Raw genomic sequence first — 144,179 nt, 5'->3', positions numbered from 1 at the left:
AATGGTTAGAAACTATCATAGAAGATAGAACATAGAACATAGAACAGTACAGCACAGAACAGGCCCTTCAGCCCTCGATGTTGTGCCGAGCAATGATCACCCTACTCAAACCCACGTATCCACCCTATACCCGTAACCCAACAACCCCCCCCCCCCCCAACCTTACTTTTTTAGGACACTACGGGCAATTTAGCATGGCCAATCCACCTAACCCGCACATCTTTGGACTGTGGGAGGAAACCGGAGCACCCGGAGGAAACCCACGCACACACGGGGAGGACGTGCAGACTCCGCACAGACAGTGACCCAGCCGGGAACCGAACCTGGGACCCTGGAGCTGTGAAGCATTTATGCTAACCACCATGCTACCGTGCTGCCCGACCTCACATCATGAGGTCACATCATGTCCTCATCATGACCTCACATTTTACAACTCCTTAATTACAGATTGAGCAGATATACTGTCTGTCTGTATTTTAAGCCAGGGTTTTTCAACAACATGACTGCCACAAATATGAAACATAATATACATCAATTTTTGCATTCATCACAACAGAGAATGAATTACCAGGTGGAACAGGTATGCTAGCCTGGGTCGCTGTTAGCAGAACCAGGAGAGGAGGCAACTGGAACATTACTTTTTTAAAAAACAAACCTCCAAATTCAGAAATTCATAGAATGATTTTGTGAAACATAATGACAATATTAAAACATCCATCAGAGTAAAAGTATGAAGAAGGAAGCAATTGACATGATAGTGGTATCATTGTAGGTGACAACAGTTTTCAATAAGCATCCAATACAACCTGTTGGGTCAAACCAGAAGAAAAGTAATGGGTGCTGGATGAGGGATGTGTGTAAGCTTTAAATATCCATCTGAATAATAGCCTACCTTTGGGATGGAACTCTGGAGGCAATGGAGCAAGCCACAGATACAAAGAGAGTCAAATAGTATTGCAAATGAAATTTCATTGTGTAATATCAGTAATATTAAGGCTAATGATAACATTAATTTGTACATGATTGGATAGATATTTATTATTGAACAATGTTGATTAAATTGTGACTGGAGGTAATCTCCCAAGCACAAACACTCATAGGCAAGCGTATATACTCATGCATACATGCGCACACAACCACATATGCATACACATTCCTCATGGTCAGATTTTACTGAGGGTCTACAGCACAGAAACAGGCCCTTCAGGCCAACAAGTTCATGTGGTGTTTCTGCTCCAATCGCGCCTCCTCCCATCTTTCCTCATCAAAATCTACCATTGTAACCATCCATTCCCTTTTCCCCCACTTCCTGTCTACATTCCCCTGAAATGTATCAATGCTATTCGCTTCAACTATGTTTTGTGATAATAAATTTCACATTCTCACCATCGTTTGGGTAAAGAGATTTCTGCTGAATTTCCAATCAGTTTTCTTGGTGATGATCTTATATTGATGGTCTCTGGTTCTGCACTTCCCCACAAGAGGAAACATTTGGTCTGTATCTACTCTATCAAAACCCTTCATCATTTTAAACACCTCAGGGCAGCATGGTAGCACAAGTGGATAGCACTGTAGCTTCACAGCGCCAGGGTCCCAGGTTTGATTCCCCACTGGGTCACTGTCTGTGCGGAGTCTGCATGTTCTTCCCGTGTCTGCGTGGGTTTCCTCCGGGTCCTCCGGTTTCTACCCACAGTCCAAAGACATGCAGGTTAGGTGAATTGGCCATGATACATTGCCCTTCGTGTGGGTTATGGGGATAGGGTGGACGTGGGCCGGTGCAGACTCGGTGAGTCGAATGGCTTCCTTCTGCACTGTATGTTCTATGTTCTATTTATGTTCTAAGTTCTATTAGGACACCTCTCAGCTTTATTTTATCAAGAAAAAAAGAGAACAAGCACGTCACTCCTTTCCTGATCGGTATACCCACATATTTTGTGTATCATCTGTCCAAATCATCTCCGCACCCTTTCCAGTACCTCTATATCCTTATTTTAACATGGCCAAGATTGTGTACTCTAATCATAGATTCTAGTCATTGAATTTACAGTGCAGAAGGAGGCCATTCGGCCCATTGAGTCTGCACCGGCCCTTGGAAAGAGAACCCTACTTGAAATGAAATGAAAATGAAATGAAATGAAAATTGCTTATTCTCACGAGTAGGCTTCAATGAAGTTACTGTGAAAAGCCCCTAGTCGCCACATTCCGGCGCCTGTCTGGGGAGGCTGGTACGGGAATCGAACCGTGCTGCTGGCCTACTTGATCTGCTTTAAAAGCCAGCGATTTAGCCAAGTGAGCTAAACCAGCCCCTACTTAAGCCCACACCTCTACCCTATCCCAGTAATCCACTAACCCCACCTAACCTTTTTGGACACTAAGGGTAATTTAGCATGACTAATCCACCTAACCTGCACTTCTTTGGACTGTAGGAGGAAACCGGAGCACCCGGAGGAAACTGACGCAGAAACGGGGAGAACGTGCAGACTCCGCACAGACAGTGACCCAAGCCAGGAATCGAACCTGGGGCCCTGGAGCTGTGAAGCAACAGTGCTAATTCTTAAGTGGTCCAATCAAGGCTTGATAATGTTGAACTCAACTTCCTTACTTTACAATTCTATCCCTCTACAAACAAAGCCGAGTGTTTGTTACTTTCTTTAATAACCTAAAGCACAACATTCTTCTACCACAGCTCAACTTGCACCGTCCAAGTAATAAGAAACCTCCCTATTCTTCCCACCAAAATGTGCCACCTAACAATTGTGTTGAACTTCATTTGCCTGCTCGATTCTTCATTTGACGATGAAGCATTAAAAGAAAAGTAACATGCATAGCTTATTTGTTATCTTTGTCAACTCCAGTAGTGCAAAAAGGTCTCAAAAACGAAATAGAAAATTTGCACCACAGGAATCATTTTCCGAAGACATTTAAAACTGTTATCAGGTTTCAAAGATGCCCTCGCATGTTATTTTGCAGCAACGGAGGCGGCCGCCATTGGCCGGTGCGCTGTCAACGGGATTTCCTGTTATTTGCATCCTCTGCTGCCAGGGTACCCATGATGAAACAGATGGAAAATCCTGCCCGATATTTCCAATATTAACGAAAGTCAGCGATGTTGAGGTAAGAAGGAGTATTGTGTAAAATAAATTCTTGTTGTCTTTACCTCCCAGAGGAAAGTATGAAGTGTGTTTCCCCAGAGCTCAGTCCCACGACCGCTGCTTTTCTTGATGCATTTTAATGGCCAATCCTTGGGCACAATTTCAAAATTTTCAGATGCCACAATACTTGTAAATATTGAGAACCATAAGATAGGCTTCAAGGGGACAGAGGCTGGTGTAATGGGTTGGTGCATGGCAACTGAAGTTTAATAAATAGAAGCGTGGAGTGATATATTTTGTTGGGAAGAATGAATGGATGCAGTTATAAAAGGGTGCAGGAGCAGAGTGAACTGGGGACATACGTGCACAAATTGTTGAGTGTGATAGGATTGGTTGAGAAAGTGGCTAATAAGACATCAGGGATCCTGGACTTTATAAACAGAGGTATAGATTAAAAATGCAAGGGAACAATGAAAAACCTTTCTGTAATGCACGGATGAATTTTACATTTGCTCACTGGCTGGTTGGGGTTTGTACATGGGGGGTAGCCGCATAATTTGTCGGATGGCCTTCCTACCGGGCTCCCACCCATCCTGACCTCTCTGAAATTTTACTCTGGGATGGGTGAGGCCCAAACTGGCCACCTGCCCTTTCCCCAGTTGAGGCCCTTAAATGGCCAATTTTCTTTTTTGTTTCTTCGTTCAAGGAATATGGGCCAACATTTATTGCCCATCCCGAATAACCCTGACATGAGCGGCTTGGTTGGCTATTTCAGAAGGCAATCACTTTTCAAGAGTCAATCACTTTTCTGTGGGTCTGGAGTCAAATGTCGGCCAGAGCAGATTTAGGGAAGCAGATTTCCTTCCCTAAAGGGCATTAGTAAACCACAAGGGTTTTTACACCAATCAACAATGGTTTCATGATTGTCATTAGATTCTTAATTCCAGATGTTTTATTGAATTCAAATCTCGCCATCTTCTGTCATGGGATTCAAACCCTTGTCCCCAGAGAGATTGCTGGTTCAGTGAAAATGCCACTTCGCCACTACATCCCCATTGATGACGGTGGGATTCGAACCTGGGTCCCCAGAGAATGATTCTGGGTCTCTGGATTACTAGTTCAGCGATAATAGGGCCCTTTCCCACCCAACCTTAATTTTATGGCTGGCCAGAGGAGTTCAGGGCAGGGAGGAAGCCCAAAATGCAATCCTTCTCAGTCCTGGGCCAGGAAAGGGTGGTTGGCGTCCCCACCCCTCGTGCCAAAGGACTGGCCCCTGCAGATCCTGCCTCTATCATCCCCAGCTTTCCACCAACACCCAATCCCCTTTTTCCACACCCCCTGGGTCTCGCCTCCCCACCTCACAATTAGACCTCCAAAACGTACCTGGCCCTGGAATCTCGGGACGTAGACCCCGGGGACTGCTTGCAAGCCCAGTCCTATCAACTACAACTATTGGCATTGCAGGGCCTGGAGAGCTGCCATGCAATCTGATTGTGCCTTTGTCCTGACTGAGGGACGGACATCCTGCGTGCAGCCAATTAGCCGTGAAATCATTGCTGGGCAGGCACAACAGCAAATTTAGGATAACTTAGGATAACTCACTTGCTAACTTAGGATAATTCTGTCAGTTTTACTCAGATAGTTTAAAAAGTACCTCTGACTCCAGAGTAACTATTTTAAAATACCCCCCTCCCCCCGCCGCCACCACCATCCACACACATGGGAAGGCAGTGGCAAGGTGGTATTATCGCTGGACTAATAATCCAGAGACCCAGAGTCATTCTCTGGGAACTCGGGTTCCAATCCCACCGTGGCAGATGGTGAAATTTGAATTCAATAAAAATCTGGAATTAAAAGTCTAAAAGATGACCATTGTTGATTGTCGCAAAAACCCATCTGGTTCACTAATGTCCTTTAGGGAAGGTAATGTGCCTAGTCTGGCCTGTATGTGATTCAAGATCCACAGCAATGTTGCTGACTCTTAAACGCCCACAGGGATGGGCAATAAATATTGGACCAGCCTGTGACGCCCATATCCTATGAACGAATAATAAAAAAACACACACACGTTCCCTCACACCCCCCCCCCCCCCCACCCCTCCCCCCCCTCCCCCCCCCCCCATCCTGACCTGTCCCAGCTCCATGCCCTCCCTCGGCCTTGTCCGACCATTAACCCCTCCCGCGCCACCCCAGTTTGACCTCCCCCCCTTCCAGTCTGACTCGACCCCCCCCTCCCCACCCCCCTGTCCCCAATAGCCAGTCTGACCGCCTTCCAGGCCCAATCCGCCTCCCCGGACCTGGGGAGACTAGCTCTCTCACTCTGATATGTAGATTTTCCAGAAAGTGATCCCGCCCACAATGGGCAGGGTTCTCATTGCGACGTCTCACGGGATCACGTTAGATCTCGCAAGGCATGATGAGCCAGGTAGATTCCAGGAGAGGGATCACTCGCCATCTACCAGTTGGTCTCCGCCACTCCATGCTGCCTTTCGGGTCCAATGCGGCCGGTTGATCTTGCCCAAATATGTTGCCAAAAGAGCTAAGTCATCCTAACTACTGGATTACCTCAGCTACCAGCTCTATTAATACAGATGGATATTATTGAATGTCAGAAGGCAGTTTGACTTGCTGATTATGTGCCCCATCTCCAGGCACCTCTGAACTCGTGCCCATAACGTAGGAAGAGGAGTAGATCATTCAATTCCTCGAGTCTGTTCCCCGATTTCATTAGATTATGGCTGATTTGTATTAGAACTCCACCTGTCCACCTTGGTTCCATAATCCATAATACTCTTGCATTCTTTATGATTTGGATCAACAACCACCATATGATATTTTGAAATTAGTGTATATATACTGTGTTTCTCAATGCGTGTATGTACCCCCTGGATAACACATTGATCCATTTTGAATAGTAAGGCAGATAGAGCAATGTCTATCAAGAACAAAACAAGTATTCTACTTGATTGGGTTAAGGATTTGTTAGGTTGGTATTAAGGTTTGTGAAGTTTGGTGTTGATCAGTGCTTTCAACACTCTTATTAACATCCAAAAATGACAAATTACTGTGCTAATACCGAAGAGTTGAGCTTGGTATTGACAGCAGCAATCCCTTCTTCTTTGAATGCCATTGGCTAAAGATTGTTGAGGATGCCTCAAGGCAGGGAACCGCTAGTGAAGATCACAAGTCAGAGAAAATAAAGATAAACATTTTTACTAAAAATTAGGGAGTGAAAATGAGTGCTGGCTGTGTGACCCTGCTATCTGCTGATGCATTCTAAATAATCAGCGGATATTTCCAGTGATTAGGTTAAGGCCTCTCAGTTACTGTTGCTAACCGTTGAGGTACTACACATATAGTCAGAAGCTTTATTCATTAAGCAGGTTACAATTAATATTGATAACTCGCTTTACTCTCAAGAGTAAATGTGATAAAAGCTCCATGTGAGATTTGATGCTTTTATAAAGCACGTGTTCAAGCTTTGCATGTACCTGAAATGTTTACCTCGATCTTGTCTTGACTGATGTACTGTGTGTTTCCAGCATTTGCAGTGTTGTTTTCCAAGATTTACAAATGTTTCCTTCTATTTTTGTTTGATACTTCATCCATCCACTACGCAGCCTTGTGAAAACATGCAAAAAGGAAACTGAGAAGGTCGAGACCCACTGCTAGGAAACCAAGAAGGACACAGAACAGGGACACAGTGCACTGAAAACACAAGTTAGCGGGAGATATCCACCCAGACTAATGGCAAATCAAAAAGGTTAGAATGCATTGGCAGCAATCATCTTTGGCTCAACTTTTCGCACTAACTTCTGAGGTTTGAAGTCAATAATATTGACTCATCCTTAGTCCTGCAGATGTTCCTGACGGCTGCTGGTGAGATGGAATGAGTTAGTTGATGTTACGATATTGCAGTCTTCACCCAGCCTGATAGTTTATTTATATCTTTTGTGGGTTGTTTCTCCTTTGGATATTTATCTGGGGCGCGATTCTCCGATGCCGCGCGGCATCGGGAAAGCCGTCGTGAACTCGGCCGAGTTTCACGACGGCGTCGGAGGCCACTCCTCGCATCCTATTCTCCCCCCCCCCCCCCAGGGGGCTAGGAGCGGCGTTGCGCGAAACTCGGCACGCCGAGAATGACGCGACAGCAGCGCCTAAGTGACGTCAGCTGCGCATGTGCAGGTTGGCCGGCTCCAACCCGCGCATGCGTGGTTGCCATCTTCCCCTCCGCTGCCCCGCAAGACATGGCGGCTTGATCTTGCGGGGCGGCGGAGGGGAAAGAGTGCGTCTCTTAGAGACGCCGGCCCGACGATTGGTGGGCACCAATCGCGGGCCAGTCACCTCCTGAGCACGCCCGTTTGAGCTCGATCCTCCTTCCGCCCCCCCACAGGCCCCACACTTATCTGATCTGCGATGTTCACGCCAGCAGCAACCAGGTGTGGTTGCCGCCTGCGTGAACGGGTTGGGTTCGTCAGGCCGCTCGGCCCATCCGGGCCGGAGAATCGCCGGTCACTGTGAAAAACGGCGAGCCACGATTCCGCGACACGCCATTTTGGGGAGGTGGGAGAATCGCGGGGGGTGCCAGGACAGCGTGTCGTGAGTCGTCCGGCCCTCCCACGATTCTCCCACCCGGCGTGGGGCGCGGAGAATCGCACCCCTGGTGTTGTTTCAGCTCGTCATTTGCAATTTCCTTTCTTCAGTTTCTCCCATTCTCTTCTCGTGTCCATTGTGTCGGCCTCGCCCCTGCTTTTCCCTCAGCTTAGCTTTCCTGGCGATGGCAGAGTTTAATTTGTGCTCCACCAAGAGGGGTTCTGAGGCAGGGGATGGGAGCGTAAACTTGAATGGCGGGGTTCTCCCGGGATCCCGTTTGCGCAAACCCAGATGCGATTTCATGCCTGGACGGACAGGGCCTTGGGCTGGAAACCTGCCGATTCACCTACATGGCCACACGAGGGCTTTATTCTGCTCAGTCTCAATTTTTAAGCTGGTGGGAATGGGTGCGGCGAAGGTGGGAAAGTGGCATTTGCACTTTTCCCCATCTCGGATGGGAGGTATGGGCGGACTGCCACACTCTGAAGGCCCCTCCCCAGCAGGGTTGGGGCAACCTCCCCCCATGGGATGTCGGAGCTCCGGAGCCCCCTCCCATCTGGCCTTCCCCCACCCCACTCCGCAATTGCTCCCTTCCCAAGCTTTTCCCACCCCCACCTATCTAAATCAGATGACCACCTAACAGTTTTTCATTGAGTGGATTGCATGCCATTTAAACCCATTCACTTCCTCTCTTTGATTGAAGAATCTGTTGCTTTAGACCCACATTTTACTCTCTAAAGATTTACCTTCCAATTTCTAACTCAAATGAAGAGATCATCATCTTGTCCTTTGACAGGAAAGGTGACAGCCTGAATCTCATTCCATATTTTGCAAAGAGTTTCTTGATGACTGACAAAACTGAGATGAAAGGACACTTGCCAAAGAGATTGATTCGATTAAGTTTGCCTCACTCTCTCTTCCGCCCACCCCACCCCATAACTAAATTGAATATCAAGGCAAAGACTGGAGATGAGTAGGGGCTCCAGCATCTATTGCACTCATACCAAAGACCTGCCATCCACAAAGCCTTGCTATTGCGCCTCCTCACCTGGAGAAGGTGGCAGAACTGCTCATTCCAGCTGAATTGTAAAAGCGTCCCTTGTGCGTGTCTCTTAAATCTGTGGGTTACCCACCGGATTTCACCAGTTAGATCCCTGGGGTGCAGCACATGGAACTGCTGGAAGCGGGACAGCTAGCCTCACTTTTCCCGTGGCTTTGGGATCTATCCCCTTTGCCTCGGAGAACTCGGGCGAACGCTATTCAGGTCTCCACAAAGGGGGAATCAGACGGAATGGCACTTGTGGGGGTCTCCCGGGGGTTGGAGGCCCCCAGCTGCATGCCCTTTGGACAGGGTGTTGCTGTGGAACTGCTGGTGGCCATCTGGGCCTTCCTGGCAGTACCATCTGGGTGCCAACCTGGCATTGCCAAGGTGGCATTTTTTGCGTGCCATTGGGCTGGGGGGGGGGGGTTGCGTGGGTTTTGGAGGGGGTGTTCGAGGGGGAGGGGGAGTGTAAGGACCCACCCATAGTACATTCAGGGTGGGTGGAGCCATGCGTCACTTCGGGATTCTCGGAGATCAGGACACCATGCTACACTGGGGAGTTCCAACAAGCGGAGCTCCTCAATGTATAAAACGGGGCTATGTGTTGGCTAGGCCGCATGTTCCCTGTGAAGCCCCTTATTCAACACGAGTCACATTGTATAGTCATGTGTTTTTCGGCACTGTGAGTGCCGGGAAACAAATGGCAAAACGCACTCTCTATGGGCCGTTTTTCCCAATAAATTGAATCTTGCCCAAAATTTGTTTATTACCTTTGTGTAGTCTGTGTGCTTAAATCCCATGTTACGAAAGGAATAAAGCTGAAAAGTCTTTTCTTTCTAAATGTTGACTGGCATGTTATATTTCCAGCCCATTTCTGTGTTTGAGTTAAAAAAAATATAAATCACTTATTAAGATTATTTAAAGCAGCTTTAAGTAATGGAGCAGATACTCGTAAGGCCTGCCTTGGCCAGTTACAGGTTTTGAGGCAGAAATAGCCTCAGTTTGCTTGACTTGTGATTGTGGAATTAATTGCCACTTATTGTAGTGCATCTTGTAAAAGCTTTACAATCACAAATGAAAATGATGCATCTGGGGTGGCGGGAAAAAAAACGCAAAGCTGAAAAACAGAAATAATAATAGAAATTTTTGTGGCTGAACAATCAGCCTATCAATATAGAAAAAATGAGGAAGATCATTCATTAATGGTCGAGGTAGGACCCTTCAGATGTTGATTGCCTTTTTACAGATGCAGACTTGCTGTATTTTGTTGCATTATCTCTTATTAGTTACATTCCTACATCAACAGATCATTAAGTCTCAGATTATGCAGTCAGGATATTATAACGCACATCCAAATTTAAGATACTCTTAGATAGATGGCAGAGGGTGAAATAGGGCAGCATTAATGTCACTTTGCTGAATCCTGTATTGCTCAGTGATTTCTAGATTTGCAGTTCTTCAAATGAGAAGTGCTCATTTGATTGAATCGACACACTCAGTGGAAGCAATATGAAAAACATCCTTCAGAAGAGACTAGTATCTATGCAGCATGACATCAGCATCAGCTGCACTCATGTCTTTCATCCCCGTCCCAAATTGGCTCCAGGATTGAATCCATCCTGAAATGCCCTCTGCTGCGTGATTGTTAATTTAACCAGGGTTCTGTTTGCACAGAGCTGGAGAGACTCTCCACTATTCGCACATCATTGTCATTGCTGCACGGTCCAAGATGTTTTCTTTTAATTTAGCCAGAAAGGGCCACAGTGACCTTTGCTCCCCACACACGATGGTCTCTGACGATAAGGCCCTTCAATGAGCTTCCCACAGCAAAACGCAGTGCCCTTTTCAAACGTGAAGACCGGAAGTGGGGAAAAGACTGTTATAGATCAGTGACCTCCCATGAAGAGACAATTACCATAGCCCATAGGATAGTCATATCATAAACATCAACCCCACTAGGGAGGTGTCATCTGATGTGTAAGAGTACAAATGTTAGTGAAATGCTGACAAAATGTTGGAAGAATTTTATATAAAATATGTATCTTTGCCTAAATGAAAACAAGGTACATTTCCCACTTTATGACCATCAACAGTATCAATTTGAGATAAGATTCCGGCTTTAAAACACAAAGGAAATTCTCAAACTTGCAATTGCTAAAATGCTTCTATCATCTAAATAAATAACTGGCCAGACATTGAGCACAACTTTTGCCATTATAAAACTTCGGTCAAGTACCTCAATCTCTAAAGAAAAAACAGTGATAATAAAATACCGCTAGACTCGTCAAATTCACCACTGTCATACTCTAACTCACCCAGGGCGAAATTCTCCGACCCCACGCAGGGTCGGAGAATCGGCCAGCAGCGGCGTTAATCCCGCTCCCGCCGGGTTTTTTATTCTCCGACCGGCCAAAAACCGGCGTTGTGCAAATCCCGCCGGCAGCCTCTGAAAACAGCTGGCGCCGGCGGGATTTCATTATATTTTTCTTTCACCAAATCTCCGGCCCGGATGGGCCGAAGTCCCGCCGACGTGGCCACGGGTCACGTCGGCGAAAAACAGAGTAGCTTTAAAACGGCGTCACAAACCATTGATGATGGTTGACGCCGTTCAGTGTCCGAGGGCGAGTGGGGGGGGTTGCGAGTTGGGGGGGGGGTTGCGAGTGGGGGGGGGGTTGCGAGTGGGGGGGGGGTTGTGAGTGGGGGGGGGTTGCGAGTGGGGGGGGGTTGCGAGTGGGGGGGGTTGCGAGTGCGGGGGGGGTTGCGAGTGCGGGGGTGTTGCGAGTGCGGGGGGGGTTGCGAGTGCGGGGGGGGGTTGCGAGTGCGGGGGGGGGTTGCGAGTGCAGGGGGGGTTGCGGGTGCGGGGGGGGTTGCGAGTGCGGGGGGGGTTGCGAGTGCGGGGGGGGGTTGCGAGTGCGGGGGGGGTTGCGAGTGCGGGGGGGTTGCGGCATTTGGGGGGGTTGCGGCGTTGGAGGGGGGGTTGCGGCGTTGGGGGGGTTGGGGGGGGTTGCGGCGTTGGAGGGGGGGTTGCGGCGTTGGAGGGGGGGTTGCGGCATTGGAGGGGGGGGTTGGGGTGGTGGGGAGGGGGGTAGGGGTGGTGGGGAGGGGGTAGGTGCGGTGGGGGGGTAGGGGCGTTGGAGGGGGTAGGGGTGGTGGGGGGGTTGGGGGCAGCGGCGTGCAGAGAGGGGGGGGGCGGCGGATGCCCGGGGCCCAACAAACCGTCGCCCCCCCCTCTGCATGCCGCTGCCCCCTACCCCAACCACCCCCCTCACCACCCCTACCTCCCTCCAACGCCGCCCCCCTCTCTCAACGCCGGTACCCCCCCCCCCTCTCCTCTCAACGCAGGTAACCCCCCCCCTCTCCTCTCCTCTCAACTCAACACCGCAAACCCCTCCCTCCCTCCCTCCTCTCCTCTCAACGCAGGTAACCCCCTCCCCCCTCCTTTCAACTCAACGCCGTAACCCCCTCCCCCCCCCCCTCTCATCAACGCAGGTAACCCCCTTCTCCCCTCTCCTCGTCAACTCAACGCCGCAACCGACCCCGCACCTACCATCCCTCTCCCCCCTCCATCCTCTCCCTCTCACCCCCCCCCCCCCCCCCAACGCCGGGTCCTCTCTTCCTCCGCCTCCCCCCCCCCTCAACGCCGGATCTCTCTTCCTCCTCCTCCACCCCCCCCCAACGCCGTGTCTCTCTTCTCCTCCTCCCCCCCCCCCAATGCCGTGGCGCTCTTCGCCCCCCCCCCAAAACGCCGGGTCTCTCTTCCTCACTCCCCCCCCCCCCCCAAAACAACGCGCCGGGTCTCTCTTCCTCCCCCCCCCCAAACAACGCCGGGTCTCTCTTCCTCCCCCCCCAAACAACGCCGGGTCTCTCTTCCTCCTCCCCCCCCCCCCGAAACAACGCCGGGTCTCTCTTCCTCCCCCCCCCCAAACAACGCCAGGTTGCTCTTCCTCCCCCCCCCCCCCCCAACAACGCCGGGTCTCTCTTCCTCCCCCCCCCCCCCAAACAACGCCGGGTCTCTCTTCCCCCCCCCCCCCAACAACAACGCCGGGTCTCTCTTCCTCCCCCCCCCAACAACACCGGGTCTCTCTCCCCCCACCCCCAACAACGCCGGGTCTCTCTCCCCCCCCCCCCAACAACGCCGGGTCTCTCTTCCCCCCCCCCCCCCCAACAACACTGGGTCTCTCTTCCCCCCCCAACAATGCCGGGTCTCTCTTCCCCCCCCCCAACAACGCCGGGTCTCTCTTCCCCCCCCCCCCCCCCCCAACAACGCCGGGTCTCTCTTCCCCCCCCCCCCAACAACGCCGGGTCTCTCTCTCTCTTCCCCCCCCCCAACAACGCCGGGTCTCTCTCTCCCCACCACACAAACGGCGGGACTCGCCACTTCCGCAGCTGGTGAAACTGACGCGTATCGCATCAGTCCGCTGCTGGCCCTTTCGGGAACGGAGATTGCCGGCTTAAAAGAAGGCCCGGACGCCGGAGTCATCCGCACCGCTTGTCCCCGCCGGAAATGGGCGTCACGTCGGTCCGCGGAGAATTTCGCCCCCAATCTGCAATCCAATTTTGTTATCCATTTCTGTTATCCATTTTAGGATTGGAAAAATGGAAAGGCAACTTATTATCTAAATGGAAAGACACTTCAGAGTGCTTCGGTGCAGAGGGACCTGAGTATCCTCATGCATGAATCACAGCAAACTAGTTTTCCGGTACAATAGGTAATACGGAAGGCAAGTGGAATTTTGATCTGTAGACTGCCCCTAGGGTACTGTACAATTTTGGTCCCTTTACTTGAGGAGGGCTGTAGTTGCATTCGAGGCGATTCAGAGAAAGTTCACTAGATTGAGTCCAGAGATGAAGGGCGCTATTCTCCCCCCCACCCCCACGCCCGACCTACGCCACGAATCGCCGCTCGCCGATTTTTACACGTTTCAACACGGCAGCAAACACACCTGCTCGCTGCCATCGTGAAACGGGCGGCAGATGCCCGTTTGGAGCATCTGGGGGCCCGATTGGCACGGCCGTGGTACAGCCATGCCAAGCGGGCCATGCGTCCGTATCAGACGCGCTCTTTTCCCTCCGCCGGCCCGCAAGATCAAGCCGCCACATCTCGCGGGGTGGCTGAGGGAAAAGACGGCAACTGCGCATGCGCGGGTTGGTGTTGTCCAACCTGCGCATGCGCAGCTGACATCATCGGCTGCATCAGCCGGCGTGACGCTTGACGTGCGGCCTTGACGACCGTCGTCAAGGCCGCGGCTCCTAGCCCCGCCCGGGGGGAGAATCGGCCCCGGAAGTGGGCGTGAAGGCTGCCATGGGTCACGGCCTGTCCCACGGCAGCCTTTACGATTCTCCGCATTTGCGGAGAATCTCACCCAAAGGGTTTGTCTGATGAAGAGAGATTGAGCAGTTTAGGCCTATACTCGCTCGGGTTTAGAAGAATGAGAGGAGATCAAATTGAGATGTATAGGATGATAAAAGCTATTGATAAAGTAGACACAGAAGGGATGTTTCCTCTTGTGGGGCAATCTAGAACAAGAGGTAATAGTTTTAGGATAAGGGGTAGCAGACTTAAAACAGAGATGAGGGGCTGGATTCTCCCTTCTGGGGACTAAGTACCCCCGCCGGCGGGAAAACTGGTGCCAACCACTCTGGCGTCAACAGCCCAAAAACATGAGGAATTCTCCACATTTTCGAGGGCTAGTTTGACGCCGGAGTGATTGGTGCCGCTCCGGCAAGCGCTGAAGGGCCGGTGTGAGTTTGCGCATGCACGGACCGGCCAGTGTATTTCCGCGCATGCACAGGGGTTCTCTTCTCAGCGCCAGTCCCCGAGCAATAAGGCGGAGGCTACAGGGGCCTGGCGAGGAGGAAAGAAGGCCCCCACGGAAACAGCCCTCCCGCAGGATTGGTGGGCCGTGATCGCGGGCCAGGCCACCGTGGGGTGGGCCCCAGGTGTCGGATCCCCCTGCCCTCCCCCAAGGACCACATCCGCTCACTTACCTGCCAGGTCACGCCGTGTGTGAGATGAGAAATTCACGCCGGCGGGACTAGCCAAAACTTGACAGCCACTCGGCCCATCGGGGCCCGGAGAATCACCGGGGGGTGGGGGGGGCCACTGTCAACGGCCCCTGACCGGCGTGGCGGGAATACTGCTGGCCCCCAGGAAACGGCCCCGGAGAATAGGGCAGCCGGTGTCGGGGTGGGATTCGTGCCCCTCCCCCCCCCCCCCCCCCGCCCCCAGGGATTCTCCGACCAGGTGGGGGGTCGGAGAATCCAGGCCGAGGAGTAATTACTTCTCTGAAAGGGTTGTTAAACTGTGGAATTCACTACCCCAGAGTGTGGTAGACGCCAGGAGATTGAGTAAATTTAAGGAGGAAATAGACAGATTAGTCATGGGTTGAAAGGTTATGGAGAATGGGCATGAAAGTGGAGTTGAGGCTGAGATGAGATTAGCCATGATTGGATTGAATGGTGGAGCGGCTTGAAGGGCTAAATTGCCCACTCTTGCTCCTGGTTCTCATGTTCTTATGTTCAATTAGATGTTAAATGTCTCTCATGTTATTGCCTCGAGGTCATAACCCAGTGAATTAATTCAAACATTTATTTTCCTTCAGGTAAAGGCAATTTCTATTATTTGTTTGAAATTAACTTCTGAATAATTTGAACTTAAGCCCGTTTGTCCCCATGTCTTGATGTTTCTTGAAGTAAATTGGGAGTTAAAGTATCAGCCTCATCTTTTCCTGCCTAACAATTGACCCTTGGTGTTCTCATCTTTTATAGGTCCCTCTTGTCGATATTTGCCAGATTTGGCCCCTCTGCCACCACTTGAATATCCCAACATTGTCCGACTGTTCAACTGACATCAATTATTGGAGAGGCACCATCTTCCTACAGTTCATTTTTGTCAGATCTGAAATAACCCTGTTTAGTTTTTACCAAAACTTCTGCAACTGAGGTCCAACTCCACTCACCCCCCTGACTTCCTATTCCAAATAGTTGTGGTGGAGTTCTACCGACTGGAGACTCAGGTACAGGTTATGATATTTTATTCAAGCATGCAGAGAGAGCACTACCTGGAGACTCCTAAAACAGCACTCTACCAAGTAACAGATTTCCACCATATTTATATACCATTGGTCATGTACACAAATCATCATTTAAATTCCAATCTTGTCGACATGCAGTTTGCATTAAATAGATATCTTTGGTCCCAGGTACATAGTTCAACAAGCAAAGCATCTCCTAGCTAGGTACGATCTACCTTTTCCTATCTTCTGAGAGACTACACTTAATCTGCTGACTCAATGTCCGTCCTTCTAACAGTAAACCAATTTGATTCCCTCGGCCTTTCTGGAGAGCTCTGATGATTCAGGTTCTTGAGGGAAACAAAATTTGTCAAGCAACCCATGTTAAGGTTCACTGGTGGACAGAGTTCACTGGCTGCATAAACGTTTAAGTAGTCTGTGTTCTTACTGTGATTCAGGAGTGTTAGCTCTTACCTCCTTTAGCTAAATCTATTCAAGAGTAGACAGTCAGAGACATTTTCCCTGGGTGGAACACACCATTACAAGGGGACATAAATTTAAGATAAATGGTGGAAGATATAGAGGGGATGTCAGAGGTAGGTTCTTTACCCAGAGAGTAGTGGGGGCATGGAATGCACTGCCTGTGGAAGTAGTTGAGTCGGAAAAGTTAGGGATCTTCAAGCGGCTATTGGATAGGTACATGGATTAGGGTAGAATAATGGAGTGTAGGTTAACTTCTTAAGGGCATTGCTAAGGTAGCATTGTGGATAGCACAATTGCTTCACAGCTCCAGGGTCCCAAGTTCGATTTCGACTTGGGTCGCTGTCTGTGTGGAGTCTGCACATCCTCCCCGTGACTGCGTGGGTTTCCTCCGGGTACTCCGGTTTCCTCCCACATTCCAAAGATGTGCAGGTTGGGTGGATTGGCCATGAAAAATTGTCCAAAATTCTATGATTAACCTAGGACAAAAGTTCGGCGCAACATCGTGGGCCGAAGGGCCTGTTCTGTGCTGTATTTCTCTATCTAATTCACCTAAATCACTAAACTCACCGCACCGTACATTTTTCCTTGCTATTTTACTCTGGACTGAGTTTTGAGTTGCTAATTTTTATCTTGACTTCGCCATTCTGCACCCATCCCCCAACATTACTGAAATTTTTACCTTCACGTTTGATTATTTCAACCATGGCGATTTGCCGAGTCTCATCTTTCCCAAATTGCAGCACATCCAGAAGGCCACCTCCCGTCAAACCGCAGACCCAATTTCTGTGTCATTCTTTTCTTAGCAACATCAGTGACTCCTGTACAGTACTGAAAATGTAATTCTGCATTTTGTGCACTTAAGGCTACCATGCACACATGTACCAGCAGAGGAAGTCTAGAAGAAGAATAAATGAATCCCATGTTTTAACAGTACATACAGCAGTTCCTCTTATTGAATGAATGTTCTTTCCAAGAGTTTCACAACCTCCCAGACCCTATCATTAGCAAAATCCACGGCCTCAATCACATGTCTCTTCAAGGTCTAACCCTTCTTTTCCTCTGCAAACTCTTTCAGTCTTATATTCCAGATTGAACTTTTTTGACTCTGGCTTTCTTTCACTCAGCCTTCCTCTGCACTCGATCTTTGACAATTGAACCTAGTTCCTCACTCTGAAATTATCTCCTTCAATCCCTTTGCCATCCTTTTCCCCCTTCACAAAAGCTTCCTGAAGTAGATTTTTCCATTCTTGACCCCATCAGCCCGCATCACAAAACTACTAATGCTCATTTATTCTTTCACCTCTGAAACATTTTGGAACATGTTATTACATTAAAGGTGACATATATATGCTGCCAAGTGGCCCATGCCTAATTATCTTTGCGAAGGTAGTGCCGGTGGTCTTGAACCACTGCAGTCTCATGAGGTGTAGGTACACCCACAGATCTTAGGGAGGTTGTTCTAGGATTTTAACCCAGTGACAGTGGAAGGATGTTGTTCCAAGTCAGGTGTGAACTTGCATGTGGTGGTACTGCATCTGCTGCTATAGTCCTTCTAGGTGGTAGAGGGTTTGGAAGGTGCTGTTGATGGAGCCTTGGCGAATTGCTGTACTGCATCTCATAAATAGTACACACTACTGCCACTGTGCGCAGTGATGGAGGGAGTGAATGTGTAAGGCAGTGGTTGAGGCTGGAGTCAATTTTACTGCTTTTTTGCTCTCTAACCGACAGTTTCCTCACTTCTGCGGAGTATGATTTCTGTTTGCATGGCATCCTAATGATTTCAATTTAAATTAGATTGGCATACTAGTTCTGACTGGTGCCACATTTTAGGAGTGCTGTGCTTTGTACCGTGCTGAATGGAAATTTGAAAGAGACTCCAGAAAATGTAAAAGCTAACAGTGCTAAACTGCCAAGTAGACAATGAGAATTCTCTAAATGGCTAGAAACCTTTTACAAAATAACTAATTAATTATTTTTTGAAATTTTAGAATAATTAATGTATTCCCATGAAAGAAATAACAGCTGTTCTTTAACTATAATCCTATCTAATTGGTTGTTTTTTCCAGGATTTGTAGGAATATGTGACTATTGAAGTGCCATTTATGTTAAGAATATTGATGGGGCTTTATTCTAATTGCGGGACATAATGATCACTGCTGTCAAACTAAATGTTCTCTGAATCAGGACAAAATGCACCATCCTCCTCGTCAACAGCTTAGCAGCACGTCTCCCGAGATGAAAAGATACACGACAAGAAATGGGAATTCAGCATCTGCTCATTTGTGGGTCATGAAAGGAAAGAAATATATGCATTTATAATGAACCTTTCACAAGGAGAGAACATCCCAAAGACCCTCTTTCAATTTTAAAGTGGAGAAGTCAGGCTGTCATCAAAGGCTAGAAGGAACCTAATTAACATATCAATGTTGGCACTCACGTCACTGTAACAATGAGGGGGAGTCCTGAGCTCTGGTCTTCTTGGCAGCTGATCTGAGGAGCAGCTATCTCCCAATGTTAAGTGAGGCTTCTAGCACTCCTTGTACAACAGGAGAAGCAGGAGCGCACCCTCCCCCACAACACTGAGGAGAGCCTTCGGCCTTCCCCAGCCGTGACGGACCACCTTCTTCACCCTAGCACTCCCGAGCTCCAGTCCCTCTTTAGCCCTCCAGACTCAGGCCTGGGCTCCTTCTTCCTATTGCGTCCTTATGTCTCCACAACCACCCTGCCACAAGTGCTCCTTCCCGCCTCCTGGCCAAGATGTCCATCCGATTGGCTGTCACACCGGAGGAGCTCCCTTTCATTACGATCAACAGGACCTCCGCATTGATCTTAGTTCTTCCATTGATTGTGACCTCCTCATAAATGTTGGGGATTTCCATCTAATTCTTGACCTTTTATGGCCAGAAACCTCTTTGGAGCTGTTCCACCTTTACATCCATAACTTCACAGGTGGTGCAGTGAAAACCCTGTGGCAGCAAGTTTGTACAGGGCTGTGTCACCCTTCTACCAAGGATACTGCAGCTGAACTGGAGCAGCTTCAAGGAAACTGCCTGTCTGTGTTTTTAACTAATTGTTTCCTAACCATCGAAACACACAGCCGACTGCACAGCATGTGTTAAAGCTATCCGCTGCTCCCTCCACACAACGGCGGCCCGGAGGAGAATTAGAATGCATGTTGATCTGGGAATGTTTTGCTTAGGCCTGAGATGGAAGCCATTGAACACAAAAATCGAAAACATGATGTGCTTTACTTTGTTGGTCAAACTGTTCCCAACTGCGGCATAAATCCACTGGGACAAAGTCAACGAGTTTAATGTAAACAATTCCCAAACATGGCCAAGGTGAAAGGGATTGACATCTCTGCCCTTGCTTAAGTCAGAAATCCCCTCCAGTACAATCCCACCATAGAGTCTGGTGTTTACTCAACTGTGTGGAGAAACAGAATCAGGCCGAGGCTTAGCCCTCCTGTGTTTTCTTTAGACTTGATTAACAAAGAGAATGTATGGAGGGAGTATTATAACATAACCAAGGTGATCTTTCATGCTTGGAATTCAGAACGAATCCACTTAATCCGGAAGATGTAAGAAAATTGCGCCATCGAGCTTCAATATGCTCAACGTGTTTGAGGGGAGGCTGATGAAGTGAAGCAAGCAGAAATAATATTTTGGTTCATTTAAATCACATTTTGTAAATGGGGCCAGACATCTGTTTGTTGAGATAAGAGAGTGCATCGTGTGCATACCTGTAGCACTCTGTAAATTAGGTTGGGTCCTGAAACGAGACAGAGACGAACAACAGAGAAATGAAAGTCATTTTTGATGGGTCCATATCACCACCGTTAACTGCACATAAGTCACACTGGTAAACAAAATCACTGTCATTCTGGTTAAAAATAAAATAATATTCACTCTTTTACATTTAGAGGAAATAAAACATTCACAAAAGCATGATTTATACGTTGCATGTTTGTATTTTCATAATATACCAGACCAAGTACAGCATGAAGTGTGAGCAGGTAGAATGTCTGCTTTGAGCATAATCAACTAAAAATTGCTTTAGTTTGGTTTCAGTTTGGATTTGCACCAAAATCTATTTGTATAATCACAATCAATCAAGAAACATCAAAATAGTACATTGTTGATATTTTTCTCCTTACATTAATTAGCATTGCTTGATGTACTTAAGAATGGCAATCTGGGGCACTTCTTTTAATGTTAAAATGGGCTTATGAGCAAGATCTTGCTGTAGACGGAGTGTAGCGAAGGTTTACCAGGCTGATTTGCGGGATGGCAGGACTGATACAAGAGGAGAGATTGAGTTAGTTAGGGTTATATTTGCTGGAGTTCAGAAGAACGATGATGGATCTCCTAGAAACCTATAAAATTCCAACAGGACTAGACTAGGTAGATGCAGGAATGATATTCCTGATGGTGGGGGAGTCCCTGGACAAGGGTCATTTAGGACTGAGATGAGGAGAAATGACTTCACCCAGAGAGAGGTGAGCCTGTGGTAATTGCTATCACAGAAAGCAGTTGAGGCCAAAACATTGCAGCCAGGATTCTACCTTAACCTCCGCTCCAATTTATAGCACGGTGGCACAATGGCTAGCACTGCTGCCTTATAGTGCCAGGGACACAGGTTAAATTCCGGGCTTGCATGACAGTCAATCTGGAATTTGCATGTTCGCCCCGTGTCTGCGTGGGTTTCCTCCGGGTGTTCCAGTTTCCTCCCACAGTCCAAAGATGTGCTGGTTAGGTAGGGTTCTGGGGATAGGGCAGGGAAGTAGGCCAAGGCAGGTTGATCTTTCAGAGGGTTGGTGCAGACTCGATGGGCCAAATGGCCTCCTTCTGCACTGTACTGATTCTATGATTCCAATTAATGTAATGCAAACTGGATAGAAATTAAAACAGAAAATGCTGGATAAATTCAGTAGGTCTGGCAGCATCTGTGGAGAGAGAAGCAGAATTAATGGACGGGGTTTTCTGATCCCGCCCATCCTGAGCTTGGAAATTCCCACCCAACGTCAACGGGCCTTTCAATGGTCCCGCCCACGATGATTCCTGCAGCAGGTTTGACCGGAGAATTTACTCCAACGTTTCAAGTTCAATTCTGCAGAAGGATCATATGGGCTGGAAACATTAACACTATTTCTCTCTCCTCAGATGCTGCCAGACCTTTTGGAATTATCCAGCATTTTCCGTCTTAATTTCAGATTTCCAGCATCCTGAGTATTTTGCTTTCATTTAACCTGTGTAGAATTGGATGCACCAGTGCAAAAGATCAGAGAATTTCAAATGTCAATGAGCTGCACCCATTATGTTTTTCCAGAGGCTCAAGATTAAATTGGTCCAAATCAGGTTCCCCCCAGGGAGCTGGCCATCAAAATTGTAAGATTCCACTGATTGCATTGTTTCCAGAAGGTTCGTCAAGTTGCACATAGAATTACATTGGATATAGGGTGCATGGCAGTGTTTATGCTCCACCCAAACCACCTCGCAGTCATAAGAAAAACGTACATGATCCAGCACAATTGGGAAGCATTTTAAAACTTACTGCTTAAAAAAAGTGCTTCATAATATTCCTCAAACATATTTAGAAGTGGTTTCTGGTGCACTTTGATTAATACAGCTGAAAATGTGATGATCACAAAAGCAGTTTTAATCCACCAACTGAGAGTTTTTGATTTTGAAGTATTGAAAATGATATTTCAAACTATATACAGAACCATTTGCTAGCTGCATTGGAGTACATTAGTCCATTTCTGAGTAAATTATCAACCAAATTATATTCAGAAGCTTTCAAAATATGTTTTGAAGTGCCTTTATACCCAACATAACCAACTGAATTTTTTGCCCGCTGAAAAGTCTACAAAGAGGGCCAAATAGTGAAAACTTCCAGGTGTGACAATATGTATAATGTCCAGCACATTAAGGGTTGATGTAATATTTTGTCCTACCACCAGATGGAGCTGGGGAACAGACCTATAAAAAGGAATGCCTCTCAGACTTCTGGGAGAAGGCAGGAGAAGGTTAGAGAGAGTAAGAGGAGAGCAGGGGACAAGTAGAGGTAGTGGGCAGGATTCTCCGGTCGGCGATGCCGAAATCATGTTCGGCAATTGGCCAGAGAATCCTGTTTCTGACCAAATCAGGGGAGGAGTCATTTTTCTGATACTCCACCTCCTTCAAAGTAGCATACCCTAGGAGAACACCGTATCGCGCCCTCAGGACGTTGCCTCAGGCCCTCCCCCCGATGCTCCGCCCCTGACCGGCCAAATTCCCGACGGCATTAGTCTCTTTTGGTATTATCTGTCGGGAAGTCAGCGTGACAGCTGTGGACTCAGTCCAGCGGCGCGACAGTCGGGGGAGACCTGCGGGCAGGGGGGGGACATTGGCAGGGGCTGGGGACACTGTTGGGGGACGGTCTGGGGCTCGCAGGTCTGTCAAAGGGCAGCATTATTTTGCAGGCCGAGTCCGCGCGCGTCTGGCGCCATGTTGTACGGCCTGGCCGCTTCAGGCTGCCGCCGTGCACATGCGCGGCCACGGACCCGGAAATTCTCCAGACTGTATCGGCAGCTAGAGCTAGGTGCTCTATGTTGCCTGCCTGTTAGACTACCCACCAAACGGAGGACCAGTGGCCACTTTGCGCCGAATTTTTGGTCGTAAAAGGCCACCATTCCCACGCCGGTGTCAGAACATAGCCTGAGAATCAGAGAATCCAGCCCAATGTATGAGACAGGTGTTAGTATAGTGTAGATTGTAATTATAGTTTATAGCATTGCGAGCTTTAGGAACAGTGTTCAAACTGTAAAATAAGTAGCGTAATAAAATTTAGCTTTGTTAATTTAACTTAGCTCTGTGGTCTTTGTGTACACTACGTCCAGAATCCATCCTGAGTATTAACAACACAAAGAACACCACACCAGGAAGGTTGGCCAGATTTATGAGCAGGCGCCAATTGCTAGTGTGAGTCATTGAGATGAACCGAAAAGATGACATTATATGCATTGAGCATACCTTGCGTTTAAAATCCCTCTATCTTTTGTACTGATTTTGTGCAAATCGTGCCAAAACGATAACGGGCAGAAACTCTACCCCATAATTTTTTCGAAGAGCTTCGTCAAGTCCTCCTTCCAGTTTTTGATTTGCTATGAAAATCTCAAGTCAGATGCCTGCCAATTATTTACATTTGGCTTAGAGTAAATCCTGAAACAAAACAAACCTGAGCCAAACCAAGCTCAGAGGAAGATGAAGGTATTCCCTTCATATTGCGGAGTGAAACATTTCATTGGCGTATTTGCCAGGATATACTTGCTGCTTTTTATACTTTGGAGAACATTTGTTTAAGTATTTATATCAACAATTACTTGGCTCATCGGAAACCTTTCCAAATGCTTCTTTGTGAAGTCCTCAAAGAACAGGAGCGGGATTCTCCGTTCCTGGGGTTGACATTGGGGCAGGATTTGTGGGCTTTCACGACAGCAAAACTGGCGCCGGATCTGGATCGATTCAGCAACTGTGGAGGGGCTAGCACTGGCGCCACGTAGAGTGCAATCGATTCCAGTGAGAAATGGTACAGAATTCGCCGGGTCCATGATAGACACTTGGGAGGCTTAAAAGCTGCAGCCGCATATATGCGTTACTTTTCTCACACACACTCACCCCAGCCAAAAAGACGGCACTGGTTGCACTGGAGCATCCCCATCACATTGATGGTCAGCTGGGGCCAGAGGGCACTTAGCGGGGTGGCTTGGAGGTACACCCATATGACCTGTGGCCCTACGTTCACAGTGGGCAGTCAGCGGCGTGCGCAGCTGCATGGCTGCCTTGCAGGTTGTGGCAATGGTGTTTCATACCCGTCCACCTCAACCCCACACCCCACCTCCTGGCCATCCTCCACTACTCCCTCTGGCCCTGGCAGATGTCCCCCCCCCCCCCCCCCCCCCGGCTAGCAGCACAACTGTCAGCAAACTATGGCGATGTTGGACACTTTCCATACCCCCTCTCCCTCATCAGCCACGACGCCGTTTCACGATTTTTAAACACACAAGTGAACTGCACCTTCGGGAATTCGGCCCATCGGAGACGGAGAATCGTGGATGTCCCGGAGAATATGCCCGCTAATGATATGCCAATGGTGCTTACTGTACATGTGTTCTGGAATGCATTGACGCCGCTGTCGAGGCAACGGAGAATTGCGATTTTGTGTGAAATCAGCGCCCGCCGCGCTTTCGGTGTCGGAAAGATTCTCCGCCCAATCGCATTTCCCGGTTTCCACGTCGGACGATGCCTTAGGGATTTAATCAAGCAGGGAATCTGTTCTCAGGATGTGGGTAACAATGGCAAGGCCACTTTCTCGGTAGATTTTCTGACAAATCAAGCTGAGACTAAAAGGAAACTGGAAAACATTAACTGCCACTGATAGCACAGATACCACATACAGTTTCAATCTACACCAACAGTGTACCTTAACTATAACCTCTGGAGATCACTACCCTGCCCTACCAAAAAATGTTGCCAACATTTGCATTCAGCAGCCCTCATGTGGTTACATGACTGAAACCATCATCAGGCAGTGAATCCTACCACCCCAAGAACCAGGGAGAAACCCATCTGTCTGAAAGCCACACAACAAGAAGTAGGAGTAGCAAAGGCAGCTATGCACATGCCTTAAAACTGGAGACTGTAACATTGTCGGTTCTCCCAGTCTGTTATTCTTCAAATCCACTAGTACAGAAACCTGACTTCCTTTCAGAAGACTTTAAAGTAACTAACTTTGTGACCTGCTGAAAATCCATCTCTTTGAAATAATCCTGCAATGATCCTTATGTATGACTTTGGCCAGTGAATCCATCTCGACTACCCTTAAAGAGTGGAAACCCTTCATCAACGGGCTTGCAATACATGATATTCCTAAAATGAGCCAAACATGTGAATTAGAACTATTCCTTTGTTTATGACTTATTAAAATGTACTATTCTCTTTAACTGTACTTTTTCTATTGTGTGTGTGTGTGTGTGTGTGTGTGTTGAGTGAATAACATAACGTTCGACATTTTGGGTGAATGTGTGAATAAATAATCTGCTTTATTTAAACATGCAAAAGCTGGCTGCTGATTATTCAAATTGACCACACTCAGGCGTGAAGAAACTACACATCTTCCTTTTCAAAAACACATTGGAACTCCCTTCCTAACAGTACTGTGGGTGTTCCTACAACAGATGGACTGCAGCGTTTCAAGAATGCAGCTCACCACCACTTTCTGAAAAGCAGTTAGGAATGGACAGTAAACACTGGGTTAGCACACATCCCATGAATTAAAATACAAAACACTGATTGCTGACAGTAAGGGAAGGCAATTGGTGCTTCAGTTCTTTCTCATTCCTGACTGTAACAATAGAGAGCAACCTCCATCCATCAATTTGGTCTGGATTTCAAGCCAGGTCCCAATTGTGAAAAGGCAGATATTTTTGGAATCATTTTTGGATTGCAAATGTCATTGCTCACTGTAAGCTTTACAATGATAGGAGTATTACACTGAGGGCACTCAATCTAATTACTTTAAATACATGCAGCCAAAGATCAATTCAGAGTACTGCTGTTGGAAGAAGTTTGTAGAGGGTGGCACGGTAGCACAGCAGTTAGCACTGTTGCTTCACAGCGACAGGGTCCCGGTTTCGATTCCCGCTTGGGTCACTGTCTGTGTGGAGTCTGCACGTTCTCCCCGTGTCTGCGTGGGTTTCCTCCGGGTGCTCCGGTTTCCTCCCACAAGTCCCGAAAGGCGTGCTTGTTAAGCGAATTGGACATTCTGAATTCTTCCTTTGTGTACCCGAACAGGCGCCGTAGTGTGGCGACTAGGGAATTTTCACAGTAACTTCATTGCAGTGTTAATGTAAGCCTACTTGTGACAATAATGAAGATTATTATTATTAGATTGATAGCTGCTAATAATGTTTCAGCCCCTCACAACCACAGCCCCCACTACCCCTTTGGAAAACAGGTTAAAACCTGAGAACATAGAACATAGAACAGTACAGCACAGAACAGGCCCTTCGGCCCTCAATGTTGTGCCGAGCAATGATCACCCTACTCAAACCCACATATCCACCCTATACCCGTAACCCAACAACCCCCCCCCCCCTGAACCTTACTTTTTAGGACACTACGGGCAATTTAGCATGGCCAATCCACCTAACCCGCACATCTTTGGACTGTGGGAGGAAACCGGAGCACCCGGAGGAGGACGTGCAGACTCCGCACAGACAGTGACCCAGCCGGGAATCGAACCTGGGACCCTCGAGCTGTGAAGCATTTATGCTAACCACCATGCTACCGTGCTGCCCCCAAGCAAGAGAATGGATAGTGGCCGCATTTATTAATTTCTCTGCCATGTTTGTTTCGGTTTTGTTACTAAAATGGCCCTTGCACGAGAAGCAAAACAGGTCCGCCAGATGAAGGAAAACACGAAAGGCTGTTCATTTCTGGTCAATGCGATAAAAACTACAACTAAATAAAGTACCTAAAATATCATAAAACATATAAGAGATGTAATTTTTTATATTTAATAAAAATAAATATTTTATAACTATACTGATGATATCTATTATTTAATGAATAATATTAATTCCAAATCCACTGTGTCCCATGCAACAAGTTGTTTATTCATTTTTCTGTTGACTAATTCCACATCAACAGTTGTGACGTTTGGGGTGATTTTGTAATTTGCACTGGAGAGGTTAGGTTTCAGGGGGAGCTGGCATGGATGGTAAAGTCGTGCTAGCTACCTGTTCATGAGCAGCTGTGCAGGTGATAGCCCATTGATGAGTGGCACTGAGCGATAGCTAAGAAGCGGCAAGTATATACCCTCCCGGCTATCAATGGCCTTTTTTGGCAGCTGCTTCACGATGTGCACAGCCTTTTCCGCCTTCCCGTTCGACTGGGGATATAGGGGGCTAGAGGTGATGTGCCTGAAGTCATAGTGATGTGCAAATTCAGTCCAGTCATGATTTTTGAAACATGCTCCATTGGGTGACATTACGATGGATGGTTTGCCATGTCAGGCAATGATCGCTTTGGCAGGTTGTATGACACACCAAGCAGTGTGTCACACCTTTCGGCAACTGTGCAAACTCTGGATAGTTTGAGAAATAATCAATGACTGCCAGGTAGTCTCGTCCATTGAAATGGAACACATCCATGCCCACTTTCTGCCACGGACTTGCAATGGTGACCCCCACCTGCTTCGGTTCTCTGGTCAGCCTGCATCGGAATTTCTGACAGGTGTCACATTGGTCGACCATACCTGTGATACCCTGGGTAATGCCTGGCCAATAGATTGTCTCTCGGATCCTGCCCTTGCATTTCTCAATGCCCAGATGCCCTTCATAAAGTTTCTTAAGCATCAGCGGCTTCAAAGAATGTGGGTGTCAATTCTGTGCTGCCTCAGCAGAAGACCATTCACCTCAGTGAGTTTCGACCGTACATTGTAGTACCCAGAGCAGAAGCCTTTGGGCCAACCCTCTCAAATACATTTGAGCACCTTTTTGCAGGACTACATCCTTAGTTGTTTCTACTTTTATCAGGTGAGATTTTTCATCTGAGACCGGAAACAATGCAGCGATGAGGTTGACATGAAGCTGAATATTGTTCTCCACAAGGCTTACCTCATTGATGGCCATGGCTCAAGACAGCGTGTCAGCGACTGCAAGGTACTTGCCTGGTGTGTATATGAGGCCAAAGTCATAATAATAATAATCTTTGTTGTCACAAGTAGGCTTGCATTGACACTGCAATGAAGTTACTGTGAAAATCCCCCAGTTGCCACATTCCGGCGCCTGTTCTGGGGAGAACCCAGGATATCCAAATTACCTAATAGCATATCATTCGGAACTTGTGGAAGGAAACTGGAGCACTCGGAGGAAACCCAAGCATACACAGGAAGAACTTGCAGACTCCGCACAGACAGTGACCCAAGCGGAAATCGAACCTGGGACCCTGAAGCTGTGAAGCAACAGTGCTACCCACTGTGCTACCGTGCCGTCCATTAGAGAAAACACCTTCCCTGGGTGGCCTAAATCTGCTCCTATATCTTATGAACTTAAACAAGCAGAATTAGCGGGCATTCCCAATTGTTGAGTTATTTGATTTTGGGCAGGTCCACTTTCACAGACAGGACCAGCTATTAGTGTGATGTTTTTAAAACTGGTGCAAAAATATGCAGAACTCGGGTTGCTCTGACATTCTATTTTAAGATCCCAAAATCTTGAAAGCCAGGTTGACTGGATATTGGCGATTGTTCTGGAAAATCCAACGCAACCAAGCAGAACGTCTGTCGGAAACTCCTGCTTTTTCCCCAAAGTTTACCATGGCAAGATTCTCTGTTCCAACCTTGAAATGTCACCCCCCCCCCCCCCCCCCCCCCCCCGCCCCCCCCATTATTTAGTCATCTTCATTAATTAAACAAAACAATCAAAAATTTTAATGTGCACAATTCTAATTAACTGCCTCCCCCATAATTAACACTCTATAAGGCGAGTAATATAATAATGAGAATAATATGGATGGAATTCCAAAGGTTTAGTTATTATAATAACATACTCATATGGAATAAGGATCCCGCTGTTGGTGCATTTGGCAGTTATTGAAGATTATTGGATTAAACAGAAATAAGACATCAGTGAAGAAACTCTATATTAATTGAACCCGGGTCAGTAATAGTTATAAAAATAATTGGGTTAATTACATATTTTCTTCATATTTATAGGTAATAGAATTCCATTTATTCCATTCAGTTCTATTGAAGTTGAACCAAGTATTTTACAAGTCGGCTGGATGGTTGCTGTAAGGCAGTCTTTGTAAGTCATACAAGAAACACAAGGTACAGCAAGTGGCATGTTAAGAAGAGAGAGATACAGTTTTATAAGGTATCCATATTAAATAGAGAACCATGAGGATTGCATGTTATACCAGAGGTCATGGTGTTTTAGTAAGTGTTATAACAACGACTGTGTGTACATAAAATTCTCCGGCTTCGGGGAACATGTTCATTCATGAAAGACATCTAAAGCTTCTTTCTCTGAAAGTTTGAAATGAAATTATGTATTAGATTTGGCTCTTTGATCCAGCTGCAGTGAGAAAATTCCATGAGAATAATTAAGCCAAGGTCCTCTAATATCACCTTCAAGGGACCATCAGTTGCATTTTTGCCTCGATCTTCAAAGCCCAATTCCTTTGAACTCATGCTATGTTATTGTCATGGCTGCAAGACAAAAGGCCTGAGGATCAACATTTAACCATTTCACTGTGTGTAAATGGGAGGGAAACTTGGATTTGCTGGTGGCTCCGATGCACACACTGCCTTTGTACTTCTAGATGGTGGAAATTGTGGGTTTGGGAGACTAGACGGCTTGCTGCCATGTATCGTATAGAGTAAGAAGTTTTACAACACCAGGTTAAAGTCCAACAGGTTTGTTTCGAATCACCAGCTTTCAGAGCACAGCTCCTTCCTCCGGTGAATGAAGAGGTGGTTCCAGAAACATAGATATAGACAAAGTCAAAGATGCAAGATGATACATTGAATGCAATTCTTTGCAGGTAATTAAGTCTTCACATGACCAGTTTACAGGGAACCTTTCCAAATGTGGAAACCATTCTGAAAACATTTTAAACAATACCTGTCACAAATGCTTCCAGTGAACATTCTTTTTCTGTATTAAAAAAAGGTTAGGAACATTTGACAAGTTCAGCAACATTGACAATTGCAAGAACGTCTGCAAGATTTTACTTTTTATGCTTTAATTGATGATTTTGTAAAGAAAAAGTGAAGCAGGAAAGCTATCTAAATTGCTATGCCAGCAAGGTGAAGGAAGAAAATCTTTAAAGAATCTGCCTTCTTCCACATTCTGTTGTTTCAATTCTGTCTTTCAAAATGGACCATTGCTGGTCTGGTATAATGGCTGCAGCTGGTCACATGTTGGTAGTGCTAACCACCACCGCTCTCAAGACTGGACTTGGGGGTTTTGAGGACGAAGAGCGGAATTCTGCTGGAAAAAGCCACCTGGTTTTGGACTTGGACTCACTGGACTCCACACAGGTGAATTTATGGGAATATCTTCTTTGATTTTGTGAGGCGAAGTGAGGGGAAGTGAGGACATTAACTTTTATTTCTGAAGCTGAATGAGACTCTGTGAATTTTACTGAGTGGCAGTGTATGCATCTTGTTGATTGGAATATATGCTCCTGCCTTGGACTGGCATATTCTGCTCTGCTCCGGCCTGTGCTGCAGTAATGATAATGATTAATTTTTCCATCATCGTTGCTCACCAGCAAGTTCCATGTTTGCCCACCTCAAGATACACACATCTCAATATTGACCGTTTTTACCGTCATTCTGACAAGAGATAAGGTTGGATTTCAATTCAGCAATTATTCGTACAGGCATGTTTTTGCAAGTTAAAAAGCAGTGATCGATTTGTGCATTTTTGTGGCTTTCTCCTTTGCGTTCTGTGAGGCGGGGATAGGCAGGATCAGGAGGGGCATGTGATTGGGGGCCCAGAAATGAAGGACAGGGCCCCATGAACTACAAATCCGCCTCTGCCTGTGGCCCTGCATGTTTATTTACCTGTCTTATCTGGTCATCGTCCCAGAGTTTTCCATCTGTTTTCAATGAGATCTCTATGATCCTCTTAGTGCCCTCACCCCTCCTGGAGGCTGAATTGAGAATCAGGCTACAACATCCTAGAATATTGAAACTGTGAAACTCCTCACCTCCCTCATTTTCTCTTCATTTTATAGCAGAAAAGGGAGGATGACTGCATCGGAACAGAAATAAAGGTGACGAGATGCTGACGTTGTGATCTGGGGAAGGAAATACAATTTGGACTATGGACAAGCAGAACCCAGAATGTTACTTCAAGATAAAACAGACAAGCAAAGCAAAGGGACCACACATTTAAACTAATAAAAAGTAAATTTAAAACAGCTAAATAATAAAAACTTCACACAAAGAGTAATAAATCTCCCAGACAAAATGGTACAGTCAAAGAAATTAAAACCTTGTAGTCATTTGTTAGACGGAGTAAGCTACACACTACAAATGAGTCTCAGTGGGCCAAATAACCAATCTCGTACTTGGTTTTAGTTTCTTATGGTTTTGATGTTGTAATATACTGTAAAGTGATGCCAGGTTTCTATGCCTTTAAGGGATAGCAGCATGCCATCACCTGAAGGGAAATGTGTCATGTACTCCATCCTCAATTTCACTTCGGCCTGGAGCTCACAGCAGACGCATTTTCCTTAAAGTGAAGGCATGCTATTATTGCTTAAAGGCATATTACAATGGTTAATCCCACCGCTATTAAATACTAATCGTGGCAACAGCTGTCCACAATTTATCTTGTCTTTTCTCCTCCTGCTTTCAATATTTCTGGTATCCTGTACTATGGGCCCTGATACTTTACCACTCCACCCCTGGTCATTTAAGGTCTGGGCTTTGCCCTATTGTCCAAAAATTTGAATTAAACAATATACTTTATGTGGTCAAATGGGAATTTGGTGCTGAGGAATTGAACTGTTAGATCATTTGAATTAAATGATCGCATAAAATACTTAAGAATTAAGCCTCAGGGCGGCACGGTGGCACAGTTGTTAGCATAGTGGTTCGCACAGTTGCCTCACAGCTCCATGGTCCCAGGTTTGATTCCGGGCTGGATCACTGTCTGTGTGGAGTCTGTGCATCCTCCCCGCGTCTGCGTGGGTTTCCTCCGGGTGCTCCGGTTTCCTCCCACAGTTCAAAGATGTGCAGAAGAGGTTAGGTGGGGTTACTGGGTTACAGGGCGTCACGGTGGCACAGTTGTTAGCACTGCTGCCTGACAACACTGAGGACCAGTGTTCGATGCCAGCGTCGGTTCACTGTCCGTGTGGAATTTGCACATTCTCCCCGTGACTGCATGGGTCTCAACCCCCACAACCCAAAGATGTGCAGGGTAGGTGAATTGGCCACGCTAATTTGCCCCTTAATTCATTATCACAGATCATAGAATTTACAGTGCAGAAGGAGGCTATTCTGCACCGGTCCTTGGAAATAGCACCTACTTAAGCCAACACCTGCACCCTATCCCTGTAACCCAGTAACCCCACCAACCTCTTTGGACACTGAGGGCAGTTTATCATGGCCAATCCACCTAATCGGCACATCTTTGAACTGTGGGAGGAAACCGGAGCACCCGGAGGAAACCCACGCAGACGCGGGGAGGACGTGCAGACTCCGCACAGACAGTGACCCAGCCCGGAATCAAACCTGGGACCCTGGAGCTGTGAGGCAACTGTGCGAACCACTGTGCTACCGTGCTGCCCCACTTTTCATTGGAAAAGAAAATGAAGCCTCAATCTTTCTATTCGATCTTCAACAAAATAATTAAGTACATTTGCCAACTAACCACCAGCTCACAGTGTAAATATTATGTAACTACAGTAATTAGAAAAGAAGCAATTTGACTGAAGTACATAAACTAATTTTCAGATAAGGCTCTTATTGCCAGTATAATCCATGGCAATAGAGTCACACTATTAGGTTTAGAAGAAGGTTATATATTATACATTTCATGCAAATTTTGAAGATTAACAGATCTACCATTGATCTTGTGCATGTTTTTTCTTCAATTCATTTGCAGGATGTGGGTTTTGTTGGCAAGGTCAGCATTTCTTGCACATTCTTAATTGACTTGAAATTTGTGGTGGTGAGCTGCTTTCTTGAACACAACTGAGTGGCTTGCAAGCCGTCATTTTAGTTGGTAGTTAAGAATCAATCCTATTTCTGTAGGCCTGGTGTCACATATAAGCTAGATTGGGTCTGGAGGTCTAATGGGTTTTTATGACAATCTGGTAGTTTTATAATCACCACAACAGATAAGAGTTTTTTTTTTATTATTCTACTATAAAAGACTTCTGGCAAAGAGAAACAGCCTTGGAATTCGAATCAATTACAGATGGGTGGCACGTTGACACAGTGGTTAGCACAGCTGCCTCACGATGCCAGGGACTCGGATTCAATTCCAGCCTCGGGTGACAGTGTGGAGTTTGCACATTCTCCCGTGTCTGTGTGGGTTTCCTCTGGGTTCTCCAGTTTCCTCCCACAGTCCAAAGATGTGCAGATTGGCCCCGCTAAATTGCCCCTTAATGTCCAAAAGGTTAGGTGAGGTTACTGGGCCATGCTTAAATTGTCCCTTAAAAGGATAGGTGGGGGCTACAGAGTTGGGTGGGGACGTGAGCCTAGTTGGGAACTCTTTCAGAGGTACAAACTCGATGGGCTGAATGGCCTCCTTCTACACTGTAAGGATCCTATGAGATGGTTGTCATAAACTGTCTACTTTCCATTAAACTATAGAATTTTTTTTCCAACCTGTAAAGACAATGGTACAATGCACCAGTAGGCACAGTGTGCATTGATTTGAACCTGGGGCTGAGCTCGCATAACTCCTTTCAGTAGGGTTGAGAGGTCGGGGAAGGTGCAGGAATAATAATAAACTTTATTGTCACATGTAGGCTTACATTAACACTGCAATGAAGTTACTGTGAAAAGCCCCTAGCGCCACATTCTGGCGCCTGTTCGAGTACACAGAGGAAGAATTCAGAATGTCCAATTCACCTAACAAGCATGTCATTCAGGAGTTGTGGGAGCAAACCGGAGCACCCGGAGGAAACGTGCAGACTCCGCTGAGACAGTGACCCAAGTTGGGAATCGAACCTGGGACCCTGGCACCGACAGTGTTACCCAGTGTGAAACAGCAACACTGGCAGAAGGTTACGGTAAGGGAAAAGTTTGAAGGGATCCAGCCGCCTAAAGATAACAAATCAGTTGTCTTTATCATTCTTAAGGGTGGAAATATTTCCGTTTACTTTTCAGCTTTCTCTTCAAAGAATCAAAAGGAGAAAATTGACAAATTTCAAAGAAAGTAAAATGCGGGGGAAGAAGCGGCCTGATTTGAACAGTGCAATTCCTTATTCCCCGACCCACTGTTTTTGCATGTCTTCATGAGCAATTGTTTTCCTTTAAAGAATATTGGGGAGGTAGAGGAAGGATTCTGAGGTTGATCATTGGTCCATTGAACTGTGTCATGAAGGCTCCCTCTGTGACCAACGAGACCTGGTGTGGGACCTGAATCTGATGCTGCTGGCCCAGAAATAGGGGGCAGATTCTCTCAACCCATGCAGAGTCGGAGAATCGCCGGGTGTAGTCGCGGGACGCCTCCCCGACGCTGGTCCGCTGATTCTGTGGCTCACCCTCGTGTGCAGTAGACTTAACTTCTGTTCCTCTGGTGTTTCGGCTGTGCTCACTTCTGCCAGGTAGGCCTTAAAGCACGGCAGCCAGTGGGAGAAGATTTCTTTTGCCTCTGCATCTTGTGGGTCGAGTTCCAGGGGTCCAGGCTTGAGGGCTGATTCCATGATCGATCCTGACTGTTCTTAAGTAGATTAAATTGATGGAACTATCAATTCACTAGACACGTGCTTTAAGATATGAACAGTGGTTTTAATCTACTTACTACAGAGCCAGCCTGTTACCCGTTGAACTCTCGATGAACTACAGGCCGGCTCTGGACAAGGGTATTTATACAGCAGTCCAGGGGGAGGAGTCATGGGCGGAGCCAAGGGTGGAGCCCTGTACAAACTCCTGACCTAGTGGTCGGATAACGCTACTGCGCTTACAATGGTATTGGTAAATACAGTGTGAAATACTAAGTTACATTCACCACATTCTCCGCCCGGGATGGGCCGAGTGGCCACCCGAAAAAGCCCGAGTCCCGCTGGCGCTGTTCACATCTGGTCTTACCCGGCGGTACCTCGGCATCCATCCTGTGGGGGGGGGGGGCGGCATGGTGGGGGGGCGCAGGGCCCGACCCCGGTGGGGGCTTCCACCATGGCCTGGCATCGATCCTACGCCATGTTGCGTTGGAGGCGGCGCAGAGAAGGGAGTTACCGCGCATGCGCACATTTGCGCTGGTTGCGACGGCGACGGCATTTACGACGGCGTCAACACTTAACCTCGAGATCAGACAATCCCGCCCAGGAAACACTAGCACTATGCCAAAAGAGACCCTATTACGTTAGTCATGTCTGGTGAAGTGGAAATCGATGTACTGCCTCAAGAGGTGGGTTTGAAACCAGTTGCCCTGCTTATCCCACAGTGCATCCTCCTCAGAGAACCACAGTGTAGCATTCCAGGCAGGAGTTGGCAGCTTGGGTCAACACAATGCAAGTTATCTGCAGGAACTGATAAATGGAAGGACAATGCATTTCTGCAGCGCTTATAAAGACAGTCAGTGAAGTACCTTCGAAGTGGAGTCACACTTGTACGACACACAACAGGCAATTTGCATACTGCAAACTACAACATCATAATCAGCTAATTATCTGCTTTTCTTGATGTTAACTAAGGGATAAATATTGACCAGCTCATCAAGCAGAACTCTTGCTGATCTGCCTCAAAATACTTCCAAGGCTGTCCACCTGAGAGGGTAGATATGGGGCGGAATTCTCCGCAAGGCCCGACGCCGTTGTGAAACCCGGAGAGGTCCACGATGGCGTCGGAGGCCACTCCTTGCCCCCTATTCTCTCCCCCTCCCCCCCGGGGGCTAGGAGGGCCGTGCCGTAAATCTCGGCCGCGGGGCCTTGTCGCTGGCGTCAAGGCCCGGCGCGCCGAGAATGATGCGGCCGGCGCGCATAATGACGTCAGCCGTGCATGCGCAGGTTGGCTGGCTCCAACCCGCGCATGCGCGGCTGATGTCACGATGGCTGACGGCTCAAACCCGCGCATGCACGGTTGCCGCCTTCCCCTCCGCTGCCCCGCAAGACGTGGCGGCTTGATCTTGCGGGGCGGCGGAGGGGGAAGAGTGCGTCCCTTTGAGACGCCGGCCCGACGATCAGTGGGCACCGATCGTGGGCCAGTCCCCTCCCGAGCACGCTCGTGGTGCTCAATCCCCTCTCCGCCCCCACAAGCCCCATACTCACCTTTGGTGCGCTGTTCACGCCGGCAGCGACCAGGTGTGGTTGCCACCGGCGTGAACTGGTCAGGAACGGCAGGCCGCCTGGCCCATCCGGGTCGGAGAATCGCGGGTCGCCATGAAAAACGGCGGCCCGCGATTCTCCGACCGTCGTGTCGCAAAACGCGACACGCCATTTTGGGGGGGGGGTGGGAGAATCGTGGGGGGTGCCAGAGCGGCCCTCCCACCCGGCGTGGGAGCCGAGTATCGCGCCCAAGATCTCCGTTTAGCATCTCAACTGAAACACAACAGTTCCGATGGTGTGCAACAATTCCTTTGTCCTGCACTGCAGTCTCAGGCAAGATTTTATGTCCAATTCACTGGAACTTATGACTTGGAGATGAGAGTGCTACCACTGAGTCATGGCGGACATGATCTGGGAATAGACAGGGAGGAGATGGCACAGTTTGAAGATGCTGGCAAGGTAAGAGTACTTAATAATAAGACGCATTAGATGGTTGGCCCAAGGTTTTCTGTTTCCTGCAAAACTGTTCCAAGTTCATCATTAGCCTCACAGTTATCCTCACAGTAGATGGTACAGAATTGCAACTGATCTTTGCTCATTTTTAGCCACTTTCACCTCAGGGGCGGAATTCTTCAGCCTGCCAGTCGCGCGTTCCTTGGCTGTGTGCCCTCGCCAGCAGCGGGATTCTCCGTTCCTGCCTCCTGCCAATGGGATTTCTCATTGTGGCCACCCCAAGCCGCCGGGAAACCCCTGGGTATGGGTGAGCCACCAGCGGAAAGGAGAATCACACCGGCGGAGGATCCCGCCCCAGATCTTTGCTGATCCTTGATACCTATTCTGAAGGGTTAATGCCAAGTACATGCAAATACAGTGGCCAAAACTGGCTGTGGTACCTGCTGAACTCCCTCAAATGCCTTCTTTCATCTTGCACCGCTTAATCCATGAAATTCAGTTTCTCTAGCCCTTCAAACCACGTCGCCATAGCTAATTTTTACTCAACTTTTCAACTGCTCTGGGATTCTCCACTTGAATGTTTTATTGCCCCATTTGCTCCCAGCAAAATTGATATTTGTAAGAACTGTTTTCAGACATCCGCACTTAAACACTTACTGCAGAACAGTAAAATAAACAAAAGAGCTTCAGAAAGCGTGAGCGGTCAAAATCAACACAAATCCCACTTTATTCGCAAAGGTATCTTCGCAAAATGCCGACAACTATTTTTATTTTTTCATGGGATGTGAGTGTCATTGTCATGCCCACCCCTTATTACCCTTGAACCAAATGGCTTGCTCGGCCATTTAAGAGTCAACCACATTGCTTGGTGTCCAGATTCACACATAAGCCAGGCCATGAAGGACAGCAGACATCCTTCCTAAAAGAGCAAATCAGATGTGTGTTTACAACAATCGATGAAAGTTTCATTGTCATCATTAGACTTAATTCCAGATTTTTGATTGAGTTCAAATTTCATCTTCTGCTGTAGTGGGATTCGAACCAGGGTCCTCAGAACATTACTCAGGGTCTCTGGATTACTGGCCCAGGGACAATACCACTAGGCCACTGACTCCCCAGATGTCTCTTTTTGCAGCAATATTTACATTTACATTTACATGACCATTGTTGATCTTCAACCCGTTGGACAATGAAACCTTCTGTGCGGAGGTCTCTGATTCAAACCTCGGGCACAATTCTCCCCAAACATTTCTAAGTGTGGTTTCCAGCAGGAAGCGAGATGCAATCCAGGTTGCAATCCACCCACTCTTGGAAATTCGTTTGGAGCCAGGGGTGATTCGCGCATGTGACCCGAAACGCTGCCAAGGCCAGATCCGCAGAGATTGAAGGGCAACTCATAGAACAAAGAACAAAGAAAAGTACAGCACAGGAACAGGCCTGTTGGCTCTCCAAGCCTGTGCCGACCATGCTGCCCGTCTAAACTAAAATCTTCTGCACTTCAGGGGTCCGTATCCCTCTATTCCCATCCTATTCATATATTTGTCAAGATGTCCCTTAAACATTACCATCATCCCTGCTTCCACCACCTCCTCCGGCAGCGAGTTCCAGGCACCAACTACCCTCTGTGTAAAAAACTTGCCTCGTACATCTCCTCTAAACCTTGCCCCTCACACCTTAAACCTATGCCCCCTAGTAATTGACCCTGGGAAAAAGCCTCTGACTATCCACTCTGTGCCCCTCATAATTTTGTAGACCTCTATCAGGTCGCCCCTCAACCTCCGTCGTTCGGGTTTATTCAACCTCGCCTCATAGCTAATGCCCTCCATACCAGGTAACATCCTGGTAAATCTCTTCTGCACCCTCTCTAAAGCCTCCACATCCTTCTGGTAGTGTGGCGACCAGAATTGAACACTATACTTCAAGTGTGGCCCAACTAAGGTTCTATACAGCTGCAACATGACTTGTCAATTTTTATACTCAATGCCACGGCCAATGAAGGCAAGCATGCCGTATGCCTTCTTGACTATCTTCTCCACCTGTGTTGCCCCTTTCAGTGACCTGTGGACCTGTACACCTAGATCTCTCTGATTGTCAATACTCTTGAAGGTTCTCTTGAAGAACACCACTCGTCACAGCCCTCCAATCAGAAAAGCACCCTTCCATTGCTACTCTCTGCCTTCTATGACCTAGCCAGTTCTGTATCCATCTTGCCAGCTTACCCCTGATCTCGTGTGACTTCACCTTTTGTACCAGTCTGCCATGAGGGACATTGTCAAAGGCCTTACTGAAGTCCATATAGACAACATCCACTGTCCTACCTGCATCAATCATCTTTGTGACCTCCTCGAAAAACTCTATCAAGTTAGTGAGACATGATCTCCCCTTCACAAAACAGTGCTGCCTCTTGTAATACATCCATTTGCTTCCAAATGGGAGTAGATCCTGGCTCGAAGAATTCTCTCCAGTACTTTCCCTACCACTGACATAAGGCTCACCGGCCTGTAGTTCCCTGGATTATTCTTGCTACCCTTCTTAAACGAAGGAACAACATTGGCTATTCTCCAGTCCTCCGGGACATCACCTGAAGACAGTGAGGATTCAAAGATTTCTGTCAAGGCCTCAGCAATTTCCTCTCTAGCCTCCTTCAGTGTTCTGGGATAGATCCCATCAGGTCCTGGGGACTTATTGACCTTAATATTTTTCAAGACACCCAACACCTCATCTTTTTGGATCTCAATGTGACCCAGGCTATCAACACACCCTTTTCCAGACTCAACATTCACCAATTCCTTCTCTTTGGTGAATACTGATGCAAAGTATTCATTTAGTACCTTGCCCATTTCCTCTGGCTCCACACATAGATTCCCTTGCCTCTCCTTCAGTGGGCCAACCCATTCCCTGGCTATCCTCTTGCTTTTTATGTATGTGTAAAAAGCCTTGGGATTTTCCTTAACCCTATTTGCCACTGACTTTTCGTGACCCCTTTTAGCCCTCCTGACTCCTTGCTTAAGTTCCTTCCTACTTTCCTTATATTCCACACAGGCTTTGTCTGTTCTCAGCCTTCTAGCCCGGATAAATGCCTCCTTTTTCTTGTTGACGAGGCCTACAATATCTCTCGTTATCTGCATGTTCTTCCGCACAGGAACATGCCAGTCCGGAATTCCTTTCACTGACATTTGAAAGCCTCCCACATGTCAGATGTTGATTTACCCTCAAATCCACCCCCAATCTAGGTTCTTCAGTTCCCGCCTAATATTGTTATAATTAGACTGCCCCAACATAGCACATTCACCCTCAGACCACATTTATCCTTGTCCACCAGCACTTTAAAACTTACTGAATTGTGGTCACTGTTCCCGAAATGCTCCCCAACTGAAACTTTTATCACCTGCCCGGGCTCATTCCCCAATACCAGGTCCAGTACAGCCCCTTCCCTAGTTGGACTATCTACATATTGTTTTAAGAAGCCCTCCTAGATGCTCCTTACAAACTGTCCCGTCCAAGCCCCTAGCACTAAGTGAGTCCCAGTCAATATTGGGGAAGTTAAAGTCTCCCATCACAACAACCCTGTTGCTTTTACTCCTTTCCAAAAGCTGTCTACCTATCTGCTCCTCTATCCCCCACTGGCTGTTGGGTGGCCTGTAGTAAACCCCCAACATTGCGACTGCACCCTTCTTATTCCTGATCTCTACCCATATAGCCTCGCTGCCCTCTGAGGAGGCCTCCAGCAGTACAGCTGTGATATTCTCCCTAACCAGTAGCACAACTCGTCCACCCCTTTTACATCCCCCTCTATCCCGCCTGAAACATCTAAATCCTGGAATGTTTAGCTGCCAATCCTGTCCTTCCCTCAACCAGGTCTCTGTAATGACAACAACATCATAGTTCCAAGTACTAATCCAAGCTCTAAATTCATCTGCCTTACCTGTTACACTTCTTCCATTAAAATATATGCACTTCAGGCCACCAGTCCCGCTGTTTTCACCAACATCTCCCTGTCTGTTCTTCCTCAAAGCCATACTGGCCCTATTCCCTAGTTCTCCCTCACGTTTTTCACCTTCTGACCTATTGCTCCGGTACCCACCCCCCTGCCATACTAGTTTAAACCCTCCCGTGGGGTTTAACTCCAACTCAACTCCAACCATCCCCCATTCACTGACATGACCCCCCCCCCCCCGATCCCCGCAATCACTACTCTGTGCCAATTGTGCACAGAAATTGCATATTTTCCCCACAAATAATGGCCAGAGGAATCTTTCCTCCTTTGCCCCCACACCCTCCAAATTGCTGAATATCAGCTGGAGAATTCTATTTTAAATAAAAACTCCATTAATAGAATAAATAATAGTTCCAGACTTGACATCTATATATTTATTTAAGATGGAATGATTTTTAAAAAAAATTACTTTAATGCTAGGTTAAAATTTAAAGCTTATTTTGAAGACTCCAGAAATACTATTGCTGAGAGATTTTGAAAAAAATATTCATAATATTCTTTTACAAGGAATTCAAGCGCAGAACCAAACCAAAGGGTGACTGTACTCCTCTCAGCTGAAGATACACATGTGAATTTGTGTTACATTAGGCTAAACACTGCCGGCACCTGAAAAAATAGTATGGAATAAACACTGAGATATTGCATTGCAGCAGACTTCACCAGGAGCCCTCAGGAAGCAGGCTGAACTTCACTGAGCAGCGCAGTCAATAATGAATGAGTTACACTGCGATTCCGGTCTGAGGAAAAAGTGACAGGGCTGATAACAGAGCAAGGGTTTATTCTGTTACATATTTCTGCTGCTCGAGTGGGAAAATCAAAATGTAAATTCAGCACAAATAGAGAACCCAGGTCACTGGAACAGCACTGTCTCACATTAAAGTTTCCTCTTGGTTTCCATTTGAACAGGAGGCACACAATGGGAAGAAAAGGGAAAATCAAACGTCTCGTGGCATTTCAGCACGTAACACATGAGGACCTGAAGAGGACCTGGTTGTTACTCAATGGTTTAGTTGTCATGAATGTTTTGATGCTCCACTGCATATTCTGTTTAATGTGCTTGTTTGTAATGAACCATTTTGAAAGACAATTCTTTTGCAACACATAGTTGTTAAATAAAGCAAGGTTTCTATGTCCTCATCATCTGAGGTTTGTCTGATGCTTACTTCCTCTAATGCTTGTCATAAACCACTACTGTGACGAGCCACATTTCCTTCTTCCCTGTTCTGATGGCACTGAGGTATGGTTCCACGGATACAGGAGACTTGTATGGATGGCACGGTGGCACTGTGGTTAGCACTACTGCCTCACAAAGTGTATCCACTTCTCATCTGGTTCACATCCTACTCAGTGATGATCAGATCTGCTGCCTCATGTCCTTATGGCGGCTCTGCCCCCTCACAGGAGAAGGTAAAGCTGATCTTTGGGGGAAACCCTCACCGACTCCAAAACCAGAGGTCATTTGTAGGAGCTCCTCAGACATCAAGGCAGACTGACTCTCCCTCTACTGAAGCCATAGGGGTTGTACATTGTAGGAGTGATAGGGGAAACAAAGCATGACTCTAGCTCACAAGGATATGCATTTGGGTATTCAAAACAAAATCTTGTGTTAGATTGCTTCCATAATTTTTTTAATTGCATAAAATGTATTTTCACCAATTTCCCATAGCAAATTGAACTTCAGTTAATCAGTGATAAATATGAAGAGATCAATTGCCTACGTCCAATTGGTACATACAGTGACAGGATGGTTTCTTACAATTCAGCTTTGTGTGATTGTCAATGGGGGATGTGACAGATTCTTTGATCCAAGGTGAATGGGGCTGATTTAGCTCACTGGGCTAAATCGCTGGACAGGCGCCGGAATGTGGCAACTAGGGGCTTTTCACAGTAACTTAATTGAAGCCTACTCGTGACAATAAGCGATTTTTATTTCATTTCATTTTCATGGGCATCCTGAGCAGCAACATGCTTAGCTGGACTGATCTTCTCTGCCTCTTTCTCACCATTCTGCTCTCTGTTGGAAACCTCTTCAGATTAAGAACGCTGAGCAGCTTGTTCCACCTCCAACTTTCACTATACTGCTGCACCTGACATGGTTCTCCTTGAGAACCTGGCTGGCAAGTGCTGAAGGGCAACTGCAGATCTGTCCAGGCACCTGAAGGATACCTGGAGCATGCTGATGGCTTGCTTGATCACATACCTTGTTCCAATAGTTCATATTGTGACACTATGTGTTAATTACCAACTGTGCAAAGGAGTTACTCACAGTTACTGAAGCCTTTTCTCAGAGAGAAGTCAGAAGGAAGCTGCGAATGCTGACTTGTCCATCTCAGGACCCCTGACCTTTCGCCATTCCCCATGAAGTGCAACCCAGTCACACCAGCATTTCAGGGAGCAGTTACACAAATGTGATTTAACCCCTCCCTCTCATATCCATCGTGGATGCTCTAAGCTTCAATTCTTATATTAGTTGTACCTCCATAAAACAAAGGGACTTGTTAAAATTTGTTTCTCAGTTGATGGGATTGGGGAACCTCAGCGTCATCTTTAGAAATCTATCAAAAAGTGGCAACTGAATGTCCTCCTACTCCGTAAACTATAAATAACCGGGTGAATGACATCCTCTGAAAAGCTCAAACTCAAAATGATAGCTCGACCTCACCGATGTTTTCACTCACATGCACACACATTTTTGGGAACCCAAAAATGGAATTTCAGGGGGTGCTATTTTCGTGGATTAACACATAAAATATGTTTCTTTAAACTGGTCCATAAGCTATGAATTTGTGTGTGTGTCTGTAGATATGTGCCCCCCCCCCCCCCCCCCCCCCAACTTTAATTTATGAGTGGGCCAATTTAAAAATAACCCAACAGACACATTTTGGTCTTCAACAAGATAAAGGTTAGTTGATTGCAAAAACTACTGCTGAAAGTTACCTCGGTAAAAGTGATAAAGTTAATTTAAAAAATTCAAAGATTAAAAGTGAATAAATATAAAAAGATAGTTGAAGATTACATTTTCAAACGAGTCTCTGTGAGATATCATTGCGGGTCCATTGATTGAGTTCTTTTATTCTGCCCAAGTGAGGGGGGTTGAAACTTGAGATTCAGTTTAGCATCTGCGATGGCTTCTGTAGTCAACCTGTTGGTGTTTGCCTTTTTCAATCAACTCAGCAGGTCAAGCAGGTGAGGAGGTTTCTTCTTCCTTGCTAGTTCTGCGGCTACGATGCTCATAGATTGCCTAGACTGTTGGTAGAACAGCAGTTGATTCCTTAATATCTTCCTCATTGACTCCTAATGGCAGAGATAAAATCCCACTGATGTTTAGAGTGGGAGCTAAAAAAAATGGCTTCAGTCTTCCTGATATCTATTTGGAGACAATTACTCCTGACCGAGTACCTACCGCTCTTAATTTTGCAACAGTGGCGGGGTCGAGAGAGATGGAGCAGTGCAACCCACTCCAGATGCAGCTGGGGCAACACCAACAGCTGTACCAGCTGCCAGATCGACAGCCACATATGTCCCACAGGGCAGAAAGGATGATGACTGAGATACAAGGAGGTGAGATTTACAAAAGCATGACTACATGTAGAGGACCTACCTTGCACCATGTGCAAGCACCAGTGCCTCAGAAAGCTCTGGCCCTCACAACAGGTCGCTGCTGACATCCCCATCCTCGTGATGCAAGACCGTCTTCTCAGTGGGCTAAGTAGACACGTGTTGCCAGTGCCCAACAAGGTGCCATTACCTGGAGGGCCATCCATTCTGCCTGCCAAAACCCCAAAACTTGCCAGACTGCTTCCCCTCTTCTCCTGCAAGGAGGGAAAGCAACTTTCACTACACTGCTGGGAGAGATGGTGGAGGAGGGTGTTAGGACTGGTTTGTGTTCAGAGGACTGATTTGTGTATGGTGTCTGTGAGGCATAGATGCAAGAGAATAACAGGGTCAGCGTCATTGTGAGTATCGGGGCTTCAGATGGAGGCATGAGGTGCCTGCAGAGAGAGGAATGAGTGGAGTTGCAAATTTTGCTGACCTGTGCAGAGTAAAGTTTTGCAAGTTAGAGTGTGGGGAATGACACCTGACAGTGTTATGACCACTCACCTGTCATACCATTCTGCTGCCCTGGATTCTCCTAGCACACGGTCAAAGGGGCACACTGCTGCTGCTCATGTCCTCAGCTTGCTTGGATGAAGAAGCCGTCATCCTGCCACTCCTCATCTTGAATTGTTAGAGAAGACTAGAGGCAGACTCTTAATTGGTTTGCGTTGATAAAGAGAAACTGGAAGGCCCATTAATCCAGTGACCAGTTTTTCCTCCTGAAAATGCGAGTGAATGCTGAGAGAAAAAAAAAGGCTGTAATATTTTGCGTTCAGTGTTTGGATGATGTTGTCAAGGTGTACGAAATATGTGGATAGCGAAGGCAGGGGTCCGAAATGGATCTCTCAGGCACTTGCCAGGGGATGGTCCAGGGAGACTGCCATCTGAGAGTCAAACACAAGAAAAAAGGAATTAGGAGCAGGAGTATACCATTCGGCCCCTTAAGCCACCAACATTATTTGATAAAATCAAGCAAGATTGATTTCACTAAGGTGGACTAATGCAGCTCAAGGGGCTTGGCATGGTGAATTGTCCCATAAGCTATGAAGTAATCAAGCAAATAGAGGAGGAATAATTGACTACAGTCACAGTGACAGTGGCTGTTATTTGTGAACTTGGTTGTCGCCATTTGGTGCGATGAAAGGGGCAAATACCTCAACGAGAAGAATTCAACTGGGGACTAATGGAAATAGAAAGCAACAACGCATTCAAGGACATTGTAGAGAAACAGAGGTTGGAGATAGAGTGATGGCATGGTGACACTGCTGCTAGGGACCCAGGTTCAATATTTTTTTCTAAGATGTTGTCTCCAGCGGAAAAGTGGAGGGCAGCCCGCCAGCTGCCTTCCTGGTTTTCCCGCCATATTTCCAAACACTTAGAAAAATAATTAACGGGCGGGTCCCATGATGTCAGGCTGGAGGGCCGGGTTCAGATCGGGCGCCATTTTATGGGGTATACTGATCAAAAAAATGAAGAAAGAACCCACAGGTACCCAATGGAACCCCCCCCCCTCCCCTCCCCACCCAGTTGTGCCCCTTGGCACTGCACTTTGGCACTGCTCAGACACTGCCGGGGGCAGTGTCAGGGGGTCCATGCCAGGTTACTGTTCGGACATGACCCTCTCCCTCCTGGGGCTGTACTTAACTGTACGTCCCCGGCGAAGACCGTTTGTCAGGTCCCAGTTCGTCGGGGCCTGTTGTAAACCCTGCCAGCATCATATCACACTGGCGGGGATGGGGGGGGGGGGTGAAATACACACGTGGGGGTGTTATAGAGCAGGGAGGCCCGCTAATGACATTTATATATATGGTAATGGAGTTCGTGTGGTGATATGCATCACTGTAAATACGCAAGGGGTTAATGTAAGTACACGTAGACTAGCTAGACATTAAAATGAGCACCAGAGACATGACACACAGCCACCCAACCAATAGGTCAGTTAGATAGGACATGACCAGTGGGCATTCACGATACACACAGAGGCGACACTACCGCAGGGGGGCATTACGCCAACCCTTATATAAAGGACACAGCACACATGATCTTCCTCTGTCCAGTGGAGACACTCAGTGAGTACAGACACAGGGTTGATTGAACATCACGCCCATCACGCGGATTGTAGCAGACTGGTTCGTCAGTCTGAATAGCTATAGAAGGATTAACAGTAGAGGCGAATCCGAGTAGAAGAATTGTTAATAGTTTAATAAACGTGTTGAAGTTATCTCCATGTCTGAACCTTCCTTTGTCAGAGTGAACATCAAGGAAGCAGCTTATGCTACGCCAAGAGCATAGCAAGACAATTCCCAATCATTCATGGCAGGAATCCGTAATTGGTGGGGGGAGGGTGGGGAAATCCCACTGGCGAATCTGCCGTTTTGTGACTCCCATTGGATTTTCTGCCCCCTCCGGCTTTCCCGCCCGCCAAAAACAGGGACAGAAAATCCTGCTTTTATTTTGCTCAACCACAGCTATTGAAAAAGAGAATAAGCTGTAGGTTTATAGAATCTTTCAGGGGTTACATGAACAGAAAACAGCAACATATGATTCAGCAAATGTAGCAACATCTAGACCATATCCAGACTTGGGCTAATAAGTGAAAGTAACATTGACACCACACAAGTTCCAGGCAATGATCATCTCCAACAAGATAGGATCCAACCATAGCTCCTTGAAATTCAATTACATTACCATCACTGAATCCCCCACCGTCAACATCCTGGGGGTTACTATTGACCAGAAACTTAACTGGACTAGCCATATTGATACAGTGGCTATCAGAGCAGGTCAAAGGCTATGGATCTTGTGGCGAGCAACTCGCCTCCTGACTCACTAAAGCCTGTCCACTATCTACAAGGCACAAGTCAAGAGTGTGATTGAATAATTTCCACTTGCCTGGATGAGTGCAGCTCCAGCAATACTCAAGGTGTGCATCATCCAGAAGAAAGCAGGCCACTGCTACCCCTTCCACAAATAATCAATCCCTCCACCACTGGTGAACAGTGGCAGCCAAGAGTACCATCTACAAGATGCACTGCAAGATTAACTCACTCTGGTTCCTTAATCAGCAACTTCCAAAACCAACCACTACCATCTAGAAGGACAAGGGCAGCAGATACCTAGGAACCCCACCACCTGGAGGTTCTGCTCTAAATCACTCATCATTCTGACTTGGAAATATATCGCCGTTCCTTCAATGTTGCTGGGTCAAAATCCTAGAACTCCCTCCCTAACAGCACTGTGGGTGTACCTACACCGCATAGACTGCAGCAGTTCAAGAAGGCAACTCAGCACCACCTTCTGAAGGGCAACTAGGGATGGGCAATAAATGCTGGCATAACCAGCATCGTCCACATTCCATTAATGAATTTTTTAAGGTTCCTTCGATCCAATTAAGGGCAGCACGGTAGCATTGTGGATAGCTAAATTGCTTCACAGCTCCAGCGTCCCAGGTTCGATTCCGGCTTGGGTCACTGTCTGTGCGGAGTCTGCACGTTCTCCCCGTGTGTGCGAGGGTTTCCTCCGGGTGCTCCGGTTTCCTCCCACAGTCCAAAGATGTGCAGGTTAGGTGAATTGGCCATGCTAAATTGCCCTTAGTGTTGGGTGGGGTTACTGGGTTATGGGGATAGGATGGAGGTGTTGACCTTGGGTAGGGTGCTCTTTCCAAGAGCCGGTGCAGACCCGATGGACCGAATGGCCTCCTTCAATTGATTGAAAACACTCTCAGTTTCATGTCTAGCTGGCACTTGCCACAAATCCCCTGTAGAGGCCATTTTGTTGGATCAGATGCCTGATTCGAGCAAGTAAAATCTTCGACTTTTAGCGAGGTGAATGGAGAAAACAATCCTTCATTGCATTGCTCACCAGAAAATCTGGACTATCGTAATTTAACTGATGAATTGTAGACAATCAGTCCGGTGCATACGTGTTCTACATAAGTTTTATCTAGCTTAATTTTGAATCAAGATGATCTTAGAATTAAGGGCATATTTAAATATACTGTGGAAGCACACAAGATCAAATTAACACGGTAATAGCACGGTAGCACAGTGGTTAGCACAATTGCTTCACAGCTCCAGGGTCCCAGGTTCGATTCCCGGCTTGGGTCACTGTCTGTGCGGAGTCTCCCCGTGTCTGTGTGGGTTTCCTCCGGGTGCTCCGGTTTCCTCCCACAGTCCAAAGGTGTGCAGGTTAGGTGGATTGGCCAGGCTAAATTGCCCTTAGTGTCCAAAATTGCCCTTAGTGTTGGGTGGGGTTACTGGGTTATGGGGATAGGGTGAAGATGTGGGCTTGGGTGGGGTGCTCTTTCCAAGAGCCGGTGCAGACACTATGGGCCGAACGGCCTCCTTCTGCACTGTAAATTCTATGAACTTGGCACTGAAATTGTTAAACTGGTCCGAGCTGGTCAACATAACTCATGTGGTTCATTCCAGAAAGGCCTTTGACTGCTGTTGACAATTAGATGTTTTGGTCAGGAAATTACCTGACACCCAGTGTAATTATAGCTATAAATCTGTCCCAACTATAAGGAAACCAAAGACACTTTAATGATATAGTGAACAGAAAATATATCTTCACTTTGTATTATCCCCGAGGCTATTTAGCGCAATCAATATTTGTATTTCACTGACATTGGATTCTACCTTTTAACACAGGCATTTCGAAAGCAGTTTGTTGTCAGTGGACTACTGGACATTCAATGGATCTCATTAAGCACAAAGAACAATCCATCTCTGGCAAAAGAGCTAAACAAATCTCCTTCTCCTTTCCTGAATCTACAAACACCTTGGTGAGCGCTGATTCCATTGCACTAGTCACCTCCTGTCAGTGGCTCTTTGCCGTGTGTGAAAGCAGACAGTGAGTCATTACTATTCGACTGTGATAGCTATCACAGCTGTTTTGTTCAAGATTATAATAAGAAATAAGAAAGCGCTGAAGTAACTCGTCGGACCTGGCAGTATCTGTGGAGAAAGTAAAAGCGATGGAAGCCGGGATTTTCCAGTCCCGCCCACAGTGGGCTGGACACTAGTTCGGCTGACCAGGTGGGTGGGCCCTGCCAGGGCCAGGGAGGAGGGGGGGGTGAAGCCGGAACAGACCGAGTGGCCAGGGTGAAACCCCCATGGGACTGGGGCAGTGTCCAGGCATGGACCGCCATTACCGCAGCTTGCAAGGCAGCCATCTTGCTGCACACCCCATTGACCATCCACCTTGGCCCCTGGTTCTACAGAGTGGCCTGAACCCCCCACTCCCACCAAATCCCCCTTCCCCCAACCTGGCCGCCACCGGCTGGCAGGGCATCGGGCTTCCCACCCAGGGCAACCCCCACTGTAGCCCCTACAGGTGCACGGGCAGTGGCCGTGGAGCATACCGCTGCCAAGGGCAGTGCCAACCAATGGTACCCCTGGCATCAGGGACAGGCGCCAGGTCCAGAGGCCCCAATGGTGCTGGTGCTGATCCGCTACAATGACACCCATGCAGCGATCAGAGGCATGATCGAGCGGTGCTTTGGCCTCCTGGAGATGCGATTCAGGTGCCTGGACCACTCTGGAGGGGACCTCCAGTATGATGCTGAGAGGGCCGCCCTCATCATGGCGGCCTGCTGCGTCCTCCACAACATCGCACAGCGGAGGGGCAATGTGTTGAGGGAGGAGGGTGATTGCCAGACCAGGTCTGATGAGGAGCAGGATATGGGGTCCAGGCAGGCACGGGAGGCTGCACGACGTATGCACCAGGGCCAACACACATGGGACGCTCTGATTGCCCCCAGGTTGACCGATTAGTTAAGAAGGGGGGGTAACTGGCCAGGGGCAATGACAACGCATTCCGCCCCCCCCCCCCCCATCCCCCCACCGGATCCCCGAGGTCCCAAAAAGAATCCCGAATTCCCCCCAGCCCAAACGCGACGTGGGAGGGCCTCACACCCACACTGGGCAACTCCAGTCCGATCACAAGCACAGAAAAGCTGCCAGCTTGGCAGTGCCACCTGGGTACCTTGGCTGTGCCAGGCTGGCACCCAGGCTAGCAGTGTCAGGGTGCCAGCCTGGAAATGCCAGGGGACCCACGTGGCACGAGCAGTGCCAGGGCACCACTCTGCACAAAGGGTATGCATCTGAGGGCCTACGATCCCCTTGGAGACCCCCACAAGTGCTGTTCCATCTGGTCCCTGTTTGTGGGGACCAGTACCAAAAGGTGCTCGCCCCAGGTCCCCTAAGGCTAAAGGATTGAATCCCAAAGCCTCAGGTACCTCGGGACTCTGCACATTAGAGTAATGTGCCACACTGCCTCGCTCTAATATGGCGATTTGCTAAAAGGGGAACCCGCCCATTGTGGGTGGATCACGCCGCACGCCATTGAGACGGCCTCAGGATGTCACCTGAAGGTCCTCCTTCAAGAGGATCGCACCCTTCGCCCCAGAAATGGAGAATCCAGCCCATTTTATTCAAACACACAACAGCTATCATCATCCAGTATCCAGGCTCATCAAATGTTCACAGGGGTGGTTGGCTAGCAACCAAATTCTAGCTGTTTTTCCCGTTTCCTAGCCCAGGGGTACGGAGACCAATTATCCCAATTGCTGGCCAGCTGAGATCAGCCCATTCTTGGCTGTGTCACTTTTCTGAAAAGAATGCCAATTGCCGGGTAAAAACCTCAGTGTTTTGCGATTGACTAATTGAATAGGTTGTTCTGATGTAGAGATATTGTACAAGCTGTTACAGCCTTGCTGCGTGCCTTTCTTTAATTAACTCTTACAAAATATATCAGCATGCACTGCCCTCAAGGTACAGGAATATAAAAATCAAAGGTTGGATATCCTTCACCATAGCGGCTCTCTTTTATAGTGCTTTCCCTGAATAATTTTTTTCTTGTCTCCCTTCAACCTATTGACTTGGGCTGGGGTGTGTGGCCGCAGTTAATGGGCTGGATTCTCCGATTTTGAGGCTTTGTCCGGAGGATGTGACTAGTTTTACGCTGAAAACAATCCGCGGCGCCCCCGCACCGATGCTCTGCCTGGTGAGGGATTAGCAGCCACACCACATAAAACTCCTGACGTTCCCGACATAAGCGGCCAGATAATTGCTGGGTCCGTGGCCACTCATACGCATGCCGACGGCCTGCAGCGGTCGCGCCGTACAACATGGTGCTCGCCGCACACGGACCCGGCCTGCCAGATAGTGCTCCTGTGTACCCTCCCCCCGCCCCCTCTCGCCACCCCAGACCACCCCCCACCAGTCCCCTGCCGAAGCCACCCCGGCCAGCGGAACGGCTGCCCCCGCCCCCGACTGTGATGGCACTGGAGCATCGGAGGAGGACCTTCAGGTGACATCCTGAGGCCGTCCCAACGGCGTGCGGCGCACCGCCCGATGATGCCGTTTTGGAAGGGGCGGAGCATCCAAAAACAGGCGCCCACCCCCCCCCCCCCCCCCCCCCCCCCCCCGATTCCGGCATCAAAAGGAATTCTCCGCCCAAGCGCCGATTACGATATCGCTGTTGGGCAACAGAGAATCCCACACATTGGCTCTTCTCCATTGCTTAGCTCAAGCGATCACTCTTCAGTTAAGCTGACAGAAAGCAAGTGTCAGCAGGTTATTCATCAAGATGAGAATCTAATTGGCCGGCAACTCTCGACAAGACATCCTCCCGATTGAGGGGTGGATGTCCCGCCTGCAGATAAGTGACGCTCATTCACACGTAAAATGGCTACGGGGCAGGCAGTGTCGATGGAGTGTGTTCCCTGCTGAATTTCCGGATGGTGGGCCAGAATGAATGCCATCTGAAATATCCGTGTCTGGAGCACTGAGCACAGTTTTGGCCTCCTTAATTCTCATTCAAACAGTTCAGAGAAGGTTCATTCGACTGATACTTAGGACAGGGGGTTATCTTAATAATAATAATCTTTATTGGTGTCACAAGTAGGCTTGCAGTAACACTGCAATGAAGTTACTGTGAAAAGCCCCTAGTCACCACACTCCGGCGCCTGTTCGGGTACACTGAGGGAGAATTCAGAATGTCCAAATTACCTAACAGCGCTTTCGAGACTTGTGGGAGGAAACCGGAGCACTCGAAGGAAACCCACACAGATATGGGGAAACGTGCAGACTCCGCATAGGCAAGGACCCAAGGCGGGAATCAAACCCGGGTCCCTGTGAAGTAACAGTGCTAACCACTGTGCTCCTGTGCCGCCCACTTATGAGGAAAGGTTGGACAGGCTGAGCATGTATCAATTGGAGTTCAGAAGAATGAGAGGTGACCTTATTAAACATATAAGATGCTGAGGGGGCTCATCAGATTGGAGCGGAAAGGATGTTTCCCTAAGTGGAAGAGACTAGAACGCGGGAACACAATTTAATAATAAGGGAATCTCCCATTAAGGTGAGAAGAAATTATTTCTCTCAGAGGGTGGTGAGTCTATGGAGAGTACAGAGGAGGTTAAAGGAATGTTGCCAGGGCTAGAGAAGTGTAGCTATGAGCAGAGATTGGATAGGTTGGGGTTATTTTCCTTGGAACACTTAATTGAGGTGTATAAAATTATGAGAAGAAGAGATAGAGTGGACAGGATAAAATTGTTGTCTTGGAGAATTCTCCAATAGAACCAGGGAACATAGATCCAAGTTAGAGGCGGAAGGTGTAGAGGGGACATGAGGAAGAACGTTTTTTCACGGTGGGAGTCTGGAATTCGCTTCCCGAGTTGGTGATGGAGGCAAAGACCCTAAACTCTTTTAAAAAGTACCTGGACCTGCACCTTAAGTGCTCTAAGCCAGGCATTGTCAAACTCGGGAGTGCGACTGTCGGGAGGGCCGCAGAGCCGTCCGTCACGGCGCTCCCGATCGCGCAGATCCACGCGCAACAGCCGCAGCAACCAGCTTTTAACTATGCCGGCTGCAAGCGGCCTCCAAAATGGCCACGAATATATAAAAAAACTTCGGCCGTATTGCGTGCCCGATCATCGGTACACATACGCAAAACTATGTGCATGCGTACCGATGATCGGGCACACATGCGCAGTGCAGCCGCATTTTTTTTTTATACGGTCGCAGCTTTTTTTTAAAAAACAATTTTGGGGGCCTAAGGGACCAAAGGGACAAAGGAACCATTGGGGCCAAAGGGACCCAGCACCATTTATTCCATTTTTGTCAGCAACAAACAAAGTAAGAGAAAACGGTGGGTCGAGCAGGTCAGCCGGCGTGGGCCATGAAGGTCGGCCGGCATGGGCCGCAAAGTTTGGCCTGCATGGGTCGCGAAGGTCGGCCGGCGTGGGTCCCGAAAGTTGGTGGTTGGTAAAAATGGGTCCCCGGAAAAAAAGTTTGAAAAACACTGCTCTAAGCTACAGGGCTATGGGTGCAGGAAGGTGGGATCAGAAAGAGCACCTGGGTGGTCTTGGGCTGGCATGGACAAGTTGGGCTGGATGGCCTTCTTCTGTGCTGTAACTTTTCTATCATTCTATGATTCTAACTCTTCCCCAAAAAGCATTGAAGACAGGGTCAATTAATATTCTTAAGGCCAAGGTTGAAAGATTCTGGACTAACAAGGGAATCAAAGGCTATCGGGATTAGGTAGAATGTGTAGTTGAGGCCACAATCAGATCAGCAATAATCTTATTGAATGGCGGAACAGTCTCGAGGGACCAAATGGCCAACTCCTATTCTTGATTTGCATGTTTATAAAAATGTTTGCATGCGCTCAAAGAAATCAAATGGGCTCGTTGACATCAAATGTGATCAGCAACCCGCATTGAAAAATACATAAAAATTAATTACTTAAATAATATCTGAATTTATTAAGTTTCTTTCATTTAGACCAAAACATCTTTCCACTATACATGGCCTCACGGTAGCATGGTGGTTAGCATCAATGCTTCACAGCTCCAGGGTCCCAGGTTCGATTCCCGGCTGGGTCACTGTCTGTGTGGAGTCTGCACGTCCTCCCTGTGTGTGCGTGGGTTTCCTCCGGGTGCTCCGGTTTCCTCCCACAGTCCAAAGATGTGCGGGTTAGGTGGATTGGCCATGCTAAATTGCCCGTAGTGTAAGGTTAATGGGGGGATTGTTGGGATACGGGTTACGTGGGTTTAAGTAGGGTGATCATTGCTCGGCACAACATCGAGGGCCGAAGGGCCTGTTCTGTGCTGTACTGTTCTAAATACATGCTTGAGAGCGCCTTAAAATTAATGAAAGCCATAAATATTCAGAACCCCATCAGTTCCTAATTCATTTTACAAATAATTAATTGCCATTTGGGGAAGAACGCATGGAGGAAGTAGGATGATCGGAGTGAGTCTCAGCAATCCCCGATGGTTCCTCCCAGATCTGCCTACTCCCAGATCTCCTCGCAGCCCATCCACTCCTCACCGATGACTCTCTTCTCCCCTACACTGTCATAATATCCACTCATGTATATAATGAGATGCAGACAGGCAGTGATTGACACATAGGATGACCAGTAAGCATACAACACAGTACAGCCAATCACCAGACAGGACACTAGCACTATAAAGCCAGAGGGCACTAGGTTTCCCGCTCTCTCGGGACCCAGCTACTGAGACAGTCAGAATCCACGAGCTAGCCAGTGCAAACACCATGCAGTAGCTAGTAAGTCTGGTCAGGCTAATACAAGGTTACCAGTCAGATCAGTATAGTGTCAACCGACAGCTGAATATGTATAGCAGTTCTATACTTGAATAAAACAGTGTTGGATCTTCTCCAGTGTTAGACGTCTGCTTCTAACTTCCCTGCATCGAGTGCAGTCCACATCGAACCGACCTGCATAACACATCATACACCTCCCTGAGGACTCTATCCTTTCCCAACTTCCCGCTTCCCTGCTGGTGACTCTGCTCTCCCCTCCCCCCACCCGCCCCAACATCAACACTACCCTCGCCCCAATCTAGTGCCTGCACCGTCTACTCATCTCTAACCTACATTGCATCCTCCAGCCTTTGGTCTACAATCCCCAGAGTCTCAGGCCTACACATACTTGGTTTCAGGCCTATAACTTCCCACCACACCCCACCTCAGACCTACACAATGCCAGCACCCCCCCCCCCCCCCCCGACCCCCACCCCACCAGTCTCAGGCCTATACGTCAGGCCTGGATCAGGCCTACAGGCATTCAGCTTCCACGCGTACAGCCCCCACTACCCCCAGTCTCAATCCCCTGATCTCCCATCTGCACCTCTCCCACTTTACTCACCCCAGTCTTGGGCCAACGACTCCCCCACCACCTCTCGTTCCATTAGCTAAGTTGGCGAGAGTGTGGTGCAGAATTACACCAACAGTATGGGTTCAGTTGCTATACCAGCTGTGGTAGTTTATAGAGGCCTGCCTCCTTGCCTCAGCCCATTCTTTATCTGGAGTGGTGCCCCTCAAACGATATTACCATTTGGCTTTCTCTAATGGAGAGAGATTTCTGTGGTCCATCATGTGGCTAATTACTATTAACACCTCATTAAAAAAGCTGAAGCAAGTTAAACATGATTTGCCTTTGACAAATCCATGCTGGATTTCCTCCATCAATCCACACATTGGTCTGAGTGACTGTTAATTTTGTCTCAAACTATCATTTTGAAAAAGTACCCACCAACATGATTAAATTGGGTTTATCTTCGCACACCTTTTTAGCAATGGCATAACTTTCGGAATTCTCCTGTTCTCTGGCCCCTCCACCTGTATCGAAGGAAGGCAGGTTGTTTATAGCTGGTGCCTCCCCCATGTCCATCTTTATGGTGGCGTAGTGGTATTGTCACTGGACTAGTAATCCAGAGACCCAGGGTAATGCTCTGGGAACCCAGGTTTAATCCCACCACAGCAGATGGTGAAATTTGAATTCAATAAAAATCTAGAATTAAAAATCTAATGATGACCATGAAATCATCGTTGATTGTTGTAAAAACCTATTTGGTTCACATATGTCCTTAAAGGAAGGCAATCTGCCACCTTACCCACCCTTGCCTACGTGGGACTCCAAACCCACAACAATGTGGTTGACTCTGAAAATGGCCCAGCCAATCAGTCAGTTCTAGGGCAATTAGGGATGGGCAATAAATGCTGGCCCAGAGAGCGAAGCCCATGTCCCCTGAACAAAAAAATGTATCCTTGCATGCACCTGATCTGGTTCTGATGATTAGTCAACTTGAAGTATAGCCAGCAATCAAATAACACTTCTTTATCAATTTTTAGCCCATCCAGTGTCTCAACTGCCTCTTCTTTCACTCTGATTTGGGCAGCAGCTTCTTCCTTGGTAGAGAGTTGCAAAGCACTCGTTAATCATTGCCTTCAACATGCCCCTGCTTCCATGCATAAACCCGCTTTCGGCCCTTAAGTGACACCAATCCTCCTTATAGCACCTTTTTACTGTTTATATGTCAATAGAAACATTTTGGATTCACATTCATGCTAGTTGCCAGTCTTGACTGCTAGCAAATTGGATAAGTAAGATAAATGTGTGAGCACGGTGGCGCAGTGGCTAGCACTGTTGACTCACAGCGCCAGAGACCTGTGTTCAATTCCGACCTTGGGTTACCGTCTGTGTGGAGTTTACACTTTCTCCCTGTGTCTGCACGGGTTTCCTCCAGGTGCTCCGGTTTCCTCCCAGAGTACAAATAAGTGCATATTAGATGGATTGGCCATGCTAAATTATCCCTTACTGTCCAAAGATGTGCAGGTTAAGTCGAGTTACGTGGATAGGGTGCGGGATAGGGTGCAGCAATGGACCTAGGTAGGGTCTCTTTATAGGGCTGGTGCAAACCCGATGGGCCGATTGGTCTCTTTCTGCACTGCAGGAATTCTAATTCTGTCTAATAAGCTATTCAGATGGATTTCTTTTCACCTCTCTCCGACGAAGGGCAAAGGGTTAATCAGTCCCTTTCATAAGTTCTCATTTACTGCTGGAATCAGCAGAAAGCATCAGGAGGTGGGCAATCAGAGAAAGCTGGAAGAGCTATCACAGCATGGTTTAATGGATTCATTGTGGGTAAGTGTGGCCTCTTGTGTTCAGCATCTCACTCTCCAGCAACCTAAAAGCCCAAGCACTGTGACTCTCACTATATGCGTAGTCTCGGCAAACATGTGTGAACAGGCGAAAGAAATGTGATGACAGGACCATGTCTGTTGCCCTTTCAGTTAAAGCAAGAAGAAAATATCTCATTCTGGGAATGAAAGCTGGATGTGTGGCGGTTATGAACGGCATTTTCATGACAGGAATGTTTTGGCGGGTGTATTCTTTCTCTGAGATTCCAGATGAGATAAAGATAAAGTTTGGCCAAAAAAACATTTTTTACCTCATCTCAGTTCTTCTGAACAATCACATTTTGTATTTATTTCTTCAGCCGGCTTTTCAGAAACATCAGTTAAAATAAAAGTCTGCAAAACGCTCCCTCCCCAAGCCCTGACCCCCCCCACACCCCCCTCCCCCACCACCAGCGCCCCCCCCCCCCCAAAACAATTTTGTTTGTTTCAATATGATGACCTTATATTAGCATCTGTCCTCGTGGCGCCTTGATATCAAGTTGATTAGGTCCCCGTGAAGAACCTTTGGAAATTTCTCTCAGGTAAAGGAACTGTATTCATGGTCTTGTTGTTGAATCAAATGTATCACTGGAAAGAAGGTAACTAGTTATAAGGGGCTGAATTTTCCTGCCCTTCCGGCCAATGGGATCTTCCAGTCCCGCCGATGGTGATTCCATGCGGCGAGGTCCCCGATGACGTGGCCCGCGAACAAAGCAAGGTGCCATAAATATGGACGGGATGACCACATCTGGAATATTGTGTCCAGTTTTAGTCGCCCTACTTGAGGAAGGATGGAGTTCAGAAGAGGTTCATCAGATTGATTCTGGGAATGAAGGGGTTGATGTTGGGGCTGGTTTAGCTCACTGGGCTAAATCGCTGGCTTTTAAAGCAGACCAAGCAGGCCAGCAGCACGGTTCGATTCCCGTACCAGCCTCCCCGGAGAGGCGCCGGAATGTGGCGACTAGGGGCTTTTCACAGTAACTTCATTGAAGCCTACCCGTGACAATAAAGCGCTTTTCATTTTTCATTTTCATGTATGAGGAGAGATTAAATAGTTTGGGCTTATACTCGCTGGAGTTTGGATGGATGAGAGGGGATCTGACTGAGGTATATAAAATACTAAAAGAGATTGATAAAGTAAATGTAGACCAAATGTTCCCCCTTCTGGGGTAATCGAGAGCAAAAGGTCACAGATATGTTCTATGTTCTATGTTATATAGTTTGAGAGGCGGTAGATTTAGAACTGAGATGAGGAGGCATTTGTAGAGGGCGGTGAATTTGTGGAACTCGCTGCCCCATAGCGTGGTGGAGTCTGACTCATTAAATGGTTTCAAGAGGGAGATAGATATCAGGGCTAGTTTAGCACGGGGCTAAAGAGCTGGCTTTTAAAGCAGACCAAGGCAGGCCAGCAGCACGGTTCAATTCCCATACCAGCCTCCCCGAACAGGCACTGGAATGTGGCGACTAGGGGCACAGTAACTTATATTGAAGCCTACTTGTGACAATAAGTGATTTTCATATTTCTGATTTTAAAAAAGGGGTTAAAGGGATATGGGGAACAGGTAGGGAGGTGGCTTTGAGACCAGGAAGAGGTCAGCCATGATCTGATTGAATGGCAGAGCAGGCTCGAGGGGCTGAATTGCCCATTTCTGCTCCTAATTCCTATGTTGCTATGGGACCGGAAGATCCTGCCGCCAGCCAATGGCGAGCCAATGGCGAGCCACCCCCACCGCCAGAAAACATTCCGGGGACAGGGGGCATAAAATCCCGCCGAATGTGATCTTTGGTCAAACCAGAAACGGCCTAGACCCTTGATCAGTGATGCCAAGGGTTGAATATTAATTAAGACTATTCAATGGACTCAAAGGGTTGAAGATAAGTCCTCATTTATTCCTATAATAGGAAAGTTAATTTTAAGGCACTTTCAATGGTACCATTTTGCTGACATTCATTAAGTGCTTGAGATTTGCTCTCGTGGTTTATGACATCATCTGAGCTAATTGTTTGAATTCCTGCCTGTCGTTCACTGACAACCAGCTATTATTCTATATTTGTGCGGCAAAATGTTTTCGCACCAGAACAAAAAATATCAACTTACACCCTAAGGGCATTTTTATCATTTATCACATTGATGTCACATCATTACCTCTGTTCAAGCCTTCTGTTTAAGATACAGAGTTCCTGTCTGTCAGTTGCCTTGTTTGAATCAGGATAACCCAGTATTAAATACAAGCAAATCAACAACTCAGATTTCCAAAATCGGTACAATCAGCTGATTCATGATTCACACACTTCCACCTGAAGCAACAGCTCAAATTCTGCATGTTTAACACATTGCAAGGTGAGGAATATTTAGAGCAAATATGTGTCCCACATTTGCGTTTCTTGGAGCAAATATGTCTGATGGTGGTGTGTTATGATGCACTCGGTCAGTCCAGGTTGCTGTGACAACTTGCACATGAACCTGCATGATGTGGTCTGGACCTGAGTGATCAGCTGGAGTTTGGTGAGTGAGGGAGTTCAGTGAAGAGGGGAAGGAGGTGCTCCTCTTTTTTTCTTTTTATCCCTTTTTCACGTTCTTTCCTTGGTACAGGGGAACAAGCTGATTGATGAGTGACTATTATGTTATTCTATTTGTATAAAACAGTCGATAAGTTCGAGGTATGGGAGGACAGCTCGGCTAAGTGGAATGTGCCTCCTGTGGCCTGTGGGAAGTGATCGACACACCATGCGCCCTAGACAAACAGATCTTCAGGAAGCGTCACAGGCTGCAGAAGCTTGAGCTCCAGGTTTTGGAACTTGAGCGGTGGCTGGAGTCACTGTGGTGCATCCATGAGGCAGAGAATTATAAGAAAAGTTTATTAAGGGAAGTGGCCACAATTCAGGATAGGAGCATGAAGGCAGAGAGGCAATGGGTGGACTGGCTGCCAAGCAGGCCAAGAAAACCAGCCAGGTAGTGCAGGAGTCCCCTAAGTCGGTCCGGTCACTAGCTGGTTGGTCATTTTGGAGACCAATGAGGGTGGTGGTTCCTCATGGGAGTGTAGCAAGAGCCATGCCTGTGGCACCATGGGTAGGTTAGCTGCACAGGAGACGACAAAGAAGAATAGAAAAGCAATAGTGATGGGAGACTTTTTAGTTAGTGGAATAGACAGGTGTTTCTGCAGCTGTAAATGTGACTCCAGTATGGTGTGTTGCCCCCCTGGTGCCAGTGTCAAGGATGTCACCGAGCTGCTGTAGGACGTACCACTGGGGGAGGGTGAACAGCCAGATGCCACGGTCCACATTGGGACCAACAAGACAGGTAGGACGAGAGATGAGGTCCTGAAAGTGGATTTTAGGGAATTTGGAAGGAAAATAAAAAGCAGAAACTCAAAAGCAGTAATCTCAGAATTACACCCAGTGCCATGTGCTAGCGAGCATAAGAATAGAATGATTGAACACATGGCTGGAGAGTTGATGTGGGAGGAAATGCATCAGATTTCTGAGGCATTGGGTCAGGCTCCGGGACAGGTGGGTCCTGTACAAGATGGACAGATTGCACCTTAGCAGGGCTGGGAGTAACATCCTTACAGGGGGATTTGCGAGTGCTGTTAGCAGGACGATGGGAACCTGAGAGGGTGCTCAGATTGGAGGAAGCAAAACTGGTGTCAAGAAGTAAAAACGTAGCAAGCAAAAATAAATATGGATACGAAGGCAAGCATCAAATTGGATCAGAATGTGGAATGTTGAAAAGACAAAGTTAACGGAAATCTATCAGAATCCATTCAGCATTTGCAATAAGGTAGGTGATTTGAAGACACAAAAATAACTAAATGTTTACCATTTAATTGCTATCGTGGTGGTATGGTTGCAGGGTGCCCAAGGCTGGCAACTGAACCTTCAAAGATAATCGACCGTGAGGAAGGAAAGACAAAAGGACACGGTGATGGGGTAGCCCTGTCAATAAGGGATGAGATGAGTACATTAGTGAGGGAGGATCTTGGATCAAAGGATCAAGAATTTCAGGTGTATCTAAAAAATAACAAAAGACAACTGTCATGTGAGAGCACCTTTAAGAAATGGCTGTTTATCAAATAGCTTTAGTGGGTGTACCTTTAAGAAATGGGAGTTTATCAAACACCTGCAGTGATGTCAATGTGTGGGTGGAGCTGAGCTGTGACTGCTTTTACTTTCACTTTGAGCAAAAAAAGCTGGTGTTTGTGTGTTTTAGTTTTGTGCATTGATCTCTCTCTGCAATCTAAAGACTGTCTCCAGATCATTTGAGGATTTCAAAGTAATACCTGTTTCTGTAGAGAATTTAATCCTGCTGTCTTTCTGTGAAAAGGGTCTTTTGGTCTTATGGATGTTGTTCGGAAAATTATGAAGGGTTACTCATAAAACATTGTATCTGTGGGGATTATTGGTGTTGATAGTTGTTAAGATGTTTACTATGGGTTTATAAAGTGTTAACTGGATTCATAAATAAACATGGTTTTGTTTTAAAAGTACTTTAAATCTCTGTTGCATCACACTTGTGCTCCCCATAACCACAATCTATTAAAAGTTGTGGGTCAGGTGAACTCCATGATGCAGTTTGGTGTTCTCTAAACCCTGTCCTGTAACACAACAAACATGGTGGTAATTGTTTATAGGTCACCAAGTTGTTGCGATAATATTGAGTATGGTGTAAATCAGGAAATTAGAGTTGTATGTAACATGGAACAGTGATAATAAGTGACTTCCATTTATATGTAGACTGGTTAAACCTAATTAGGATTAATACTGTGGAGGATGAATTCCTGGAGTGTGTACGAGATTGGTTTCTGGGGAAGCGCTTTGAAGAACCAACCAGAGATTTTGGTGGGGGCTAGGTGGAGGGGGGCTGCTGGGGGCAGTGGGTGGCGGTGACTGTTTTGAGGGGCTTGGTCAGGTAGTAACAGGGGTCATGTCAGGTGACCCCCGAACATTCACAGACTGCCGGGCATGGAGGTGAGCTCAATGATTGCCTTTGTGCTCTCACACTATATTTAAATAAATAAAAAATAATGGTAAAACAAAAAACATATCCTTCACTAGTTGTCATCCAGATCCAGAACCAAGTCCAAGATAACATAAATACTCGGTGGCATGAGGAACCAAACCACAGAAATTAAAAACAAAACAGTCTATTCTAAACAGTGCATTAACCTTTCTCTAAAAGTTCAATCATATAACGCAAAGGGAAAAGTGACAGAAAAACATGGCAATTTTAACAATGCTTTCAGAATGAAGAGTGAGCACTTCAAATTCCGAGTATTTTCCAGAGTGACTGATGAAGAAGATTTTCATTTGAGTCATGGAAATATGCTGCTGCTGAGTATGATGCCGCGATAAATCTTCACATAAATGGAAAACTCAGCACGGTGAAAGGTTCTGCACTCCTTACAATTCAGTAATATTTCATCGGACTTTTATAGTGAAGAGATCGTACGCACCAATGACTAAAGAAAACAAGAGATGGTAAAAGCATCTGGTGATTTTTGATCAGCCCAGTTCATCAGCATTTTCATGACTGTTTTGTCTCACATTTGATTTTATATGACTCACTGAGGAGAAACGATTTGGACGACTTGAATCCAATGAACATTAAAGATTCTCCAAGGACTGCAGTGATCCTAACAAAGAAGAGAAATAAATAAATGAGACGGGTACAATCAAATAGATTATTCAATTTTCTTAAAATTCATTGGGCTGAATATTACGCCACATTTCGGTGGGCGGATCACGCACTAGCAAATGGGTAGTGCCCCAACCCTTGCCCCCCACTTCCCCCTACCCTCACCGTTGTTTTCCCCCATATAGTACAGCCATCATCCATTAATGGCTGCAAGGGTGGGTTTGCAGCCTGCAGTGTCTCTGGATTTTTATTCCCCCCGCCCAATTAGGGATGGCGGGCGGGATGTCTGGCAACCGAATGTGCAAGTAGTGACCCGGAAGAAGATCACGGCCATTAATTTAAGAGGGCACCTGGTGTGCCACAGTGTGACTTACTGTAGTTGGAAGCAAGCAGGAAGTTTCTGAATTTTGCGAGATTGGCCAACATTGGCTGAAGTAAGGTTTATAAAACTGAATAATGTTTGAAATTCTGCAGAGGCTTTGTGCTTCTGGCAAGGTACATACATGGCATGCAAAGATCTGAATATTGAGCAGAATGAACAGTTCTAATATTTATTCCTCCATAAATGGTGCAGAAGGTAGCAAGGAGGGATGAAGATCCCAAACCGCCCCATGTTTCGATAATGACTCGCTCAGAGCCCTCCTCCAGGTCGTAGCATTCTGCCTAACAGTGTACCCTAAAGGTACAAGAAAGGTTTGACAAGGGTCATACATTGTGAGTATCGCAGAGGTCCAAGGCAACATTATACACAAATGACACTGTTCCACTGTTCAAGGTGTCATTGTGATCCCGGGGAAAGGGGGGTGGAGGGGGGGGGGGGGGGGGATCGATGGGGTTTGGTGGGGCAGAGGGGAGGTTGGGGACATAGGTTAGCCAGAGAAATGAGTATGGAACATAGCACATTGGCTGCAAATCGTTGTACAGACTATGCATTCCTCACGGCACTTGGATGCGTGATGAAATTATGGTAGCTGAGAATAAACGTCATTGCCACACTTCCTTTCAGAAGAAGCGGCTTCACAATGTACGAGAAAAGAGGAGGACTAGGAGTGATGTGCCTGACCTGGCGGTACTCATGCCACCATAGTGGAGGGAGATCTGTAGCTGTCCATCTGGAATGGAGCTGGTCAATTAGCAGAGGTGAAATTGGAGGAAGGCCACATGGTGGTGACATTTCAAGGGGCATCATCCAAATTTGGGATTCAGATGAAGAGACGGTGATAGGGAGAGTGAATGATGCCTGGCATGCTAACTGAATTATAAATTTGCGGTATATGCATTCCAAAACTGCAATGCTTCCTGGTAGAGACCTTGTGAGAATATTCTAAGTAGCTCAATGGTCATATCTCATAATCATTGCAGTTTCAATTCCCGTCCTGGTTATTCATGAAGTCCCCTCCTTCTTAACCTTGCTCCTCGCCTGAGGGGTGGTGTTTCCCAGGTTAAATCATCACGAGTTTCATTAGTCCACCTCGATTGTCACAGCAACAGAAGGTCATTTTGCCACGCAGCAGGAGACTTCCAGCAGCGCAGGGCTCTCAAGGCCTCAGCTGCATAGTGCACACCCACCAAAGTCATCCAGAGTAATAGGCCAAGCAGATCAGCAGCCTCTCTCCAGTGCAGCAACAAGTGAGGGTGGAGCACAGCACACAGAAAAGAATTAAGAAAACTCCACAGTAGTCACAAATCGGGTCACAGGGTGTATTCTCTTCATGTATTCTCACAGGGGCCATTGGCCTCTTGTGAATAAACCATCTTTTTATTAGCCTTCTTGCAGAGTTTGAGTTCATCTATAATTGATTTATGAAATTTTCAGTGGTGAACGTTGGTCAAGATGAAACAATGCCTAAGATATTGAAACAATGAGTGTTCTGATCGGATCCTCTCAAAGAGATTGCCGTGTAGCTGGAATTACGTTAAGACACAGACATCTCAGAGACCAGGAATGCTTGACCTTCTGGAACCGTGCCAAGGCCCATGTGTGTGTGGGGGGGTGGGGGGGTGGGGGGGGGGGGGGGGGTGACATTTCCCATGGGTGGGGGTTGTGATCACAAGCTCACTTAGAGATCGGGGCACCCTTTCAACTTGATATTAAGAGATTGAGAAGTGAAACCAGGAAGCACTTAATAGGGTGCTAGTAAAAATGTTGAACTTCCGAAAACATTCTCCTAATGTTTGCATAGGTTTCCAATGGGTGCTCCAGTTTCCTCCCACAGTCCAAAGATGTGCAGGTTAGGTCAATTGGCCATGATAATATTGCCTTGAAGGTTAGGTGCAGTTACAGGGATAGGAGCTGGATATTGGGCCTATGTAGGGAGCTGTATCGGAGCAAGGGCCAGTGCAGACTCGATGGGCTGAATGGCTACCTGAAAAGGGCTGGTTTGGCTACCTGAAAGGGGCTGGTTTAGCACACTGGGCTAAACAGCTGGCTTGTAATGCAGAACAAGGCAGCAGCGCAGATTCAATTGCCGTACTGGCCTCCCCGAACAGGCGCCGGAATGTGACGACTAGGGGCTTTTCACAGTAACTTCATTGAAACCTACTTGTGACAATAAGCAATTATTATTATATTACATTCTGCCCTGTTGGGATTCTATGATTCCATGACAACTGGAGATTTCCACACTGAGATTGCTAGATTTCTTTTTTGTAGCCAATTATATTGAGGGCTATGAAGCAAAAGCAGGAAATTGGAGGTAGGATGCAGATCTGTCCTGAACTCATTGATTATCAGGGGCTGGTTTAGCAGAGTGGGCTAAACGGCTGGCTTGCAATGCAGAACAAGGCAGCAGGGCGAGTTCAATTCCCGTACTGGCCTCCCCGAACAGGTGCCGGAATGTAACGACTAGGGGCTTTTCACAGTAACTTCATTGAAGCCTACTTGTGACAATAAGTTATTATTATTATTGAATGGTGGAACAGGTTCAGGGGATGAATAGCCTATTCCACTTTCTGCTGTCCCTATATTCTTCTTTGCAAATATCAAAGGTCAAAACTGCTGCCAGGCCCACAGCTGTTCTCCTTACATCCTAAAACATTACTGCTTGCTGCTGCTAGCGATATAAAAATTGCTGACGGCAAGAAGTGTTAAACAGGGGGTGACAGAATAAAAGAGATTGAGAGCTTTCAAACACACCTGAGTGGATTGGATGAAAAATGACAGATGAACTTCAATGTAGATAAATGTAGGCGTGGCATGTTGTAACAAGTAACGTGAACAGTTTTATGGGTTCTCAGGATTGAACCTGAGGCCTTAATTTGGTGTAGCTCAGTTGTATACTACAAATAAGTGCTGCTACATTGATGGGTTTGTGAGAACGGGGAAAGTTAAACTCCATGACTCCATTGGGGGCAACAGGGTAGCATGGTGGTTAGCGTAAATGCTTCACAGCTCCAGGGTCCCAGGTTCGATTCCCGGCTGGGTCACTGTCTGTGTGGAGTCTGCACGTCCTCCCCCTGTGTGCGTGGGTTTCCTCCGGGTGCTCCGGTTTCCTCCCACAGTCCAAAGATGTGCGGGTTAGGTGGATTGGCCATGCTAAATTGCCCGTAGTGTCCTAAAAAGTAATGTTAAGGGGGGGTTGTTGGGTTACGGGTATAGGGTCAATACGTGGGTTTGAGTAGGGTGATCATGGCTTGGCACAACATTGAGGGCCGAAGGGCCTGTTCTGTGCTGTACTGTTCTATGACATAAAAGTCGTGTTTCCCCTCCTCACCCCAGCCCCGGCCTTAAAGGGGAGACAGATGGAACACTGAAGAAGCAGTTATCAACATTAATATCTAAACAAAATTAACCAAAGTAGAAAATTGAATCATTGCAGTTTTGTTCGGTAAGATCAGAGCCAAACCATCATGCAGTGTCCAATGGTTTGGGAAAGCTTTATTTTAAATAAGCCATGAAAATTATGGCATTAAACAACTCTAACCACAGCGGCTTTCACCTTAAAGGGAAACCAAAACTGATGTTTTCCCAAGGGACAACAATGAGTGGGTCCTCTCTTGTAACCTACATATTTTGCGCTCAGGATCGGAAGTACGTTTTCTAAATTTGCTGACGATGCCAAATTGAAATGTGTAGTTTGTGCAAAGGGAGATCATGACGAAGTACAAGAACACAGTAATAACTTATAGAACAGGTGCTAAGTGTTTGGTAAGAATTAACAGGCGACATGCAGCTTGGATAATAAGTTTCTAAATGGGTTAAAGAGCACCTTTATAGATGTATAGTGTATAGATGCAAAAATTACTAAAAGGAGCAAGCCGGATTAATTAGGCCTTAAAGACAGCAAATCTTCTAGAGTTAACTTCAATTGAATAGCAGAAAAAAACATGTGAACCTTGTATCTTACCTTGATTAGATCTCACTTTGGACTACTGTGTACAGTTCTGATCTCTATACTATGAAATGTATCTGCCCTGAATCTCCACAAACACTACATCAGATATAGCAGATCAGAATTGCATGGCAGACCCATTCTGTGAATTCATCAATTAACTTGGTTTTGTCAAGTTTTCACCAAACATATCCAGTCAGCTGCTCTAATGGCTCAGTGAGTTTGTCCAGTGAGGCATACAGAGCATAAGGTCTACTTTGATCTCTAATCTGTTACTCTGACAGTAGGAGCGATTATACACAGACTGCAATTGGCTTCAGTGCCCCCCGAGGTAGGAAGGAAACAACTTAATCAGGGTCTCTACTACTGATTGCGTCCAGCAATTCCTGCTAAAAGATCGCACCCATGAAAGCCAGAACTGCATGGTTGTGATACATCCCATGATCAAATAGTCTGCTAGCAATTCCTGCTACGCTCACATGAACAATGGGACTGTTGTCAGAATGTAACTGGTGCCTAGAGCACCATCCAGGTTGAGTCCAATACCTTTGCGAAGTAAAATGGAAAATAAATTTGACAAGGAAAAGTAACCAGTCAAGATGAATCTTTAATCAATAAAGCACTTGAATGAATTACCTTTCCATCTTATAAGTCAAACCTTGTCTGGATCAAGGTGCTGCTCAGGATCAACTTCACCTCCTCCAGTGCAGGGCTAAATCTAATGCAGCTCAAGATGGTGCACAGAGTAGCACCTAACCAAGAAATGGATGAGTGGATTCTTCTCGGAGATGGAGGTCAAATGCGAGCGGTGCCAGGGGGGCCCAGCCAAACACACCCACGTGTTCTGGGCCTGCAGGAGACTCAGTGGATATTGGACCGCCTTTTTTCAGACCACGTCCAGAGTGGTGGGGTTAAAATGGAGCCATGCCCATTTTTGGCGGTCTTCGGGGTGTCAGAACATCCAGAGTTCTTCACAGTGAGTGGGGTGGACGCCCTAGCCTTAGCCTTCCTGATTTCCCGGTGGACACTTCTGCTCGGATGGAAGTTGGCAGAACCACCTAAGGCCTCGAACTGGCTCTTCGACCTGACTGAATTCTTGAAGCTGAAAAAACTAAAATGCACAATGAAATGAAAATCGCTTATTGTCACGAGTAGGCTTCAAATGAAGTTACTGTGAAAAGCCCCTAGTCGCCACATTCTGGCGCCTGTTTGGGGAGGCTGGTACAGGAATTGAACTGTGCTGCTGGCCTGCCTTGGTTTTCTTTAAAAGCCAGCAATTTAGCCCTGTGCTAAACCAGCCCCAATTGGGATGTGAGGAGAAATTCTGGTGCACGTGGAAAACTTTACCAGCCTCTTCGAAGACCAGTGACTGGGCGGAGGTTGGGGTGCAGATAGAAAGCAGAGGGGGTGTTGGAGGGAGGGACCAGGGGTTGAGAAAGGAGGAACTGCTAAGGGGAGGGGGAAGCGCACAGAACACAGAGGAGAAAAGTGGAAAGAAGTCAAACCATGTTTCTTAATGCTAATAATTTCATCATTGACCTCACATTTGGAAGAATGTACAGAAATGTATTTATATTTCACAGAATCTTTGAGTGTAATGTTGCAGTGGGTCATTCTACACCAAAAGCGCACGTTTAAGCTGGTCACTGCCATTCACTGCTTAAGAAGTACTTCAGGCATCCCTAACTGGAAATGAATGCTGACATTATTGGACTATGTAAATTGACATTCTGTACTTGTACCTTTGGAAAATGGTGGCTGTTGGCATCTCACTGGCTCATTCTTAAGCCCGTAACCCAGAGAACCATGGCATGAACACTCAGGAAGCTTGCTGAAGTAGCAACGTATTCTCTGTTGAGATACCTCTCCTGAAGGTTGTTTCATCCTATTGGCAATTCTTGAAGCCAGCCTTTGGCTGAATTTCTGCAGCGGAAGAAAAAAAAAGGAGCTAATATCCAAGATGGTGGGTGTTCCACAACAGGGTGTGAGGAGGCTGTGCTTCAGCAGGAAATTGCTGACTTATGTCATCAAGTTTTTGGAATTGATTCCAAAAGACTCAGGAGATAACAGTGGCTTCTACAACACCGGCTCATTCCAGGCTGCAACAGGTGACATGAGTAACTTCTGCCATTTTGTTGCCCACATCACCATCAAGCATGTGGTAGGTGCCTTCTGCAAAGGGAGATTATACATCCGCCCGGATGCTGCAGTCATAGGTGGGGGGGACAGTATTTGCCAATGACCTTGAAGAAAATGGCCCACAAAGATTTAGCGGGCTCCAGTGTGCAATTTTCCTGTATTCCAGCTTGACTTTCAATCTAGTGCCATCTACAGAGGATCTATGGCCTGCAGAAGTAGGGAAGTCATCAAGCGGGCTGAGCAGCCAATCAGATTGAAGATTTCTCAAAAACAACAAACCAGACAGTAAGAAGGCCAGATTATAATTCAGTGTGGTAATGATTCCCCCCCCCCCCTCCCCCCACCCCATCATCTATATTCTCCAGGTTCCTCTCCAATTCTACTTTGATTAAAAGGTCAAGAGATGCTACACAAAAACACAGCACCGTGTAGTTGGGGCCTCAAGGCCCAAGCCTGCGTGAGGTCATGCACCACAACTATCTTAAGTGTACTGATTGGATGATCAGCAGTATTCCAGTTCCACTGAAGAGTGTCAGAGTTTTCAACAGAGGCTCTTTATAGTGGTTCATTGAGATGACTACTTGTTCCATGATTGATCGTATGATCTGAATGCCATGCTGGTCCACACCACACTCTATACCATTGTGGGCAAGCTTAGCAGGAGGCGCGGTGGTGCAGTGGATAGCACTGCTGCCTCATGATGGCGAAGACCCGGGTTCGATCCCGGCCCAGGGTCACTGTCTGTGTGAAGTTTACTCATTCTTCCCCCCACAACCCAAAGATGTGCAGGGTAGGTGGATTGGACATGCAAAATTGCCCCTTAATTGGAATTTAAAAAAAATTGCGGGCAATCTTGTTGTCATGCTGTCAAATGCACTTTAAAGGGCTGGGTAGAGAGTGTTGTGAGGTCAGAGTTAGGATTTTTACCTTGCCAATCCTAGTCAGGTCTCTAAACCTCTTTCTGAATTGAAGCCATATCCTGCTGCAGCACGGCTGGGCACCTTTGCCATCTGTGCCCACTGATGCTGATTGTTTTGGTGAGATGACTTCCTGTCCCTCAGTCAGTTGACCCCATCCACCAAGACTTCCAATGCGGCATCTACAAAGCAGTGTACCTTTGAAGCATTGGCTTGTCCTGCAAACTTATTGAGTTGGCTTTGGCTCATAGATCATAGAACTTACAGTGCAGAAGGAGGCCATTTGGCCCATCGCGTCTGCACCGGCTCTTGGAAAGAGCACCCTACCCAAGGTCAACACCTCCACCCTATCCCCATAACCCAGTAACCCCACCCAACACTAAGGGCAATTTTGGACACTAGGGGCAATTTATCATGGCCAATCCACCTAACCTGCACATCTTTGGACTGTGGGAGGAAACTGGAGCATCCGGAGGAAACCCACGCACACACGGGGAGGATGTGCAGACTCTGCACAGACAGTGACCCAAGCCGGAATCGAACCTAGGACCCTGGACCTGTGAAGCAATTGTGCTATCCACAATGCTACCATGCTGCCCGTGGTTGCCTGCAGACAATGCACACCTCTCCTTTAAGAGGTGCCTTTAAACAATGTTGGGAGTTCCGTCAACAGTGGGATTAGCTCTGGCATAATAAACGTATAATGAGGGCCTCTGACCAGTTTTACTTGCTAGTTGCACACACATGATTAGGCATGCTCGGCTGGCACAGTGCAATTCTGTGCCCAGAAATGGGACCACACAAATTGCTATGCCACAGTGTTGAATTTTAGACACCCATCTTCAAAAGAACAAAGATGCATCAGAGAGAGTTCAAAGAAGCTTGATAACATTTTAAGTTATGGAGAGAGACTGGCAGAATTCAACAGGGAGAAAGAAAGTCAGGGGATAATGATGCAAATCTTTAAAATGCTGAGAGGCGTGGATACCGTCAATGAAAGCAGCTTATTTGGCTTAAACTGTGATTGCAGAAGTACAAAATTAGTCAGCCTCCAGCAAGACAATAGATTAAAAGAAATGTTTGTGTCCCCACAGAGTCGTGGATGTGTGCAATAGATTTCATAAAAGCAATACATCCGCATCTATTAATTCCCTTAGTAAGAGCCTGATGAATATCTGGTGAAGAACAAAACTGAAGGATAAGAGTTGATGTAAAAGTTTAAATATTCCACAGGACTGCTGCTTCCTGTGCTCCGGAACCACTGAAATGTCCGTGGAATGTGACTGGTCAGGGCTCAATAAGTCAGGTTGCAATGTTAAATTGGTCTCCTGGAATTACCACGGGGATAAAGGAGACATATCACAAATCTTTATAGTTTGCTGGGTAATCACTTCCCTCAGGAGACTGAATAAATTAAGGGTACAGCAATGACAGTGCAAATTGTTCATGGTTTGTTTCAAGGAATAGGTAGGCAGGCTCAAACAGCCTTCTCTTGTTTCATAGTTTCCTAAGGCAAATAACAACCACTGGCTTGCAGAAATAGGACTTAGGGTGTTGTATGTGGCCAAATACTAACCAAATAGCTAATGCAACTTAATATTGACTTAACAAATTTTGCCAATCAAATAACAGGTACATGCATTTTTGTGTGTTTAACTTCCAAAAATATCTTGATCCTTAAATATTTTTCATTGAATTAAAAAGTACACAATCAGATACATATATATTTAAAAATATTATATCTGTGCACGGCTAAAAAAAACTTACATCCTGTTGTTACTTTTTGTTGCACTTTTACATCAACTTTGTGCCCTTTACATCCACACTTATAATGAAAACTGCAATCTCATTCAGCCCACATAAATTGTTCTGATGAAATTACATCCTTCCAACAGTGGTGGCCTCAGTAATGTCACATCAACATATATTAAATGGCAATAAATGGAACAGTAGAGGACATGGGGATAAATAATGTAAACTAACAATGTCACAGAAAAGATAATTCATCTGTATCCAGTGCTTTCCACATGTCCAAAAGATAGATCGGTTTGGAGAGTTACCCACACTGTTGTGAATTGCATTTTTCCAACTAGATAATTTTGCAGCTGTATTATTAATGCTGTCCCCGAGATAGAAAAACATCAGAGGAGACAAAAGTTTTGACAGAAACCCATATCAACTGACTCCAAGCCTGCAGACAATAGGAGACAAACTCAAAACTGCAGACTCAGTACAAATTGTATCACAATGATAGCTCAGGAGAATTCTCCATCTCACTGCAGGCAAAGACTATTATTAGAAATGTTGAAAATCTGTGCCATTGTATTCATCACACTCCTGAAAATGTGACAGTATTTAAAAGCGTTCGCCCTCCATTTTCACCCAGATCTGCAGCAATCTTTTCTGGTCTGTGAATGATGCACCAGGTTAGTAGGATGCGTTCAGTCTGAGGCACAACCAAATTCTTGGGCACCCCAGTGCCATGTGTGATCCAGAGATGAGCTTTCAGCTATGCCGCCCCCCTCCCCCCCACCACACACACACACACACCACCTCATATGGACAGGGCACTCCCGGGCTTGATCCCCAGAATGGGCAAAGTGCCACCCGTAACTTGCCAGGTTGGAAGTGCCACCTGGGCACCTTGGCAATACCAGGCTGGCACCTGGGCAGCATTGATCGGGTGCCCAGGTGGCACTGCCAGGTTCTAGGCTGTCAGTGCCATGGTGCCACCCTGTCCAGAGGCCAACCACCTGGGGCCTCCACTCACCTGGAAGAACCCCCCCTACCCACCCCAAGTGCAGGTTCAACCTGGTCCCCATTTGTGAAGACCAGTGCTAAATGGCGCCGGGTTGGGGGTCTCCTCAGCGAGCCCATTGTGGGCAGGATCCAGATCGTGACGTCTCACGAGATCTCGTTACATCTCAAGGGGTGTACTGACCGTCGGGAATCCCAGAAGAGGCCTCTCATGGGATTTACCGTTCGCGTCCCATCCCAGTTCTGGTGAAATTGGGACGGGACACATCCGGGAAATCCCGTTGGATTCCCGACGTACCCATCTTCTCAGCATCCATCTTGTTGAGATGCTTCAGGATCTTATATGGTTCAATACCAACACCCCGCATTCTTGTAAACTCTAATGGTCACAGTCCCAACCTGTCCAATTTTTCCTCATAAAATAACCCCTTACTTCCGGGAATCAATCAAAATTTCTCCGAGCTGCTTCTATTGCAATTAAATTCTTTCTTAGTCAGAAGATCAAAACTGTACACATTATCCTTGATGGTGTCTCACAAAAATCCTGTACAGCTGCAGCAAAGCTTCCCTATTTTTATATTCCCCTTGCAATAAAGAACAACATTCCATTTGCCTTCCGAATCACTTGCTGTGTCTGAATACTAACTGTTTTGTCATTCATAGTCCTCAGCACTGCAATTTCCTCTCTAATCCTTTCTGCCTTTCTACCTCTCTCCTTCCTTTGGGAAAACAACAATTTGTGTCTATGTATATAAATAATATAGAGCACCTTCAACAGAAAAGAACATCCCAAGGTGCATCACAGGGACATTATAAAACAAAATACAACACCGAGCCACATGAAGGGATATTCAGCCTGGTGATCAATAACTTGGCTAAGTTGAATACTTTTAAGGTTGAGTTAGATGCATTCTTTTTGACAAGAGAGTCAAGGGTTATAGGGAGTAGTCAAGAAAATAGAGTTGAGGCCACAATCAGATCAGCCATGACCTTATCAAATGGCAGGGCAGGCTCGAGGGGCTAATAAGCAAACACAGCAACCAATAAGCATGCACCAAATTAATTTGCTCATATCTACGTCCATATGTTCTTCTGACCAAGACAACAGAAGGCACGACAGCCGATGTTAGGGTGAAAAATATTGGTGATGACAAAGAGGCCAGTTTTGGGGAATACAAAGTCCTCAGAGGGTTATAGATACTTTTAGAAGAAGAACAGTGAGTTTTCCAGATACCTGTGCCAATATTTCACTCGCAATCAACACCACCACAAAAATATAAACTATCCTACCATTTATCAGACCATGTTAATGCTTATTGGTTGCTGTGTTTGCTTAAATAACAGTGCCTTAACCTGTGACTTCACCTGAGAAATTATTCATTCGCTGTGAAGTACTTAAGGATATCCTGATGAAACATTAAATAAATGGGGGTTTACCTCATGCTATAAGACTGGAACATTTGGAAGTGTCACAATATCAGTAGCCACCACCATTAGTAACCAGGTGGAGCTATTTAAGATAATTGGAATGCTGATTGACATAGCCTCTGCATATTTCACATAGGATTTTACTGCATGTGTGCTAATGCCATCACTGGCGGGTTTTGCTCCAACAGTGCATGTGCAGGCCTGCAGCATCATTTCAGAGCTCTAAGGGAACTCACAGTGTCCATAAAAAGGCACAAGTACTCCCAAATTCTCATCCCTTGATTCTTTACTTTGCTTCTGATGACTAAGAACTGAAAGTCACCAAGATTGCCTGACATCTCATTCCTTCCGCCAAATCCAGAAATCAGAAACAACAGTAACAGAATGGTGCCTCCTCAGACTTCAGTTAAGCACAGGTTTTGGTTCAATGTGTACTCATTGTGCAAAGGAATTACTTGCATGTCATGATATACAAACATGCAACCAATGAACACTCAGAATGGGACACAGCCAATGGGCAGTCTGGACACTCAGAGGTGGCATCACCACAAGGGGGCATGACATAAACACTATAAAAGGGATGAGGCACTCACACCCTGCCTCTTTCCACAGACAGACATCTAGAGAGTTAGACAAGGTTGATCAGCATCATCACACCCCAACACGTGGCTTGGAGCAAGCTGGCACAGTTACTACAGTTAGATTAGCAGAGTCAAACTCATTTGAGAACTGTGTTAATATTCAATAAACACGTTGAACTAATTTCAGAGTCTGGAGCATCCTTTAGTTAAGGCTGCATCAAGTAGTTAGCCTGTGTTATCTGAAGCAGCATACCGCAACATGATACCAGAAGTGACTGTTCAATCTATTTAGTTCAACTCAGCAAGATCCATGACAACCAGCTACTGAATACAAGCACAATGGACAAGATTCAGGCTCCTCATCAGCTCAGTACCACCAGCAATCTTATTGCCAAGTGGCGGTCATTCAAGCAGAAATTTCAACTATACGTGAAAGCATCCGACCTCAATGGCGCGACCGATGCTTGGAAGATAGCTCTCCTACTCACCACTGCGGGTGACCATGCGATAGAGATCTTCAACTCCTTTCACTTTTCCGGGTGCAGAACAAAACGGAGTACCAAACCATCCTGGACAAATTCGACAGCCACTGCGAGGTGGACACCAACAAAATCTTCGAGCGCTACATCTTCAAGCAGAAGATTCAGGGTAAAGACGAATCCTTCAACTCCTATCTGACTAACCTTAGACTGCTAGCGCAATCCAGCAACTTCGGTGATATCACTGACTCCATGATCAGAGACCAAATCGATTTTGGAGTCCACTCTGATCCTCTGCAAGAGCAATTGTTGAAAATCAAACACATGACCCTGCTTGTCATGATTGAAATGTGTACTGTGCATGTGCACTCTAAAAATCGCTATTCACAGTACAAAACGCAGAAAGTGAAAAACAAGCCTCCCACGAGGTGGAGAGTGTTCAGGCCATCTCCCGGATGCAGCGCTTCCACATTGACGAAAGCAGCCATTTCGCGCGCTCTTCCCAGGGCCCGACGCATGCGCAATGCGATAGGGAGCAAGAAACGGCCAAAAACCGCACTGCGCAGGTGCAGACGTCTGATAACCGCACCGCGCATGCGCAACGATGCACTGAGCGTCACGTCATGATGTTTGCGAACTGCAGCACTGCCCACTTTTTAGAAAACTGCCCTGCAAGAGGCAAATGCTGTTTAAACTGCGGAAAACCAAACCACTATGCAGCCCTGTGCAGATCTGCACCACCAATCAGGAGCCAGCGCTCCAAATTCCGAGAGCGGCGCATCAGAAGTGTGCAACACCGAATGCATGACTCTGATCCAGGTAGTGCGATGGATCCAGATGATGAATACCTGGACAACACTTACCAAGTGGGCATTATTACGAGGTGCGAATATGCCACACCGGACACAACGCAAGTCCAATCAATCCTGGCCGTGGATTCTGAGGACGAATGGAATGCAGTGGTGGAGGTCAACCACTGCCCCATCGATTTCAAACTGGACACAGGTGGCTCCGCCAACCTGATCTGCAGGTGGACTTCAAGAGAATCAAGAAGCCCCCACAATCCTTCCAGCTGCCTGCAAACTCCTGGACTACAATGGAAACGCAATCAAGGCACTGGGGTCCTGCCATCTGCAGGTGTCCAGCCGATACACACAAGCAAGCACTTCGAGATTGTTAAACCAGACAGGCCATCCCTGTTAGGTGCGCACGCCTGCAAACAACTGAACCTCATTCAAAGGGTCTACACCATGACGCCATCCCATTCGGAACTTCAGGCCAGCATCGATGACATCCTAACCCAGATGTATTTAGTGGGATGGGCACGCTGCCGTACGAGTACAAGATTCTACTGTGACCTGATACCAAGCCAGTGGTCCATGCACTACGACATGTTCCTGCTCTACTGAGAGAGCGCCTGAAGGCAGAGCTCACGAGTCTACAACAAAAAGGCATCATCTCCAAGGTCACTGAACCAACCGACTGGGTCAGCTCGATGGTGTGCGTAAAGAAGCCTTCGGGGGACCTACGCAGCTGCATTGACCCCAAGGATCCAACAAAACATTATGCGGAACACTACCCCATCCCGAAGAGGGAAGAAATCACGACTGAGAAGGCACACGCGCGCTTCTTCACAAAATTGGACACATCCCAAGGATTTTGGCAAATCCAACTTGAAGAATCCAGCAGAAGGCACTGCAACTCCAACACACCTTTTGGCAGATTCTGCTACAACCGAATGCCATTTGGCATCATCTCGGCATCAGAAAATTTCCATCACATCATGGAGCAGATGATGGAGGGAATAGAAGGGTTTTGTGTCTACGTTGATGATATCATAATCTGGTCCACAACCCCAGAGGAACATGTGTCATGACTCAAGAAATTATTCCGATGCATACATGAACATAGCCTCAAGCTAAACAGGTCCAAGTGCTGTTTTGGGACATCCCGCTGAAGTTCCTGGGTGATCAGACAAAATTAAAGCCATCGAGGCAATGAAAGTCTCCAAGGACAAGAAGGCAGTACTGCGCATCCTGGGAATGGTCAATTTCTTTGGCAAGTTCATCCTGAATTTGGCCACACACACCACGGCCCTATGCAACCTGGTGAAAAAAATCAACCGCCTTTGAGCAGAAGGCGGAGCACCGAACAGAGTGGCTGGAGCTGAAAGCCAAGCTCACCACTAAACCCTTCCTTGCATTCTTTGACCCAGACCGAGAGACCAAGATATCCACAGATGCGAGTCAGGATGGCATTGGGGCGGTGTTCCTTCAAAGAGACGACACGTCATCCTGGGTATCAGTAGCATACGCGTCACGGGCAATGACACCCACTGAGACCAGATATGCGCAGATTGAGAATAAGTGTTTAGGTCTTCTCACCGGCATCCTAAAATTTCATGATTATGTCTATGGCTTGCCAACATTTACTGTTGAGACAGATCATAGGCCTCTGGTCCACATCATCCAAAAGGACCTGAACGACATGCGCCTCGTTTGCAGAGAATTCTGCTCAAATTCCAGAGGTATGATTTCAATTTTGTATACACACCTGGCAAGGAGCTCATCATTGCCAATGGATTGTCTCGCTTCGTCACCTTACCCAGTGAACCACTGGAGATCATTCAGCACATTGAATTGCAGGTACAACTGTGTGAAAGCACTCTCCCGGCAACAGATGAGAAGATTGTTCTCATTCGAGAAGAGATGGCCAAAGACCCCCTGTTGCAGCGAGTCATTCACAACCTCAGCAATGGCTGGCAGAAAGGGCAATGCCCTCTGTTTTACGATGTCAAGGACGACCTGACGCTGATCGACGGCATCCTGCTCATGCTGGACAGGATAGTCATCCCGCTACGTCTCCAGAGCATGGTGCTGCAGCAGATTCATGAAGGACACTTGCGCGTAGAAAAGTGCAGACGCAGGGCCCGGTAAGCTGTCTACTGGCCCGGCATCAGCCAGGACATCACGGACATGGTCCTGAACTGCAAAACCTGTCAGAGGTTCCAACCAGTGCAGAGCAAGGAAACGCTGCAATCACATGACCTAGAGACCTCTCCGTGGTCCAAGGTTGGCAGTGATCTATTCCACGCGAATGGTCGCGACTATATCTTAATCATCGATTACTTTTCCAACTATCCTGAGGTGCTGACGCTGCCAGACCTCACCTCACGGACCGTCATCAAAGCGTGTAAAGAGACATTCTCACGGCATGGCACCCCGAACACCGTCATGAGCGACAATGGCCCGTGCTTCCACAGTCAAGAATGATCCACGTTTGCCCAGAGCTACAATTTCAGGCATGTCACCTCCAGTCCGCACTATCCACAGTCCAATGGCAAAGTCAAAAATAGGGTGCACATCGTTAAGCAGCTCATCCACAACGCCTCGGACTCCGCTTCCGACATACACCTTGCACTACTTGCATACCGGGCGACTCCCTTGTCGACTGGCATGTCGCCAGCTCAACTGCTGATGAACAGGGACCTGCGGACAATGCTTCCAGCCATACACCTGCCCAACCTTGATCGCCTCCTGGTGCTGCAGAAGATGCAGCAGCTTCGTGACAGCCAAAAGCAGGGCTATGATGCACATGCCACCGATCTGGACGTGCTATCCCCGGCAGACATGGTCAGAACCAAGATACCGTATGGTGGGTGGTCTGCTCCGGCTGTCGTTGTTCGACAGGGCACGCCCAGATCCTCTGTCATACGTATGGCTGATGGCTCCATTGTGCAAATGAATCGAAGGGCACTTCGAAAAGTTGTTTGCCCACAACCAGTTTCCCCTCCATTTCCACATGTCGAATTGCCATCTCCAGACACCTTGTAGCACGAGGCCACCGTCGTGCCTCCCACACGCTTGTCAAGACACCGTCGTCCCCTCCACCACCTCTCCGGCAGTCGACGAGGATCAGACTCAAGCCTCAGAGACTGAACTTATCAGCATTTGTTTTGTTCTGTTCTGTATTCCTTGGTCAGTCACATTAGACAGACACATTCACATGTATATACATTAAAAAAAAAGGGGAGATGTCATGATATGCAAACATTCAACCAATGAACACTCAGAATAGGACACAACCAATGGGCAGTCAGGACACTCAGAGGTGGCATCACCACAAGGGGGCATGATATAAACACTATAAAAGGGATGAGGCACTCACACCCTGCCTCTTTCCATAGACAGACATCTAAAGAGTTAGACAGGGTTGATCAGCAGCATCACACCCCAGCACATGGCTTAGAGCAATCTGGTACAGTTAGACTGAGTTACTACAGTTAGATTAGCAGAGAGTTGAGCTCATTTGAGAACTGTGTTAATAGTTCAATAAACACGTTGAACTGATTTCAGAGTCTGGAGCATCCTTTAGTTAAGACTGCATCAAGTAGCAGCCTGTGTTATCCGAAGCGAGCATAACACAACATTGCACACACAAGCATGCTACAAAACTGTCTACCTAGAGTTCACTTGGTTCATCAGGTTTACGGATTGTACAAACAATTGTCCACTGCGATTTTGGCTGTAAACTGTGAAATTCCACAAAATAGCATCAGTTATATCACATAATCCGACATGATGACACTGGTTACTGTCATATGCATGAGTGAAACCTCCTGAAATTACATCATTGGAATCAAAAACATCCCCAAAAGAGCGAGGCGATGGTGAAAACTCTGGCAATGCAGGAAATGGGGAAGTGAACTGCAAGCCCAATAAATGATTTGACTGTTGATTCACTCAATTAAAGACATCTAGAATGATCATATTTGCACCTCACCCTTACAACCTGAAAGAATGGGTTCAAGGAGCTTTTCTAAATGCACGCTGGGCTACGGAACAACAGTTCAATTACACTTCTTTACCAGTCATTATCTTGTCAAAGGCTGATTTAAGACTTGACTCACTGCTGGGTTTTGTCTGCAAGTGCATGTGGCCAGGAGCCGTAATTCCTGGACGCTTGCTCCGTCTGTGCCCTGTCGGGCTGTCTGCCAGCCCTGGAATGTTTTATCAGACATGGCAATGTTCTTTTTAACCCTTTTGGAGCACTGATTACAGAGGCAGTTTCCTGGTTGACTTGTATCAGTACAGCCTGCACGCAGCTTCACAGCCATAGAAACTGTATGGTGATATTCCACAAGCTGATGTCACTCAAGTTGAACTGAGTTAACTTTTGGAATTCCACTTTAACAGTATACCCTTTTGATATAAACCTGTGACTCAACGGTAGGATCTTTGTCTCTAAGCAAGAAGGTTTTGGGTTCAAATCCTGCTCCAGAGCTCCTGTGCAGTACTGAGGGAAATGTTGCACTTCTGGGTGTGTTGTGCTCCAGGTGAAAGGTTACCCCTGCTTGTTACCCAACGGCAGGGTCCCTGGTTCAATTCCGGCCTTGGGTAACTGCATCTGTGGAGTTTGCACGTTCCCTCTGTGTCTGCGTGGGTTTCCTTCGGGTGCTCTGGTTTCTTCTCATGGTCCAAAGATGTGCAGGTTAGGTGGATTGGCCATGATCAATTGCCCCTTTATGTCCAAAGGTTTGTGGGGTTACGGGTTTGTGGGGGGTTGGGTTCAGATAGGGTGCTCTTTCAGAGGGTTGGTGCTGACTCGATGGACTGAATGGCCTCCTTCTGCATTGTAGGAATTCTATGATTCTATGCTTGACCTCTTAGGCAAATGCAAGCAATCTCATGGACTATTTGAAAAGAGCAGGATATTGACCAATACTTATCCCTCAATCAACATCACTAAAACTGAAGATTTGATCATGGTTACATTGTGATTTGTGCTACTTGGCTGTGTTCGGATCAGCTGCCACATTACAACAGCGGCAACACTTCAAAAGATTTATTTGACTGAAGGTGCTTTTGGCTGTCCTGTGATCATGAAACGTGTCATATATAAATGTAAATATTTATTTCTTCAATTGTAACCAAGGTTTTTAAAACTGTATTTCAACCCTCTAACATTAGCGGACAGCTCACCTTCCACCTGGTCCTTATTTAGATTAAAATGTAGCAATCATTTGCTGGCCAGGATCTACAATATAACCCACATTGGATGTGACGATGCCACCCTGGTCTCAAGCTGGTGTTTTAGCCCAATAACATCCACGGTGATGGGGAAAAGATAACAAATATAGAGGAGTATGATACAGGAGCATAAAAATGGGTAAAAAAAAACAATGGAGTTTTCTACCTCTTTTGAAAATTGCTTGTTAAGGTCTCATAGGCCGTTATTAGGGACATACTGGGGGGGATCTAAATGACCAGTGATCTTTGTGTCAGCATCCAACAAGTCAGTGGAGGAAACCAACAGAATAGCAGAATTCTTACGGTGTAGAAGGAAACCATTCAGCCCATCGTGGCTTCCCCTGCTCTCCAAACACTCATTCTGACTTTGTGCCATTCCCCGACCTTTTCCCTGTACCCTTGAACATTGTTTCTATTCAAACAATCATCTTGGATGTTAATGTAGGCTCTATAGGAGAGTCAGCTCTCTTGTTACTGTCCTGTTTGAAATGTGGGTATTTTAACAAACCATTTCAAGAAGCCATTTTAAATCTTGGGCCATATATTCCTTTACACTTGTTATATACTAAAAAGGTAGATTTATACTAAAAAGGTAGATTCTATCACTCAGGTACTCAGAGACAGCAGAGAAGGACAGATAATTGCTTCATTATTTTGACAACTACATGTAAAAGTAAGGAGAGACCAATTTGAAAGTTATTTGGATAACCGGGAGGATGGGTCACTGCTGACAGAGGTTGGTGGGGGGGAAAAGAAATTTTGAGCTGGAGGGCCATTTTGTGACCCGGGCCCCATTTCCATGGTGCCAGAGAACCAGGTCCTCCACCACCGCTGCCACTGCCCCCCCCCCCCCCCCCCCCCCCCCCCCCCCGCCCCCATGCACCCCCCATCATTGCGCCTCCCCCACCCCCTCATGGTATATCTTTACTTTGAAATTGCAGTCAGGGTTTAAATAGGATCCCAATTAGCTTATTAAAAGTCAGGCAGGTGCTTCCGCGCACCGTATCCAAGGTGGTGCCAGCTGGAGCTCTGGCATTGCCCAACCTGGAAATTACCTGATGCCATTTTTAGACCAAAGGAGGTTCCAAGACAAAGATCAAGAAAAAGAGAATAGAACATGAGAGTTAACTGGCGGGGAGCAAAAGAACAGACTGTAAAAACTTATATCGATACGTAAAAAGGATAGGTTTAGCAAAACGAAATGTGGGTCCATTACAAGCTGAGTCAGGAGAATTTATAATGGGGAATAGAGAAATGGCAAATACTTTAAGTGGGAACTTCCAGTCCCACCAAAGGTGCCCCCCCCGCAGCGGGTTCCCTGGTGGCAGAACGTTGAGCCACACAAAACACTGTAAACATCGGCAGGGCTTGAGGGTCCTGCCAGCAGCCAATGGTAAGTCACCCCGCGGGGGCTGGAAGATTCCGCTCTTTTTGTCTATCTTCATGGAGGTAGATGCCAAGACCCTCCCAGAAATAATGAAGAATCAAGGATCTACTGTAAAGGAGAAATGGCATGGTATCAGTAATAGCTTTTAAAAACTGGAGAAAGTAATGGGAATTAAAGTAGATAAATCTCCTGGGCCCGATGAGCTCCATCCCAGAGTGTTGAAAGAGGTTCTAGAACCAAGGGACACAGTCTCAGAACAAGAGCTAGGCCAGTCAGGACTGAGATGAGGAGAAATTCTATACTCAGAGGAGGGTGAATCTTCGGAATCTTCTGCCCCAGGGGGCTGTGAAGGTTTAGCTGTTGAGCACGGTCAAGACTGAAATCAATAGATTTCTACATATTACAAACATCAAGGTACACGAGGATAGTGCAGGAAAATAGTGTTGAAGTAGAAGCCATGATTGCATTGAATGGTGGAGGGGGTTCGAGGGGCTAAAGGGCCTGCTCCTTGCTTATTTCCTGTGCCCTTACGTTCTGATGCTTTTACTCCATTTGTACCAGACAGAGCTCATTAAAATCAGCACTATCGTGCTTACTTTCCGGGGCATTTCACTCAAGAGAAGGTTCTGGAAGGGGTGAATCAGACGTATAAGCCATGTGATTATAGCTATGACTGATGGCACTTCTGCAGAACTTTCTTACAACTGAAGAGAACAGACACAATGAGACACATTGATGACCCAGAACCATCAACAAACAGCTGGAGTGTGATGGTAACCATTCAGGTCCTTGGGAGAAGGTTATCGAGAAGGTTATCGACATGGCGCATGTTCAATGATTTTGCCAGGGCCAACAGCCTCACCATCCGTTCAGATCAAACATGAGAGAATCATAGTTAATACAAGTCTAGTAAGTGATAATATCCAAGCCACTAATGTTACCCTATAGAGATGCGGAATACAAGCTTGGTTTTCAGGTGGCGCTGCATGCCAAAGGCCAGAAACTTTGACCACCTATTTATTATCTAAACATGGAAATGTTAACCCAAATGCATTGCAAGTTACTTTGCTGTGAGTGCTCGCCTTCTCTGTCATCACTCAGAGCTGTGTAGCAATACCCAATCCAGCACAGTTTCATTCTGGATTCCTTTCTGGCTTTATCCTGTCAAGAATCAAAAGCTTGCTTGAAAGCTTTGTTTCAACTGCTCTCAGGTCTTGTGACCTATTTTGTGATTTACATACATGACTACGGTTACATGGTCTGTAACTATCTTGCCGAAAATTACACGCATTTTCAAATAGGAATGGCTGGGTTTGCTATTTATCCTCCGGCTATATGTTCCTCAATCAAATAGATTGCCAAATTGAGAAGGCTCTTTTTTTATTTGTAAAGCATTTAAGTGAAAATGTTGGTTTCTGGTAGCTCAGCTCAATGGTGCCAATTGGCCATTATCATATGTTACGATACCGTACCAGAGTCCAATTTATGTTAAGATACCAGACAAGAAACCCCAACAATTTTTCAATTTGTAATACTGTGAGGAAATGATACTTCGCCCCGGGAGTGATGACTCTGACCAAAAGGTATCTTTTATGTTAAAGCAAACTTTATTTTAAACACAGAATTAACCACATTAACATCAAATAAATAGCTTGACAATTAACAGTTAAACAGTCCTTAAATAAATGGCTTAAATAGCTTACTATCTACACCTGCCACTAATTGCAATTAAGCAACCCAATACATTTCAAATGCCACTTATAAATAAAGTTAACAAAATAGGTTACTTGCTTATCTGTGCAGGCCTTTAGAGAGGGAGACACTTTTCAGGAACAACATGAAAATCTTTATGTCTTGTCAGACTTCAATCCTATGGCAAACTGCTGTTCAGACTAAAATCTTATAACAAACTGCAAAACTACAGAAAGACCTGACTCCTCCCATTAATTGCATCATCTGTATCCCACTAAGTTCCATGACCTGCTTAGTTAGGACTAAACACGACTCCCTCATAAATGATCTGCACTCCAGGGAATCCCCAGCCATCAAAACAATATTTTGATATTGTTCTACGGCGACCGGAGAATCGGCCATTCCCATGGATGCAAAGGTTGTAGTCGAGGTACATTTTTCCATACAGCACAGAATTGGCAGAACCCCATCTTATCCTCTATTTGGGCATCAAACTCGAGCCGCTAGAAGTAGCTTCTCACCAACTCCTTCATTCTAACTACACTAGGATGACCCTCACATAGCTGTTCCTGGATTCTACTTCATAGACACAGCAGAATGATTACTCTAATTCACCACAACAATAATCCATTTTGTACTGTCAATTCAAGATGCCTGGTAAGATAATGTTTAAGGTCTGGATTTTTTCTGTACTCTTGTGTAAGAGAGCCTTTTTGAATCATGTCCAACACGTTCCCCATCACCTGATCTGTTTGGGTAAATTTTCACACCTGGGAAGACGTCACAGGAACATTTTCCACTGAGCCAGATAGAATCTGTCGTTGAAATGTTCATCAGATTCACGACGGCCAGGCCCGCAATGTAGGGGGGGGGGCCTACCTTCTTCCGCGCCGGTCCCACGGAACATGGCGGATCTACACAGCGGGCTGGTGCGGAAGCGGCCGCCGGCAGTTCAGGGCCACGTATTGGCAGCCGGAGCTGCGTGGAGCACTCCGGCGCCATGCTGGCCCCCTGTGGACCACGGAATCGCTGGGCCAAGAGGCCTGTTGACGCCAGCGTGAAACACTCCGGTGTTTACACCAGCGTCAACACTTAGCCACCGTTTTGAAGAATCCTGGCCAGGATATTTGATGGCATAACCTTGTGCCAACAAAATTAACGCCCAATGTTGTAGTCGGCCAGCAGTGAGCAAAGAGATCCCCTTATGCATCCCAAATGTTGTTGTTGAGGGACCATGGCCGGTCAATAGAATAAATTGACAACCAAATAAATAGTGGTGGAACCTTCGGATACCTCTTTCTCGAGTTGAGCATGGTTGGACTCAGCGCTAGTCAATGTCCTGGAAGTGAAACTATTGGTCACTCTTTATCTGAAAGCTTTTTATGTGAGACAACTGCTCCATAGGGTGATGTGTCACAAGCAAGCTGCAGCTTCACTTTTGGGTTATAATGGACCAATAACCCCAATTGCTGTAAGATCTGTTTGACATTTTGGTAGATATCCTCATAATCTTTCGTCCAGAGCCAAGCTTGTTTGTTACAAAGGAACATAAGTAAAGCCTTCAACCTTGTTACTAAGTGTGGTACAATAGTCGTTCAATAATCCTAGAAACGACCTTAACTGAGTTACGTTCTGTGGTTGTGGAGAATCCAGTATGTCCAACATCTTTTTAGCTTCTTTGTGAAGACTGTCTTGGTTGATGATGTATACAAGATAGTGAATAGATTTTAAAAATACACACTTCTCTTTCAAGACCCTGAGATTATGTAGTTGCAGCCTTTAAAGAGTAGCTTCTGGGTTCTTTGCATGCTCTTCATTGTTCAAACCTGTAATCAAAATGTTATCCAGGTAGCATTGCACACCTGATAGCCCACTCGAGATCTGATACACAGCTACACAGCTCGTTGGAAGAGAGCCACTGGTGACGTTATCTCGAACGGAAGCCTCCAATTCTTTGAAGATGTAACTAGTACAGTTGACAAGGGGAAGCCAGTCGATGTGGCATATTTGGACTTTCACAAGGCATTTGACAAGATCCCAAATAAGAGATTGTTGTGAAAACTTAAAGCGTATGGGATTGGGGGAAATGTATTGAGGTGGATAGAAAACTGGTTTGCAGAGAGAAAACAAAGAGTGGGGATTAATAGGTCCTTTTCAAATTGGCAGGCAGTAACTAGTGGGATACTACAGGGATCGGTGCTGGGACCCCAGCTATTCACAATATATATTAATGATTTGGATGAGGAAACAAAATGTAACATCTGAAAGTTTGCAGATGATACCAACTTAGGTGGAAGGGCAAATTGTGACGAGGATGCAGGGGTACGGCAGCATGATCTGGACAGGTTGTCGAGTGGGCAAATCAGTGGCAAATGCAGTATAATTTGGATAAGTGTGAGGTTATTCACTTTGAAAGCAAAAACAGGAAGGCAGATTACTATCAGAATGGTTGTAAATTGGGGGAGGGGATTGTGCAGGTTCAGCAGGCGGTAAAGAAGGCTGATTGTACGTTGGCCTTCATTGCGAAAGGTTTCGAGTATAGAAGCAGGGATGTGTTGCTGTAATTATACAGGGCTTTGGTGAGGCCACACCTGGGGTATTGTGTGCAGTTTTGGTCTCCTTCTCTGAGTAAGGATGTTCTTGCTCTCAAGGGAGTGCAGCGAAGGTTCACCAGACTGATTCCAGGAATGCTGGGACTGTCGCATGAGGAGAGATTGACGAGGTTGGGATTGTTCTCGCTGGAGTTCAGAAGAATGAGGGGGGAATCTCATAGAGACTTATAACATTTTAACGGGACTAGACAGGGTAGGTGCAGGGAAGTTGTTACCAATGATGAGTGTGTCCAGAACCATGGATCACAGTCTGAGGATTCAGGATAAACCATTCCGGACAGATATAAGGAGATATTTCTTCACACAAAGAGTGGTGAGCCTGTGGAATTCATTACCACAGGAAGTACTTGATACTAAAACATTGAATATATTCAAGAGGCGGCCAGGTATAGCACATGGGGAGAATGGGATCAAAGGCTATGGGGAGAAAGCAGGATTAGGTTATTGAGTTGGATGATCAGCCATGATCGGGATGAATCGCGGAGCAGGCTCGAAGGGTCAAAAGACCTCCTATGCTCTTATCTTCTATGTATCTATGCATGTATGCAATACCCAAACAGACCCTCAATAGTTACGTTCATTTGCAGATAGGTTTCAGGGAGATCAATTTTGCTAAATTTTTGACTTCGAGCCCTCATAAAGATCTTCAATAAGTGGTAAAGGGTATTGATCAGCACATAATACAGGGTCGATAGTTGTTTTGAAATCTCTGCATATTCGTATTGAAAGATCCTTCTTTAAGTCAGGGCTGATTGGAGTTGCCCAATCGCTGGCGGTAACAAGCTCAATGACTCCGGTCTTCAGTAATCTCTCGAGTTCTTCTTCTACTTTAAGTTGAATGGCATAGGGTACAGTATGTTCTTTCAAACACATAGGCACACTGTCTGTCTTTATCGCGATTTTCACTTCAACCCCAGCCATGGATCCAAGTGTCTCCTTGAGTACCTCCACATACATCACAGAAGTGCTTGAAGATTGTTCAAAGAATCAACAAGTTATTTCGCAACGATCCAGTTTAGCTTAATCTTCTTAAACAAGATCTCCCAAACAATGCTGGAAAGTTTTCTTGAACAATGTGTAGAGGTAAATCCACTTCCTGCTCATTAATTCCACAATCACCTTGATGAAGCCCTTCTTCAGTATATTTCCTCAAGATCATATCAGATGTTTGCAATGGCAGATACTTCAATTTCTGAAAGTATATCAATTTAGGCACTTCCATCGTAATAGTGTTCCCATTTAATTTTGGATCGATCCAAAATGGTTGCTGGTCTCCTTGTACTTTTCAAATACAGCCTTTTAATTCCTTAAGCTGACTTGACACTCTGATACTTGGTGAATCTTCAGTTGGATCACTTAACTGGTAAACTCGCCCTGTAGACTTTGCAGTATTTTGCAGTGTTTTCACAAAACACGGATTTTGTGCTGATGAAGGTTGGCGTGACCAACATGCCTTGGCAATGTCACTAACTTTACCACCAGTTTTGTATTTGTTTTCCTTGCTCCAACAGTCGCCAACCATATGTACCACTTGGTTACAGCGGTGAACATGGTAGGTTCTTGGTGGACCTGCTTCTCGTAGACTACATCTTATGGAATTTAGCTTGAACTCCAATAAGCGAAGCTCCTCTCACAGCAAGATCCATAGACATTGTGATGTCTGCAGCAGATTTTAGGTTTAATGCACCTTCAATCAACAATTTCCTTTGGATGGCTTCATTCCAGAGGCCACAAACTAATCGGTCACGAAGTCTATCATCCAAAGTCTGGCCAAATGCACAGTATTTTGCTAACTTACACAGTGATGCAATAAATTATGAAATGTTTCCCTCTTCCTCCTGCGCACAACAGTGAAAGTGGAATCTTTCAGCTACTAATAGTGGACGGGGAGAGATCATTAACTCAGGACAGTCATTAACTCATCGTATGACCGATCGCCAGGTTTAGTTGGGTGTACTAACTTTTGTAGCAACAGGAATGTTTTCCTGCCAACTGAACTAAGAAAGGTCACAGCATGCAGGTCTGGGTTGTCGGATTGGCTGTAAGGAACGACTGGAATATTTCCTCATAAGAGATCCACGTCTCCTCTTCCTCATCAAATGCTTCCTTGGCGTCTTTTCTTCCCACCATTTTTGGATTGCAGCTGCCTCACTGTGCTCCTCAGCCTTCAGCCTGTCTTCTCTGCCATTTTATTTTCTCTCTGTTTAAAGCAGACAAACTCACACCACACAAGCAGACTAACTGTTTCTGTGCCTCGTGATCGATTTCTGGGCAGTAGGTTGCAGAACCTCAGCCCCGTAGATTCTCATTCCCGCAGCCCGTTTCATTGCCTCGTGCATGGTCTCTGCAGCTCTATCCACTATAACGGTAAGTGTATGGAAAACTTTGATTCTTAATTTGAAGTAAACTCCCAGCAACTCACCGTTGTTCGATAGCTTTTTTTGCTTTTTGAAAACCCTTTTACTTGCATTAGCGGTGTCGCAATCGGATGGGCAGTTCGCTGACGCCCCCCTACAAACTATACGCTGTCCAAGTGCTTATTTGAGACTTATTTTTACTTGCCACAATGATGAAGATGAAGGGCAGCACGGTAGCATAGTGGTTAGCACAATTGCTTCACAGCTCCAGGGCCCCAGGTCGATTCCTGGCTTGGGTCACTGTCTGTGCGGAGTCTGCACATTCTCCCTGTGTGTGCGTGGGTTTCTTCCGGGTGCTCCGGTTTCCTCCCACGGTCCAAAGATGTGCAGGTTAGGTGAACTAGCCATGATAAATTGCCCTTAGTGTCCAAAATTGCCCTTAGTGTTGGGTGGGGTTACTGGGTTATGGGGATAGGGTGGAGGTGTGGTGTTGGGTAGGGTGCTCTTTCCAAGAGCTGGTGCAGACTTGATGGGCCGTATGGCCTCCTTCTGCATTGTAAATTCCATGAAATCTATATTTGTCATAACCTCACTGACGATGATCCATAAGCCTGAATCTCCAACTATGATTCCTTCTTCTGGCTCTCAAAATCGACGCCAAAAGTGTTTTTCTCCCAGATCTCTTCGCCAGTTTCTCTTTTGGTATGTTCTTTGTTGTAGCTGCAAAGAGAAAGAATCCGAGATGGCACAGGTTAAGTTCATCTAACATAGTGCAAGGGATTTATTTACAGGATGCTGATCAAACACCAGCCAATGGTGTTACTCTGATACATAACATTCCCACAGTGAGTGGTTTGGGTCTGGAATGCAGTTCGTGGAAGTGTGGTGGAGGCAAGTTCAATTGAGGCATTCAAGAGAGCATTAGATGATTACTTGAATAGAAACAATATGCAGGGATATGGGGCAAAGGCAGGAGAATGTCACTAAGTCATGATGCTTGTGTGGAGAGCTGGTGCAGACACAATGGGCTGAATGGCCAATTTCTGCACCATAATAATTTTGTGATTCTGTGACGTTTTGAGGGAATCCCAGAAAACCTTTTGGAAGCAGAATTAATGGTTCACCTATGGTTTATGGATGACAATAACCCAATAGTTATGCATACCATGACTTTTTAAAACATCTTCAATAAAGTGCCATACAGAAGGTAAGATTGAGCCCAATGGGGTTTATAAGTGGATTTTAATTCATATAGCCAATTGCATGCACATTGGGGGCAGAGGGTAAGGATTAATGGTAGTAGCAATGCACAAGATCTCTTAATTATTGAGTTCCCATGGAGATATACTTCAGGCCTTTTGTTCTTCACCATCTTTATGAAGGAATGGGCATTAGGACAACAGTTTCTATGAAGAAGATTTTACATAGATTTTAGATAAAATACATAGACTGGAGGATGCCTTAAAAAAACATGTGTATCAGAGATATGTCAAAAAGGATAAATGTAGTATGGTGCAGCCAGGCTGGAGTAATTTCAGTGCATACCAGCCCTTTAAAGCTGACAAACAGGAGAGAACATGGGTGTGATAATTCACAAAACAGGGTATAGCTCAATACTAGAGTGATAAGACAGTAGGGAAATCAAGCAGGATATTGGGATATGTATAGCAGGGAGGGGTGTTGATGTCAAATGTTACATTTTAATTTCAGCAGCTGGACTCAAATGTGGAACATTATTAAAGGGCAGTTTCAACTGTTGAAACATAGGAACTGACTTAAGATGGCTGGCAGAGGTCACCTGACTGTTCTGAAACTTCACGTTTGTTAAGCTTCTGAAAGATTCCAAAGTGAATTACAAATGGACAGGCCTCCACAAACTTCCTGGGGTATTTCACGCCGACTAATGTCAAGGATTCCACCAAGAACGAAATAATAATAGGCCCAGACTTCTTGACTCCGAGCCTGTGTCCCATAACCAAAGAGAAAGCTATCAAACTGATTCTGCTGAAGAAACTATTACCCTCTATTGTCTCTTAATAAGACCATAAGAAATAGGAACAGGAGTAGGCCATTCATCCCTTTGATACTGCTCCGACATTTAATAAGATCATGGCTGACCTAACACACACTAAGTCCACTTTCCTGCCTTATCCCTGTAATCTTCAATTCCCCCACTGATTAAAAATTTATCACTGCGCCTTGAAAATGTTCAAGGACCCAGCCTCCACAGCTTCCTGCAGTAAAGAATTCCAAAGATTCACCACTTTATGAGAGAAGAAATACTTCCTCAAATATATCTTAAATGAGAACCCCATTATTCTGTGATTGTACGCTTTGGTCCTACACTCTTGCATGAGTGAAAACATCTTCCAAACCTTTACCGTGTCTAACCCCCTAAGAATCTCATTGTTTCAATCATATCACCTCTCATTCTTCTGAACTCCAAGAAGTACAGACCCAAGGGGCGAGATTCTCCGCAAATGCGGAGAATCGTAAAGGCTGCCGTGGGACAGGCCGTGACCCACGGCAGCCTTCACGCCTACTTCCGGGGCCGATTCTCACCTCCGGACGGGGCTAGGAGCGCGGCCCCGTGCGTCACGGCGGCGCGGCCTTGATGACGGTCGTCAAGGCCGCACGTCAAGCGTCACGCCGACTGACGCGGCCGATGACGTCGGCCGCGCATGCGCAGGTTGGACAACGCCAACCCGCGCATGCGCAGTTGCCGTCTTTTCCCTCAGCCGCCCCGCAAGACCTGGCGGCTTGATCTTGCGGGGCGGTGGAGGGAAAAGTGTACCACGAGAGCCATGGTACTGCCGTGCCAATCGGGCCGCCAGATGCCCCAAACGGGCATCTGGCAACCGTTTCACGACGGCAGCGAGCAGGTGTATTTGCTGCCGTGTTGAAATGGGCGTGAAGGCCCGGCCGCTCGGCCCATCGGCCTCGGAGAATCGCCGCTCGCTGTAAAAAACGGTGAGCGGCGATTCGTGGCGTGGGTCAGGCGTAGGGGGGAGGGAAAATAGCGGGAGGGCGTGAAAAATGTCGGGAGGCCCTCCCGCTATTCTCCCACCTGGCGTGGGGGGGTGGAGAATCATGCCCAAGCTGTTTAATCTTTCCCCCCATACCCAGAATCATCCTAGTAAATCTCTTCTCTACTGCCTCGAATGATAATATATTTTTCAGTAAATAAGGGCACCAAGACTGTACACAGTATTCAAAATGTGTCCTCACCAGTACCTTGTATAGTTGCAGCAAAGCATCTTTACTGCTATACTCCAGCCCCCTTGAAATAAAAGCCAGTATTCCATTTGCCTTCCCTGTTACATCCTGGCCTGTATTCTAGCTTTCTTTCAGGTTTCATGAACAAGGACCTCCACGTCCCTTTTTACTATAACTTTCTGCGGTCTCTCTCCATTTAAATAGTAATTTGCCTTCTCATTCTTTCTTCCAAAATGAACAATCTCACATTTTCCCACATTGAATTCCATTTGCCAATTTTCTGCCCACTCACTTAACCTGTCAATGAAATGAAAAATGAAAATCGCTTATTGTCACGAGTAGACTTCAATGAAGTTACCGTGAAAAGCCCCTAGTCACCACATTCCGGCGCCTGTTCGGGGAGGCTGGTACGGGAATCAAACCGTGCTGCTGGCCTGCGTTGGTCTGCTTTCAAAGCCAGCGATTTAGCCCAGTGTGCAATATCTCTCTGCAAACTATTTGTATCTTCCTTAAAACGTCCCTCCCACCTTTGTATCATCCTCAAATCTGACCACAGTACACTCTGTTCCTTCCTCCAAATCATTAATATATATTGTTAAGAGTTGCAGTCCCAGCACTGATCTCTGTGGCACTTCACTGGCACCTCCCCCCCTTGTCGCTACTCACCGCTTCCTGTTGCTTAGCCAACCCTCTATCCATGCCAGAATATTACCTCCAACACTACAAGCTCATATCTTGGGCTGGATTCTCCGCCCCGCCAGGCCACATTTCTGCCTCGACCCGCCGGTGGGATTCTCCGTTATGCCGGCCGGTCAATGGGGTTTCCCATTGTGGGGCAACCCCATGCCATTGGGAAACCCCCCCCCCCCCCCCCCGGGTGCCGGCAAAACGTAGAATCCCGCCGGCGGAGAATCCCGCCCAGTGTGTTGTAGCCTTTTGTGTGGCACCCTATCAATGGGTTTGTTCACTCATGAGATCTTTGTTGTTCTCCTGAGCAGACTATTGTGTATCAATGGACATTAATCATGTGATAAACACTTCTCACCACCTTTTGAAATCCTTTTACAAATGGCACTGCTTATTTCCTAGCAGATGGCATCAACAGCAGAGTGGAAAACTCCTTTCTCTCTACACTGCGTTTGCAGACTATTTGCCTTGTATTGGATTGTAGGCAGCAAACCACAAATTCATTTCTCCAAATCAAGGAGGAATATCAAGGACAACAGCTTTAAGAACTGTCTCAGCTGTGAACAATATCAGGACCTGCAACCAGTGAACTCACTATTTATTTGCCTTCATTGTTGATCCTTAATTTGGCCGAAAGTTCACCTCCTTTACTTTGTAACTTGTATATTTGCATGTGGATGTGTTTGTGCGTCTGTGTTGTGACAGTTGGAAAATATTTTAACATTTAAAATTTTTTAAATATCTTTACCTCAGTAAGGTTTTAGCATAATAAAAAGCAACCCCTTACTTGTTTAAACTCAAGGAAACTTGTCTGATTGATTTTTTTTTTGCAGTCAGCACATAAACAGTTCAGTCCAATATTATGAGAGGGAGATATTCGTAACTTGGGTCCAGAAAAGGAATTGAAGACATAACAAGCAATTTAGAGGTTAAACAGACTGAGGAAAAAAAACGCTAACATCGAGTCAGAGGGATACGCCCTCTCCTGACCTGATAATAACAATCTTTATTGCCACAAGTAGGCTTACATTAACACTGCAATTATGTTATTGTGAAAAGCCCCGAGTCGCCACATTCCAGCATCTGTTCGGGTACACAGAGGGAGAATTCAGAATGTCCAAATTACCTAACAGCACGTCTTTCGGGACTTGTGGGAGGAAACCGGGGCACCCGGAGGAAACCCACGCAAACAGGGGAAGACGTGCAGACACGGCACAGACAGTGACCCAATCCGAGAATTGAACCTGGGACCCTGCCGCTGTGAAGCAACAATGCTAACCACTGTGCTACCGTGCCGCCCGCTTTACATTGGCATTGTCTTATTCTGACTTAACCGCGTCACTGGGAATATACAGGATGCCCCTGTTTAGCCAGGGTAAGTCACTCAAGATCCATTGTCCATTGGGACACACTTGTTTGACCAGCCAATAGCTCTTCACAGAGTCTGATAGCCTCTTCGGTCCATAAAGGGGAGGTTAGATGCATATAATTAGCATGGCTCTGCTCTTTTGCATAAATGGGGGTGGGAAACCAAACAGCCAAGCTAACGATTATGGTTCGCGTCTGGACAACCCAGGAGAGAACCTTTCTTTGAAGAGCTGGGCGGAGATCAGAGCGAGAAAACATCCTGTTTTAAATAGCTGAAGGAGAAGGATTTGAAAAGCCACAGAGAGGGAGGTCATGAAAAGCTTTTTCAGAGATTGACTTTCAAAAAGGGTTCTGGGGGAACTTCATGAAGACAGAAAAGTTGGTTCATAAATACAAGTATCACGGGCGAAATTCTCCGCCCCCCACGGCGGGTGGGAGAATAGCGGGAGGGCCTTCCCGACTTTTTTGACGCCTTCCCGCTATTCTCCCACCCCCCCGCCGAAATCCCGACACGAATCGCTGCCGCCGTTTTTTTACGGCCGGCAGCGATTCACAGCTGTTAGAAGGGCCGAAGTCCCAGCCCTTTACGACCTTTTTACGAACGGCAAACACACCTGGTCCTGCCGTTCGTAAAAACGTCGTGACCACCTGGAAAAAAATAACCATGGCACCGATTGGCACGGCAGTACCACGGCCGTGCCAAGGGTGCCATGGGCCCGCAATCGGTGCCCACCGATCGCGGGCAGCGGGCCCGATGCCCGCGCACTATTTGTCCTTCCGCCGCCCCGCAGTATCAATACGCGGGGCGGCTGAGGGGCAACCCGGACCGCGCATGCGCGGGTTTCGCGCAAAAACGCGATGACGTCACCCGCGCATGCGCGGGTGGAGTCTTCCCACCTGCGCATGCGCGGCTGACGTCATATGACGCGTCAGCCGGCGCTAAGTCCGACAAGCGGGCTTAACGATTTTCGTTAAGCCCGACTTGTCGGAGCCTCCGACGTCGGGCTGCTAGCCCCGACGGGGGACCAGAATCGGTCCCCCGTCGGGAAGGGGCGCGATGCCGTAAAACCCGCCCGGGTTTTACGGCAGTTTGACGATTTCTCCCGTTTTGGGAGAATTTCGCCCCACCTTTGCCTGCCTAAGTGGAATGAGAGCTGCATGTTAATTTTAAGTGCTGTTTAATGGGAACTTGTGGGTTAAGATTAAAAAACTACATGCAATCTGTTATTGTTAGGGTTGAAGTTTAAAAGTTTAAATATTGTTTTACTTTTTTTTAAATAAAGTTTGTTTATAAAATAACCAAGTCCTATTTCTTATATTATCACTCCTGGAATGAAAAAATCTTTCAGCACTACCTTAAAACTGAAAAAAGTTACAGCCCGGGTCCAGCATCTTAACTATTGTTGGGATCTGACCAGGCGTCCGTAACATCGCATACACTGAATTGGCACGTTCATCTTTCTAATTTCAAAACCTGTTACATGAACAGTGGGAATCCAAGCAGTGGGGCTCGCGGAGCCAAGGCCTGGGGAATGAGGAGTGCAGCCTGAGGTGCTGACGGCCAGGGAGCAAGGCCCAGGGAGTGGAAATTCCCAGAAACAGGGTGCAGCGTGCAGAGACGCCAGGGAGTAGGGTCCAGGCATCCTGAACAAAAGCCAGGCATTCAGAGGGAGGGAGGGGGGGCATGAGGCAGCTGGAGTGGGGCATAGTGATGTCTGACTAAGTGAGTGACAGGAGATGTGTGATGGAGGGGTGGGGGTAGTGAACACAATGGGAAAAGGCAAAAGACACGTTATGGGCAGAGAAGGTACAAGGGGGGAGAGAGGGAGAGAGGGTGAGAGGGGGAGAGAGTGCGCGAGGGGACGTGAAAGAGTGTAGAGGGGGAGTGAAAAAGTGTGAGAGGGAGAGAATGTTGGGGGGGGGTAAGAGAATGTGAGGGGGTAAGAGAATGTGAGAGGGTAAGAGAATGTGAATGGGTAAGAGAATGTGAGGGGGTACGAGAATGTGAGGGGTAAGAGAATGTGAGGGGGTAAGAGAATGTGAGGGGAATAGAGATTGGAAGGTGTCACAATATATAGTAGGAATAATGAAGGGTGAACAATTTACTGTAACTGCATCCAACCACTAGATGGCGATCAAGCGCATACACATGGATCATGTGATGCTCTTGATTCGGGGAGAAGGTTGTGAGGCGAGGTAGAGAATAGTCTTGTTATCAGGAGCTCTGACTTCGATTCATAGTTTTAGTGAATCTGTAATCTTTTAATATTTTAGCAAGCAAGTCAAAACTATTTAGCTAAAGTATAAATAAATTAGCTTTGTTCAAAACCTAGCTTGATGATCTTTGTGAGACACTACACTTTGAAGCCATCCTCATTCAGAAGGCAAAGATGTGCAGGTCAGGTGGATTGGCTATGATAAATTACACTTTTGTATGCAGGGATGTGCAGGTTAGGTTTTGGGATAGATCGGGGGGGGACGCGGGTGAGTAGATATGGGTAAGAGTGCTCATTCGAAGGGTCGGTGAAGACTCGATAGGTCGAATGACCTCCTTCTGCACAGTAGGGATTGTATGATAAGTGGTTCGGTATCACACAAGTAAGTGCATTTACCCAGCCATCCAGCTGTGCCAAGTCTGTGGCTTTCGAGCTATGTACGAAAAAGTTGAGGAAAGGCCCATCAAGTAAATACCTGGGAGGAGAGGTAGGGTTAAAGGTCAACTTCAGAAGTACCTGATACTGTTACAGCTACGATGCAATGACACATGAAAATGTAGCAGAGATCTGGAAGGAGAAGTCAAAACCTAATGCAAAGTTAATGTAAACCTAAACCATGCAGTGGATGTGGTGTACATGGACTTTCAGAAAGCGTTTACCAAAGTATCAGATGGGAAATTATTGGAGATTAAGGGATATGGAAATAGGGGAGGTTGCAAATTAGGTTGGAAAGTTGCTGGAAGGAACAAGACATGCAAGAGGAATTAAGGGCTTTTTCCTCAGTGGTCGAAAATTGGTTATAATGCCCCACCATGTACCATTCTGCAAACATTTCTGTTTACTGTGTGCATCAATGAATTGGATATAAGTTAGAGGGAGTGGTGTCCAATTTTTCAGACAGTACTGAAAGAGGCACAGTAAGTAATCCTGGGAACCTCAGTAACCTGCAAGGAGATAGTGATGAGATGGTGAAATGGACAAAGAAGTGGCAGTTGGAATTCAATGTCAGTAATGGTGAGGTTGTATGACTTTGTAAATAAAAGGGTGACAACTATACTTTGCTGGCCTGCTGATACGGAAGAGGAGAGGGATGGTGAGGTTCAACCTCACCAAACATTAAAAGCAGCATCTCAAATGGATCAAACCATTAGAAAAATGGAACATGTCACAGTAATGTACACACAACCTTAGTAAGAGCAAAGTTGGGGTCCTGTGTGCAGTTATGGGTCCCACACTATAGGAAAGATGTTCCAGTAGTATAAATAGTGCCCAAGGATTCATTAAACACAAGTGAGAATGAAGAACAATAAACACAAAGGAAAAATTTGGAGGGTTTGCATCAGACAACGCGGTAGCATAGTGGTTACCACTGTTGCATCACAGCTCCAGGATCCCAGGTTCAGTTCCTGGCTTGGCTCACTGTCTGTGTGGAGTCTGCATGTTCTCCCTGTGTGTGCGTGGGTTTCCTCCAGGTGCTGCAGTTTCCTCCCACGGTCCAAAGATGTGCAGGTTAGGTGGCTTAGCCATTCTAAATTGCCCTTAGGCAAAAAAGGCTCTGGGGATAAAGCGGGATAGGATGGAGGCGTGCTCTTTCCAAGGGCCGGTGCAGATTCAATAGGCTGAATGGCCTCCTTCTGAACTGTAAATGCTATGGTAAAAGGGCAATTTGAGGTCTTTAACATTGTGAAGTGATGGAGGACAGGGCCGAAACAGCTCGATTGTGCAAACGCACACATACTCTGTGGCTTAGCAAGCTGATTCTTTAATAGCTGTACGGTGAACCAGTCATGTTTAACTCATTAGCTAATTAAAATAGTCAAACACTGATGCTTTCCAGGTGGATTGATTCGTACTCATTTCTTGCATTGTTGCATGTTAATCACCCTGATGCCCATTACTCACATTGCTGCCTGTTACACACACTGAGGGGGTGCCTGGGACTACTATTAACATCTACTACATTTGTTAGCCCCTATTACTCCTGTTAATGACTTACATAGCTCATTAAGCTCTGTTGCTTTAGTGCCTGTAACTCAAACTGCTGCTGTTATGTGATCAAACGAGACACACAGAAGAGATTCAATTCCAATGAGTTCCCATGTGTGGACCTACATTTTTTTTATTGTTTTCATATCAGTCAAGATTTGTCACATCGAGGATCCTGACTACAGTATCAGAAGTGCACAAACGCTTCTGCTCGGAGGGAGAGAGAATGTCCGCACTCACGGGGCCCAGCGTATTAGATGTGCAGAGGCAAGAACCTGCCCAATTGTGCAGCAATGATGGGCAGTAGATCATTGGCCACACCGCAAGGCCAGTGGCATCTTTGAACTGCACCCAGAAAGGCATCTGCTCCTCGCTACTCAGCAACGTCAGACTGGCTGTTTGTGAGGAGTTAGTAATTCCTGAATCTGCCTGCTCTTACAAAGCAACATTTCATGAAGAGATCTTCAGTACCTCATTCTGGCCGGTACCTGGATGCAATGAGGGTGTCACGGGCTCTCTGACATGAGGCTCCACTACCTTCATCCTCATTTCGGTGATCCTCAATCCACCCGTCATCAATCCTTTACCAACTATCATACACTCCAGAGCAGTGTTTTTCAAACTTTTTTTCCCATGACTCACTTTTGCCAACCAGCTACCTTTGGGACCCATGTCGGCCCACCTTCACCAACCAAGGTACGTTTTCTTACCCTTAATGTGAAAGGGGAGCCTGCTTGGTTCTCACAATCTCACTCAAATCTACTTTAACCCCAGCTGGGATTTGTCCTGCTCCTCAAATAAGTGGGCCACCCAGCAGGTTTCCACTCCCAGGAGCTTCACAAGATTCCGCCCATCAAACTGTCCCTGATTGGTCATTTTTTCTTCTCATAGAATCATAGAATATACAGTGCAGAAGGAGGCCAATCAGCCCATTGAGTCTGCACCGGCTCTTGGAAGAGTTCTCCACTTAAGCCCACATATCCACCCTATCCCCATAACCCACAACCCCGCCGAACCTTTTTGGACAATAAGGCCAATCCACCTAACCTGCACATCTTTGGACTGTGGGAGGAAACCGGAACACCCGGAGGAAACCCACGCAGAGATGGGGAGAACTTGCAGAGTCCGACTCCACACAGACAGTGACCCAAGCTGGGAATCGAACCGGAGAGCCTGGAGCTGTGAAGCAACTGTGCTAACCACTGTGCTACCGTGCTCTCAATAGGTGCTGCAATGGACTAGCCCACTGGGTCTAATTCTCTTTCTGAAATGCCTGCCATTCAAATGAAGTACACATTCGCATTACAGTTTCCAGTGCAAAACTGCCAATGTTTTGATACTAATTCCAATTGGAAAGGTGGCCAGGAGTGTATCAACCTTTGCGTTGTAGGCAATGCTTTTCTACGATTGGTGCAATGCTGGATTAAAAGAGGGAGACTAATTTTGTGGAGAATGGATAATAACGAAAAGGAGTGCGGAGTGCCCCAAGTACACTCATGAAATTCTAAGACCTTTGCTCCTCCAATAATGTAAATTGACTGGTCCGCATAGCCATCCCTGGTGCCAATTCCGACCATATTTCTAGCCCTCCAGGACTCAGCAGCAGCCTCACTTCCCTCACCCAATTCCGGATCAGGAAGCTGCCCAGAGGAGCAGGTTCAAATCCCAAACTTGCATCAAAAGTTTTGTCAATGCAATTTTCAAATGTGGATCAGGCTTTGGGGTGGGGTTAAGGATATAATAATAATCATCTTTATTGTCACAAATAGGCTTACATATAACACTGCAATGAAGTTACTGTGAAAATCCGCAGCACCCAATCAGCAGCGCTGGTAGCAGCCTGGAGGCAAGACCTGGGAAAACCCAGGAAAAGACAAGCAGCCGCTATGACTGGGCCTGCTGTCCACTGTGGAAATGTTAATTCAGAGAACAGATCTGGATTGGGCTGGTGCTGGAAGAGGCAGGTGGAACGGGTATGTGGGGAGGGGGGTTGGGGGAGAGCAGTGCATGGTGGGTGCAAGATATATGGATGTTTTCCTGGAGGTTCCCAGTGAGGTTGTAGCCAAGCAGCAGGAAATTTCCTTTCTGGCCTTTGGTTGGGAAACAGACCCTCGGTCAATGCCGTTCCAGAGTAGCCGGTTCCCAACTCCAGTCACTGAGCTGCCAGCTGTTTGTTCAGCAAGGATTGCTCTGCCAACTTCCACTGCCCAGATGCTGCCAGCTGCACCTCTCATGGCTCCCACTTCTCATCGCTGAGCAATACAAGCCTCTCAGCAGAAACAATGACAATTCTATGCCATTGGTTGAGCAGCTAAGCATGATTGACCATCTTTTAAACACGTTGACCAGTGTATCCTGATGGCTCCCACTGTGTGCAAGGTTCACCCTGGTACAGACCCTTGAAGGAATGGAAGGGGCACATAAAAATAAACTGGGCTGCTGCATTCATGCCTACACTTCAGCTGTCCCCCTGTATCTATCCAGCTGCCCCCTTGTATCTATCCAGCTGTCCCCCTGTATCTATCCAGCTGTCCCCCTGTGTCTATCCAGCTGTCCCCCTGTATCTATCCAGCTGTCCCCCTGTATCTGTCCAGCTGTCCCCCTGTATCTATCCAGCTGTCCCCCTGTATCTATCCAGCTGTCCCCCTGTATCTATCCAGCTGTCCGCATGTATCTATCCAGCTGTCCCCCTGTATCTATCCAGCTGTCCCCTGTATCTATCCAGCTGTCTGCATGTATCCATCCAGCTGTCCCCCTGTATCTATCCAGCTGTCCCCCTGTATCTATCCAGCTGTCCCCCTGTATCTATCCAGCTGTCCCCCTGTATCTATCCAGCTGTCCCCCTGTATCTGTCCAGCTGTCCCCCTGTATCTATCCAGCTGTCCCCCTGTATCTATCCAGCTGTCCCCCTGTATCTATCCAGCTGTCCCCCTGTATCTATCCAGCTGTCCCCCTGTATCTATCCAGCTGTCCCCCTGTATCTATCCAGCTGTCCCCCTGTATCTATCCAGCTGTCCCCCTGTATCTATCCAGCTGTCCCCCTGTATCTATCCAGCTGTCCCCCTGTATCTATCCAGCTGTCCCCCTGTATCTATCCAGCTGTCCCCCTGTATCTATCCAGCTGTCCCCCTGTATCTATCCAGCTGTCCCCCTGTATCTATCCAGCTGTCCCCCTGTATCTATCCAGCTGTCCCCCTGTATCTATCCAGCTGTCCCCCTGTATCTATCCAGCTGTCCCCCTGTATCTATCCAGCTGTCCCCCTGTATCTATCCAGCTGTCCCCCTGTATCTATCCAGCTATCCGCATGTATCTATCCAGCTGTCCCCCTGTATCTATTCTGCTGTCCCCCTGTATCTATCCAGCTGTCCCCCTGTATCTATCCAGCTGTGCCCCTGTATCTATCCAGCTGTGCCCCTGTATCTATCCAGCTGTCCCCCTGTATCTATCCAGCTGTCCCCCTGTATCTATCCAGCTTTCCCCCTGTATCTATCCAGCTGTCCCCATGTATCTATCCAGCTGTCCCCCTGTATCTATCCAGCTGTCCCCCTGTATCTATCCAGCTGTCCCCCTGTATCTATCCAGCTGTCCCCCTGTATCTATCCAGCTGTCTGCATGTATCTATCCAGCTGTCCCCCTGTATCTATCCAGCTGTCCCCCTGTATCTATCCAGCTGTCCCCCTGTATCTATCCAGCTGTCCCCCTGTATCTATCCAGCTGTCCCCCTGTATCTATCCAGCTGTCCCCCTGTATCTATCCAGCTGCCCCCCGTATCTATCCAGCTGTCCCCCTGTATCTATCCAGCTGTCCCCCTGTATCTATCCAGCTGTCCCCCTGTATCTATCCAGCTGTCCCCCTGTATCTATCCAGCTGTCCCCCTGTATCTATCCAGCTGTCCCCCTGTATCTATCCAGCTGTCCCCCTGTATCTATCCAGCTGTCCGCATGTATCTATCCAGCTGTCCCCCTGTATCTATCCAGCTGTCCCCCTGTATCTATCCAGCTGTCCCCCTGTATCTGTCCAGCTGTCCCCCTGTATCTGTCCAGCTGTCCCCCTGTATCTATCCAGCTATCCCCCTGTATCTATCCAGCTGTGCCCCTGTATCTATCCAGCTGTGCCCCTGTATCTATTCAGCTGTCCCCCTGTATCTATCCAGCTGTCCCCCTGTATCTATCCAGCTGTCCCCCTGTACCTATCCAGCTGTCCCCCTGTATCTATCCAGCTGTGCCCCTGTATCTATCCAGCTGTCCCCCTGTATCTATCCAGCTGTCCGCATGTATCTATCCAGCTGTCCCCCTGTATCTATCCAGCTGTCCCCCTGTATCTATCCAGCTGTCCCCCTGTATCTATCCAGCTGTCCCCCTGTATCTATCCAGCTGTCCCCCTGTATCTATCCAGCTGTCCGCATGTATCTATCTACGGGTGGGTAAAGATCAGTTAACCAACCCATCCTTAGGCCTATTGAAGCCTTTAAGTTGACAGACCACAAAACAAAATGTTGAACCATTCCTTAAGACACTTTGTATTCAGTAAAAATCTAACTCCATCCATCTGTTCAATGTGAGCTATCATATATAGCCATGGACTTGCACACATCAACAAGATCTACACATAACTACAAGGAGTGGAACACCCCCAAAGTTGGTGCTGACACCCAACAACAATCCTTGAGCAAGAGGAAAATGAGACAGTGAACATTGAAGATCAAACACTGAAATCTGAATTTGGGCTAATCTGGAGGATTCTAATTGAAACATATCAGAAAGCTACTAGCTTCGACTGGATCTGTTAATGAGGAAAAAATACACTTGCAAAATATTTGTCAGAAAATCATAGCTACAACTCCCCTCAGAATTTACATCTGTGGAGATATTGGGGTATATGTTGATTGTGAGAGAGTGTAAAAGGGCAGATATTGATTTAGCACCCCATTTCACAACACTCCTAAAATCACAGGCTGGACAAGCTGCTGAACTGGAAAGTTCAATTACAGCTTGTCCTCCATTGAATGAAGTGCATTTAAGCTCGATCCATTATATAGAATGTGTCCATTTGTAGCTATGTGATAATCCCTCATGCAGTGGGTCAGTTTTGAATGTTACAATTCTCTTCCTGCTCCTAGTGGTGCACCAAGGCAGACTTTCCATAGCTAGTAATTGCCGGAACAGGTCGCGAGTCTGTCACCAGGAGCTTATAGCTGGAGGGGCACCATTCCACATCAAGCATGGCTCTTCCACTCTTATGGCCAGCCATTGGTGTGTTTGGAAAGATTTGCAGGTTGACTCAACCTGTTTGGCCTCGTTATGGACGCACCTCCCTTGGCCATCAATCCTGGGGTAGGACTCGAACATGGTGCTTCTGACCCAAGAGGTGGGGCACTACCCATTGCCCCACAAGACCTTCCCATAGCCGACCATCCCCATCATATATATTAGAGTCAATGCAATCATTTATTTGTCCAACGTAACATAGTCCAAACAGAACATGGAGCATGCTTGTTATTTGTCATACATAGAAATGAAATGAAATGAAATGAAAATCGCTTATTGTCACAAGTCAGCTTCAAATGAAGTTACTGTGAAAAGCCCCTAGTCGCCACATTCCGGCACCTGTTTGGGGAGGCTGTTCCGTGAATTGAACCATGCTGCTGGCCTGCCTTGGTCTGCTTTCAAAGCCAGCGATTTAGCCCTATGCTAAACAGCCCCAAGATATGGAATATATTGAGATTCCACCTTCCTCAGTGAAGAAGGTCAGACTCCAAATGTTGATTTAATTGATTACACAATTTCCAATAACTGATACTCTGATTAATCCAGAATTTTAATCTCGGTCACTAGTTTTGGGAACAGCCAACATCCCTAATTCATTCCCAGTGTTTGGAATCACATTGGGATAGATTTTCATCTTCCTCACCTGGGTGATAAACATCACCTTGACATAGGAAGGGAAGGAAAAACCCAGCAGGGAAGATCAAGCCTGAATTTCCTTTCATCAATTTAGATTTTCCTCTTGGCTGCTCCACCCAGGCAATATATTTGGCAGGCAGTAGAGAGAGCACAACCTGCCATGATGTTATAAATGATGAACAATGCTGCATAGAATTGCCTAGAATTAGGTAGAGCCTGCAATACAGAAACAGGCCACTTCCTCAATTTGCCCACACTGGCATTCATGTGCCTCATAAGCCTCCCTCATCATCTAACTGTAATCAACATATCCTTCCAAAATAAAAGCAGAAAAGGTGAGAAAAACGCAACAGGCCAGGCAGCATCTGTGAAGCGAGAAACAAAATGTCTTGAGTTTCTGAACTCTTCCTGTTTTCATTTCAGATTTTCAGATTTTTTGCTTTGGAGAATATCCTATTTGTTTCTCCCTCGTACGCATACGGACCTTACCCTTACTGTTCCAGTCAGATTGAGAAGAACCAGTTTGGATAGGATACCCACAGGCAATGCCCTGATACATAACAGGGCTCCAACCAGTTACCTGCTTCAGCTGCCAGGCAAATCTCTTAGTTGCCATTTGATATTCACTGTGATTTGGAAACGCTGCAAAGCGCCAGTTAAAAAAAAAACAACAGAGGTTGACGCGCTAACAGAACGTGTAACTGAATAGCCACAACAGGCTTTGTCGGTGATGCAGGAGGTAATGGAGTATGAGCTCTGTCACAACTTGGCCACACACATCGATCCACTCGGTTTGGTACACTGTAGGCAGTCACAGTATTCCAGTATTAGTCACTTAACCCACAGTAATATTTGCTGTTTGTTTTTCATTGTCCAATTGGGTGTAAATTGCAGAGGCAATAGTAAACTCTACATGTAAAGTTTCGAATTCTACACAAGGAGTACATGTGTATGTTTATCAAGCTATAAACACACTTTTCGTTCGGTAATGGGCTCTAAATTGTATACACTTCGGCAATCACTAGCACATAAATCATAATGACACAGGGAAGGGGATCTGGTAGGTAAACAATGTCCAGTACAGAAAAGAATTCAAACAATGCCTCCATTTCACAGAGGCAAGTAACCCTTTTTAACCCCACCAGGATCTGTTTGAAACCTGTTCCTTTCCTTTTAGTATCAATGTTAGGTCAGAATAAATCAATCAGTTCTCGACACATCTCAAATATATGATACGCATGTAGTTAGATTTTGTTTCTTCCTGTCTGGGAGCATATTCCACCAATCCTTTTGCTCACTCTGATTAATCTCTTGCATTCATCATTTATGTAAGGCACTCAATTGAAGAGGGAAACTTAATCTAATATTTCAAATTAAAGCAGGACAACCATAAACAGGATGTAATATTGCAGGGTCAGTTTGCCATTTGGCTGGTGTTGTCCAATCCAGTATTTTACATGGGTGTGGGTATGTGGGTACGGTATTTTTTTAAAATAAGGGAATGTTTTACTCTAAAGTTTTTGTCTTGATATTGTGATGTCAGGAGGGATCAGATGACAACATAGGCAGGGTTAGAGACACAAAGCAGACAGCCGTAAACCCATATCCAATTCATAGACAATTTATTGATTAATGTACACAAGGGCACACAGCCAAATTCATAGTCATCTACACAAAACAGGTTCAAGTTACTGATACAGGGTATCACCCAATCTACACCAAGCTCTAAATCAGGATGGCAGTCCAGCCCTGGTCACAGTCCACAAAGCGCACAAATGGTACAGAGCAAGGAATCCACTACCTCCTGGAATGCTCCTCCCTCACTGTGGCTCAATAGTCTATTTTGCAGCTGAACCTCATCACCAAGATTGATGTGACCTCACTTCTGGGTTGAAAGTCACCTGTGTCTTCTGGGATAGCTGGCAGCCATTTTGTGTGAGACCTGACTGTATTCAGCAGCCATGTTAAGTGAGAGAATTGATGAGCCATCAATTGCACGAGAGACGAGTTGCTATACAAAAGTTAGGCTTTAATAAACTAGAACTTAGCCCTGCGGTTGACTACAATAAAATGGAAGACTGCCGGGCGTTCCGACTATTTATACCTCGGTATGGAGGCGTGATACAGGGTATCACCCAATCTACACCAAGCTCTAAATCAGGATGGCAGTCCAGCCTCTCGACCAATCGGAGAACCGTCACATGACTGGTCTCAACCAATCGGTCGAGAGGCACGTGACCGACCAGGGCCAATGGTAAGCCGGTGCTCTGCACCAATGGCAGACAGCTATGCAAATCATACCACCACAAGAACGATGCGATAGCACCCAGCCCCTTGTTACATTATAATATGTTAAAGTTACAAAGTTCCAATAACAGAGAAGCAAATCTTAAATTGGACCCAGATTCCAATTCCTGCTCCCCTCCTCGTCTCTGGATTTCAATTTCTAATAATGTAGAAGAATCAATTTCAATGAGTTTATTTAACTCCTCTCTCTCCATTCAGTACTCCGCTCCTTTGAATATAAATGAGGGTTCTGACTGACATACCCAGCAATGCGTATCAAACAGAATAAGACTTAGGGAGGGCAGCACGGTGACACAGTGGTAGCACTGCAGTCTCACAGCGTCAAGGTCCCAGGTTCAATCCCGGCTCTGGGTCACTGTCCATGTGGAGTTTGCACATTCTCCTCGTGTTTGCGTGGGTTTCGCCCCCACAACCCAAAAATGTGCAAGGTAGGTGGATTGAACACGCTAAATTGTCCCTTAATTGGAAAAAATGAATTGGGTACTCTAGATTTATTGAAAACAAAAGAAAAGGACATAGGGCCCGATCTAATAAATTGCAACAGAGTCCCACGTGAAGTGCATTTAGGCGGTTGTGCCTGGCACTCACAGTGCAGAGAAAGACCATGCTATCTGTGGTAAACCACTGTTACACCTATATTAAGTGATATACGGTAGGACCTGTACTACAGGTACTTCGGTAGTCCCTGCCTGCTGGCTCTGCCCAGTAGGCGGAGTATACATGTGTGTCTCCTTCATCCTGCAACCATTTCGCCAGCTGCTGTGGGAGGCCACACATCTTAGAGCAATAAAGCATCAGTTATATTCAACTCTCGTCTTTGTGCAATTGATCGTGCATCAATATCCAACGAGACTTTGTTGCAATCTTTGGAATGCCAGCCGAGGCCGCATTTAGTGCTGCACTGAGGTGATCTGCTTGTCAGACCTCCTCAGTGCGGGAGAGTCCCGATCTCTCTTCCTCCTCTGAGGCAATTCCCCCCTCAGCCCTAATGCAGCTATAAAGGGGTTCTCAAGCCCCACGCACCCCACATGGGCAAGGAGTCCTCATGGCTGATCCCTGGTAAAAATGCCAGTCAAGCACCTTAGCACTACTAGGCTGGCACCCATATGCCAGTGCCAGGGTTCCTAGAGGACCTCCCTGCCTGAGGGTAACCCTCCCTCCAGTGCCTTTCCATCTGGTCCCCATTTGTGGGGACCAGTACTGAATAGCACTCACCTAGGTCTCCGAGGCAAAGGGGTTAGATCCCGGGGCCTTGTTGGATTAGGCGAGTGTAAATTAGAGTGAGACTAGCTGGTCACTGTAATATGCAGATTTTCCAAATACTGATTCCATTCACAATGGCGGGATTCAGGTCGCAATGTCTCACAAGATCCCGTTAGATCTTGCGAGATGAGGCGAGCGGGTAGATCCCGGAAGAGGGAGCTCCCGGTATTTACCGGCCAATCCACGCCCTCGTTCACCCGAACGGGGCACCGTGAGTAGATCATGCCCTTATATTCACATTTAGGATTCTTTATGCCAAGAGTCTATACTGGACAGCTCTGAAGAGCTACCAGTTGGAAATAATACGGTTCCATTTGGAAAGGAGAGGTAGGTGAGAGGCAAGTTGACTTGCAGTCAGGGGTGGATGACCTGGTAGCTCACTAAGCCTTTCCTTGGTGCTGATGAGCAGTTTGAAAGTAAGGATCAAGTCTACAGCACCAAGCTGAGCCACACCAAAATCTGAAATAGCTGACAATACATAGAGACCATCTAATTTCTAGAAAGTGTTGTATATCAGAAAGTGTACCGTGCATGTTCATGAAGGTGAAAACCCATTAAACATTTTAGTTCAGTCCATTTACCACAATTTCATTTGGTTCGCTAAATGTTGGGCCTTGTTTCAGTCCTACTTAAGTTTCATCATTTGATTCCTTTAATAGTTCGGTACGGATGTAGTCAATCTTTCTGGAAAGGTCCCCTAGGGACAATTTGGAATCCTTCATTCAGATGCAAGTTAAATGGATTTTGAATTATTTTTTAGTGTGAGTAGTGATCACCAAACCAGGTAATAGCTCCCCCAATGGCTAAATGGAGCTCTCTAACCCCTCTGCTAAATTTTATCAGGAGGCAGCCTTCAAAGGTGTGAGTTATTGATTGGGGAGCACCACAGCTGCAGTCCAGTTGCCCTGCAATTTGCTGCACAAAGGCCTTGGCCAGTGCGGAAATGTTTGAGGAGCACCCAATGTTGATGTGGCAGGTTGAAGACGGGTGGGCGGGCTGTGGCATCATTGGTGAGGAAGTGGATTTTAGTGATAGTGTGTTGGTTCCATAACTGCTGCCTTAGGGCCTCTGCTGTTATTCATTGGCATGGTGACCTTAGCCATGCAGGCTGGCATGATAGGAAGTGAGCAGCAGGTGAATTGGTGAGGTCCTTATGTAGCGGCAGGCTTGGATTGATACAAACCTTCTCGAGGAGCTTTCTTGTTGCAGCCTCCCTCCTTAATTGAGGTGGTGGAATGTTGCTCAGGGCTGGGAGTAAGGGAAGTTGAATTGATCAGATAGTACCCCAGGTGATACACATTCTTGTGTTGAGCTGGGTGTCTACAAGATCGGTATGAGATGATTGTGCCATACTGGTGTACAGTACTTTGCAGTCAAGTAGACAATAGCAAGAGCTGAGGTCCTTAGGGTTTGAGCATCTACACCCCATGAAGGGACAGCAATTTTGCTGAGGAGGTTGTTTCACGTTTTGGTCTTTGCTTCTGATTTGCTCAGGTGTTTATTGTATGCCAGTTTTCAATTAGTGTGACACCAAGATAAATGGTCTGCTGTCCGTGATTCAGTCTCTAACCATTCAAGATGTTGAGTTCCCTCTTGTTATTGACATTGTGGAGGTGGAATATACTTGAGACTATTTGTTGTTGCTTGGCTGAAGATGCCTTATCTTACAGTCGTAGGTCAGCTTTGCAACATTGTTGTTTAGTGTTGCCTCCAGTTTCAAAACTTTCCAAGCCTGAGAGGCACACTGGATATCGTAAGCATCCCATGACAGGGTTGGAGGCCGATTGTTGATAATGAAAAGATTTGGGGCGAAAACAGAAATTTATTTGCATCTGTAGGGAGCGAACACTGTCTTAATGTGGAGTCTGGGAGAACCTGTCAGTAGCAGCACAGGGCATGAGATGCCAACCTGGTGAAGCAGTAGCACAGTTTGCCCATATGCATGCGAACCAGTGGAAGCAGTGTGGCATAGACAGATCTAAGAGATTCCACAGCTGACAAATTAGATCAAAGCCCTCCAATCCCGCCACATTCAGCCATGAGTGATGGTCGACAATTAAATAACTAATCAGAGAAGGAGACTCCATGAAACAGTCTCATCCTCAATGACACCTATCTTCAGCAGGAGGTGTATGATCCATCTCGTCCCCTGCTGATGCCCTCACTAGAAATTGATCTTCAGCCGATTAGATTCACTCCATGTGCTGTCAAGAAATGGCCAAGAACACTGAATAGAGAACATTGAAACAAGATCCTGCCTACAGTGTTAAATATTTGTGCTTCAGAACTAACTGTACCTTTAACCAGGCCACAATGCTCACACCTGTCCAACAAAGGGGAAAATTGCTCAGGTATGTCCTGTCACTAAAAAGCAGTATAAATCCAATCCTGTCAATTACTGACGCACCAGTCTTTTCTCAATCACTAGAGAAAGGTTGGAAGGTGTCTGTAGTAGCTCGAGACATACACAGGAGGCTTCCAGTAGTTAACAAAGGAAAGGAATTCATTGATGAAAGGCGAAGGCAATTAAGTAATAGGCACAGAACATAATAGAACATAGAACAATACTGCACAGTACAGGCCCTTCATCCCTGTCTTAACACTTCACCTCCGGGGTCCACACTGCCCAGTGTTCTGCTCCCAGGGTGCCAAGCAAAGTCCCTATTGCCTTGGGTTCCGAGCGGGTCAAGTGATCCGTAAACCCTGCTCTCTTAAAGGGGCCATGCTACCACAATGTTGTTTACAGTTCAATCATGCGGCACTTTCTCAGCAATAACCTGCTCATTGCCACTCAGTTTGGTTTCTGCCAGGACCATTCGACTGTAAACTTCATTACAATCTTGGTTCAAATATGGGCAAAGGAATGCAATTCCAGTAGTGTGGTGAGAGTGACTGCCTTTGACATCAAGGAAGCATGTGACCAAGTGTAGCATCAGGAAGCCCTAGTAAATCTGAATCAGGAACAAAATCCCCACTGGCTGCAGACATACCTAACATAAAAGAAGATGGTAATAGTTGCTGGAGGTAACACTTGTCAGCTGCTGGCCACTACTGGCAGACTTTCTCAGGGCAGAGTCCTGGGTCCAACATCATCAATGGAATAATGATTTTTTTTTTAAATCTCTAAGGGCGTCTCCATGTTGAGGCTACTCTAATATGCCTTTAAGGGATATCAGGATGACAACACTAGAAAGGAAACATGTGTGATCCAGTCTTAATTTCACTTTTAATTTGGGAAGAGCACACACACTTCTGATGACTTCAAGCTTTATTCCTGTGTATAACCATTCTGATGTGCCTTGTCTTAATAGATAAACCCACAATGTGTTTACCCAATTCCTTTGTGCGATTTGTGCCTTGCATCTTGGACAGTCGATAAATCCAAGTTACTGTATCGTAACAATAACACAACAGAGGCATCCCACTAGTCTCCTACCTGCCCCAGCAGAGCTCACCTGATGAGGTGCCAAGACCCCTGAGCTGTCAATTCTGTGATTTGCTCGAAAGCTTCAAGAGTCTGTCTGCCATTCTATTAAGGATGGCAGCCAGAAGCCGTGCTTCCAGGAACTCTAGGCTTGGGATGTCCATTTGATCTCCCAACATTGGTGCCCCAAAGCATGCGGTAAAACCTTGCCACATAAATTTAACTTTGTGTGGATTGGAAGAATTATTGACATTGTTTCCAAAGCCTACTTTCCGGCATCAAATAAGAAATAGTCAGAACGCTCCTTTTACTGATTGAGCAATATTGTCGGATTATTTCCCTTTCAATATATTCATTGGCTATGTAAGAACAGGATCAGGTGTTTAGATACACTACAGATAGATAGGATAATGACACTTCTTTATACAGCTGTTCTGGTATCTTATATCTGCGGAAATTGAAGGAACAAGGTGAGCATTGAGTTTCAGAGTGCTGCTGGGCAAGAAACAGGGAGAGTCAGGTTCCATTTCCCACAGCTGTAAGAATGCAGGGTCCCAGTGGTTTGTCAATCAACATTGAAAAGTTAACCCTAAGTGAACATCACCTGAGCCAAGGTGTTATAAAGACCACCATATGTAAAGCAAGGGATTGTAAATGCCAGAACACACTGAGTCAAATAAATTTCTTTAAACTATCCAAAAAAAGTACATCCTGTATTGAGTTATATACATGAATTGAAAATAGGATCGGAATATTTAATTTTTTGGATGTAATTTAATAAATTACTTTTATATTAAATTCTAGGAGCATTAACATCAACGGTTACTTGCAGGCAAACAGAAATGTTATGTCTGTAAGAAAAATATTATTACATTTGAAGCTTTATATTATTTGAATTTTGGATCATTGTTTTATGCATGTGTGTTTGCATACACATATGTCTGTGGGTGTTTCTGCACATGTGCACTTGTTTGCATGTTCTCCCACATGTCTATATTAAAATTTATGATACACGTCTGTGTGTTTGGTTAAAAATAAGATTTAAACTTCACGAGTGTTGGATTTGAATGATGAAACCGGTCCAAATTCACGTTTTTGGTTACCTGTCTGAATATCTCGATATGTGGTTCAATGTCAAATTTTGTTTGATAATGTTCACGTGAAGCACCTTGGGATGTTTTACTACACTAAAGATGCAATATAAATGTAATTCATTGTTGTCCTCTGCTTTATTTTTACAGAATTCCGTTTTATGAATAACTCCATGGTTATACACCTGGTCTGGTGGAAAAGAGTGATTTCTATATTTGAGTAGCAGTGGTTCTTGTATATATTGACCTGATGAGCATCCTGATTATTTGCCAGTGTGCTAAGGGAGAATTGCTGACCCATATGGTATAGTCCCTTGCTCTTATTTATATTTTCAAATTAGTGGGCACTTTTGTAGATATTAATTGATTTATAGTTCTGTGTATGCATTGTGGCTGCATCTTTTTGCATGCATAAGTGTGTTTGTGAATGTTTAAATAAGTAAATGAGTCAATGTGCATGAGTGTTTGTGTGAATGTTATCATGAGGCTATGCCCCTTTATTCCTGAAAGTATGATTTTTCAAATCATTGAAAATGTAGCAATTTTGTTAGGATACCAGACCAGGCTCCATTTTTTGTTCGGATACCAGACGAGGAACCTCAAACAATTTGCAATTAGTAAAACTGTGAGGAAAGGATACTTCACCCCAAGAGTGAACACTCTGACCAACAGGTATCTTTTATATTGAAACAAACTTTAATTTAAAAACAGAATTAACCACAATAACATCAAATAAATAGCTTTACAATGAACAGTTAAGCAGTTCTTAAATTTAAAAAAACTTTAACTTCCTAACTATACCTGCCACTATATATATTCCAACTAAGCAACCCAATACAGTTCAAAATCCACTCATAAATAAAGTTAGCAATCAGGGTTACCTGCTGTTCGATCTGCAGATCTTTGAAGAGTGACCATTTCAGGAGCAACCTGAAAATCTTTCTGTCTTGTCAGATTTAAATCCTATGGCAAAAAACTGCTTAAAATTACAGAGAGACCTGGCTCCTCCCATTAATTGTATCATCTGTATCCCATTAAGATGTCCTATGACCTGCTTACCTAGGACTAACACCCCACTCCATCATATTTAAACCCCAGGGGATCTCCTTTCTACAAACAATATTCCATTAGCCATCTACATACAAACAAATAAATGGTTAGAATCAATGATTCTCTCACTTTTACAATACACTGCCTGTATGTATTTTAAACAAGGGATTTTAATAACATTACTGCTACAAATATGAAATATAATATATAAACATTTCTTACATTTATCACAATTTGAACTTAGACAGAGCAAACTGCTTAAAAACGCAAGGCCACATTCCAAGGTGAAGGTGAGAAGCAAACAAACTCCCCTCAGAGAAGCGTGAAGAGAGACATTTCCTACAGTCCAGACACCGGTCGAAGCTCGTAGCTGTCTAAGGAAGAGGCATTAAAAATGCAAATGACTGGATATTGATAAAATGGTAGCCACCTACTGAAATACCCATGGGGTGGCATGGTAGCACAGCAGTTAGTACTGTTACTTCACAGTGCCAGGAACTCGGGTTCGATTCCCAACTTTGGTCACTGTCTGTGCGGAGTCTGCACATTCTCCTCGTGTCTGTGTGGGTTTTTCTCCGGGTGTTCCAGTTTCATCCCTCAAGTCCTGAAAGACGTGCTTGTTAGGTGATTTGGACATTCTGAATTGTCCCTCAGTGTACCCAAACAGGCCCTGGAGTGTGGCGACTCGGGGGGGGGGGGGGGGGGGGGGGGGGTTTCAAAGTAATTTCATTACAGTGTTAATGTATGCCTACTTATAATAATAGTCTTTATTGTCACAAGTAGGCTTACATTGCAATGAAGTTACGGTGAAAAGCCCTGTGATACCAATATAGATTATTATTATTAAAACTTCTTGAAATACACAATGGGTGAAGTATTTCAAGGCAAGGCTGCCCAGCCATTAGAGAGAGATTTCAAGTGACACAGGCAGTGTCAAGAAAGTCTCCAACGGAGGAAACAGTCTGAAGGCTACTCTCGTTCTCTCTCTTGGAAAAAGTGTCACCCAGTTCAAAAAACTCTGCAAGAAACCTACCAGTGTGAGATCATGTAATAATTGCAACATCTACCACATTAGACCACATCCAAGAAACCAACTAACCTTAATTGGCTGCAGTATTTAAAATCTATGCCTCAAGGACAATCATAAGACCATGAGCCCATAAGATACAGGAGAAGAATTAGGCCATTTGCTCCATTGAGTCTGCTCCGCTATTCAAACATGGCTGATATATTTCTCATCTCCATTCTCCTGCCTTCTCTCCATACCCCCTGATCTCCTTGTTAATCAAGAACCTATCTATCTATGTCTTAAAAACACACTGTAACTTGGCCTCCACAGCCTTCTGTGGGAATGAGTTCCACAGATTCACCACGCTCTGGCTGAAGAAATCCCTCAGATTTAGAGGATTGTCCCTTCAGTCTGAGGCTGTGCCCTCGGTTCTAGTTCCTCCTACTAGTGGAAACATTCTTTCCAAATCCACTCTATCGAGGCCTCTCAATATTTTGTAAGTTTCAATAAGATTCCCCCTCATCCTTTTAAACTTCATCGAGTACAGACCCAGAGTCCTCAACCGCTCATCATCTGACAAGTCCTTCATTCTGGGATCATTCATGTGAACTTCCTCTGGACCCTCTCCAAGGCCAGCACATCCTACCTTAGATACGGGCCCAAAACTGCTCACAATATTCCAAATAGGATCTGACCAGAGCAATATACAGCCTCAGCATCACATCTCTGCTCTTGTATTCTAGCCCTCTTGATATGAATGTTAACATTACATTTACCTTCCTAACTGCCAACTGAACCTGTATGTTAACCTGAAGAGAACCCTGAACAAGGACTCCTAAGTCCCTTTGTGCCTTTGATTTCCGAAGCCTTTTCCCGTTTAGAAAAAAGTCTAAGCCTTTATTCTTCCTACCAAAGTGCACAACCTCACACCTTTCCACATTGTGTTTCATCTGCCACTTCTTTGCCCACTCTCCTAGCCTGTCCAAGTCCTTCTGCAGCCTCCTTGTTTCCTCAACACTACCTGTCCCTCCACATATCTTTGTATCTCCCTTCTTAAACAGGGGAGGTACATGAACTATTTTCCAGTCATCTAGGACCCGCCCTTCCTCCACTGATTCCTGAAAGATCACCACCAACATCTCCACAACCTCCTCAGCAATCTCCTTCAGATCCCTGGGGTGTAGCCCATCTGGTCCGGTGATTTATCCACCTTCAGACCTTTCAGTTTCCCCAGCACCTACTCCTTAGTAATGGACACTGCACTAACCTCTACCCCTAAACTGTCTTGAAGTTCTGGTATCCCACTAGTGTCTTTAGAACAGTACAGCACAGAACAGGCCCCTCGGCCCTCGATGTTGTGCCGAGCAATGATCACCCTACTCAAACTCACGTATCCACCCTATACACGTAACCCAACAACTCCCCCTTAACCCTACTTCTTAGGACACTACGGGCAATTTTAGCATGGCCAATCCACCTAACCCGCACATCTTTGGACTGTGGGAGGAAACCGGAGCACCCGGAGGAAACCCACGCACACACGGGGAGGACGTGCAGACTCCACACAGACAGTGACCCAGCCAGGAATCGAACTTGGGACCCTGGAGCTGTGAAGTGGCAGTTCCTCTGCCATTTCTTTGTTCCCTATTACTACTTCTCCAGTCTCATTTTCCAGTGATCCAATTTCCAATCTTGCCTCACTCCTACCTTTTATATATTGAAAAAGAACTCTTGCAATCTTCTTTTATATTACTAGCTAGCTTACACTCATATTTCATCTCCTCTCCCCTTATTGCTTTTTTAGTTGTCCTCTGCTTGCTTTTAAAGGCTTCCCAGTCCTCTGGCTTCCCACTAATCCCCGCCACTTTCTGTGCTTTTTCTTTTGCTTTTATGGTGTCCTTGACTTCCCTTGACAGCCACGGTGCCACACTTACCCTTACATTCTTTTACTTTTTTTTATTGGACTCTTACTCCTCTTATTTCTAACATCTGCATATGTGCGTGTGTGAAGAATAAACTTAAGCCTTTGTTGTCACCAATCAAGGAAGTTGAATAGTGGGGAGCCATTGATAATAATGTCTGTTTATGTGAGTGTTTGCATGTATGAGCATATGTGCCTGAGTATTTGTGTGTATGTGGGTGTGTTTGCTTGTATGTGTGAATGCAGCTGTGTGCGTGTGTGTTTGAGTATGTGAATGCAAGTAAATGTATATATGCGTCTATGTGTGTTTCCATGTTTGTGTGAGTTTGACTGCATCTGTGATTGTTTGCGTGTGTGTGTGAGTTTTTGCATGATCATCATTCATAAAGCAGACGGTTAATAATATTGGTCAACAACACAATTTGTGTCAGTCCTCAATGATAGGATAGTTCAAAATTCAGGCTATTTATACATTTGTCCATATACATTAGTCGTCAGATCTCCTACATGTCAAATCTCAAGCACAGGAGAGTTTTCCCTACAGAATTCCTGAATTTCCTATAGATTCCTTTCTTCTTTGCACTCTGGATGAATCCAACTTCAGCCCCTGGAAACTGTTTCACTTTCCAAGGCTGGGAGAAGTGGAAAATACCATTCTCTGATAGGTGGATTTTGACAAATCAAGGATCAGCCTTAACCATTCCATTTGGGCCAACAATTTTAAAAGAGCTGTCAGGTTTCTGTGGAATTGACCATCCAGATTGCGGGATTTTGCGGTGTCAAAATAATCATCAATTCCCAGTTCAGAACCCTGAAGACCCTTAATCTTTGGAACAAAGAAGTTGATACTTCTTTGAATTTGCCATAGAAATTCAGAATTTGAGAAAATTCAATGAAGGCCTCAAGATGGGGTGGCACAATGGCACAGTGGTTACCACCGATGCCTCACAACGCCAGGGACCCTGGTTCAATTCTGACCTTGGACAACTGTGTGGAGTTTGGACATTCTCCCTGTGTCTGTGTGGGTTTCCTCCGGGTGCTCTGGTTTCTTCCCACAGTCCAAATATGGGCAGCTGATGTGGATTGACCATGTTATATTGCCCCTTAGTGTCCAAAGGATAGGTGGAGTTATGTCAGGGGAGTGGGCTTAGCTTGGGTGCTCTTTCAGAGGATGGGCTGAATATCCTCCTTCTGCACTGTAGGGATTCCATGATTCTATGAAGATCTACAGGAGTTAGAAGAGGAAATCTGTTGTTAGCAACAGCAGGATATATCTAAACCAGTCAATAGTAGACCCTATCAGTCTACTCTTTATCATCAGTGAAGTGATGGAAGGGGTTGTCAACAATGCTAACGAGCGGCAGTTACTCAGCAATAATCTGCCAACTGACTCTCAGTTTGGGTTCCACCAGGACCATACAGCTCCTTACCTCCATTACCAAAAGATGGTTTTTATTGCTTTATTTTCTCAAAAACATGAGTGTTTACTACCCTCCCCCGAGGCATGTTCGGTGAATGCAGTATTTAATCAGGTGGGAGGGTGACAGGGGATACTACCACTTTGCTGCTGCTGTCCCTGGTCAAGAAGGCTTGTGGATGGCTTTCCCACCACGCTATCAATTAAGGTCCTTCAGTGGACAATTAATGTCCATGGGCCTCATCTTCCTTCCACAGCACTTACTCAGTGGCAGGAAGATGACTCGCCATGTCACCCTTGCAGGCTTCCGGAGCGGGATGTCCCTTATTGTCAGACATTCAGCATCTCATCGAGGGAGGTGGCATAAGGAAGAGGAAGGGGAAGGTGTCCACTGAGAGCTAAATGCCCTGCCCTTGATGCTGCACCCTTCCACTGCAACCCTCAATCCATGATATGCCCCCCCCCCCCCCCCCCCCCCCCCCCCCTGGCCCCTCCTGCAATCGCACGCCTGTGCCTTGGGTCCGACAATGATCCTAGGACTTGGATGGTTGCAATACCGGCAGAAGCCACTACCGTCCAGGTTGTGCTACTGAGCCAACACAGCTACTGGCGTCTTATTGGCCGGCAACTCTCAGGGCAAGGAAAGGGGGGGAATGTCTGCCCCTAGAGTCCTTGATCCCTGCCAAGCTTCAGCACGTAACACGGTGGGCTTTCCTGAAAGTAGGCGAAGCAACACGCATGCCAGGTCTCCAGCAGGTGGGTGGGACACTTGTCATCTGCATTAAATTCTGCCCATGATTTCCTCAGTATATAAAGGGCTATCTCGTTACCAACAAACTACTATTTTAATGACTGGATCTTAATTTTTCCAGGTGGTTTTGTCTTGTATTTACAATTAATTCTGTTTCCAGATCTGTTTGAACCCAGTCCATTTCTAGCCCACTCTTTTCCAAATGAACTATTTTCAGTTTTTACCCTGTATCATCATATTTACTTGCCACATTCGCCTTCAGTTATTAATGATCAATCAGAAATTTGTTTGTGATGAAAAATACATTTTGAAACTGTTGGCAAAGGAACATGAATTTTACTTGTGGAATGTGAGCACATTTAAGGATGATTGAATAATATCTTGTGGATGCTAAATCTTGCATGTTTGTTTGATATAATTCGGAATTCGGTCTTTTCATTCTAATGAGCTTGTCCTTCAGTAAAACCGGTTGCATGGATCACTGGCAAATGTCTGCCTGTATTCTCTTTGACAGGAGGTACGCTAGCCAGACAATCACCTGAACTTTCTGGACTGCTCGTTCCCAGGGGTGTACGGCGCAAAGGAAAATTAAAGCACTTATCGGAATGCCTGGCAGCCCAAACTCATAATCACATGAGTGTGCCGACAGAATCTGAACTCTTGCACAGCCGTGCCACAAGTCAAATGTGAATGGATGTAGTTGTTCGTGTAGGAGTACATTCTGTATCCTGCAGTTTTTCATATAGAACCCATTGCTGGCGGGTCCCAGTAAGTACTGTAGGCTCATTGTACCAGTACTATTCCATCATCACTTGCACAGTGAAGCAACAAACATCTGCCGCTATTGTAATTTATAAAAAAAGTAGCATGTTTGGTCTACATTCTCGCATATCTGCAACCCTCAATGTTGCAGTGAAGGGCAGCACGGTAGCATGGTGGTTAGCATAAATGCTTCACAGCTCCAGGGTCCCAGGTTCGGTTCCCGGCTGGGTCACTGTCTGTGCGGAGTCTGCACGTCCTCCCCGTGTGTGCGTGGGTTTCCTCCGGGTGCTCCGGTTTCCTCCCACAGTCCAAAGATGTGCGAGTTAGGTGGATTGGCCATGCTAAATTGCCCGTAGTGTCCTAAAAGTAAAGTTAGGGGGGGTTGTTGGGTTACGGGTATAGGGTGGATACGTGGGTTTGAGTAGGGTGATCATTGCTCGGCACAACATCAAGGGCCGAAGGGCCTGTTCTGTGCTGTACTGTTCTATTCTATATCAAAAAAACATTTTCAGATTTAACAAAGCTCTTGGTTCCGTGATCATGCACAAAGTACAGTAAAAGCTTCACCTGAGGTTTTGAGGTATGTTCAATGCTGGAATGGAGGACAGAAATCTAATTGAAACACAAGGCGAGATTCAGTCAAGTGTTGCTATCAGAACCCTAATTCCAGCTGCATCATTCAATAACCTTTCATGTATAAGGGAGTTATTTTTCCATTTATTTTAGATAAACAATTCTGTTCCGTTTTTTGCCATTGGCAATTTGGAGTTTGCTTTTAGTATTCCTTTGTGGGGTGGGCGGGAATGGATTCTGTTTCTTTCTCTTGATCGTTCACAATGTGAAGCTTGTTCCTGCAAAAACAAATTTTTGGATCTTTTACAATGATTCCAGAACAACCTGGAAAATAAGGTACTTCACATTTTCAATGTTCTTGATGTTGCTGCACATTGCAGAACCGAAAGAATTCTCTGAGAAAAGGTTGAAGTCGAAATGTTTGGAGAGTGAGGGGATTCCTTATTCTCTAAACATCTACACTGATGTCAGCACTGTTACTTCACAGTGCCAGGACCCAGGGTTCAATTCCAGACTTGGGTTACTGTCTGTGCAAAGTCTGCACGTTCTCCCGTGTCTGCATGGGTTTCCTCTAGGTGCTCCGATTTCTTCCCACAAGTCCGGAAAGACGTGCTGTTAGGTAAATTGGACATTCTGAATTCTCCCTCTGTGTACCCGAACAGGCGCCGGAGTGTGGCGACTAGGGGATTTTCACAGTAACGTCATTGCCGTGTGATGAGCCATCAATTGAACGCGAGACGAGTTGCTGTACAAAGGTTAAGCTTTAATAAGCTAGAACTTAGCCCTGCGGTCGACTACAATAAATAGACGACCGCCAGGCGTTCTGACTATTTATACCTCGGTATGGAGGCGTGGTTAACTCAGCCTCTCGACCAATCGGAGAGCCGTCACATGACTGGTCTCAACCAATCGGTCGAGAGGCACATGACCGACCAGGGCGAATGGTAAGCCGGTGTTCTGCACCAATGGCAGACAGCTATGCAAATCATACCACCACACCGTGTTAATGTAAGCCTACTTGTGACACTAATAAAGATTGTTATTAAATGTTATTATTGTTGAATATCCAGGCATGCAGTAAATGTGCACTCTGCAAAATCTGTGTGGCAAAATATCAAACCTCTCAGAAACACCACAAAGTATTTTACCATATAGTAAATTACCTGGATGTACAGTGACAGTTATTGTGCAAAACAATACAGCTGCCATGTTGTGCACAGCAGGATCCCACAGTTAAATTGCATTTCCTTAATGGTATTGATCTTATCCAGGATCTTAGCTCCATGCTCTTATGGGAAGTGTTGGGGATCTGCGCTAGTGATACAACGTAGGTTTTATATCTCATTTGCAGTGCACACATCTGGCAATGCACTTGTCAATACTTTGTACACCTATCTGACATCAGCGTAGGTGCTTATAGAGTAGGGATGTCCTATCTTCACTCTCCAAACATTTCAATTTTAACATTTCCTATGCTGGTGTTATGATTCTCCTAGAGAACGATAACTTTAAAAAAAAATTTAGAGTACCCAATTAATTTTTTCCATTTAAGGGGCAATTTAGACTGGCCAATCCACCTACCCTCCACATCTTTGGATAGTGGGGGCGAAACCCACGCAAACATGGGGAGAATGTGCAAACTCCGCACGGACAGCCACCCAGAGCCAGGATCGAACCTGGGGCCTCGGCGCTGTGAGGCAGCAATGCTAACCACTGCGCCACCGTGCTGCCCCGGGGCCGATAACTTTTAAAAAGAAATTTGAATTTCGAGTGACTGACTGAAAGGGGATGACATAACAAGATTTCAAGTTTTGAGACTATTACTGTCGCAAACAAACTAAAGGCAATATTAGTTAAACACTTTTTCAGTAGATGACATATAGTTTAAGCTAGAGAAAAGATCCCCTCTTTAAAATTTAGAATGACCACAAAATTTCTCACATCTATTGGACGGGATTTTCTCAGCCCATGTCGGGCCGGAAAATCGGCGGGACGGGCGCGGTCAGTGTGGAGCTGGTCGGGGGCAGCTCTCCGCAGCCCCCCCCAGCGATTCTTGGCTCGGGATGTGCCGAGCGGCCGTACAAAAAACCCAAGTCCCGCCGGCGCCATTCTAACCTGGTCCTACCCGGCAGGACCTCGGTGTGAATGGATCCAGGGGCGGCCTGGTTGGGGAGGAGAGGGATCCGACCCCGGAGGGGGCCTTCTCTGTGGCCTGGCCCGCGATCGAGGCCTACCGATCGGCAGGCCGGCCTCTCGGGCTGGGGTCTTCTTTTGATCTGCGCAGGCCCCTGTAGCCCTACGCCATGTTGCGTCAGGGCTGGCACAGAGAAGGGAGCCACTGCGCATGTGCGCATTGGCGCCTGTACCACTGCGCATGCGCAGACCCGCGGCGCCCATCTGACGCCGGGATCGGCAGCTGGAACGGCGTGAGTCGCTCCAGTGCAGTGCTGGCCCATTGTAGGGGTCAGAATCACTGCTCCTGAGGCCTTGTTGATGCTGTTGTGAAATGCGATGGCATTTACGTCGGCGTCAACACTTAGCCTCAGGATCAGAGAATCCCGCCCATTATATTTTAATCTTGCCTGAAAGGAGTCACTTAATTGTTCAGAAACAAACCAAAGCTATTCTCAACTTCTTTTCCCTTTTCCAGTCACAATGCATCTACTTCCTGAAATGACTTTAAAGATGTTGGACAAAATTGCAGATTCCTCCCTCTAGCCAAAACTGGCAAACCTTCAATTTATCCCCTCACGAACCTGGGGCCGATTCTCCGTCCCGCCAGATCCGTTTTCTGGTGCAGCACACCCTACGTCCCGGCAGCCGGCTAATGGGGTTTCCCATTGTGGCCACCCCAACGTTGTTGGGAAATCTGCAGACGTGAGTGCACTGCCAGCGAAGCGGACGATCCTGCTGAAGGGAATTCCGCCCCTGGCCTCTTAATTCCAAGCATGAGTTCCTGAACAATAATAGAAAATATATAACCTCTACCTCTCCTTGCTCTCACTCTCTCGGATTCTTGTAGACTGCCCATGTCCTGAGCTTCAGTGATATTTCAGGAAAATTTGATCCTACAATGGTTTCTTTTGGACTCGTCCTCTTTCAAAGCCCATCTCCAGGACAACATAAACGCGGCTTGTATTGAGGTAGAAATGCTAATTAGCTGTCTCCTGGACACTCCTCCAACTACGTTCTATCTTGGAATTAAATAGACAGTTTAAGATATAACAAGTTACAAAATCTGACATTTCTAACACCTCACTGGGATTTGGTGACTATTAGTCTATTCATCATCAGCACAGCTTCCCGGGTCATTGTTTACGGGTTTCCAGGTCTGATTATCTTGCATCTTCTTTCCAGTGAAACAAACCCTGCGCCCAAACAACCAAATCACCTTGGCTTATTATCAGTAGGATTCAGGTCGCTTAACCCTTTCATTCCTCCATTTTACCCTAAGTTAAAGACACAGACCCAAAACATAACAACTTACAAATTTCAAATTTGTCACACTTATATCCCAGCAGCACCGAATTCTTTTGAAAACATGGCAGTAAAACCTTTCAGCCAGGCAAGGGCATGAAATGTATATATGATTCTGCCTATCTCAAATCTGGAAGGCAGGGATTAGTCTCAGACCAGTAGCTGCAGTCTAAATGCACCTTAACTTTCTCTGTGCCAATTGTTATTACCAGGTGAGGAGTGAATTAGTTCCCTTTATTCAGCCCCATTGTTTTTAAAATATTATTTTTCCCATAGATACATTTTCCAATCCAAGGGTATTTACTTTTTAATGAGGAGCCAATCAAATCTGTTTTTGTGCCAAATAAAGAGTAAATTTATTCGTTACTGAATCCACGAGAAAAAACAATAAAAGAGACAACAGCATACAAACACACAGATATCAGAGGCTGGAAATGATAGAGCGCAAATAAAAGTTTAAAAAATGTATGGTTGAGTTATTTGCTTGTCCCCGAGGCATAGATTGTTGAACACTGCATTGTCTGTCCTCACCCCCCCCCCCCCCCCCCCCCAATGCAGGGAGAGAGAGAAGACTGGAGGGGGCCCGCCGGACCTGTGACCCTCACCTCCGCAGAGAAGAGGGTGTTGGGCATGGTCGGTGGGCCCGGAGAGTGGGCAGTCACAGAAGCGTTGGCATTGGGGAAACAAGTGAGCCCCCAATGGATTGCGGTGTCCCTAAAGCATGTGTATGACCCTCCCCCCCCCACCAAAGCCCCACCACCCCCACCCACAGCCACCCCCCCCCCCACAACCACTCCCACCACACACCCACCAACCCAACATCCCACCTCCCCACCACTCACACACCCCCACCATCCTAACCGCCCCCCCCCCCCCCCCCCAGCTCTCCACATCCCCACCTGGCACCTAACCATGTGTCTTATCTTTCATTTTGCAGGATCGCCCGGCGACGAGGTGGGGCTATCCAGCCAATATACGACCTCACCAGTATGTCCAGTCTTTATGCTCCACATGAGTCTCGTTCAACCCAATCATTCTATCTCACTCTTTCAAGATATCCTCCTGTTCCGCTTTCCCTCATGTACTTATTTAATTTCCCCTTAAACATATCTATCGGAAATGATTATCTGCTTCATGCAGTAGAATTTATATTCTATTGTGGTCATCCTCCCGGCACTATTTTAGAGTAGACTATTCCACTGGCCAAGATCCTCTTCTATTCTGCTCCCTGAGACCCTCTCCCATTCGCTGACTCTTTCCCAAAAGAGTTAGCATATTTCTTTTAAATGAAACAATTATTTTATGTTAAAATTAATTTACAAATATCGGAATTTAAGAATGTACAGTATTTCAGCTTGCAGGGTTTTAATGGCCCAAACCTACCAAGGAGTGGCAATCATTGTAAGATTGCTACTTCACTCACATTTTCCTCCACCATGCTAGAGCTCCACATTTCTGGCCACGATTTATAATCCGAGTAGGGCGGCAAGAGGGGAGGGTAGGAGGTGTTTATGGTGGTAGGTTGTCAGGTGGGTGATGTGTGTTTTTGAGTAATGTGGGTAAGGTGGCAGGCGGGTGAGAGAGTATGTGAGTCGGGGGTAGTTAGAGAAGAGTGACCGGTGGGAGATAATCAATTTGGTTTGGAGAACAGTCGGTGGGTTGAGGGTAGTCGGGTGATGGGGGATAGTGGGGATGAGTCGGTGGTGGTGTCAGTTGGTCGGAGAGCTGGATTCAGGGGGGTCAGTATGAGTAATTGTTGGGTCAGTTGTATAGAGGCCGTGAGATAGACTAAGGTTTTTCTGTCTAACATTTCCTGGGTAATTATCTTGGTAAGTAAGTCTGAACCATCCAAAGTCTCCGACTCTAACTCAGCGACGTTCTCAGGCATCCTAAGGAGCAGAGGAATTGGCCATTGGAAGTTCAAACTTCCTGGGCAATTCCCACAAAGTCAGCACATTGAGACTTCTGAGGGATCCCGTAGTATTACTTCCGGAATACGTTCTGGTCTCTAACTATACCAAGATTAGAACACCTCAGCCAATGTGTTTATTTCTTAATGAGAAATGTCCTACAGAATGTAGCTACAGTTTTACATTGGTTATAATGGAAACAGTTGATTCGCTTAAAGTCATCTCATTTATAGTCACACTTTTCAGGAACACAACTGCAACTTTAAGTGAGGAATTAGTTTTATTAATGTGGTAGTCACCACTAGCAGTATTACATGTATTACGGTAAGGCACATATAGTAGAGGTACATGGGTAAATCCCTGCCTGCTGGCTCTGCCCAGTAGGTGGCGTATAAACGTGTGTGCTCGCCAGTGCTGCAGCCATTCTAGTTCCAGCTACAGGAGGCACAACATCTTTGCTCAATAAAGCCTCGATTATTCCACTACGCTCATCTTTGTGGTAATTGATAGTGCATCAATTAATCATCATCTGAATTTGTAGCCCCAGTTTTAGACTCCTCTTCAAATGGAACCAGTTTTTCTACACTTGTTCCATTTAACCATTCCATAATTTTAAAGACTCAATTAGATCCCCGCCCAGTCTTCTCTTTTCTGGAGAAGAGTACCACAATGTTCAGCCTTCCTGGTAGTTATCCCCTCACAGCCCTGTTCTCATTCTTGTGAATCTTCTTTGTATTTTCCATAGTGTTTCTATATCTGTTTTGAAATAGACCAGAGTTGTGTAAGCTTAACAAACCTCTCTGCTTTTGAACTCTATTCCTCCAGAACACCCCCTCCACGCAGCCCAACCTACATGTGACCCTAATGTTAGGTCAGCCTCAGAATGGCACAAAGTTTTACCCACATCAAAAGAACAAATAAAAAAATTAAGTCGCACATTCCATCGGTTTTGTTGATAATTGGAGTTCCTCTGTGTTATCCTTAGGCTCCAGAAGGAGAAAAACAGCAAAATATGGGAATGACTGGTACTGGCCCAAACTCGTCTTGTATACCTTAAAATGGAACTCCAGTTCCGACCAGTACCAATGATTTCAGAATTTTGTTGGTCCTGCCACCTTCTGTTCTAACAGGCCACCACAGATTGGATATCTACAGCCAGCCACTAGATGAGAAGCATATGCAGCAGATCAGAGATCAAAATTAACATAATAAAAAAATACCATTTTCCCTCAGGCACAAATGTTACACAGGATGTTTCTCATACATTCTCATAATTGTCTGGAAAATTACATTTGCATTTTATAGAAGAAAAATTCTGTGGGAATTTCTGTCAAACTCAGGTCATCAGAAATTAAACTAGTCAAGTCACTTTGGTTCCATATTTTGCTTCCTATCTGTTCCTCATGTAATAATTGTGTTTTTCAAAGATTCAAAATCCAAGTACTGGATCTGGGTAAGAGTATAGCTCACATTCCAAGTGTTCGTTCAATAAGAAACAATTATTAGGTGGCTTAGTAACAGGAGTCAATGAGATCTTGACCCTCAAACAGAAGGTAACGAGTTTGAGTCCAAAATTCCAAGAGCTGCTTGTCACTCAAACCGTCCTTGCTGAGGGGAATTACTCCAGTTCTCAACTTACAATTACTAAAACGTTCTTTGTACAGAATAGAATCAGCGAGCCTCAGAAGGTAAGGAAGGAAAGGTGAACACAGTGCAGGAGTGAAAAAGGGAAAAAAGCTAAATGTACACACATGTCGCACAGCTAGTTAAGATTTTACATAAAAAATTATGGTGACTGTAGGAGGATGAGGATTAACTAGATAATGGCCAAGGATTTTCTGGAGTGAGGGAAATTTGTGACAAGGGTTGGAATGTTTTCCTCACCTTTCAGCTCCTGTTGTTTTGTGCCATAAACTGCTGGGAGTGCTAATTGATAATGTCATGGCAAAATCAAAAGGGCATCTGGGACCTTAGTGAATGACAGGACCAACAGTGTGTCTCCCTATTGAAGAAATTTAAGAACAAAAGAAAACAGATTGAAGGGCAGTGAAGGAAATAGGGGAAAGGAAATATTGGATAAAGAGAGAGAAAGAAAGGACAGAAAGGAAGGTGAAAGAACAAGATTAAAAAATTTTAAATTCTAATTTACTGATCATCTAGGAACAATTTACCGCCTGTAGGAGTGAGTGAAATGCCAGACTTTCAATGGTTCTCTTTTGAGCCCTCAAAGGTTGATTGACATAAATCAACCCATTAGCATGGTCCTTACATGGTGAAATAGCAACCCTAACTTACTGTGGCAAAATTGAATCAGATTGCTCAAATCCACCAGCCACTTGACACACGCGGGGATGTTGACTGTTAGCTACCATTTGCATGAGGCAAAGACCAGAATGGCACAAATTCTCCAGCAATTTGTGGTGATTTGTAACTTATGCCAAAAGCTGTCCTCAGCACAAAGTGCTCTTTTTTTAAATGCACTAATTACATTGTAGACTGTGAACTCAATGTTACTCTAACAGGACTAGACAGGGTAGATGCTCTAACAGGACTAGACAGGGTAGATGTTCTAACAGGACTAGACAGGGTAGATGCTCTGAAAGGACTAGACTGGGTTGATGCAGGAAGGATGTTCCCGATGGGTGTGTCCAGAACCAGGGGTCACAGTCTGAGGCTACGCAGTAGACCACTTAGGACAGAGATGGGGAGAAATTTCTTCACCCAGAGAGTGGTCGGCCTATTGAATTTAATACCACAGGAAGTAGTTGAGACCAAAACATTGATTCCAAGAGGCAATAAGATATAGCACTTAGGGTGAAGGGGATCAAAGGATATGGGGAGGAAAGCGGAATTAGGCTACTGAGTTGGATGATCAGTCATGTTCATAATGAATGGCGGAACAGGCTTGAAGGGCCGAATAGCCTCCTCCTGCTCCGATTTTACTATGTTTCCATGTTATTCTTTCATAATTTTGAGTCAATATTTCTAAAGATGTTTTCTTTCTTATTTTGCTCTATGTAAAATGCACTTGTACCAGCTGAAGACGCAGCTCTCTGACCTTCCCTCAAGGTCTCGGATAGAAATTCAACTTTGAAACCCAAATATAAAGGAGAAAAATAAATTGAGAAGGCAAGATGTGAGTTGTTTTAGCACTAATATCGAGTCTGAGTGCTAATGAAACCCCTGTCACATATGTCACACAAATAGTACTCTGACACATGTTATCTGATGGCCTGCATAAAGGGAGTAAAGGGAGATTTTTATTAATTCACATGAAGCTATCAAAGATCAAGACCTTGAAAGCACATTGCGGTGTTAATGTAAGCCTACTTGTGACAATAAAGATTATTATTATTAAAAATGCTGTCTGTTTATTGCCATATATATTCATTGCTACAAGAAACATAAGCACAATATATTATTACAGCACCTTTCACAGGAAGTCTGTCTCAACTCACAGACTCAGTCAACCCTCCAGATCTATATCATGACACTCTAACAAACAAGGGATTGCTTGACAGGCATGCTTGACTAGATGTCACGCTTCAGGCAACCACAGAGAAATGGATGATGCAGAAAATTTGGCCTCAGTAAGTATGGACTCAAGAAGTTAGACGAGGGCAGGCCGGGGATGCTACAGCAATTACCCTATAGTTAGAACTGAACCTGCAAATGAACGGGAAGGGGACAGACAGCAACCAGATAGAATTACACACAACTTTAATGGCTGTGCACTTAAAAGTGAAAATGTCATTAACAAAGAGCAGCATCATCAAGAAACAAAATCAGACATCCAGTGTTGCTAAGTACACTCTGAATTCTTTCTTAATCTGTCAATTTATCAAGGAATGCTGAACATTCATGAAGCTCCCAATGCACTCTTGCTTCTCATTGATGAACATAAACCAGGGAGAATCAAGTACTTAAAGTCAAACAAACACTTTATGCTCTTAGTGTGGTTCCGTACAAAGACTGGAGTAAAATAAACTACTTTCTTTTCCCACAATATCCTCTCTTTCTCCCCTAGAGGTATAACTCAGGTTCAGTAGGGATCCAAGGATAGCATTCAGGAACAAGCAGACGGGTTAATTTGTCTCTTGCCTTGTCTGGGGATGGGGAGTCCAACTGTCAAATCAATTTTGTCTTGACCAAATACATTCGATTTATTTGAGAAATTATGATCTTGCCGTCACCCATTACAATGTTAATTTACAAATAATTACACTTTCAAATGTGCATTCTAATTTAATCGAGGCATTCACTCTTATCTTTCAAATATATTAAATTCCTCACATAAGTGTGGTAGAGAATAACCTCAAGGCCCAAATCATTGTGGAATTATTTTATTGCAGTGTTTTTTCAGGAATTAACAAATAATGAATTAAAAAAATACAATAAGGACCATACTGCTTTGTAAACTTTAATGGAACATTGAGCCAATTATCTCAAATGCATTAAACTGACTCTTAACTGGTTTAGCACAGGGCTAAATAGCTGGCTTTTAAAGCAGACCAAGGCACGCCAGCAGCACAGGATCAATTCCCGTACTAGCCTCCCCGAACAGGCGTCGGAATATGGCGACTAGGGGCTTTTCATAGTAACTTCACTTGAAGCCGACTTGTGACAATAAGCGATTTCCATTTCGTCCATTTTCATTTTTCATTTTCAACTACTCTCTGAAATGGCCCAAAACACTATTCAGATGACCTTTGGAGGTCATCATTAAAGTAGTTTGGTAGCCCTACTGTTGATCGGGTTGGCTGTCAGACTGGTCTGCATCGGGCATGAGTGAGTGACATGAGTGAGAAACTTAATTGATCTCAACCTCACAAATCTACCTGCCACAGGTGTATCTGTCCATGAGATCATTGGGGGAAAGACCCTCGCACAGTCCTTGTAGATACCAAGTGTCATCTCTACATTGAAGACCTTGTGAATTGTGTTGTGCGGCACTATGCTAAGTGGGGTAGATTCAGAAACTCAAAACTTACCATTCATGAGACACTATAGTCCAGAATATTATTCCAAAGCTATCTAGAAACTTATTTCCTGGCATATCGACTATCATCAAATTACATGACCAACCCTGGTTGAATGAGGAGTATGCCTGAATCTGAGGTGCCAACCTGGTGAAGCTACAACTCAAGACTGCATTCATGCTAACAATGAAAACAGTACAATGGAGACAGAGAGAAACTATCCCACAACCTACAGGCCAAATCAAAGCTCTGCAGCCTGTGTTATGGATGCCAGACCAGATCCCAACAGTGGCTAAGATGGACGAGAACCACAACATTTTTTTTATTTTTAAGATTGTGCGGAAAGACCGATTCATTCCAGGAGCGATTGCATGAGAAACAGAGCTTGGTTATTTTTACAAATCAAACTTTGGTATAACAAAAGAAAAAACAACATTTAAACTTTTAAACTTCAAACCTAACAAGAAAAGCTTACATGCATCTCTTAAGCCTAACACACAATTTCCCATTAGACACCAAATAAAATGAACATACAGCTCTTAACTCCATTTACACAGACAGGCAAAAGTGATACTTGCATTACAGAACATATTCCTGCTGGTAGTGAAGCTCTTTCAGGCCCTGTCCAAATGTTTACCACTGTGGCAATCTTTTCATCGCCTCTCCTGATCATTTTCCAAATCCTTCTGCCGCCCCCCCCCCCCCCCTCCCCACCCCTGCCTGTTTAAACAGGATTCTTTTATCTCGCTGAGCTCCACTCAGCCCCTCACAGATGGTTCTGTCCAGGCGTGCGCAAACTTGAACTCATCACTGTTATCTTATTCCCCACTCCCATTTACACAAAAGAATAGGGCCATGCTATGAATATGCAACTAATCTCCAAATTCTGGACAAAAGAGGCCATCAGACTCTGTAATGGGCGAATGGCTGGTCAGACAACAATATCCCGGAGGACAATAGATCTTGAGTCAATCAGCCTGGCTAAACAGGGGTATCCGGTTTATTCCCATTAACGTGTTTGAGCCTGAATGGTACCATGTAACTCAGGCCAGGTAACGATATATACCTCTGACTCAATGCTGACCGTTTTACCCTCAGGCTGTAAACCCCTAAATTGACCACTACATCTTCAGTCCAATTTCCGAACATCTACCAAACCTCACATCTACGACGTCCAGTTGTGACTGGTGAACAATTTAAAAAACGAACCGAAGGAGGAGGCTCCACGAACAGCCTGATACTCAAAGATGGCAGAGTCCAGCATGCCGGTGCAGAAGACAAGGCTGAAGTGTTCACAACTTTCTTCAGTCAGAGGTGCCGAGTAGATGATTCATCTGAGCTTCCTCCTCAGATCCTCAGCATCACAGTGCCAGCCTCCAGCTAATTCTATCCACTTCATGTGATATCAAGAAATAGCTAAATGCACTGGATACAGCAAAGACTATGGGCTCCAACAACATCCCAGCTTCAATGCTGAATACTTGTGCTCCAGAATGAGCCAAGATTCCAGCTAACCAATTCCAGTATAGCTTATTCTCAATTAACAGCAAAATAATGGATGGTATCTTTAGCAGTGCTATCAAGTGGCATTCAGCTGCTCACCAATGCTTAGTTTGGGTTCCATCAGTGCCACTAAGCCCCAGAGCCCATTACATCCTTGATCAAAATATGGATAAATAGCTGAATTCTATGTAAGAATAATTGTCCTTGACATCAAAGCTGCATTTTACGGTGTGTGACACCAAGGAGTGCTGGTCAAATTAATTCAATGGGAATCTGGGGGAAAGCTCTCCATTGGCTGGAATCTTACCCAATGCAAAGGAAGAGAGTGTGTTTTCTGGAAGCCAATTACCTCAGTCCCAGGGAATTGCTGCAGTTGCTCCTCAGGGTAATGTCCAAGATCCAGCCATCTTCAACTGTTTAATCAATGATTTCCCTCCATCCTTAGGTCAGAAGTGGGAATCTTCATACAATGTTCAGTTCCATTCAGAACTCCTCAGGTGCTGAAGCAGTCCATGCCCGCATGCAGCAAGGCCTGACAACCTTCAGGCTTGCGCTGATAAGTGACAAATAACATTCATATCATGCAAGTACCAACAAGAGAGAGTCTAACTTTTTCTACTTGACAATCATTACCATTGCTGACCATTGTTGACCCCCAACATAAACAAATGGGGAGGGGGGTACAACACTGACCAGAAATCTAAGTAGACTGGCCACATAAATACCTTGGCGACAAGAACTGGTCAGAAGCTGGATACTCTGCAGGAAGTGACCTTCTGAGTTCCAAAGCCTGTCCACTGGATACAAGGCAGAAAAGTCAGGATGTAATGAAATGTTTTCACTTGCCTAGATGAGTACAACTCCAACACCAATGAAGACGATTGACAGCATTCACCAGCTTAAACATTCACTGCGTCCACCACCGGCGCATAGTGACAGCAACGTGTTCAACATACAAGATGCGTTGCAACAACTTGCCAAGGCGTCTTTCAGAGCACCTCTGTAAACTGTGGCCTCTGCCACCTAGAAAAACAAGGGCAACACCTGCTTGTTCCCTTCCTGGAACAGTATCACCATTCCTTCATTGGCATGGGGTCACATTCTGGAACTTCAAGTAACTCAGCAGCACCCATTGGGAATCATTCTGTAACCAACGTGAGAGAGATTGATGATCTCCTTAAAGAGTGTCGGTGGGAATCCTTGTTGCTGCATGCCCAGCTGATAAGAGGGGGCACTACCTGGAGACTTGATGCTGAAAATGACATTGCAAGGCTGAAATCAACATCACACACTGACTGATATCAACATTTAAACCTCCGGCATTCACTCCTCGTGTTGCCACTGCCAACCTACCCAAAAGGATGCCAGGCACGGCCTGCATGATACATATGCCATATTGAAATATACATAGCTGAATGTTCTGGCCATAATATAGTATTAGAATTTATCGTGTCACATTTCATTTAAAGAATGTCAAGGAACAATGAAGTCAGGTGAATGATTGTGAGAGAGAAAAACAAACAGAGATCAAATTGCTGGAAAGCGAGGGTAATGCCAGCTCCATTGTTAAATCAAGGATGAAACTGGGAAAGTTGGGCATGGTATATTATCCATGAACGAATTCATTCTTTGGGTTTGAAATTGGTTAATTCGATCTGCAATTAAGTTAATTTGGGTCTTCCTAAAAGAATACAGATTCGCATGAAACAGCTCAATTTGTGCCTTGGCTGCTATGTGCTGCATTGTTTGCATAAGCCCCAAGTCAAACAGATAAGAGACGATAGTCTGGATTTTCCCTTTGGACTGCAGCCAAGTATCTGCACAATGAGGCCCGTGCAATCACTAGAGTCATCACTGAGCACGCAGTTGGAATGTTGAAGGCAAGTGTCTCGTGCCTAGATCAGTCTGCAGATGCCTTACGATATAGACCGGCATAAGAGCCTAACAATTATGGTTGTGCACTGCCTATTGGCCTCATCAAAGATTCACCCGAAGGAAAAAAGTGCCAAAAAGAATCATAGGGATTGACCAAAGGAACTTAATGTGGATGCAATGAACCAATTGATAGTGACAAGAGACATCCTTATACATGCGGCCCACCCTTGTTTCTATACCTAGCCACTTCCAGTGATAATCTTGTGTACATCTTCTTTCCTTCCACGAGTGTATCATAATCTACAAGCAACGCTCTCCCCCAATCAATGCACAGCTCCCTTCACATGAGCTGCTGAAGAATCTTGTCAAGAACAACGTCTGCTTGCACAACAACTTAATTGGTGCAACTGGTTTTCAATGGAAACCCAGAGTTTGTGTATGTACCCAGTCCTACACACCACTGTGCCTCTCCTCGGTGCTAATGTATGAATCACGGGGTTGGATTTTCCAAAGGAGCGTTCTAATGGAAAGATTTTGAACTGTAATTTGTAGCGGGTTTTGCTGGGAGTTTCTCGCCTGCTCTGCCGGCAGGTTCCCTGCCGCTATCTAATGACACTTAGCCACTTTTTTGGGCCCTGGGGAGTTTTTCACCGGTTTCGCCCACACTTAGAGGGTGGGATTTTCCCACCAGCCTGCCGCGTGTTTTTCAGCGGTGGAGGCAGTCCGGCAGCAGGATCTACCAGCCCCGCCATTGTTAACGGAATTTCTCATTAACAGCACCCCTCATCGCCGGCAAACCCTTGCACCAGTGTGGGACCGGAATACCCTGCCAGCGTGAACAGCCAGCAAATCCTGCCCAAAATGTTTTCAGCACTGAGTAGCTGAACTCACAGATCAGGCCGTCATTTTGAAAGGGTGCCCAGATCTCTAAGTGAGATTCTGTGTCCCTCATACCCACCACCCATGGGCAATGTTACCCCCTACAAACATGGACATTATCCCACACCTCATCCCAAGTGAGGACACCCCACTATGGGGTTCCTGGAGAGCTCCCTCTTCAAATCCCCCAAAGCCTCTTTACGGGCCCCCCTCTTCCAGGACCATCACCTGTCACATTCCACCTAACTTCCAGATGCCCCTTCTTACGTGCCCTGTACTCCCCCCAACTTTCATAGCCCCCTCCACCCTTCTTTCATGGGCATGGCCCCCCTCGGGCTCTAACCCTTGGCAGTGCCACCTTGGCACTCAGGCACCCCTGCACTGCCACCCTGTCACACTATCTGTGCTCTTTCCAGCTTGGCAGTGCCACCTGGGCATCTTGGTAGTGCCAGGTTGACAGTGCTAAGGTCCCAGCCAGACAGTGCCAAGGTGCCTGCATTCCAGGGGGAGCGCCAGGGGGAGGGCCTGGGGTCCACCCTGCATGAATCCTGGTTACTCAGGAGCCTCTTATGGCCGGGGAGACCCCTCCCCAAGGTGCCATTCCCCCTGGTCTTCATTTGTGCGGCCCAGTACTGAATGGTGTCTGGCTGGGGACTCCCTGGGGAGACCATTAGATGCCGGGAGGCTGGTAGATCCTGGGTAAGGAAGCCTTTGTAGGTTTAAGGCCTACTTACGCAAGCCTGGTTTGGTCACGCCCATTGTGGGCGGGTTTCTGATTTCGAAGCCTTGTGGGACTTGTGTAGATCCCACGAGGCACAGTGCCTGCCGAGAAGCCCGTGGGAGGCTTCACCCTGCATCTACCGGAGCGCTGCGCTCCCATTCAAGCACAAAGCGCTGGTAGATCTCGCCCTAAGTGTTCTCGCCGGAACTGAATAGCGTGTGGTTCACATTTCCATTGAGGGTGCTATCCGTTCTGCGTTTCAGGACATGCAAATGGGCCAGCACTCTGCCGGCGTGAACTGAAAGTAATTCTCGGCCCAGCAGGCATTGTAACCACTGGGACCAGGAGTAGTACTAAAGTCTCTGACAGTTGGAGATGTTTCTGAGCGCTCTACACACCACACACTCACTGGAGCTACAAAGATGGATCAGCGAAGACCTGCGCTGCCCTGCCCCCAATTTTGGGAGTCTAAAATTGACCCACTGCTCGATGCCAATGAGAGGAGGAGGGACCCCTCTTCCTCAGGGTGGGCTGCAGATTCAAGCCGGTCCTCTTGAACAGCACCTGGGAGGAGGTGGCAGAGGCAGTCAGTGCTTGCAGCCTCTCCAGGAGGAGACCTCTTGAGATCCTGAGGGGTGAGCTACTTGTGAGACCTCTGGTCTGAGAGGGCCAGCAAACCAGGGAGGGTTCCAAAGGCCACGCGCAAGTGTCCTTTGTTTGGGGTGAGCTCTGCTAATCCTCTGCTTCCTCGGCAGTGGGGCAGAGCTTCTGAGGAGTGCCAATGCCTGGTGGGCCACTGATTGAACTGGGCCATGCCCATCCCCTTGATCAAACAAGTGGAGTATGAGGGTTTCCAGAGGGGCGGCCTGGGTGGCTCCAACATCACCAGCGGCTCTCTGAACATTCACAGGATACAGTGAGCAGTCAGAGTATGTAAGTCTAAGTATGTAAGTAAGGGGGTCTGTAAGTAGCACCAAAGAGGTGCATTCTGTTGCTCGTTATGCTTTCCCTTAATTTGCTCTGTTTTAATTATCTTTGCTCAAGAGTCGCCAGGTATCTTTCTGATACCACCACAGGGTTCAAAGCCGAATACTGATCAATGACTCGATACACCAGTTAGTAAATTTGAAATCAATGCACATTTATTTACACACACAGTCAATTATTACTGATGCACAAACTCTACTCACTAAACTACAACTACTACTAAAAGCCTATACTTAGCTTCGGGTGCCCACTCAGTCAGAGGAACAATGGCCGTTGTTCGGTTCTGTTGGCTTCGAATTGGTATAGAATAGTAGCTAGGAGCGTCTATCTCGTAGCGTGCGTTGACCTTAGACTTACTTGGCTGGTGCTTGGCGGCCTCTCGACGCTGAGAGCCAAATGCCAAGGTGAAGATGGAGAAAGTAAGAGAGCGAACTGACCTTGGGGACTCTGCTTTATAGCCCCAGGGTTTCGCGCCCTTCTGGGCTGACCCTGGACCTGGTCCCAATTAATTGGACCATGTCCCAATCATTTGTATCGATTCTCTCCAATAACGAGGTCATTCCCCGATCGCTGGGCGGGCCCTAGGTAACCGTTGGCCTGCCTTTGTTTTAGCCTTCACTGGCGCCGGGGAGTCTGTCCTGGTACCGATTGTTTCAATGTTTCTTTTTGTCCCCGGAGATAGCTCATGAATATGCTAATGGCTTGTAGTTTCAGTTCTGTCTCGGTTCTGCAAGTTCCAATCCACAGGAAACCTTGCACCTGCTTGTTTTTCTAGTGCTGTCCATTTTTCCCTGCACTCTTTGCGAGTACCCATTTTGGAATCGGGACGTGGCCACCCCAGGTGTCTACACTCCCTCCTTGTGATCCTCAATGCGAAGCGTGAGGGATCACACTACTGCGATGTCTTCGTTCTCTGACCAGGCAGGCACCCATGACTAGGCTCTACTCTGACCCTAACTATGCAACATATCTTTAACTAAACAATTTTACATGCACACATCATCAAAATTCTATGGGGCACTATGGCATTAAGGACATGCATTACAAAATAAAAAACTGGAACCTCTAACTATTCTCAATAAACGATCCTCACTCAAATAATTCAAAAATATACTAACATCTTAACTGTACAAAATAGAAGCATTAAAATTTCTCTGATTTGGCAGTCAAACACAGAGTTCATATTTCTTAATTCAAAAACGAGCAGACACAAACAAAAAAAACGAATGTACTTTAATCCATGTCAAGGGGTTCAGGGGCCTGGTGGAAACCGAAAATAGGGGATCTAATTCTGTATACCGGGGTGCGAGAGCGGTAGGCTCTCCTTCGCCATTTCTTCATTCGAATGGTCTGCACGATACTGCAAAGTATCGCCAGTGCTAAAAGTGCTTCAACGACATAGAAGAGGGAATACAAAGTGATAAACTTGTCACACCAGGTTGGGGTACTGTTGACTGTTACTGGGCTCTGTGTACTGTGGGGGAGTGAATCATTGGCGGCCTGTGGGGTGGGGGTGAGGGGGTTAGCGTTCGCGCGCAACCAAAGGGATCCTGCTAGTGTCCATATAACAAAGATGGAGGTCGTCTTCATCTTTCCTTCTCTTCTCTTCTTGTCTTCTTCTGGAATTCTGTGAACACAAGCATAATCTCTGTCATTATCTTGCTTAAGATCTCGTGTGTTTGTCTGTCTGTCCTTTATTGCCAATTACTCTTTATAATTGGTCACCATATGTGACTCCCTCATTTTTTTTTAAAACCAAATTTCTGGACAAGACATTCTTGAAAAATACTGACACAGTGCGAGCCGTCTCGCAGCCTGTGCAATTTATCATCCCAATGTTTGAGGATGTAAATAGCATGAGGAAAGCAACCGAAGGGTCACTATAAAAGAAAACAAAAAGTTTTGAAATAAAAGAGCCAAAATGAGGTGCGTATGGGCCGCGGTGGGTAAGAATTGGATGGAATCCCCGGGCAAGACGGGATGTGCTCTACCCAGGTTTAGCTGACCAGAGGGGGGGTCCTCAGGCAGGGCGGGGACCAGTGCCGTTTCTCCACTGCCTGAATAACCGGCATGAACGGGCAAGATTGTAGTCGTCATGGTGGGTCGCAGTAATGTCTCTTCTACCCTCAAATTAGAAGAGCAGTTATGAACTGGTGTCTGGGCAAAATCTCAGAGGTTTCTGCAGACAAACTAGGCGGCTGTCCGTGGACAAACTTGTTCCATTAACTGCCAGGGGGCGTTAAAGGAATGGTGGCGTGGGGCTGTGAAAAGCTGTTTAAACTCTAAACACTGAACCTTTAACAAACACATACAAACAAACATGCAACAAATATTGTGCAGGTTCCATCAGAAAGGACATTGTATCTCTCTAGCGGCTCCTTTTAAACATCACGTGGACACCTCAGTTTTCAGTTGCGAACAGGGTCGCAAAGGGATTTGCGTGGTGGGAGTCAGACTCAATGTCATCATCTTCTCCCGGCTGCCATACTCTTGACTGTAGAAGTCGTGCCAAAGGTGCGGGTGACTTGGGGTCCATCTCATTGTTCCTGATGAGCCTGAATGAATTATCCCGGTGCCAGAATCGTGTGTCTAGTTTTGAATTGCAGGGGTTTAATTTGTAATCGTCCGGCGGTGGGTCTGGGTCTGGGGCTTTAATGTATGTGATCTCGAAGGGATCACTTGAATTGTACTCGGAGTCGCTGGGAGTGGGGCCTGGTGCAGGGGGATAGTATCGTGGTGCGCTGTGGCTGTCGTCAGTGCTTTCGCAGTCACTGTTGCAGTCGCTGCTGTCTGGGGGCGGGGAGAGGCGGAATCGTGTGTCAGGGGGCAGAGTCGAAGTTGAGTCTGAGGACGGGCTGGACTGGCTGGGAGAGGGTAGGAATGTGTTTTCTTTGGGCAGGGCGAGCTTGTCTGCTGCTGCGAGCAGGATGTGGTGTGTGTGGTTGTTCTGCGAGCCATAGGGGTATGAGGGTTTCCAGAGGGGTGGCCTGGGTGGCTCCAACATCACCGGAGGCTCTCTGAACATTCACAGGATATAGTGAGCAGTCAGAGCATGAAGAGCTGGAGGTCTGTAAGTAGCACCAAAGAGGTGCATTCAAATCCACATACTGCAACAATGGTGGTCTGAGCCAGGCCACCCCGATCCTGAGGGCCACAACCCAAGTCCACAGACTTGGCACCAAGTCATTCCCGCCACTGTCCTAGCTGGGGCACCGTCCACCAGCAAGCCAAACAATCTTTGAGGCTTTTTAAGAGTTTGCATTAGCCTCCAGCTCCGTCAGCAGACATAGTGACCAGTCTCCACTTGTAAATACTCGCATCAATTCTCGCCCATGAGACCTCCGCCTAAGAGAGGCAAAGCATCACAAAGGGGCGGAGCATGTAGTGTCCAAATCGCTAATGATATTTAAATCCATGCTAATGGCGGTTTTGCATGGACCCACCGCTGCGGGACGGAAACTTCAATAACGCCGCCAGCGAAGACCCCCACCTAACCTGCACAGCTTTGTGACACTGAGGGGCAATTTATCATAGCCAATCCACCTAATCTGTACATCTTTGGACTGTGGGAAGAAACCAGAGCACCCGGAGAAAACTCACGCAGATATGGGGAGAGCATGCAAACTCCACACAGACAGTCATTCAGGGCTGGAATCAAACCACGGTCCCTGGCACTGTGAGGAAGCAATGCCAATCACTGTGCCACCATGCTGCCTGAAAATTCTGCTGGGAACTCTGGGAAGAGAGAATCAAGTGGGCAATGAGATAACTAGATTCCACCCAAATTCTATCACTGCCCACACAAAATATATCACTTCCACACCAAAAATAACACATGGTTTTTATTTCATTAATGGCACAATTTATATATTGTTGCTAACCTGCCAGCTTTGAAACTAGTTATAACCACTATCCTCAAAACCTGTATGATTTCTTCCTCAAAGACAGTGAGAGGTCACAGATTGTGGCTTCTTCCAGCTGCTACACACTGGCTGCTCTTTAAAAAAAATGCAAGAAGTGAGGATTGCCTTTTGTTCCTATGACATATAATAAGGTATGATTGACAGGTGAATGTGACAAGCAAATTCCTGCCGTGCACTGAATGCGTGAGTACACATTCAGATGTGAGGAAAAGAAGACCGCCCAGTGAATGTTAGAGAGAGAGAGGAAGAAAGAGAGAGAGGGAGAAAGAGAGAGAGAAAGTAATGTGTTATCTCAGTCTCAGATGGAAACCGATATAAGGGCCTCACGGTAGCATGGTGGTTAGCATCAATGCTTCACAGCTCCAGGGTCCCAGGTTCGATTCCCGGCTGGGTCACTGTCTGTGTGGAGTCTGCACGTCCTCCCCGTTTGTGCGTGGGTTTCCTCCGGGTGCTCCGGTTTCCTCCCACAGTCCAAAGATGTGCGGGTTAGGTGGATTGGCCATGCTAAATTGCCCGTAGTGTAAGGTTAATTGGGGGGATTGTTGGGTTACGGGTATACGGGTTACGTGGGTTTAAGTAGGGTGATCATTGCTCGGCACAACATCGAGGGCCGAAGGGCCTGTTCTGTGCTGTACTGTTCTATCTTCTATGAAGTAAGGGTTGGTGAGGGGTGGCGGAGTGGTTGCCATTTGGAAGTGACAGACATGTTTAGCTCAGTCAATCCTTGGAAAGTGTGGGATTGCTTCTCTTTCCTTAGCTGGCCCATTATGGTCATTACATGTGTTAGTAATATAGAGATAATTTAAGCAATTTAAATTTCTGTTTGTATGTATTAGAATAAGGTTTCAGTTTAAGATTAATTTGTGATTCTGTGATTGTGTGCTAATAAAGGGTTAAAACTCTATTTTAGCTTCATGTTAAAAACAAGTGTGCAAGTTTTAGTTTCACTTTAAAATTTGCCTGCATTGTAATTAAGGTTTAATGACATTAAAAAATTACAGGCTTTGAAAAAAAATTAATCTGTTGCTGAGCACCAGAGACCTAGCATGAGAAGCAGGAGCATGTTGAGTTCAGTCTGGAACCAGGTAACTCAGGAGCAGGATGTTTTCCACAGATGCTGCCAGTATAAGCAGGATAATACAGGGATGCAGACAGCAAGTCCCAGAAGCTAAAGAACAGAAAGTTCCAGATACAAGGAAATGAAAGAGGAAGGTCCCAGGAAGATTGAAGGCAAAGATTCCGAACAAGGTCTGTTCATTGAAGTTAAAGGAGCAGAGAGATGGTTTCCAGTTTAAGTCAGAGCTGTAAGGCTCAGGCTTGAAGAGGTTGCCAAGTGTGAAACCAGACATCCAAAATAATCTGAAGGTTGGTGACACCTTAGTAAGGCCGGTGTAGCAGTGGTGATCTGTTGTTATTGCTGGGTACCTGAAACATTGTGTGGAAGCTTGAATGTACGTGGTGATCCAGGCCAGAGGAATACCGAAAGGAGAGGTTGAAACCCTGGATGTGGATCCTCAGTGAAGGCACCGAGAGGAAACATTGCTTGGGAGAAGATTTCAAAGTGTGTTCTTCGAGAGTGGAGTTTGGAAACCCAAGTGTGAAAGCCAGAGTACCAGTGAAACCAGTGAGGCTCATAGTGCGAAAGTGTCTGGGGGGATTTGATGGAAAAGCCACAGAAATTGTTTTGGGTAGTATATGTCACTAGGTTTCAGAGTATGGCCTGTCTGACCACAGTTTTCCAGTTGGTTTACATGGACCGTGTACTTACTGAGAACATGAGCGCATAAGATATATTTTGTAATGTGTGTTATCCTTATAAATCTGCATATATCTGTTAATTTAATTTTCTTTATTGTCACAAATTGGCTTACATTCACATTTCAACGAAGTTACTGAGAAAAGCCCCTAGTCGCCACACTCCGGTGCCTGTTCCGGTACTCAGAGGGAGAATTGAGAATGTCCAATTCACTAACAAGCATGTCTTTCGGGATTTCTGGGAGGAAACCAGAGCATCCGGAGGAAAGCCACACAGACATGGGGAGAACGTGCAGACTCCGCACAGTGACCTAAGCGGGAATTGAACCTGGGGCCCTGGCACTGTAAAGCAACAGAGCTGAGCACTAGTGTGCCGCCCATTTGTAAAGGTACAACAAGAGTAAACTTTTTCCTCTTTAATAAAATGTTTTATTCTTTTGTTCAAGGTTAATTGGCAGTCCTGTGACTGTTCATCCACATCTCTAAACAGGAAATAAAAGTTAGGATCTATTGAGCCAGGTTCCACTCTGGGACCTAATTGCCCAGTAGGAATTCCTTCGGAACATATGTTTTGTGATAATGAGTCGTCTAGTGCTAAATATTGTACTTGTCACTAGCTATCCTGGCTCCCTCCTACTAATATTCTGCTGAATATTTCCACTGGTCCCTCCTCGCATAAATTCCAAAGAAGAACTGTCTTATAAGTCTCAGCAACATAATCAATAATTTAACATTGTTACAATCCCAGTTGATGTTAATACTGGACAAGTCAGATCCCAGAATGAACCTATCCTTGATAGATCTTAATTGTTTTTCAGAAACAGTGGAGAAAAGTTACAGAACAAATTCACAGGAATCTGCTGGTGAACTTACAACAAAAACAGCATTTAATAAACAACAGAAATGAACTATATTACATCTGGCAAAAAGATTGGAAAGATCTCAATACAAATACAAGAAAATGATTCAAATATTCATTATTCTTTCATACCAGCTATATCTTTACAGACCCATATAAATTCAGAAAGGCAAAACAATTGACCATATCCACCTTATACTCCAATATTCAGGGTATGTATGTGGTACTTGTGAACTAATAGGTGGACTGTGATTGGACACCCCAACCCCAAAGAAGTGACAGATGTCACCAGAATAGATTGCATGGATTTTTCATCAATTCACCCTGAGGCTTGTCACACCATGAGCCAATCGGTCACGCTGAAACTCTATATCTCTCACAGGGGTTTCCAATCTCTACATTTGAAAAACTCACCTTGGAATTCTCTCGAAGCATCAATCCCACTCAGACTGCTTCAATCAGAATCCACCTCCAGGGTTTCAATCTCACCTTTAAAGATTCCTGTCTTCTGGATCTTTGCATGCACTCAAGTTTCATCTTCCAAACATAATTTCAGATCTCTGGCCATGCCAAGCTGAATATCACTGATGCAAAGGGTACTTCTGCCCTTACGGCCTACAGCACAGTGCCACCAACCTTCGGCTGCCCTTGTGGTTCTTCAGGGCTTCTCTCGAGCCCACTTTGCTTCATGTCTGCTCCTCACAGCTCTTTCTAAGGAGCAGTGCTCTGAAAGCTAGTGATTTGAAACAAACCTGTTGGA

This window comes from Scyliorhinus canicula, chromosome 19 (assembly GCF_902713615.1).
Source record: "Scyliorhinus canicula chromosome 19, sScyCan1.1, whole genome shotgun sequence".
Taxonomy (NCBI): domain Eukaryota; kingdom Metazoa; phylum Chordata; class Chondrichthyes; order Carcharhiniformes; family Scyliorhinidae; genus Scyliorhinus; species Scyliorhinus canicula.
This window is presented reverse-complemented; position numbering follows the sequence as displayed.